The sequence below is a fragment of the Haliotis rufescens genome, unplaced genomic scaffold (genome assembly GCF_023055435.1).
Source record: "Haliotis rufescens isolate VD_foot unplaced genomic scaffold, xgHalRufe1.0.p SCAF_3, whole genome shotgun sequence".
Lineage (NCBI taxonomy): Eukaryota > Metazoa > Mollusca > Gastropoda > Lepetellida > Haliotidae > Haliotis > Haliotis rufescens.
This window is the reverse complement of record NW_025964001.1, coordinates 10483421-10604998: the sequence shown is the minus strand read 5'-3', so window position 1 is coordinate 10604998 and position 121578 is coordinate 10483421. Positions and strand designations below refer to the sequence as shown.

Sequence of the window (121578 nt, the reverse complement as noted above, 5' to 3'; positions counted from 1 at the left end):
GGACTATGCTTGCCGTGACTTGGTTGATGCATGTCATCGTATACCAATTGCGTGGATCGATGCTCATGATATCAATCACTGGATTGTCTGGTCTAGACTTGATTATTTACAGACTGCCGTCATAAAGCTTGAGCATTTAATCACTGGTTTGTCTGGTCCAGACTGCATTATTTAGGGACTGATGTTTGTTGTTTAACGAGGCTATCAGCTATATGACGGCGGTCTAGCTAACGGGACACGATTTCACACCCAAATCACCAAGAATGGGCACCCAATCCTTTTTATTTGGGTCTTCCGACAAGCATGGGGTAAGGGGCATCTATTGTTCTACGGAATCGGCATGGGAATATTCTTTATGACGTCATTTTTGCGCAATGATTTCAGAGCAGCTGGTGCTAATCCTTTTCGCAAACACCTGGTGTCATCACTGATTTTCAATAATTATTATTCCTATAATTTTTATCACTCTCTTACCTTTTACACCCAATAGAATCTATATGGGTGAATGATCGATTATCCCCATGTACACTTTTTTCCCATTAACGACTCATTGTTACGACTTAATTTCTTTTAAATTTGGACGTTTCTTGCAACTGAACTTTATGTATAATCTATAGAACAATACTTATTTCTCGACGACCCATCTAAAATGCGTAACTGACGACAATAAGCCTTTATATCTCGTATGTGTCAACAGATGGTTTTCTACAGGGCATTCCGTCATCTTCACGTTTTTTTCTTGAGTCAGAAACGTTACCAACTCAAAACAGCTTCAACACATTATTACCGACCCAGTGCATTGATGAAAGTGACTGAGTTGGTTTTACGCAACCTTGAACAGTGTAACATTAATGCCCCTACCTTCATGTTAGAATTAGCTTATTTTTGACATCGAAAGCCCAAAGTGAAACCCAAGATCATATAGTGGAGAGAAATCATGGTCATAATTATAGCGAATGTGTGATTCGAACCCACGCCCAACTGATCCATCAACGGCTAAGGGGTAAAGATGATGGTCTGCATCAATATTTCCATTAAAAGTTCCAATATGAGTCAGTCGCTCAAACACTCTTTAAATAGCGTAAAAGATTATACTGCAGCAAATAACACCTTGTCGATGTTTCTCGTTACGTTTTTTCCCTTTGAAGATATCACTCGAGTAGCCCAGACATGTTATAAGGCTTATTAAGGCCATCTTTGATTAAGCTTTTTTTGATCAGATCGAATTAATAAATAATATCGATTTACCAAAATATTAACCCGGCATCAAACTTTAGTTGCTTGTTTACAAGAATTCGTGACGTATGTAATGACGTATTTACCACTGACGCCTGAGCTTCATGGCGTATTTGCAACGTTTGTAAACGTCGTCATCTTCCTGTGATCAGTGCGCAAATACACTTTGATATCGCGTCATCGGAAATCTTCTAGTGAATTAAACCGTCGAACTAATGCTGTGTGAAAAATATGGTCTTGATATTATTTTCAAATGTCATCCCTCAAAGCTTCCGACGTAGTTCACACTCAACTGCTAATAGCGTTCTTGTGGAAAGGTCACTAGGTGCACGTCGGTAGGATCCACACCTCGTATGTCGATCAAACAACTGACAGTAATCGATCGCCAAAGTGCATCTTCAATTCGTGCCACGAGCTATCTCGATTTGGGCTCTATATCTTTATAGCAGGGCCCGACAGAGGATATATTTAACCTAATTGGGTTGGGCTGTAGTGGATCTTACCACTACCCCCGCAAATAATGTCACCTCATTGACTCATAACAGAATGCGAAACAAGTTGACATTTTCGAGGTAGCGTTGGTAGTTATACATGGTCATTGAATGGATGTTCCTGGTTGCCTTCTTGCTGAACACGCTACGATTATATATGTGACAACGCTAATGGTTGGAAAAAAGAAGCCTTGTTGATGTGGGCGTGTTGTACTTAAGTGCTTGTGAATGAATCTCGACATTTCATTCATTAGACCAGGGGCAACGTTAATGTCACAGACGTGACTTGCGTCTGTAATACTGAGATGAATGAGACAGCCTTGTACGACGGATGTCATAAGACGTGCTCCAATCACAGCGTGTCTTACGATTCACTTCCGGGTTCAAGCACATGATCTCGCTAGCCTCAATGAGATTGAAGGTCATGGCCGTGGCGTGGGACGAAGAAATCGGTTGTCCTTTAAACGGTTTCTTGGTCTTTAATGCGCACCACTGTGATCATTCCACACGCAGGGACCTCGCGAAAAGAGCCAAGTCTCAGATTTGTTCCTTGAAGACTGTAGAAGAGGAAATAGTCTTGCTTTACAAAGGGTTGATAAGGGGTGACACAAACAACATCTACCTTTTGACATCAGTTTAATATATTATGAAATATCATGAAGATCCGGGTAGAGAATAGATCCTCAGCAACCCATGCTTTCCGTAAGAGGCGACTAACGGGATCGGGTGGACAGGCTCGCTGACTTGGTTCATGCATGTCATCGCATCCCAATTGCCTAGATCGATGCTCATGATGTCAATCACTGGATTGTCTGGTCCAGACTCGATTATTTACAGACCGCCGTCTTATAGCTGGAATATTGCTTAGTGTGGCGTAAATAAAAAAACAGACAAACAAACCAAAACCAAAACATTTAATGTTTCATCTACGGATGTAAGATTTTACACGTACGATACATAGGCAAACACGTAGGAAGAAATATCGCTTAACGTTGCTAGTCATAACCAAGTCAAATGGTAACAAATGAAGATTAATGTAGTGGCAAAAGAAAGTAATAAATATATATTCTAATTTATTTTTTGGGCATTTCAATTCTCCCATCGACACATGCCTGCACACAAAGCGCAAAACTCTCCCTCGTGAAACCATCAGTACTAACCGTCACTGGAGGCTGTTACGTTCCGCCAAAGAGGTCTGTCGTTTCGGGCTAGGATTAGAGCTTAAGCCAAGGATGGTATCATGATCGTGGCTCGGTAATGAATTAAGGATTCCGGATGTATTTCAATCGGTGAAATTACAGAATCCGACCATGACGTCACGAAATCGCGGAGAGAACTTCACCAATTGTTAATTCATTCGATTATAGTCACTCAGCCTGTGACTTTTAATATCACGGCGTTGGATTTAGGAATCTAGGGGACTTCGTTTCTTCTCTAGAGAGGAGATTTTTGCCAATCTCTTTTCCTGTGGCAGATTATTTAGACGGATTCAATAGACGCCATCTTTGCTAGTCCCTGTGAAGTATCTGCGTCAATCATACGGACATTCACCAGGTTCTTCTGTCAGTTTACAAGTGTGTTTATCGTAATATTCATACGTTGGTCTTTAATTGATTGCATGTCTCCTTTACATGATTTTATTTTGTAAAATAATTTCAGTGAATTTGTCACAGAATTATGATTGAGAGTTAGGATTTCCGTTTGTAAGACGCATTACTCTGGTGAAAAGATAGCGTATGAAAGTCTCAGTCAGTGTCAGGTTTTGTATAGAAGCTAATGCAATTTTGACGAAATTACATTCTGGTAGGTTAAAAGATGAAATTGATAAATTGTTGAGAAGGTTATTGTTGATTAAACAAGTATTAATCAAATGATTTTTACAGTCTATTGAAAGATTAGATGAGACCCACGTCAAACCGTTGGACCACAGTTTCGGTGACACCATTAAGGAAAGATCAATAGACATGATCAGATCGGATTCAAACATGTCATGGCCATTGGAATTGTTAGTTGATATCTCAGCCTCAGGGGGACACATTCCAGTATCCCTTCTGGGCAACCCCCCCCCCCCCCCCCCCCCCCCCTTGCTCTGCAACATCCCCCTGCATTGCACCACACCCTCCTCCCAAAAACATAGCTGACACGTCATGAATTTAAATATAAATGAGCTTTTTCTTCAAAGCGGCATCAAACCCAGTTCACTCATTCACTCATTCCACTAGACTGACATCTTGTCTCTGAAATTAAAATATCTTACAGAAGAAACAGTTGTTAAATTGTCCTTATAAAATTATAAGAAAAAGAAGCCCAGAGACTCTCTTCATTTTCTGCAGTAATCTAGACTTGCCAAACATTCTGGACTTGCATGGGCTGTATTGGCCTATCATTCCACATGGCGGTGTTTCTGCCTACTGTAGTTGTAAAATTAATATCGCTGCAAAGTACAGGACCCGGAATATATAACAGAAAATCAAATTTCCAAGTTTATCATAAATCTATACTATTAGCAGAGTAAATTGTCAGATTCCGACTTTTTCATGAACATTTGTTTACGAATCACTATCAAATAGTGATGGTCAGGAATGGAAGGGGGACGGATGGTAAGGAACGGAAGGGAGACGGGAACAGAAGGGAGACGGATGGTCAGGAACGGAAGGGGGACGGATGGTAAGGAACGGAAGGGAGACGGATGGTCAGGAACGGAAGGGAGACGGATGGTCAGGAACGGAAGGGAGACGGATGGTCAGGAACGGAAGGGAGACGGATGGTCAGGAACAGAAGGGAGACGGATGGTAAGGAACGGAAGGGAGACGGATGGTCAGGAACGGAAGGGAGACGGATGGTCAGGAACGGAAGGGGGACGGATGGTCAGGAACGGAAGGGAGACGGATGGTCAGGAACGGAAGGGAGACGGATGGTCAGGAACGGAAGGGAGACGGATGGTCAGGAACGGAAGGGAGACGGATGGTAAGGAACGGAAGGGAGACGGATGGTCAGGAACGGAAGGGAGACGGATGGTCAGGAATGGAAGGGAGACGGATGGTCAGGAACGGAAGGGAGACGGATGGTCAGGAACGGAAGGGAGACGGATGGTCAGGAACGGAAGGGAGACGGATGGTCAGGAATGGAAGGGAGACGGATGGTCAGGAACGGAAGGGGGACGGATGGTCAGGAATCTTAGATCATACAGCTTACTTTGAATGCTCCTGCTCATCTTCCCGAGTCAAGGGAGTTAACTGACTTTAAAGAGTCCAGTTTCCACCCTTGCCGACCTAGGATGGAATATCTAGGCTCGATCGTAGCGCCACTAGTGGCTATTACGAGTTATGTCCCTTCTGTGACCCTCCTATTGACCAACCAGATTCCACCTCTCATATCGCTTGCATTTGCTTCAAACAAAATGGCGGCGCCCAGTCAAGACGATCTGATTGATAATCAAATTCTATATTGTAATAAGACGGGTCTTACTTTGCAAAGTGCATCAAATCAAGTGAGCACCTTGATTTAAAACATGAAATGATTAGGAAAATATCTGTTGTTGCTATGTTGGCAGTACACATGCTTTGCAAATCCTGCAATCAACCGAAATCTGCACAGCAGTTTACGAACCGGATGTCGGTTTCGTTACGCGATTTTGATTGGACTATGCATAGATTCGTTAGTCCACAATTCCAGCCTAGTTCGGCAAGGGTGGAAACTGTACTTTTATAGTCAGTTAACTCCCTTGCCTCGGGAAGATGGCTCCTGCTGAGCAATGGCGCCTTTGAGTTGTTATAATGATTGCATAGATGGATTTCATCTGTCGGCTTCTGGTCGTGCCCTGTCGTTCAACATGAGTCCGCTTACCACATGCAACAATAAAAGTAATGTCCTTGTTGGAAAAATGTTCTGGTACAAAAATTAGAACGTTAATTTTTCAAAGAGGCCTTTCTTATTTTGCATCTCAAAACTTATCGTGCGTCGAGAACAGTTTTAATAGTAGCATTGCTCGAGTCGTTTCATGTTTCACATGCATTGTGCATTTAGTATCCATTCAACGGATCTATCCGCACAGAACCAGCATAGCAACAACTGCATACTATCTCATCAACTCTGGCCAGCCAGCCAGACAGACAGACAGACAGACAGCAATGTTCAGCGATCATCAAATGAGGTTGAATTGGGCAACTTTTGCAATTTGACCTTGTAAAGGAAACGTACAAGAAGGCTGTGCACACGAACTAATGAAATTAGTGTTGTTTGGCTGCAATTGACAAGATCAATCACATGTCGATACACTGAAGACTGCAGTGCCAGATGCACCACAGTCTGCACAGCTGGCCAGGACGGCAATTTGCAGTTGTAAACATGGCCTGTCTAATGAGGTCGGGATGTCACTGAGGACGCCCCAACAGTGAGCAGCACCGGACATGACTGGCCACTGTGTGCAGGAAATGGCCAGCATTCTTCGCCATAAATGTTAGTATAGTGGGGCCGAGAAGGTTAATGGGGGGACGTTAAGGGTGATGTGGACAAGGTGAAATATGCATTATTCATAGCGATGTCAGAATTAATGGACCCGTGAGATGTTGTAAGTAAAACTGATGATGCCTTTTCATGTTAATACAGACGGAGGGGCGAAGGTGATCTATCTGTAACTATTATCGGCGTTATAGATGACATACACGGGACATATGATCACACTTGTGGCAAGCTCAGTGTGTATCGCACTATGGAACACGTTGTACACTTGCGTCCCTTTGTGACCAACGATCGTGGGTTCGAGTCGCTGATTCTGTCCTTTTCTCATCATTGGTTTGTCAACACCATGCCTAGCCTTGCTCCGAGACTGTAGTGAATGAACCATGGTGTATAGTGGTTCTATCCTTACATTAGGCAAGTCTAGATACGCGGATAGTACAGGACGTCAAAACAGGTTACACACAACCAAATGTTTTCCCATAGACTTCTATAGTAACGTTATATTTTTTTTAATAATAACTAAACATTCAACAGCTATTACCTGTACGTGTGTGCACAGTTTCGCCTTAGAGCAGCAATAAAAAAATGACTAGCTTAGCCAGCTCCTTTTCCGAGTACAGGGAGCTAAACACACCACCCCCAGTTTCGCACCAAATGTCACCTACTTGAAAATAGCTGTGGTCACATTCAGCATAAGTCATCATGTTGAAAAAGACAGTACTAAATATAGAAAAACATGGTCAGTTTTAATAACTGGATGGATGTACATTTGAAAGACATAAAAATCTTACAGAATATCCTCCAATCAAAGCCTGCAGATATCTCTCGATCTGCACTGAAGGCTCCCTGTCCAAACTGATTCTTACGAAAACCGCACTGTCCAAACTGGTTCGGATTTGGTGTAGTAGAACCTGTAGGGACAACTTGTTCTTATCATTTATCTAATCTAGAAATTGTGATTCAAACTAATAATTATTGCCTTAGGGACTTGCGCAAGTCTACACCATGCCATGCTCGGAGGTTTCACCGAAATGGTGGTGTGTGTTTAAGACCGACTGTACCACTTGTTCAGAGCGCCATAAAACCCAGCTGATGTCGATACCCAAACAACTGGTTCATTTACACGATTTACACAATTATATGATTAAGGCATTGTGTGGTGTCTAAATACTTGAATGTAAATGCAATATTCACGAGATGGGGAAATGTTTTTCGATTATGAATGACATCGTCCTCAAACGTTTGGATTTTAATGCATAGACACCATTTCGGACAACTATTTGATTATGAATGATGTGGCACAAACCCATTAGGAATTGGTAACATGATAAGGCGGTGCCAAAACATTTGGTTGGTATGGGGTTAGGGACAATTGCCTAACGGCTTCCTTACATATACACGTTTGTGAATGACATGGCGACTAACAATCTGAACGTCCTTGCATATACATAATTGTGATTGACATGTGAACAATCTAGACGTCCTTTGAATATACATAATTAGGAATGACATGGTGCCTAACGATCTAGACGTCCTTGCATATACATGATTTATGAATGATATGGTGAACAATCTGGACGTCCTTGCATATACATGGTTTATGAATGATATGGTGAACAATCTGATGGTCCTTGCATATACATGATTTATGAATGATATGGTGAACAATCTGGACGTCCTTGCATATACATGAATTATGAATGATATGGTGAACAATCTAGACGTACTTGCATATACATGAATTATGAATGATATGGTAAACAATCTGGACGTCCTTGCATATACATGATTTATGAATGATATGGTGAACAATCTGATGGTCCTTGCATATACATGAATTATGAATGATATGGTGAACAATCTGATGGTCCTTGCATATACATGAATTATGAATGATATGGTGAACAATCTGATGGTCCTTGCATATACATGAATTATGAATGATATGGTGAACAATCTGATGGTCCTTGCATATACATGAATTATGAATGATATGGTGAACAATCTGGACGTCCTTGCATAAACATGAGTTATGAATGATATGGTGAACAATCTGATGGTCCTTGCATATACATGAATTATGAATGATATGGTGAACAATCTGGACGTACTTGCATATACATGAATTATGAATGATATGGTGAACAATCTGGACGTACTTGCATATACATGAATTAAGAATGATATGGTGAACAATCTGATGGTCCTTGCATATACATGATTTATGAAAGATATGGTGAACAATCTGGACGTACTTGCATATACATGAATTATGAATGATATGGTGAACAATCTGGACGTCCTTGCATATACATGGATTATGGACGATATGGTAAACAATCTGATGGTCCTTGCATATACATGAATTATGAATGATATGGTGAACAATCTGGACGTCCTTGCATATACATGAATTATGAATGATATGGTGAACTTTCTGATGGTCCTTGCATATACATGAATTATGAATGATATGGTGAACAATCTGATGGTCCTTGCATATACATGAATTATGAATGATATGGTGAACATCCTGGACGTACTTGCATATACATGAATTATGAATGATATGGTGAACAATCTGGACGTACTTGCATATACATGAATTATGAATGATATGGTGAACAATTTGATGGTCCTTGCATATACATGAATTATGAATGATATGGTGAACAATCTGGACGTACTTGCATATACATGAATTATGAATGATATGGTGAACAATTTGATGGTCCTTGCATATACATGAATTATGAATGATATGGTGAACAATCTGGACGTACTTGCATATACATGAATTATGAATGATATGGTGAACAATCTGGACGTACTTGCATATACATGAATTATGAATGATATGGTGAACAATTTGATGGTCCTTGCATATACATGAATTATGAATGATATGGTGAACAATCTGGACGTACTTGCATATACATGAATTATGAATGATATGGTGAACAATTTGATGGTCCTTGCATATACATGAATTATGAATGATATGGTGAACAATCTGGACGTACTTGCATATACATGACCTATGAATGATATGGTAAACAATCTGATGGTCCTTGCATATACATGATTTATGAATGATATGGTGAACAATCTGGACGTCCTTGCATATACATGATTTATGAATGATATGGTGAACAATCTGGACGTACTTGCATATACATGAATTATGAATGATATGGTGAACAATCTGATGGTCCTTGCATATACATGATTTATGAATGATATGGTGAACAATCTGGACGTCCTTGCATATACATGAATTATGAATGATATGGTGAACAATCTGGACGTACTTTAATACATGAATTATGAATGATATGGTGAACAATCTAGACGTTCTTGCATATACATGAATTATGAATGATATGGTGAACAATCTGGACGTTCTTGCATATACATGAATTATGAATGATATGGTGACCAATCTGATGGTCCTTGCATATACATGATTAGGCATGACATCGTGAACGATTTGGACGTCCTTGTTTATACATGATTATACACGACATGGTGCCTGATACCCTGGTTGGCAGCATGAACTGCACATTGCAATCCTTATGTTAGTCTGCTCTAACGACAAGCAAGGGATACTACAAGAGTCTACCCCGAGATGGGGACGTAATAGGATAATCGTTCACAGTGATATTCACACCACAGTTGGCCGTAAGGCGTGGCCTGACTCATCCCATAGCTGGATCATCTGGCCGTTCTAACTCGAGTTAGGGTACGAACAGAATGATGTAAAAAAACAACTTTACCAGTGCCACCGGTGCAAGTACAAAACAAACAACAGCGGAATTTACATAAACAACCAAAACGTTGTTACAGGATAATAAAGTCACGACCGAATCTGCAATCAAAGATGACCCCCAGGCCAATAAACAACTCATTGAGAGAACATTGCACAAACTCTGAGGTAGAGACTTGTCTTCAATGTCGTGTGTGACCTCTCGGTATCTGTAAACACGTCAATACATTGTGTGGCAGTGTGTTCGGCAATCTTCTGATTACGTCATGCGGGGTGTATCGCCGCTCCCTCATCAACGTCCTTATCATATGATGAGTGGAAGGTGTGGTGTGCTTCGAATTGTCAATTGAGATAACCCCAAACGTGCATAATCGGCGAGAGTGCTGGCCAAGGTAACATGAGATGTTTTTTCTGAAACATTCGCGCCGTGTTGGGTGTGTCGTTGTCATGCTAGAAAATCTGTAGTTGTTGTTGATAGGGGAACATATAGCAGAACACCATCTACGTATTACTGAGCTGTTACCATCGATGTATCATTGTGCCGATAGGCTGCCATCGATATATCATTAAGACATTAGGTTACCATCTACCTACTATCATGTATCATTGAGTCAATAGGTTGCCATCGATATATCATGGAGTCAATAGGCTGCCATCGATATATCATTAAGACATTAGGTTACCATCTACCTACTATCATGTATCATTGAGTCAATAGGCTGCCATCGATGTATCATTGTGCCGATAGGCTGCCATCGATATATCATAAAGACATTAGGTTACCATCTACCTACTATCATGTATCATTGAGTCAATAGGTTGCCATCGATATATCATGGAGTCAATAGGCTGCCATCGATATATCATTAAGACATTAGGTTACCATCTACCTACTATCATGTATCATTGAGTCAATAGGCTGCCATCGATGTATCATTGTGCCGATAGGCTGCCATCGATATATCATTAAGACATTAGGTTACCATCTACCTACTATCATGTATCATTGAGTCAATAGGCTGCCATCGATGTATCATTGTGCCGATAGGCTGCCATCGATATATCATTAAGACATTAGGTTACCATCTACCTACTATCATGTATCATTGAGTCAATAGGTTGTCATCGATATATCATTGAGTCAATAGGTTGCCATCGATATATCATTGAGTCATAAGGTTACCGTCGATTTATCTTTGTGCCGGTAGTTTACCATCAATGTGTCGAGTCATTTGGATGCCGTCGATGTATCATTGATTCAATAGGTTGCCATCGATGTATCATTGAGTCAATAGGTTGCCATCGATGTATAAGCGGTTCATTCGGTTGGTTTCGTTATATCATTGAGCAGTTAGGTTGCCATCGATATATCATTGAGTCCTGAGGTAACCATCGGTGTATCTGTGTGCCGGTAGGTTGCTATCGATGTATCAATGAGCCGGAAGGTTGCAATCGATGTATCATTGAGCCGTCAGATTGCAAGCGATGTCACACTGTATCAATGAGCCTTTAGATTGCTATCGATAAAACATTGTATCGTTGAGCCTTTAGATGTCTATCGATGTAAAATTGTATCGTTGAGCCTTTAGGTTGCTATCGATGAAACATTGTATCGTTGAGCCTTTAGATTACTATCGATGTAACATTGTATCGTTGAGCCTTTAGGTTGCTATCGATGTAACATTGTATCGTTGAGCCTTTAGGTTGCCATCGATGTAACATTGAGCCGGTAGACTGGTAGCTTGTCATCGATGTAGTCGATGTATCGTTCAGACGTTAGGTTGTTGTCGATGAAGACAACTCGTGTGGTTTGTCAGGTGCCCGCCCTTTCGAGACAGAATCTTCGTTTATCAGAAAACAGGACCCTTTGCCAGCAATCACATCTGCAGTTGCCATCGGTTCAGATTCGCTGTGACACTGTCAAGGTCGATCCCAGGTATGACCTGTAGGCAAGGATACCAACTGCACGCGGTCATCTTGACACGACCAACCTGTTGCTAATATCGTCACAGTTACGAAGCGAACCGTTAGTGGTAGACTAACATTGTAGTCTATGAAATGTTTTAACACATTTATGTTTTTTTTTAATGCTGACAGGAATACAACTATAATCTAAATTGGGCTTTGTCGCTTGTATTTGATCATATTAAATACAGATATTTCCATTCGTTGTTCAGGACTACGTTCATGGGTATCGGGTGTCCTGTGGCATCGTTACCTGCGGCCTTACCACGTGTGTATGGCGAGCTCCCATCTGGATTACATGTATATTTATTCATCGACCCCTTGGTCGAGGGGATAGATCGTCTGCCCGGAGAGCGGAAGGTCGATGCTCCGATGCCCGCCGTGTCATACCAAAAGACGTAAAAAAGATGGTACTTGTTGTTACTCAGCCTGGCGTGGCGTCTTGGAGTCTGAATAGCGTATCCAGTTTAACTGCGGCATATCTCAGGGGTATTCGTGAACGCGAAGGTTAGACCCCAATGGTCCTCTGTTAGTCGCGATTAACACTATTCTGGTCGAAGGCTTGTCCACAGTTTCATCCTTGTCCGTCAGCACCATATTAGTCCTTGCGACTTTCAAAAAAAAGATATTTTAAGCTTTCTGCTTCGCCCTTACTTTTTAAGTAAGTATTGTCCTAAGCGCTAAACGCACTCACTCTACACTCGCGATATTTCTTCGTAATCCTTGCAGGATATTTCTAATACATTTTCCGTACCACTTTAAAAAGTATGAACATATATTAATTAGTTCAATGAGATATAAGTATGAGCATCGATCTCCTTTGAAAAGCTGTTGATCCAAAACATAAAACACGAAGCTGGTCAAAGACGTTTATTTGTCATCGTTCATTTAGACGTACAGTGAGTGAGCATGGTTTAACGCCGCTTTTAGCAATATTCCAGCAATATCACGGCGGGGGATACCAGAAATGGGCTTCACACATTGTACCCATGTTGGGAATCGAACCCGGGTCTTCGGCGTGACGTGCGAACGCTTTAACCACTAGGCTGCCCGACCGCCCCCTTCAGACGTATAGGAAATGTACTATAAATATTCACAACTACAAAATACTGCAGGATTGCCTTTGAAAAGGTATATAGATAACATCAAGTTTCCATCACGTGCCCTTGCATCGGAGGATTTGATTAGCCAACTACATTCAGAAAATATACTATTCGAGACAAATGTGTTGCCATAACATCTTGTGAGATCATTTTCCGCACCAAGGGTGTATAAATCAACCGCACCCGGCATTAAAGGCCGTTTTATAGACATTTTCAGTGACCCTCATTAACCATCCTCACCATCTTATATCTGTTGTATGGATCATACTATTAACTCCCGAACGTTCCTTTCTGAAGGTCAAACTACAAATTGTATCAATTCTACGTCACTATATCTAAGATTGTCCTCCTCTGGGGGAACATTCCCATATTTCATGTTATATCGGGGGTTAGTTTTCACGTCGCAAAAAGGTCACGAAAGTAACTGTCTGCTCTTGACATTTGAAACCTTCTCTCTTGAACCATGCCGCCTTGATTTCGCCCCCGCTCAATTTATCGTAATAAAACGACCGCCTGATCCTGTGATAGTATGGGAAAGAGTGAACCCTAGAAAGTAGATAGAGCCTTAACGCTGAGTATATTGCCAAGAAGTGTTCGATAACACACTAGAAAACATAAACATTAATCACAACCTTTCCGTCCCCAGATAATTTATAGATCGATACAACTCAACCTCCCCTAAACGTCACCTTCACGTACAATTGTGTATTTTGCAGTTTTACTAGGAAAGAGTATGTATTGGTAAAGTTGAGTCAATTGCAGTTTGACATGTGCCACTGTTCCACGTGCAGATTTGCGTCCCTTGTCTGTCAGGATTCGCTTATCGTGGGTTAGAATTCTCAACTCGCCCTAATTAGTCATCGTTGGTGTGTAATTACTACGCCCACGGTTACGATTCAACGGACTTAGACGTCCACGAAGTCACTCACTCACTTTCAGGAGCCAGCCCTTCAATGTCTCTTTACGTACGTACCTGACATACGGATTTCAGGAGCCATCCCTTCACATGTCTCTTTACGTACGTAACGCACACACGGATTTAAGGAGCCATCCCTTCAATGTCTCTTTACGTACGTAACGCATACACGGATTTAAGGAGCCATCCCTTCAATGTCTCTTTACGTACGTAACGCATACACGGATTTCAGGAGCCAGCCCTTCAATGTCTCTTTACGTACGTAACGCATACACGGATTTAAGGAGCCATCCCTTCAATGTCTCTTTACGTACGTAACGCATACACGGATTTAAGGAGCCATCCCTTCAATGTCTCTTTACGTACGTAACGCATACACGGATTTCAGGAGCCATCCCTTCAATGTCTCTTTACGTACGTAACGCACACACGGATTTAAGGAGCCATCCCTTCAATGTCTCTTTACGTACGTAACGCACACACGGATTTAAGGAGCCAGCCCTTCAATGTCTCTTTACGTACGTAACGCATACACGGATTTCAGGAGCCATCCCTTCAATGTCTCTTTACGTACGTAACGCACACACGGATTTAAGGAGCCAGCCCTTCAATGTCTCTTTACGTACGTAACGCACACACGGATTTCTGGAACCAGCCTTTCAATGTCTCTTTACGTACGTACATTACAAAAGCATTTCAGGAGCCAGTCCTTCACATGTCTCTTTCCGTACGTAACGCACACAAGGATTTCAAGAGCCAGCCCTTCACATGTCTCTTTACGTACGTAACGCACACAAGGATTTCTGGAGCCAGCCCTTCACATGTCTCTTTACGTATGTAACGCACACACGGATTTAAGGAGCCATCCCTTCAATGTCTCTTTACGTACGTAACGCATACACGGATTTCAGGAGCCATCCCTTCAATGTCTCTTTACGTACGTAACGCACACACGGATTTAAGAAGCCATCCCTTCAATGTCTCTTTACGTACGTAACGCATACACGGATTTAAGGAGCCATCCCTTCAATGTCTCTTTACGTACGTAACGCACACACGGATTTAAGGAGCCAGCCCTTCAATGTCTCTTTACGTACGTAACGCATACACGGATTTAAGGAGCCATCCCTTCAATGTCTCTTTACGTACGTAACGCATACACGGATTTAAGGAGCCATCCCTTCCATGTCTCTTTACGTACGTAACGCACACACGGATTTAAGGAGCCAGCCCTTCACATGTCTCTTTCCGTACGTAACGCATACACGGATTTCAGGAGCCAACCCTTCAATGTCTCTTTACGTACGTAACGCACACACGGATTTCAGGAGCCAGCCCTTCAATGTCTCTTTACGTACGTAACGCACACACGGATTTAAGGAGCCATCCCTTCAATGTCTCTTTACGTACGTAACGCACACACGGATTTAAGGAGCCAGCCCTTCAATGTCTCTTTACGTACGTAACGCATACACGGATTTAAGGAGCCAGCCCTTCAATGTCTCTTTACGTACGTAACGCATACACGGATTTAAGGAGCCATCCCTTCCATGTCTCTTTACGTACGTAACGCACACACGGATTTAAGGAGCCAGCCCTTCACATGTCTCTTTCCGTACGTAACGCATACACGGATTTCAGGAGCCAACCCTTCAATGTCTCTTTACGTACGTAACGCACACACGGATTTCAGGAGCCAGCCCTTCAATGTCTCTTTACGTACGTAACGCACACACGGATTTAAGGAGCCATCCCTTCAATGTCTCTTTACGTACGTACATTACACAAGCATTTCAGGAGCCAGTCCTTCACATGTCTCTTTCCGTACGTAACGCACACAAGGATTACTGGAGCCAGCCCTTCACATGTCTCTTTACGTACGTAACGCACACAAGCATTTCAGGAGCCATCCCTTCAATGTCTCTTTACGTACGTACATTACACAAGCATTTCAGGAGCCAGCCCTTCACATGACTCATCGCGTACGTACCTCACACAAGCATTTTAGGAGCCAGCCCTTCACATGACTCTTTCCGTACGTACCTCACACAAGCATTTCAGGAGCCAGCCCTTCACATGACTCATCACGTACGTAAATTACACAAGCATTTCAGGAGCCAGCCCTTCACATGACTCATCGCGTACGTACCTCACACAAGCATTTCAGGAGCCAGCCCTTCACATGACTCATCGCGTACGTACCTCACACAAGCATTTTAGGAGCCAGCCCTTCACATGACTCATCACGTACGTACATGACACAAGCATTTCAGGAGCCAGCCCTTCACATGACTCATCGCGTACGTACCTCACACAAGCATTTTAGGAGCCAGCCCTTCACATGGCTCTTCGCGTACGTACATTACAAAAGCAGTACGAGCACGCTCCCTTCAGTCCGGTAATGCGGGAGTTATTATAATGGGTAGTGATATTTTTATACATGAATTGTGTATCCCTAGTGAATAAATGTATGTCTCACACCCCGGGATTTAACATCCTACAGATAACCTTCATTCTCGTACCTCGTCAGTTGTTCTCTGATAACTGCGCTCATGTTTCTCGCCATAGTACGGCGTACAGTAATTGATTGACAACGCGTTCCCCAAAGAGCGCTCGGATTCCCCTTTCTGAATTGACGTTGATGTCTATGAGGCGCCGTAATACTTATTTTGAGATATCTTGAGTTATCAATTATTCACATAATAAAATATTGATATCATAAATCGATTTCTAGATATCCATGAAATCAATATCGCATCCCATAAAACAGATTAGCAAATAAATCGAAATGTTGACATCTAAAAATCATTTCAGTTTATCATCTTTTAAACGAAGTAACATTATCGCAAATTAAACTTTCGAAACAAAACCATGGTAAATTTTAGATATCAATACATCGAAATATTGATATCACAAATTCCTCATTGTCAGGTATTGAAATTAATAACTTAATTTTAAGTCCAACTTCTTTCAATAAATGAAACGTCTATTTAATAGAATACATATAAAAATGCTGATACGGTAAACTACTGTTGTAATGAACAGGCTTATAACGAACTGACCGATATAACGAAATTATATTTTAGTCCCGGCCATTTGTTGTACATATGCCGTACATATGTTTATAACGAACTACGGTTATAACGAACTAAAATTAGTGGTCCCTTTTAGTTCGTTATAACCGGAGTTTACTGTACTGGGTCATATTCATCCACTACACTGCCAATCTGACCACCACCTTATAACTACAAACCAAGCGTGAGGAAGCAGTTCAAGTTTCCCTTCTGTCTATTGTCCACGTCTCAACCACTGACCACCACAAGTCTCCAATTTCATGTCAGCAAGTTAAAGCGTGATGTAGCTGTCCTCCCTAATGGCTGATGAACGACGGACCTTCCCCATCCATATGTCCTGACCTTTGCCGGTACACCGGCCGATTAGTATGCAAATGAGGTGGTCATCAACGCGAGGGATCCAGACAGTACACGCTGGCATCACACAACATGGTGGCCATGGTGCTGGAGTCTCGAAAGAAATGCGTGTAATTTGTTTAGCATTGTAAACTGGAGAGCAAAAGAAGCTATACCTCTCAGTTGATTTAACACATGTTTGATTTTCAATTGAAAATATCTTAAGTTAGGGACACAATTTAAAAAAATGAACTGTACTGTTGCTTAGTCAGCACTCAAAGAATACGCCTACCTGTTTATGTCTTTAAATATATATATAGATTTAAAACTTAGAACGTCTTCCATATATGACAAGGAAGAATTAAGCGTGAACATATTACCCGGTAACCATATGATGCACTTTGTTTGTTGTTTATCGCCGCACTCAGCAATAATCCAGCTATATGACGGCGGTCTGTAAATAATCGAGTCTGGACCAGATAAGCCAGTGATTGACATCATGAGCATCTATCCACGCAATTGGGTTACGATGACATGCATCAATCAAGTCAGCCAGCCTGATCACCCGATCCTCTCACTACATGCACAGTCGCCTTTAACGGCAAGCATGGGTTGCTGAAGACCTATTCTACTCCGGACCTTCACGAGTGCATATGATTTACTGAACTTTATGTCATGTCCTCGATATAGGACAAGGAAGAAACTGGGACAGACTGCCGAATTTGCACAACACTGCATGTAATGGGTTTTACGTTAATACTTCCGTAACGCTAACTATTATTGAAGTCAGTTGTTGTAAATGAGACATCATTCACGTCACCGGCTGCGTATTTAGTCCTTGACATAAAAAACAACAACAGCGATGCGAAAACAGTGTAATCGATGAGCACACATATGCACCACAAGCCCCACCCATTTTTTATTAGCCAATCAGGAAACGCTACTCCGTTTGTGGGCGTGTCCTGGTTATGGTTAGGTTTATGGAACCATACAAAGAAAACAAATAAGTGCTTGGTTTTTGAATCAATACCGGAAACTCTGGCAATGTGTTTATATATAACTGTCTGTAATCAGGAACAATATCCAAATTACGTTCCTGTTTCGAGACAACAGAGCGCTGATGTTACTGTAATTTGTCATTACTTTTTGAGGACGTCATTATATTGTACGACTGTCAATCTTCCGGTGTTTGATCATAAACTATAAGATAGCTACGCGATAAATCGCAAAGAACAATGAAGAACGAAGCGTGGTTTATTTCAGGATAAAACATTATTCTATCATGATTCTGGACATTCGAACATGCTCCAGCAACTGGATGACGTTCATTGTTTGACGACGTTATTTTTTAGAGGGGTGTGTCTAGTGAGTTGTTCCCCACAGATGTAGCTGGGCAACGAACATAAACGCGATCGCCTAACTATCGCATCCAAAACCGGGAGAGATCTGACAATCAGTATTGGGAGAAAAGGTACAGATAATCGACGCGAGGATTGTGAGAATATGAGGGAAATACCCACATGTAAATAAAATGCACTTGTTCGACGTTGCCGAGGTCGGATTCTATTCAGGGAGTCATCATTATTTAAACAGGGGTTGATATTTTAAAAGCTTGTACATTTTATCAACATCCTTGAGGCTGTACATAATGTTGATGTCTCATTTAAGTAATAAACGACGAGTGGTCGTTTTTTATCGTACAACAAAACACTGCGCCCCTCATGGTTTATTCTCCCTGAGTTTTATTGTACGATAAACAATTCCCACTCATCATTTATTTCTTGATCAAAAGTGACTTGTAATGAATCAAGTTTACTGTTGTGTTCACTGCCAGATAGATAGACTCAAGAGTTACCAGACGCGCCAGGATGTTCCCGGTGCGAAAAAGAACCACGATTAAAGATCCAGAAAACGGCATCCCTAAACCAACGAGGGGCGACAGACCAAAGGCGGAAGCCACGGGTACTGTATGTGCCCAACCCAAGGATCATAATCGGGACCAATTTGGGCCAGCGGATCCTGGTACACAATATAATACAACACAAGTAAGGCATTGTGGACAAAACACAAGTGAAGATGAGATGATTTATTATGAACACTTGAGTTGAAAATATAAAATGATGAAAACAACATGTTGAAAGTATCAAATCTTAGAAACGACACGATAGTCATTATCCGTCAAGTACAATGTCGGGGCTGAGCATCTGTGAATGCGACTTTCTTTCCTTCATCCTCGAAACTTGCTGCTGCGAAAGTGATTCGTGAGAAACACTCATCACCCGAAAGAAAATAAACCTCATGCATTATGTACGATGAAACCCTGTTAATCCGGCTGTAACATTTTCAGTGTCCGGATTAACGAGTCATCGGTACGTAGAACCATTTCTTTGTTATATGTAGACGTTTCCCCCCAAAACACTGTCCAGATTGTAGGGTTTCTGGACTATCGGGATTTCACATTTTAACAGTGGAACAGTCCGTTACTAGGCCATAACTAGGTTATCGTATAAGAAACATGAGGCAATTTGTGGTAAGGCAGCTTCTAAGTAAGGAACTTACGATTGCCACGTATAGCTCTATGATCGCATTGCAGCACGGGACCCAAGTATTCCTAAGAAATTAACTTCAACAATTACGGAAATATAACTTAACACCAAACCATAATCACCAAAAACATACTCAAGTATTGTACTAGTGCTTCATTCATTATATATTCAGAACAATTTCGACGGAGTCGTTGGGTTTATTGAAATAAAGCCTGTCAAACTGTTTTATATTAGAGGATTGGTGGCCACTTCTACAACACATGGTTTTTTATAACAGTTGTCACTCTGAGACAACGATGTGTTTTGATTACAAAACATATACAACAGGTATCATAAAAAAAGTAAACTAAACAAATCTAATCCTAATAAAACAGGGGGAAAAGGCTTTAACGGTACAATAAAACACCATACAATAAATTAAGAAAATGCGACAGAATTATATAGGCCATAACAGAACATGTGTCTACATTAAAGATTAAGTAACAAAAAACGAGTTAAAATACAAACATGAACATCTGCACTGAGATGAAGATACACGCACTTGAACATGGAATACATCAGGTTGTAACACATGTCGCTAATCAATGCGTCTTCAATAATCGATTTAGCTAATAAAATAAATAAATAAATAATGAAACTAAATACTGACCGTACACACATGGAGAGAGGAAAAAACAGCAGAAAACCAAAGGTTTATACAATTTAAAGCGAAATAAGAACAAACAAGTCCATTAAGCTTAAAAAAACGAAATTCAACCTTATGTTTTCATTTGAAAGCCCACGGGCTAATACTGACAAATTAAGCATATCGTAAGTAGTGGTAACACGACACTGATGCTGTTTGCTTCTTGATATAACATTATTTGGTAAAATTTATATCCCGAATCCAATCCCCAATATATTTTCGAAGAAGTCATGGCTTGTCACTGCAGTATCTTATTATTCCTCAGGAGCACTTTAAAACTTTTCCAATAGAAATCATATATAAAATACAACAAATAGATGTATTGATGGCCGGAATGAAAATATATCCTAATAAACATCATAATCACTTGTCTGTTGTGGTGTATTGTACATCTCTGTTGTGGTGTATTGTACATCTCTGTTCTGGTGTATTGTACATCTCTGTTGTGGTGTATTGTACTTGTCTGTTGTGGTGTATTGTACTTGTCTGTTGTGGTATATTGTACTTGTCTGTTGTGGTGTATTGTACATCTCTGTTGTGGTGTATTGTACATCTCTGTTGTGGTGTATTGTACATCTCTGTTGTGGTGTATTGTACTTGTCTGTTGTGGTGTATTGTACTTGTCTGTTGTGGTATATTGTACTTGTCTGTTGTGGTATATTGTACTTGTCTGTTGTGGTGTATTGTACTTGTCTGTTGTGGTGTATTGTACATCTCTGTTGTGGTGTATTGTACATCTCTGTTCTGGTGTATTGTACATCTCTGTTGTGGTGTATTGTACATCTCTGTTGTGGTGTATTGTACATCTCTGTTGTGGTGTATTGTACTTGTCTGTTGTGGTATATTGTACTTGTCTGTTGTGGTATATTGTACTTGTCTGTTGTGGTATATTGTACTTGTCTGTTGTGGTGTATTGTACATCTCTGTTGTGGTGTATTGTACATCTCTGTTGTGGTGTATTGTACTTGTCTGTTGTGGTGTATTGTACATCTCTGTTGTGGTGTATTGTACATCTCTGTTGTGGTGTATTGTACATCTCTGTTGTGGTGTATTGTACATCTCTGTTGTGGTGTATTGTACATCTCTGTTGTGGTGTATTGTACATCTCTGTTGTGGTGTATTGTACATCTCTGTTGTGGTGTATTGTACTTGTCTGTTGTGGTGTATTGTACATCTCTGTTGTGGTGTATTGTACATCTCTGTTGTGGTGTATTGTACATCTCTGTTGTGGTATATTGTACTTGTCTGTTGTGGTGTATTGTACTTGTCTGTTGTGGTATATTGTACTTGTCTGTTGTGGTATATTGTACTTGTCTGTTGTGGTATATTGTACTTGTCTGTTGTGGTGTATTGTACATCTCTGTTGTGGTGTATTGTACATCTCTGTTGTGGTGTATTGTACATCTCTGTTGTGGTGTATTGTACATCTCTGTTGTGGTGTATTGTACATCTCTGTTGTGGTGTATTGTACATCTCTGTTGTGGTGTATTGTACATCTCTGTTGTGGTGTATTGTACATCTCTGTTGTGGTGTATTGTACATCTCTGTTGTGGTGAATTGTATGTATGTAATATATATTATTGGTACGTTGAATCACCGAGCCTTTATTTCACGCTGAAGCGGAATTCCTGACCCCTTCAAGCAGCTTCTTCATCTGGCTGCTAGGAGCTTCTGACCTATTGACAGAAAACAAATACAGTTTATAACGAACAGGACCCGTGAAGATTCGGGGTAGATTAGTTCTTCAGCAACCCATGCTTGCCGTAAAAGGCGACTATGCTTGTCATAAGAGGCGACTAATGGGACCGGGTGGTCAGGGTCGCTGACATGGTTGATGCATGTCATTGTATCCCAATTGCGTGGATCGATGTTCATGATGTCAATCACTGGATTGTCTGGTCCATACTCGCTTATTTACAGACCGCCGTCATATAGCTGGAATATTGCTGAGTGCGGCGTTAAATAAACAAACAAACAAACAAAATGAAACGTTTGTTGTGGCGTTTTTTTTCCAGAAAAGACTAACTAGCTGAGGCACTTATTAGCATATATGGTTTGTAGTAATCATGATTTAAAGTCCACTTTCCATGCTGTTGATACGATTTCTTAAATTCCGAAAAAACAGCACCGGAAATCCCCAATAATCCTAACAACAAGAGCATAACCAGTTCCTTCAATGCCGTAACGCAGACGTAGTCGGGGTTTTGGGTGGCTTTGTATGGTGTAACGCCCTTATAATGGAACATGGATTCTAAATACAGCTTTATGCTGAAAACACTGAATGTTTAAATTCACACGTAGATATTAAAGCAGCTTTTGACAACACAGTCGTTAGACACTCCAAGAAGAGTTACTTCACTTGGATTGGGTTCAGTGTTTGGGTGAATATTTTACGGGCGAGTGTACCAATACAAGCCCCACGTCAAATGTCTTTCTCGCTATGGGTCTCGTGTACAGTATCAAGCTGTACAATACAATACACTGTCCATTAGCGTCAATGCAGGGTCGCAGCTAGGCTAATTTTATATGTAAGCAAAACCAATTTTACGAGGGTCCGCTCGTGGGGTTTGGAGGCATGCTAACAGTTTAGAAATTAGATGCTCTTAAACGCTGTTTCCTGCATTTTGGGACCGTGTATGTTAGATTTTATCACAAACCATCTACCACTAAAATCCTGAAGTGCGTAGTTAATATTCCGATTTTCAAGTGAGACAATAAATATCACGTTCGACTTTGTAGAGTTTAAACTAATAATTTTCTGCATAGATGGTAAATTGAGTTTTACTTATAAAAGAAATTGTGCTTTTTTGGTGTAAAAAATGTGCTTTTTTAGGTGTAAGCATTGCCTTACTGCTTGACTGGTAGTTTAGCCCCTGACCTACCTGTCATGACTTCCGGCTTGATGAAATCATTTATTGTTGTTGATAGGTAGTTGTTTCCTGCAAAAGAAGGCCACAGCAATGTAACTGAATGTGAGCTGAGATCCATGCAATTGAAACAGGTCATTGACATTAAAGCTTGTACATTCGGCTCGTATACATTCTAGGTTATCTCGGTTAGCATTTGGAGGACTCCATATTCGAACTAGTCCCGTGCACGAGACACAACGCGTGTTGGTGCCTGTCACCAACCTTTAAACAAATTTCAAAGTAATTTTTTTGGAAAATATCCTATTTCTGTTCGGCACTCAATGATATATTTTAAATGAGGACCGTTGTGTTATACGAACTGTGAAGAAGAACTTGAAATCATACGCGCATTCTGATTGCTTTGTCGTATTTTCGCACATATCATTCATCGATAGGGCGACGAGTCTTCTTGCAGGTTATGGAAAGGGGCGAGTGGTGACGAATGTACTGCCCCGAGGCATTATACGGGTAGCAGAATGCGCCGAGTTAATCCGAGTGATTATTCGTAGCAATAACATATGAATCATGAAACACTCACTCCCTGTGTTGTCCGTATGAAAGAAGTGCGAGTCCTCGATCGTCTTCCTCGACAGCGTGTCGTATTTGTCCAACATCCGGTGCTGATGCGCGTTCATCCTGGAAATATATTGTAACAATTTAATGCTGCCACAAGCACAACATGTTCTTTTTACGAGAATGTAATGAAGATTTAGTTTAACATTCTGCCGGGGAAAAAGAAAGTATAAACCCATATTTGATGGTGGCTAAAAATGAAACAAACAAGAAATGGTTATTCGATGGTGGTGTATTTAATCCGGATAGCATAGTTATGTTTTGGACCTTATGTTTTCAGTGTTTTGTTTAGATAACGGTCAAATGAAATTTTCATGTTTATACTTTCTTTTGCCCAGCGGGGCGGTCGGGTAGCCTAGTGGTTAAAGCGTTCGCTCGTCAGGCCGAAGACCCGGGTTCGATTCCCGACATGGGTACAATGTGTGAAGCCCATTTCTGGTGTCCCCCGCCGTGATATTGCTGGAATATTGCTAACAGCGGCGTAAAACCATACTCACTCACTCACATTTGCCCAGCAGTACATGTGGAAACTGTAATCGCCTTGTTTCAGTCATATAATCTACATTGCAATGATTCAGTGATTTCAAAGTAATTTCCTTAATATGAAAATGCATTAAACACATTCAGCGATAGCTGATGCTGAATGAAGTTCGAGACAAGCTAACTATTCGAGAGAACCGACTAGAGTTCACCTTCTTCTTCCAAGCGGAGTATAATCACTCTTCATCACAGAGGTATTAAAAGCAGCTTCCGTTTTGGCCGGCTCAAACAGGTTCCGGATGGTCAAAGCCTCTTTGCTGGAGGACACGTACGGGTCAGCAGCCTTCATGTCCTGGGTGTTCTCACTGGCGTTCAAGTGTCCGAACTTCGTGTCCGGAATAAACTCGGTCTTTCCGGCAGGGTGTTTCTCTTGGTCTGTCTGAGGGCGGCCATCAAACTGGTTGTTTGTCTCTGTGATGAAGTCAGGACCGGAATATCCCAGTGTGAAGTGGGTTTCCTTGCGCATCTGATTTCGATCTCGACAATGTTCCTCTTTCTGTCTTCTACGGTCCATGGCATGGATGCCGCCCATGAAGGTACCGGCAAAAGTATTCTGAAGTAGAATGATAAATACTGTTGTTTGTCTACCAACGCCAAGGTCATTTTAAATTATTTAAAGCCTTTAGGGACAGGGTAACTTTACTTTTAATAGTTCGCTCGCCGAATACCCGTGTGCGCCAACTACATGCGTTAAATGTGCGATGCCCAATTAGAATATTACGGCACACAACCATACTCACTCACTCACTCACTCAAGGTCGGCTTTGATAAACTAAATAAATACCCTGCTATGACGTTCCAAAGTGCAAGTCAAGTGCACAAATAATACCGGTAAAGACTAAGAAAAATTGTGGGGGTCGAAGATTGTTGGGTCGTGTACAAAATTCATCCAGACGAAAGTCCTTAAATTTCAAGCTCTCTAACCGCGTTTAGAGGATTTAGTGTCAAGAGAAAAACATCGACGACCTGCCCCACTTTAGGCCCAGATGTAACTGAGTTAATGTTTAAAGCGGAGAAAACCCCATGTAACCCACTCACTCACAAACTGCATTCTTGTTGTAGAAGGAAAGTATCGAATCCGAAACCGAATAGTCATAATAGAACCAGGGCGGTATTCGCACACATTCTTACAGTGCTAAAAGAGGTCTTACGTCTGAGAAAATTCTAAGAAATACCAAAAGTTACTCTTAAATCTGAATTGCGGCGTAACTTGCCCTTGATAATTTTCTTCCACTCATTGACAAGTTGGACCCATTCGGTTTGCGTTTCATGGTGACGCTTTGTGAAAATCCACCCCGCAAAGCTATCAGATGCACGTCAACTTGACATCACGTGACAATCACGTGATACAAAATCATGCCCCTAAACCCGAAGAGTGCTCGGAATTCTAAATATAGAACAGGTGTCCCTGGTTACGACCAACGTCCAAACTAAGAGTTACTCTCCAAATTTAACTTTACTCTTAGCTTAAAGTTACTCTTAGAGTCATTATGATTACATTCCTGAGTGTAACTCTTAGCGAAGAATTTTCTTAGCGAGTTAAGAGAATTCTTAAGAAAATTCTGTACATACTGTATATCATATATACATTGTGTAGCAGAGCGACTGTAGACAGCACATTCCTGAGTGTAACTCTTAGCCAAGAATTTTCTTAGCGAGTTAAGAGAATTCTTAAGAAAATTCTGTACATACTGTATATCATATATACATTGTGTAGCAGAGCGACTGTAGACAGCACAGCATTCGTCTCGATACTCACCTTTGCCTCGCTGAGATTGGGCAAGCCCTCATAAGGTAGCGCGTCGTTAGTCCTCAAGTAGTCGAACTCTACAGTAGGTGCTTTCACAGGCTGCATTGGGGTGTACGCACTTGGGGGATTAAGGTAGTCTCCGTGGGACACTACAGACGTTTGAAGGAATTGTAAGGCGTTTCATATTTTACGACAAAGAAAACATATGTGGGAATATATTAACATTTTATAGAAACTAAATCCTGATACACAAATCAGTGTTATTAATTCCTTCTTTGAGAGGCATTTAGAAGTTGGAGTACTAAGTAAGATACGTATATGGATGAACAACTTCTTTATTTCAATTAGGAGCGACGCTCGGTGTAGGTTCTAACACCGTTATCACCGTTATGCTTGATAACGGTGTTAGAACCTACACCGAAACGTCACTCCTAATTGTAATAAAGAAGTTGTTCATCCATATATCTTCTCCTTACTTAATAATTCCTACCTTGGCTAGCTTGTTCATAGTGAATATTAAATTGCGTTGATATTTGAAACATTTGTAAATTACCAATATAATTTGGTACACTATTCCATCCTCTGATTCTTAAAAGCGTATAAATTTCTGCATTCTAGATTAACTAGCGTATTATATATCCTTTCTATAATAAACAACATATAAATGTATTGTATCTCGTTTCTAATGTTACAGATAATAGAATAGTGATATATTACACTGGATAATATTTCTACAAGATAATTTATTGGATTTTTCATATCACATTGTTCATGGTAGGTCGCAAATACAATAGAACGATAACAGAAAGATTATGTTCGGTAACTTACGTGATTTCTGTCTGTCGTCAGCGTGACGTGAAGGGTCATATGACAGAATGACGTTATTACCATGACGACGGTCAATATTTCCCTCCATGATGGTCCTGCCATCCGCGCCCTTAAACAGCAACACTTAGTCAATACTAAGTAAATTTTGAAAAGCTTTCCCGACATATATAGACTATCACAACAATGAAAGTTAGGAAAACGATCATAATCATCTCAAACGGCCTACACGATCACTGGTTTATTCCCAGGAACTTGTTGGACACCAATAGTTGGTGGGGGACCGGTGCCACTTCCCGGCGGATACCCGTCATGATCCGGGGTCAAGGTCAGCATGCATTGTTTCCCGGCCCGTGAAGATCCGGGGTAGAATAGGTCTTCAGCAACCCATGCTTGTCGTAAGAGGCGACTATGCTTGTCGTAAGAGGCGACTAACGGGATCGGGTGGTCAGGCTCGCTGACTTGGTTGATGCATGTCATGATATCCCAATTGCGTGGAACGATGCTCATATCAGTCACTTGATTGTCTGGTCCAGATTCGATTATTTACAGACCGCCGTCATGTAGCTGGAATATTGCTGAGTGCGGCGTTAAACAACAAACGAAACGAAAAATATTAGCTCACGGGAAAGTCCTTGGCACTGTTAGAATCACTGGCTTGTCCCCCATGAGATTAAGTGAACGTCGCGTTCGAGATTATTGCACTTATATAGCGACGTGTATGTGCTTACTATTCAGAACTAATGACGGTATTATAGTGCTTGCCCACTGAGATACCATGCCACAGTTTAACATGAATACCCCACTCAGACACATTTTACCGACTCCCAGCCGACCAGTCCTTTTTTATGTTATTATGTCGCGCTATATATTAACGTCCCAGGCGGGGATCGATCCACCGATCATCTTTTTTAAGGGCAGAGGCTCAATCCACTACACCACGGAGGCATCTCTCGCCCTTCAGGACTGTGGGCAAACTAGGCGTAGAATACCTGCTCACTCACCTTAGCCATCGGCATGGTTGAGAAAGTGAAGTCCGTCTGGTTGCTGGTTGTGCCAAACTTGGAAAAATCAGGATCATTCTGCAGCAGCTGGAGAAGATACATGAGAGACATGAGTGAGTGAGTTGGGTTTAACGCCGCTTTTAACATTATTCCAGTTATATCACGGCGTGTCAGCTTAATGTGGGAGGAAAGGCGTTTACCACTTCGGTGAAACCCACGAGCACGGGTATGGTGCTGACAAACCTAGAAACATAATCGGGGCGAACCGGGATTCGAACCCACAATCATAGGTTTCTGGCGTGCCCAAGGGACGCAACTCTGCACAGCGAATCGCGGCGCCTTAGACGACTAGGACACCAGTGTCCCCAGAAAAGACATGAATTACAAGAACTGTATACAACATAACAAGGAGAAACACGGTAATATGTGTCAAAATGTGCTGTTCATCCCCCATGCAGAAGCGAATTCGATAGCATATCGTTAATTTTGCACGAACGTTTCTCAAGTTAGATTTCGCGGATATTTCTTTTAACTAACTTGAATGTGGTTTAGACTCAATTGCAAAGTATCAATTACTGTGTACTACAATAACATGAGATATGTATCTAATTACATGTACACTAATCTAATGTAAACAAAGGGGGTCACATGTGGCGCGAGACTTGCGTCCCTTACTCGCGCCAGGATCCGCTGATCGTGGGTGCGAAAACCCAGATTCCTCCTGATCATAATCATTGGAGACCTTTTACATCGGCCGTGGCATCGCAATTCTTTGTGCCACGTTGCGTACCTTGGCAGTATCAGAACAGGGCTGCTTGTGAGTCCCGAGTCAGCATAAAGCTTGTGGGTTTCACCACAGCGGAAACTTCTACCGTCTAACCGGCGTCACCTTCGTCTTTCCTTCCACTTCAAACTGACGCATCGTGATTTAAAATACTGTTCTTAACGGCGTAAAACTCACGGACTTGTAAGTTGTAAGATTAAGGAGACACTTACATTGCCAGCCGATGGCGGTTCATAGAACTTTGGCTTGCTCCAAGTCACCATCCCACCCGGAGCGAAGTCCTTGCCGTAGATGGAGGCGACTGTGTTGGCGTCAGAGCCGAGCTGTAGACAAATGCTTTGTTATTTACTTGTACACAAACAAACATGTAACAAGAGTTTGCCACTAACGTGGCTATATCCCCCGCCCCTGTTGCAGAATTTATGAAATAATTAAATCTAAACAAACCCTAACCTTTTTTAACCGAGGTGGAACTTGTCATGGAAATTGTAAAAAAAAGAAGAGTTTGGAACCTAAGTCCATCTTGTTGCCATGGAAACGTAACAAAATAAAAAAATAAAAAAATTCTAAATAGCAAAAGGCACCAGTTCAGCATGTACCTGACAGACCTGCAAAGTTTGATGAAAAAATATTGAACGGTTTATGAGTTATGCTCCGGAAACGAACCCTACCCTCACAGAACCTAAGTCCATCTTGTTGCCATGGAAACGTAAAAAATAAAGATTTCTAAAATTTCTAAATAGCAAAAGGCACCAGTTCAGCATGTACCTGACAGACCTGCAAAGTTTGATGAAAAAATACTGAACGGTGTATGAGTTATGCTCCGGAAACGAAAAGTGACGGACGGACGGACGGACGGAGCCCGTTTCTATATTCCCCGCCAACTTTGTTGGGCGGGGGATAATGAATGAATACCAATACAGGGCAAGCCTAAGCAAGATGCAAGTTGGTTCCTAGTTTGCGATATATGTCCTGTCCTCACACTTGCAAACTGACACATGACACATGGTTTGGAATTACCTTGGGAGCAAAGAGAAATCAAGGTCATACAGAGGAATTAACTTTACTGTGAACCTTAAAGAACAGTTGGCTGGGAAACAATGTTTGTTTGTTTGTTTGTTGTTTAACGCCGCACTCAGCAATATCCCAGCTATATGACGGCGGTCTGTAAATAATCGAGTCTGGACCAGACAATTCAGTGATTGACAACATGAGCATCGATCCACGCAATTGGGATCGATGACATGCATCTTCCAAGTCAGCAAGCCTGACCACCCGATACCGTTAGTCGCCTCTTACGAAAAGCATAATCGCCTTTTACGGCAAGCATAGGTTGCTGAAGACCTATCCTACCCCGGATCTTCACGGGCCGGGAAACAATGCATGCTGACCTTGAAATGAGCCGCTCTTTGATAATCCCTCCCATCCAGTGCATCTGAAACAAGAGGAAATCAGCTGATGACAACAATTCGAAATTGATCCCCATGACGCCACGAAAGGTTGACCAATTGTGTATCATCATTGTGCCAGTCATCTTCAATAATTTCGGTTTTGAGCGGTAAGTAATTATTTTTACTTAATAGTATTTGATGAGAATTTAGTTTTTATACCCTTCTGTTTCGAAAACTTTTATTAGAAACATTGCAAGGCCTAAATGATCTCGAAGCGTCCTTATCCACACCGTCGGGGTCCGATGACACGCAAGAGGACAGGTCACACATTATGGCCGCCCGATCCGTATTTTTACGACAGACACTGAAGTTTGGCGGGGACTTTAGCTGCAAGGAGCCCAGAGTACAAATATTCTGAGGGATGGGTTAAGCTAGTCTCCTACGTGGATCCATCTTCCCGGGGCAAGAGAGTTAACTGACTTTAAAAGTCCAGTTTCCACCCTTGCCGAACTAGGCTGGTATTATGGAGTTACACTTTTGGCTGGACTATCTGCAGGACCGAAATCTGAACGACAGTTAACAAACCGGATTTCGATTTCGGTGTGCGATTTTGATTGGACTATGCATAGACTCGTTAGTCCAGCCAAAATGTAACTCCATAATACCAGCCTAGTTCGGCAAGGGTGGAAACTGGACTTTTAAAGTCAGTTAACTCTCTTGCCTCGGAAAGATGACGTGGGTCCTACCTTTGAACACTGCCGGAACAGTGTGCTGTCTCGCATACGTGGTCAGTTCGTTCGGGACGTTCTCAGACGCTCTTCCATCCCGCCTGCAACATTCATGTAGATGTTCATTTTCTTCGTAACAGATGGAGGATAACATTAATACTTGTGACAGGGGTTAGTCGTATTTTGCTTCCAGAGCAGTGAAGTGACGTGACGTGACAGGTGACTCGTTGACAAAAGTTTGAAAGATTTAAATAATATATAATATTTATATCAAATACACTCGAGTGAGATTCTCTATTTAATACCCCTATGTTATCATGTTTGTTTGTTTTTTAACACCGCACTCAAACAATATTCCAAATATATGACGGCGGTCTGTAAATAATCTGGTCTGGACCAGACAATCCAGTGATTGATCATCATTAGCATCGAAATACGCTATTGGGATACGATGACATTCATCAACTAAGTCTGCCAGCCTGACCATCCGTTCCCGTTAGTCGCCTGTTACGACAAGCATTGGTTTCTGAGGATCAATTCTAACCCGGATCTTCAAGGGTCCATTATGGGTATTATCCGAAATGACACGTGAGGAACAGTTTCTGTTTGATAAGGTATTAATAAGGTTTGAACTTCTCTGTTCTGTTGAACATTCACGGCGTCTTCGCACGGTTTACTTACGGCTTGTCCTGGTTGAACTGGAGTGCAATGATCTCTGCTGGGGGTCTTGTTCGGGGACCATAGTCACCAAAGGTGGTTGTCTCGTAGTTGTGAGCAGCTGCAACATCATCATCAGCATCATCATCATCATCATCATTGTCATCGTCATCATCGTCATCGGTATCATCATTACAATGATAATACGAGCAGCAAAATACATTAAAGCAGTACGTTGAAACAACAGGAGCGTACGTGTAGAAAGACATTGTGTAGCATCGTAGCATTCAACTGGAATGAGCTTGATTTGAAACCCAGAAGTGGGTAAGTGGGGTTACAAGGCGTTGCAAAGCGATTTGTGGCACCTTAGCTGACAGAGCCTTACGTGCCCACCAAAACGAGTGTCGGGGTCGTATATGCTGACCTTTCCAACCTAGAAAAACAAGTATCCCCTGGAAACATCCATTGAATCAAAAACCGTTCTCGTCACCTCCAAGAGACACCCGACAACTCACCTACGCTGTTGTAGACGCTGCCCAGACCAACCCGTCAACTCAGCTACGCCGTGGAAATCGCCGTCTAGACAAACCCGACAACTCAGCTACGCCGTTGAAATCGCCGTCTAGACAAATCCGACAACTCAGCTACGCCGTTGAAGTCGCCGTCTAGACAAACCCGTCAACTCATCTACGCCGTTGAAGTCGCCGTCTAGACAAACCCGTCAACTCATCTACGCCGTTGTAGACGCTGCCTAGACCAACCCGTCAACTCATCTACGCCGTTGAAGTCGCCGTCTAGACAAAGCCGTCAACTCACCTACGCCGTTGAAGTCGCCGTCTAGACAAACCCGTCAACTCACCTACGCCGTTGTAAACGCTGCCAAGACAAGGTCGTCAACCCAGCTACGCTGTTGTAGACGCTGCCCAGACCAACCCGTCAACTCACCTACGCCTTTGAAATTGCCGTCTAGACAAACCCGTCAACTCACCTACGCTGTTGTAGACGCTGCCCAGACCAACCCGTCAACCCAGCTACGCCGTTGAAGTCGCCGTCTAGACAAAGCCGTCAACTCATCTACGCCGTTGAAGTCGCCGTCTAGACAAACCCGTCAACTCATCTACGCCGTTGAAGTCGCCGCCTAGACAAACCCGTCAACTCACCTACGCCGTTGTAGACGCTGCCCAGACCAACCCGTCAACCCAGCTACGCCGTTGAAGTCGCCGTCTAGACAAAGCCGTCAACCCAGCTACGCCGTTGAAGTCGCCGTCTAGACAAACCCGTCAACTCACCTACGCCGTTGAAGTCGCCGTCTAGACAAAGCCGTCAACTCATCTACGCCGTTGTAGATGCTGCCTAGACCAACCCCTCAACTCAGCTACGCCGAAGAAGTCGTCGTCTAGACAAACCCGTCAATTCACCTACGCCGTTGAAGTCGCCGTCTAGACAAACCCGACAACTCACCTACGCCGTTGTAGACGCCGTCAAGACAAACCCGACAACTCACCTACGCCGTTGTAGTCGCCGCCTCGGAAGACGTTGGAGGTCAGCTCCATTTCCTTCATGTGACGTTTGATCTTCAGGGCGTCCCCCGTACTGGCCAGCTTGCTCGACAGGTCATCCTGCCTTGACCGCCCGTATGTCCGCATATGCTCGCTCACGCCGCTGCAATGACAATTACTTTTACAGGTATGTTTAAGTACCTCGGACATTCTCTTACTTTTTTAAAGTGGACAACACAGATGTGATACTTTTGTTCAGGATGGATGTAAAACAACTGACCTGGACTCGTCGTGGCCGAAATCGAAGTGACTGTCCCTCTGCAGGTGGAACTTGGCAGGGTCCAGTGGGAGTTTCATCTTGCAGGTGTTCACTTTGGGGAAGACTGGGGCAGTGGCCGCTCGGCCCTAGAAATTTCAGTGAGTGAGTTAAACGGGCAACGCCGAACTACTGGTTAAGTCAAAGGTTTCGCAAGTCGTAGAAAAAAAATGATAGTTTGATTAGGGTTTACGAATGTGCAAAAGGCTTTAGAGTGATGTAAAACCTTTGGCGCTTGAAATTCCTATTGTATTTTATAGAATCAACCCACCGAGACGACGCAACTTACCGCCAACATAAAGGTGTTTTTGTACTCGGACTGGCCGATGGCGCGGTGTGGGGCGTATCGGGGAGCCATGTCCTGCAGATGGAATCAGTCGGTTGTAGTCATAACGTCAAGCATATTGACTATCTATACAGTTAACGGTTAACATGCGTACCGTCACGCTTATGCAAATGAAGGAATATGTCAACCATTTAAGAACCGGATGTTTCCTTTTAGCCTCGATTACGATAATTAATTATCCTTATTCAGGTACTAGGTTAGCTCTGCGTTAAACTAGTATATACTTACGGGCCAGTTGATGGTCCGATCCGCCGCAAGAACCGCCGGCTGAGGACAGACGAGGATTAAACATTTAGATACCAAACAATAACCTCTGCGCATCCACCCAACATCTAACAACGGGCGTTTCCTAAGGCGTAGTCACGCATATGGCGTGTGCGTTAAGCGCCATACTCGCCCTAGGTTCTAAGGCGTATTTGTTATGCGCTATACTCGCCACACACCTTATGCGTATGTGTTATACGCTATACTTGCCACACACCTAATGCGTGTGTGTTATGCGCTAAACTTGCCACACACACCTTATGCGTATGTGTAAGCGCCATACTCGCCTTAGGTTCTAAGGCGTATTTGTAATGCGCCATACTCGCCACACACCTTATGCGTATGTGTTATCCGCTTTACTTGCCACACACCTAGTATGCGTTTGTGTAAACGCCATACTCGCCTTAGGTTCTAAGGCGTATTTGCCATACGCTTTACTTGCCACACACCTAAGGCGTATGTGTGTTAAACGCCAAACTCGCCCCACACCTTAGGCCTATATATTGTGCGCAATACTCGCCACACACATTATGCGTACGTGTTTTGCTAAACGCACTTCATGAATGAGCCCAGTCCTGCGCATCGCGCATCAGATGTAACGCCAGACGTATACAAGTGTGTGTACTGGGCATCTCACTTCACACCCAAACTACGAGACTTGTATTCTGCGCGTACCTAAACCCAGGCGTACTCATGTTTGAGTGCCTCATGCATCATATCACCGCGAACACACACACGCCTGGGACTCGAGACTTATAACCACACAAAGGGCCCTGCAAGCATCGACATTCGAACATTGATATAACATGCTATTCCGTGTTTCATAACACCCTTTCTCTTCGTAATAGCATTTATAGTCGAGGATAACATGCTCATCGTTCACTGTAATAGTTTAAATTATTACTATACCTTCGAGAACGACTTGGTGTCGAAGTCGTCTTTGGTGGTGCTGCCTTGGTAGGTTTTTGTCGGGAGGTTCGATCCCGAGTCATTGCCAAGGTGGAAGTGATGATCGAGCTGCAACAGCATCACAATTTTGTCTCTCAAGTTTATACAACACTTGATGAAACGAAGACATTTGTACATAAGTTTATGTTTTTAAATTTAAAGAAAATAAAATTTAAAAAAAAAATAAATCTTTTAGGATGTTTATTAAATCATGATTCGACGTTTTCGTAACCCTGTACAATACCACATGGACAGACGTACAAGGAGAACAGTTTTGATCCAGTGGATGAATGTAAGAAAAACGTACAACTTTATGGATAACAACTTCTGGTTTATTGCATATAGTGACGCTTCATGTAGATTCTTACACCGTTATCAAGCAGGAGTGAATGTAGCAGTAATAGTATTAGTGAGTGAGTATGTACGGTAAGACGCCGCTTTCAGTAATATTGCAGCAATATCACGGGGGACATCAGAAGTGGGCTTTCCACACTGTACCCATTTGGGGAATCGAACCCAGGTCTTCGGCGTGAAGAGCGAACACTTTAACCTCTAGGGTACTCAACAGCCCCTAAAATAATTAATATAATAGTAATAATAGCAGCAGTTTGGATTAGAGGCGAAACATGGACACGGGTAGACCTGTATCCGCTGCAGAAACGATAAGGGTTACTTCCCTTAGATGTCAGGATCCGTTGATCCTATATGTTCGAATCTGAATATCGCACCGTTTATTTTCATTAATCTGTCATGACCGTACCGTTGTCATTGTAAAAGTCTATGACATTCGTTTCTGGCTTTTCTCCATTAATGAGCTGACTCGTGGCATGACTGAAACAGTATTCAGAGTGACGTTTGGCTCAACTCTATCACTCCATACACTGTATAGAGACTATTAAACGTGCATGTGTGTCTTGATTTTTTTACGAAACGAGAGTCAGAATTCTTGTATTTCCCAAGTGGGAGCGATGGTAATACGTGAATTCTTACACGAGTTTCGTAAAATCAGTATGACACACAGTCTAGCGTGACGTCATTCCGACCTTACGTCACAATGAGATTCGAATGACGTCAACAATGCCTTTCGGATGACTAAACAATACACTGGTGCGTCAGAAGTGATGTTTGCACTAGTGCACATACGATTTTTATGAACTCGGTTATTTCTAACTCTATTGACATTTTTTTACACTTCTCTACTTCCGGTTTGCAAGCGAGACTTGGAGAGCAGAAGGTGAAGGCTGGATAGCACATGAAACACATGGAGATGTCAACAAGGCACGCAATCGGGACAAACTGTGACAATTTAACCATCCCGGTACATTTATCATAAGTATTGAACATTATTCTTATTGACAAACTATTCTACTGTTATCTGGTCTCCTTACCGATATAAATTTGAGTCTGGCCGTTCTGTTGTGATTTCAATTTAAAATATCCATGACCACCTGGTAACTCCCAGTGCAGTTTATGGTAGCTGAAAAGACTTAATACAAATGCTACTGAAATCTTGTAAAGAATAATTCATTGTTTACACACCATTCAGCCAAACTATTTATTGTGAGTTTAAATAACCTTGCGGGTTGTATTTGAAGTCGAAATATTGACCTTTTGACCATATCTAGATATGTTAATGTAATGTTACACACTGTGATTAATTTTCCTTAAACTTCTCTATTTCAGAAGAATGTTGTTTTCTAAATAAGCAATATTTTGAGAGAAGGTGAATATGCATTGTTTATAAAAAATATTATTGAAGTAGGTATATTATTACAATATTACTGAATAATTCATTTCAGGCCAGCGAGTCAACACAATGAAGTACTAGTATCCGGGTGACGGATGTCTGGAGGAGCTTTCTGCTGACAGTAGCACAATGGTTACAATGTGCGTCCTGTCAAAGGACGAGGAAGTAGAAAGCCATATTCAGTCAATCAACAAATGTGCTTCCTGTCACATTTGACTTAAATAGGACGAGGAAGTGAAAAACCTTATTCACTCACAAATCAACATGGCCAATATTTATCAGACACTGAAAAAGCACATTGTACCATTTGTTTACAAGCAAGAAAATTATTTTCTCCTGGAACTTGATTAGGTGCTTTTGACTGACAAAGACACCCAGTCCATGTTAAGTTTTGAAAACTTATATTGTGAGAAATAAAGATATAAAAATTTTGGTTTGTTTTTCTTTGTTAAATATGAGAAATCCAGATTGTTCCATCAACATAATTTGTACAGAAACATATATTTTATCTTGGCTTGATTACCAATTGAAGTTGATTCCTTTTTATCTTTTGTTATTTTATCTGTACTCATATCTGATCAAGACATTTTCAAACTATTCAGGATAAATGTATTAGTAGCTTCCTTTTGATATACAATTACCTATCATCATACAAGATTGAGGGTGTTCAAGAAGTTGGTAGTTGTATCAATTCTTATACTAGTATTTCTTCAATTTCATGCATTATTTATATTTATAAATTTTTAGTTTCCTTTTAACTTATTTTAAACAGTTCACATGATTACTTTTGTCGTGCACGGTGCAATCACAATCTGCAATAATCAGTTAAGTAAGTTTTGTTTGAAGAACAAGTAAAGTATCATCTGTCATTGTACACACTGAATAGAGTTATCGCCCCTTCTGAATATTTATTTTGACACACGAATTATTTTCATAATTAACATTGTAATATGTTAAAATGAAAATCATAGCAGAAAAAGTGTCATTTGTCAACTGGACTCGTGGCAAAACGATAGTGCGTTGTGCAGCAAACACCACTATGAAACGTGAAATAAACATTATCTCAATCTTGATCTAGAGTTCGCCAAGCCATGCATTGACTGAGCAGTTTTGCAAAAGTACACTGACGTGTTTCATGTTATGCGGTTTATTTACGATACAAAACTTCTGTCATTGAATGAACTGTCAAATTGTACCTATATGCCGACGAGGTTATGATAAAACAATCTATTTCTGAAATACGTATCTCGAAATGCACCTTTCGATTAACTTCCGGGATCCTGACAGCAAAATGCAAATTCCAGTGTATTACAGGCATATTTTAGTTGGGCCTCATGATTTAATGTGAAATATATTTTGTATTAGATACAGAGGATACCAGTTTTGGTTTGTTTGAAATGTCCATCAGTGAAATGCACAACATGCTATCTGTTCACTATGAGCTGATGCGACTCTCACTGTCTCACTGTCACTGTCACTGTCTCACTCTCACATGGAGCTATGCTCTCCAAGCCTCGTTTTCGATCCAAGATGGCGAAAGTGTGAAAAAGGTCAATAGGTAATAAATAGAGAACACTTCACTCATTCTCGTTAGATACCATTTTTACAAAACGAGTGGACTTTCTTATAAATGGTATCTAACGAATATGAGTGTGGTATTTTATTTATTACCCACGTTAAATATATATTGACAGACCAAACTGAAACCGGTTGCAAAATCTGGTTGCGTATGAATATTGATAAATGCCCAAATATGGGCATTGTTGACATTTCTATGCATACGCAGTTGTGTTTGCAAAGAAAACAGCACCGATGCTCAAGATCCTTTTGGAAGAAATTCTTCAACTTATGGTAATTCAAGCGCCATGTTATTAGTGCGTAGGACACCTATAAGAAATTTGAAAAGTCACATAAGCGCCGCGCTTTGAATATCGGACCAACAGTCGGTCACTCGCACTCCCAATGTCCCGTCTGTGCAATCAAAATGGTTCGGTTTCCTTGATCTATCAGCTAAATTTATATCATGTTCGTACCATTTTGGAAGAGGGAAATCAGAGTGTTCGCCAAAGACATTCATGTTAACTGTACCACCCTATACTGAAGACGTGAAAATCAACAAACTTAAGTCTGCTTGCATGTCAGTGACAGCTTCGAGCAATCGAAGGGCAAGGTCACCATCGGAATAAGAAAAGACAACCGTGGTCTACTCACAGCTTTTTACGCTAGAGATAGGGAGTGTTATTGTTCACATTTGGGATGTTTGGGGCCACAAAATCAGAAGTCAGGCACACTTCCACGGATTTTTCGAAAGATTTGTATCTGGTCGTGCAGTCGTGTACGTTCATTCATGAACAACACCTCCCGAAACAGCGCCACAAAATACGCTTCGAAGGGGACACTGATGGCACAACCGGATCATCCCAAGTAAGTCTAGATATCTCTCCGGATAGTTAAACAGACTTCATTTCACCAGGCTTATCCTTTTACGTTAAATCAAATTGAAAGTTGCGAAAGTTGTCGGGTGCGTCACGCTCATGGGGGACCCTCGCTCTATTGATCGATTATATAATGTCTGTGGAAGCTCAATGCATAACTTATATAGGATGCAAACAGAATTTGATGCGTGTGACTATTTTGTTTGGTTTAATAAAGTGTTTGTAAATATCTCTCGTTCTCATTATTAATTTCTTCAGTTCTGCCTTGTAGTTGCAAAATGAATGACGTCTCGCGATTTTTTTATGAATGAAAAAAGTAGTCCCGGTGTGACAGAGGTCACGGTTATCCAATCAAAACGAAAGTGACGTACGGATTTAGTATCTTACCACCTGTATCTTCACCACGTGGGTAATAAAGTGATATCTTACCTGGCCAACCCCGGCGGCAACATGATCGCGGTCTAGCTCAGTGCCCTGTAAAAACAAGAAGTATATAATTATAACCAGGGCCGACTAACGGTCTTGTTTGATGCATGTCATCGTATCCCAATTGCGTTGATCGATGCTCATGATATCAATCGATTATTTACAAACTGCCGTCATATAGCTGGAATAAATATGGCTGAGTGCGGCGTTAAACAACAAATAAACAAATATAAAAAACAAACGTGCAACCATGCGATAGCACAATCAATATTGGCGTAAGGCTGTGGGCAATAGGAGAATACGTTACGTGTAAAACAGTCGAAACTCCCGAGTCATATCGAGCAATTTGACGTCACTTCCAGCTGATATCGAGTGCACGTTTGGGACGCCGTGTCTTGAATTGGGAAAAGTCATGTAGTCCTGAGGTTACTGACGTCCTTTCGTTAAAGCAGGTACGTAATCTAACTCTCCGCCGACACTCAAACACAGCATGTATTTCACCGCTGTCTGAGTATGGCATGTACGTCCCTGTGCGACAGCTGGGAATATGTTGCCATAGCTGTAAGCTGCGTGACAAGTGTTACCATATCGATTGACGTTTGTTGGAATGTTAAAGTTGAATGTTTAGTAGCTCATTTTTTTCCAAAATGAAAATAGTTGATCAATTGTTACTTTTGGTAAATAATAAGATATAACAAGCTGTCTTCTTTTGACAATTTTAATATAATCTGCAAAGATGTATATTTTCCTACAAAGCGAGGCATATGAAATTTGAGCAGATCGTTTTAACTGGGCGCCGCCATTTTGTTGGAAGCAAATGCAAATTATATGAAAAGTGGAATCTGATTGTTCAATAGGAGGGACGTAGAAGGGACATTACTCTTAGTAGCCACTGGTGGCACTAGCTACGACCGAGTCAAGAAATGCCAATGTCACGGGAAGATGCCGTGGACGATAAGCGGTGTCTATCTCAGTCGGGGTGTGATGACATCAGCCAAGTCAGAGAGCCTGGGATGCCATGACATGCATCAACAAAGTTCGCGAGCCTGACCACCCGATCCCCATAGTCGCCTCTTGAGACATGCATGCGTTGCTGAATATCAATTATAAATAACCCTGAATCTTGACGGGACTAAGATCTTGGGGACCTAGTCTGATCAGGAATCCACACTGGATTTGTACTAAAAAATAGTGGTGATACGCATCCACCTTGAACAATCTAACGCGGCCCATATCGTGACATAATGCGCATAATGTGACGTATTGCCGACGTGACTATAATTTTACACACTTACTGAAATGAAAATATGTGCTAAATATGCGTCCAGCAAACAAAATATTAGCATCTGGTTAAAATTTCATTTAGATCACAGATGAGGCAGACGTCTAGACAAAGCAATAACCAGAATACCGTATTTATAAAGGAAATACGGTATTCACACACCAATCAACCCGTGAACGCGTCTACTTTTACGATCTTGTTCAATCTAGAACTAACTGGTTACCCTGATTGTATATGGACACAGGAGTTTGTTATCAGGTTGATAATAGGTATCCACAGAGATTACAAAGAGGTGTCCCCTTGTTGTGACACGTGAAAGGTAAGGTATATTGATCTTGATACAAAGACCACGTTAATCTCGATTTCTATAACACCGTGATAAAACTTGATTACAGCGATGTACAACCAACTCACTCACTCACTCACTAGTTGTGCCAGTTGGATCGCCTTCGCGGCCTAGTGGATAGAGCGTCTGCCTGGGGACCACACGGTCGGTGTTTCGCGTCATACCAAAAGGGGTTAGAATGTAGTACTTGTTGTTACCCTGCCTGGAACTCGGCATTAAGGGGCTAAAACAAGGACTTCTCGGCTCGGAATCAGTATACTGTGTCTGAGTGGGGTATTCAGGTTATAACTGAGAGATTGTATCTCAGTGGGCTAGCACTGTAACATTATTCCGAATAAGTACAAACGCACGCACGCGCACACCTCGTAATTCGAAGTCGTAAAGATCATCAATAACTATTCCTGTTCATATCACGACGGCATGTAAATAATAGTGTCTGGACCAGACAATCCAGTGATTGATATTATGAGCAACGATCCACGCCGACTGGGTACTAGGGCACCTATCAACCAAGACAGTGAAGTCGCGATTAAGATCAGCACAGAAAGTCGCAGGGGACAAATTCTGGCCTTGAATGACAATGAGTATATGAGTATGGTTTTACGCCGCTTTCAGCATTATTATGCCTCAAAGTGAGATTGACCAATCATCGCGCAGAACTACTAACCCCATATGAGCCCGGATACCGTCAGTAAAAATCCAAGATTTTTGTTACTGACCTATTATAGCTAAAATGGATAATTATCATTAAACCACCCGCATGGTATCATAAATGAGCGGGCCACTGTAACTTGATGCCCTCATTTTGCTTGACACGGGCCATTATCACGCCCGTTGTTAGGTGACGTCATAGGATAGGGATAGGTGACGTCACGTTCAATAGTGACGTCATCTGGTTTGTTCTATGACGTTTTCATATTTGTAAAAGGGGGTCAGTGACATTCGTATTGATTGCAGTAAATGTTTCAAAACCGATATTGTTGTTTCTTTTTATTTGATAACAAATTCCATCCATTTTAGCTAGAATAACGGTAACGCTATTTTTCAGGGCATTATCATTTGCAGAAGCCTTCGGTCTTTTCAATTGCCCTCCTTCGTCGGGCAGTGAATGGAAGTCCTCGGGCTTCTGCAAATGATAATGCCCTGAAAAATAGCTTTACCCTTATATTATAGCTAAAATGGATAGAATTATCATTAAACCGCCCGCACGTTATCAGAAATGAGCGGGCCACTGTAACTTGATAATGCCCTCATATTACTTGACGACGGGCCATTATCACGCCCGTTGTTAGGTGACGTCATAGGGTAGAGAAAATGACGTCACGCATTATAGTGACGTCATCTGGTTTGTTCTATGACGTTTCCATATTTGTAAAATGTGGTCAGTGACATTCGTGTTGATTGCAGTAAATGTTTCAAAACCGATATTGTTGTTTCTTATTATTTGATAACAAATTCCATCCATTTTAGCTATAATAACGGTAACTAAAATGGATAGAATTATCATAAAAAACGCCCGTATGTTATCAGAAATGAGCGGGCCACTGTAACTTGATAATGCCCTCATATTACTTGACGACGGGCCATTATCACGCCCGTTGTTAGGTGACGTCATAGGATAGGGATAGGTGACGTAACGTTCAATAGTGACGTCATCTGGTTTGTTCTATGACGTTTCCATATTTGTAAAAGTGGGTCAGTGACATTCGTGTTGATTGCAGTAAATATTTTCCTGCTAACCTAATATGACACCGTATACGGCAACTACAGACACCATAACTAACAATATTCAGCAATATCACGGCGGGAGACACCGGAAAATGGGCTTCACACATTGTACCCATGTGGGGAATCGAACCCGGGCCTTCGGCGTGACGAGCCAACGCTTCAACCACTAGGCTACCCCAGTGCCCCTCGGAATCCCAGTGAGGAGCATATATTTATTAACAACACATGTAAATTACGGTGAGTGAGTGTATTGTTATTATTGTTATATTTAATGATCTACACTATACAATAAAAAATATAAAGTGGAAGATTTATAACAAGCCGAAACTATATTAAAATATTCCAAAAAATGGGTATGTGTCCCTGTATCAAAGAAATTAAAAAATGGTTTCTTTTTCATTTGATAACTTATTTGTTTAACGACATGGACCAAAAGGTGTTAGGGATTTTTAAAATCCTCTTCCCGTTATTATATCAAAACCGAATGGTAGTAAACAAGGGCGGGGACCGGCATGTCTCTCCACAACATAAATAAAAATAACCGAAAAATATTATAAACTAAAGAACGATTTGTCAGTTCTCACCGGAAAATCTCGTTTAGCGCTTGTTTGCCAGATCCCGTCCTTCAGTGTTTCGTTCGTGTAGTTATATTCTCCGTCTTGAAGAACGTGACTTTTAGTGAGTGTTTGCACTATGTCTTGTCTAGCCAAGGAACGATCCAGTCCGTAGAGTCGCCTTCTTCGGTCAGCCAGAGCTTCCATCTTAACGTTCTACCCGTCCCGGCTACCTCCCCTAGCATGAAACCCTGGGAAAATCTCCGCTACGTTACATTTTGCCATTGAATACAAACACGCGTGAAGTAATCAAACTCGAAGAGCTTAGCGACCCAACTAGAGCTAATCCGCCATCTTTCTATTGTTCCTATTGTGACGTCACTTCGCAACCTCACGCTAATCCGCTCGCGAGATTATCCGCAGGCCGATCGTTTAAGATTCTCGTAATCTTGTACATTATTATTATTATTATTATTATTATTATTATTATTATTATTACAACATAAAAATAACCAAACAACTTTCAGTGTACCATCTTATTGTATATACATGATACACGCAATTAGACTGTTTCTATTGCGCAAATTAATAATCTCAATATTGTATTACATGAAACAAGGGATAAAAATAATAATGAATAAGATATTAATTAGGTTTATCTTGTGTAAACTGCTTTAACTGTTGACACGTTAATAAAGTACATGTAATGTATAAACGTTTTCGGGGGGTCAAATGATCACTTGATTGAAGAGCATCGTGCCATTGTTATCATGATTTTTTCATGAAGGTACATGGCATGGAGAAAGGTCGTTTACAAACATGTATATTTATTTTACCGATTTAAATAATAGATAACACATGTAATTCTGTTTCAACAGACACTCACTTTTCCCTTTAATGAAAATTAACAATAAAGAAAAATGAAAAACAAGTATTAGGAATTATAATATTGAGATGAAATGTACTACACAGTGTTTTGAAATAACCACCATTGAAAAAACCATTCGTTTGCAATAAGCACTACTGAAAGAAATCTGCATTGAAATAACAATCCTATATCCAGTTCAATTTGAACGCGTACAGGGCTTACAATCAGAACGATCTTATCGCAAGTATTATCTATGACCGTTCCCGGGTCTAGTCGCCGGGTTAGAGGTATATCATTACCTACATGGCTACAAGATAGTTAACATGTAACAACTACCAAGTACATAAGCCAGGTTAATCAGCTGTACAATGAACGTACTAAATCACCCATTAAAGACCCTGTGTTGCCACACGGCACGCAGACATTTGCTGTGTATCGAGTGGTGGGTGCGTACAGCCACCACCTGACTACTAGTTACTGGGATAGTCTGGCAGGTGCTCAGGTGTTAGCAAGGTACATGCACAGGATACATTACTGTGTTGTATATAGACAGTTATGACAAGTTTCCTACGTGGCAATATTTCTCGAATAGCTAAGGGATGAATGATTATGCGCTATATCATATATACAGCCAATGAGACACACGCTGCATATGGGTACAGAATAGGTCCCCAAAACTCGATCCCTGTGGAGAGCCGGTGCAGAATAGGTCCCCAGCACTCGCTCCCTGTGGAGACCCGGTACAGAATAGGTCCCCAGCACTCACTTCCTGTGTCCGCAACACTCGCTCCCTGTGGAGAGCCGGTACAGAATAGGTCCCCAACACTCACTTCCTGTGTCCGCAACACTCGCTCCCTGTTGAGAGCCGGTACAGAATAGGTCCGCAACACCCACTTCCTGTGGAGAGCCGGTACAGAATAGGTCCGCAACACTCGCTCCCTGTGAAGAGCCGGTACAGAATAGGTCCCCAGCACTCACTTCCTGTGTCCGCAACACTCGCTCCCTGTGGAGAACCGGTACAGAATAGGTCCCCAACATTCACTTCCTGTGGAGAGCCGGTACAGAATAGGTCCCCAACATTCACTTCCTGTGGAGAGCCGGTACAGAATAGGTCCCCAACACTCACTTCCTGTGGAGTGCCGGTACAGAATAGGTCCCCAACACTCCTTGTGGAGAGCCGGTACAGAATAGGTCCCCAACACCCACTTCCTGTGTCCGCAACACTCGCTCCCTGTGGAGAGCCGGTACAGAATAGGTCCCCAACATTCACTTCCTGTGGAGAGCCGGTACAGAATAGGTCCCAATCACTCACTTCCTGTGTCCGCAACACTCGCTCCCTGTTGAGAGCCGGTACAGAATAGGTCCCCAGCACTCACTTCCTGTGTCCGCAACACTCGCTCCCTGTGGAGAACCGGTACAGAATAGGTCCCCAACATTCACTTCCTGTGGAGAGCCGGTACAGAATAGGTCCCCAACACTCACCTTCTGTGGAGAGCCGGTACAGAATAGGTCCCCAACACCCACTTCCTGTGTCCGCAACACTCGCTCCCTGTGGAGAGCCGGTACAGAATAGGTCCCCAACATTCACTTCCTGTGGAGAGCCGGTACAGAATAGGTCCCCAACACTCACTTCCTGTGGAGTGCCGGTACAGAATAGGTCCCCAACACTCCTTGTGGAGAGCCGGTACAGAATAGGTCCCCAACACCCACTTCCTGTGTCCGCAACACTCGCTCCCTGTGGAGAGCCGGTACAGAATAGGTCCCCAACATTCACTTCCTGTGGAGAGCCGGTACAGAATAGGTCCCCAACACTCACTTCCTGTGTCCGCAACACTCGCTCCCTATTGAGAGCCGGTACAGAATAGGTCCGCAACACCCACTTCCTGTGGAGAGCCGGTACAGAATAGGTCCGCAACACTCGCTCCCTGTGAAGAGCCGGTACAGAATAGGTCCCCAGCACTCACTTCCTGTGTCCGCAACACTCGCTCCCTGTGGAGAGCCGGTACAGAATAGGTCCCCAACACTCTCTTCCTGTGGAGTGCCGGTACAGAATAGGTTCGTAACACTCACTTCTAGTGGAGACACATCTTCCCGAGGCATGGGGGCTAACTGACCATAAAAGTCCAGTTTCCACCCTTGCCGAATCAAATCAAAATCGCGTAACGCAAGCGACATCCGTTTCTTAATACAGATTTCGGTCGATTGCAGGATTTGCAAAGCACGTTCACCGTCAACTTGACGTGGACAGATATTTCCAAATCTTTAATCTTTAATCAAGGTGCTCAAGTAATTTGATGCACTTCGCGAGGTCCTTTTATTACAAGATAGACCTTGAAAAATGATCAAATCGTTTTGACTGGGCGCCGCCATTTTGTTTGAGGCAAATGCAAGTTATATGAAAAGTGGAATCTGGAGGAAGAACACAGAAGGGACATAACTCGAAATAGCTACTGGTGGCACTGCAATCGATTCCAATTCCAACGTCTGAGACCTGCATCACTTCGGGCTTTCCTCCCACATTAAGCTGACACGCCGCGATATAACTGGAATACTGTTAAAAGCGACGTTAAACCCAAATAACTCACACCAAAGGAACATGCGCGTCCGTGAATGCGAGATGTTTGGAAGAAATGGAGGAATAATTGCGGTTGACATTGCAACCGTTGATACTGTGAGATAAACTGAGGGTGAGGTTAAAGGTTGAAATAGTACGTTGTCTGACTAATGCAGGGTGATCCCGAGTTATAATCTATGGGCACTCAATTAGTTATAATCTGAGAAGATAGCGGGAAGTGCTTATTTGGGTAAGCCGAGAGCTTCACCGTTTTTCAGTGGCAGATAGAGACAGTTTGAAACTTATTTACATATAAAACAATAGAGGAGAGTTCAGGTAACGTCAGATTTCCGCTCCCTTGCTCAACGTACAGTCCAAGCAAGTTTAATTCACGTTCTTCAAAACACACTCTGTTCCTTTTGCAAACTGTATTCAGAAGCTGTCAACAGGGAGCGTAGAATGACCAAGAAACGAGATTTGATTAAAGTTAGTAAAACTTACTACAAGCAATGTTAATATACCATTGCAGTTAGTAAATTACGAGAAGAAGATAAGTAAATCTCGCTTATTAAATTAGTATAATTCACTCCTCTTTGAAAGATGTATAGTAATCTCTACTAACTGATTATTACATTCCACTAATCTACGATAGGCCACCAACTAGTCTAACAAATATTTCCTAACTAATAAGTAAAGTCTACTAACATGTTAGTGTGTGGGTGGAGTGTGAAATTCACTAAGTTGGTAAACTTACTATTTCTGTCACCCACCCCACCAACACAACAACCAAATGATGGATAGGGCTATCTGGTAATGATTACTCATAATAACAATCGTGAATTGTTTACTTTCATCTGTCACTTGCAGGGTTCGATTTAGCTATATAAAGCATGCGCCAGTGCAACCTATTATTGAAAAGTGCAACTTAACACTTAAGTCTACATGCACCAAGTGCATGTAAAAAACTCATTCTTTTGTCTAAATCTTACTTATCCTCGCAACATCGGTCTTTGATCCATGAACACACTCAATACCTCTCAGCTTTATTTACCATACTACATCACTAATCCCTGTCTTATGTGTAATCCATGACACATGGCAGTCATCAGAAGTCTGAGATTTTACTTATTTAGACTAGTTATGCTTCTGTTTCAACTTCGATAAATTTATGGGACCAGGGTGCAACCTGGTTTTGTCTGGTCCAAGTAGTTTTTCAAAGTGCTCCTGGTGCAAATTAAATCAAGTTCCTTAAATTGAACCCTGGAGTATTAAGTTCCGTGGACATTTTTGTTTGTCATAATTAAACATTCCTGTTTAAAATGAAAACAGAAATCATTTTCAAACAGCGATTATTTTATTGGCGTATGAATACATAAACAGTTAGTACTGTGACCACGTCGAACGATCAGCTTAGCGCTCTCCAGGCTTACAAAATCCGCCAAATTTGATCAAATTTTCTCACAGATAAGTATGAAAGTTGAAATAAACACATTTATAGAACCCCGAACATTTTAACTGAAACATTGTTGCTTGCTGTCATGAATTAAATTAGGAAAGTTCAATTCTCGGAAAATTCAAGCGGGCGCTTCTCGCCTCGGCGGTAGGTCTCGCTGTCGCCAGTTGTGCCTAATGTCTGGCGAAGCATGTCCGGCAAGAGTGATATTAACATTGCCATAGATGTTATTTCCAGACATCAGACTCGTCAAAAAATTCCAAGTAGTTCCGGCACCTTGTTTGTATCAGTCACTCGTGACTGATATAACTTTTTTTTATATCAGTCACTAGTGACTGATAACTTGATCTATCGTCACTGATAAATAGAGGATATTTAATGTGTTTTCTCAAATACCACTTTTATCTCATCGAGTGAAGTGGGGAGATTCTAATATTTTTACGAGCGAAGCATGTCCAGCGCAAGAGTGATATTAACATTGCCATAGATGTTATTTCCAGACATCTGACTCGTCAAAAAGTTCCTGTGGTCAGTTGAAGAGAAGTTAGGCACCTGCGGTTGAGACTTAGTACAGTCGGCATCTGACGTAACCAAAGGGGGATAACTCTTTAATGTTTTGACTCAGGGGAAAGTAGTCCGGCACCTTGTTTATATCAGTCACTAGTGACTGATAACTTGATCTATCGTCACTAATAAATTCCAGTATTTTATGCATATGTATATAATAAACCATTTTATGTTGTATTAGAGAGTATGTATTGCAAGTGGGAGACAGACTATATATATATATATATATATATATATATATATATATATATCCAGTTTTGGCCAGTAACCATTATATATATATATATCTCTCACCCAAAACTGGCTCCCACAGGTTTAGATCAAGCGATATCTACACTGTAGATATCGCTGCAATGAAATTACAGCACAATGCTTTGCAGACCATTGTGACATCACTGGTTACCATGACGTCACAATAAAATGACATCACTGATGGCTCTTCTACTGATGCTGTTAGCAGTACTTTTACACTGAAGACACTGCTAATTACTGTCTACAAATTGAAAAAGTTGGAAGAATGATGTTGGACGATAAATAAAATCTCCCCCACGTGTCTTTTGATATGAAATATAGCAACACTCGTTCATAAAAGTGGCAAAAATCCTCGGCAAGCCTCGGAATTTTTCCACTTTTATCAACTCGTGTTAATATATTTGATATCAAAAGACACTCGGGTGAGATTCTCTCTCTCACTCTATATATATAATATATATATTATGTTTATTTTATTTCTTTTCCAGCTGCTTTTCAGTAGGGGCGACGGGCCCGTGAAACGAAAAAATAAATGTGTGTCTCTGTGAAGCAAGGGGCGGTGGAGTAGCCTTGTGGTTAAAGCGTTGGCTCGTCACGGCGAACTGTAAAGAATGGTGCATGAAAGGTTATTGAGTTGTGTTGTTTCTCAGTATTGTTTATTGATTTTAGGGATGTTCCAGTCCGACATCGACGGGGGCTGGGCGTGGGTGATCCTTGGCGTCTCCTTCTGCGGGATGCTTCTAACAGGCTTCCATGTGTATTCACTGGGAATAATAATGGCCGCCCTACTGGACGAGATTGAAAGTGATCTCACGAGAGTCTCGTGGGTCGGCTCCATTTACACAGCAGCGTTGACTCTTTCTGGTTCGTTTATTGAGACTAAATACATATGATTCGTGAATACATCCACCACTATTCGTGATATTGGGCGAATTTGCACGATGTTTGAGGCATATTAGCTCCAGTTTGCTCTGATGAACCCATTCATGTCTCTTTCCCCAAAAAATTATAAACAAATACATTGTTTATCCGCAATTTGGGCGGCCATCTTGGATTCCAATATGAACACCAATTTCTGTTGATTTTACTATTGCGCGTACATTTAGAATAGAAATTTCTTTCAAAAGTTTCATATTTAACGTAGGTGGGGTTTGGCTTCCACTTTGATTAATAAATTAATCTGAATGATTAAAAGATGGGTAGATCTTGTGGGTAGGGTCCCTTCACGTACCAGTCTTAACGCCATTGTATGGGTTTACTGATCATCTTTCACACATAAATCTGTGGTAATTATATCCTCTGCCAAGCAGAGTTGCGTCCCTTCGTCGTGCTAGGTTCTGCTGGTCGTCGATCCTATTCTGAGATTTGCTCCGATTTTGATTCCTTGTTACATGTTTACATTTTGTCTTTCCACCAAAATAAAGCCAACACGCCATGCTATAAATGAAACCCAAGCGGCGTTGAACCCAACTCAGTATCTCATTATATTTTGTAAGGACAAAAATGAACGTCGGGCACAATTTACACCAGAGTCTCCTGTCATATCATTCTTGCTAATATGTCATCATATGTAAAGCCCTTACATCCTATAGATATATTACTTTATTTGGCAGCAGAACAATATATGCAAAGGTAAACTGTCGTAGTTACACGAGATGTACATTGTAGTAACAGGTTTCAAGAGAAATTATTTCTCTAAAATCTATTCTTCTCTTCTCAGGTCCATTGATTGGGTGGGTCATAAACAGATATGGCTGCCGAGTCGCAGCTTTCTGTGGTGGAATGTGTCATCTGTCTGGCATGATTTGTGCTTTTTTTGCAACAAATATATCTATCCTCATAGTAACATTTTCCTTTCTCGGAGGTAAGATTTCGCCTGTGTAGAATACATTGTCAGTAATTGAGTCATTATCCTACTTTTAAGGGCTGATAAAAAAATAATCATCCACCCTTACTCCTTCAACCCTTACCAGTACATAGGTAGATGCACGTTCAATCCACGTAAACGCGCCTCTCAAGTTCAGTCAGCGAAAGCCTGCACATATGGTGTAATCCTTCATTGGGGAAAAGGAGAGCGGGAGGTCAGGGGTTCGATACCAAAAGACGTTAAAAGATGGTACTTGTTGTTACCCTGTCTGGCGCTCGGCATTAAGGGGCTAAACCAAGGACTGGTCGGCTCAGAGTCAGTATACTGTGTCTGAGTGGGGTATTCATGTTAAACATGCGGCATGGTATCTCAGTGGGCTGGCACTATAAATCGGCATCAGTCCGGACAAGTACAAGCAGAATCACAAACACACACGTACATGCACGTCGCTATATAAGTGCAATAATCTTGGACGCGACGTTAAACCCAATTTCACCTCACCTCACCTCATTTGGGAAAAACACATAGCATCGTAACATTTATATGCCATTGTTTCACGACCTGTTTTATAAAATCATATTAAATAATAAAAAAAATGGCGCTTGTCTTGAGTTATGGTGAAACCTCGTAAATACGGTACTTAATCCTGACCATCCGAATACCTTTATCCGGGTATATGAAGATCCCGGTTAGAAGAGGCGACTAACGGGATCGGGTAGTCTGTCTCACTGTCCCTGAACCATATTATTTTCCCATCCGCCTAGCCCTCTCTGCAATGAAAAAGCCTTAAATGAAATAAGTCTAGATTTTCATCAGGTTCTGAATCTCCCATCCCATTTGCACTCCTTTTCAATCTATCAAAATTATATATTTTCAGATATTAAGCGTTAGTCTAGGGATCGGGTGGTCAGGCTCACTGACTAGGTTGATGCACGTCATCGTATCCCAATCGCGTAGATCGATGCTGATATCAATCACTGGATTGTCCGGTCCAACTCGATTATTAACATACCGCCGTCATAAAGCTGAAATATTGCTGAGTTCGGCGTTAAGCAACACATAAACCTATTATTTCCTGCATGAACAACAACAAGAAACTTACAACGTACAAATAATTCCTTAATCCGGATGTTTGTTAATCCTTTTTGTTTTGTTTCACTGGGTACGGTACCGCCCGGATCTACGATGTATCACTGTATATTAGAATTCATCGGATCCATGTTGTCGCAAAACGTCTGTAAATACATGTTTTGAAAGACAGTGTCTCTATTGGTATCCTGACCCGTGAAGATCCGGGGTAGGATAGGTCTTCAGCAACCCATTCTTGCCGTAAAAGGCGACTATGCTTGTCGTAGGAGGCAACTAACGGGATCGGGTGGTCAGGCTCGCTGACTTGGTTGATGCATGTCATCGATCCCAATTGGGTGGATCGATGCTCATGATGTCAATCACTGAATTGTCTGGTCCAGACTCGATTATTTACAGACCGCCGTCATATAGCTGGAATATTGCTGAGTGCGGCGTTTAACAACCAACCAACCAACTATTGGTATCCTCTGTGTTTTCAGGAATCGGAATGGGATTTTGCTTGACTTCCTCTCTCGTCGTCAGTGGCTACTATTTCAAGAAGTACCGCCCCATGGCGTCGGGAATAACTGTATCTGGTGCAGCCTTTGGGATGTTCGTAGGTCCTCCGGTCATTCGACTCTTAATTGATAACTACATGTTGAGAGGGACGTTTCTGGTATTGGGAGCTTTGGGGGCTAACATGTTCGTCCTTGGGATGTTGATGAGGCCCTCGCCAACTGAAAAGGACAACTTCAGAAAGGATGCCGGGAAAGGTAACTCTGCAAGACAATCCTCTAGCCAAGTCAGAAACCAATTATTAAGGATTACGTCTGCGTTCAAAGACGTCGTGGGCATTGTTAAAAACGGGCCATTTTTGTGTTATCTTTTTAGTACTTTTGCTTTCTCTTGTGGCGAGACCGCAGCCATATACCATTTACCAAATTACTCCCAAGAGCAAGGAACATCCAAGATGGCGTCTGCAACACTGATGACAGCAATGGGCGTCACGAGTCTCTGTTCAAGACTCCTTACAGGGTTTGCAGCGTCGGATCCCAATATAGGCCCGGAGCTGCTCCTCACAGGGATGATGGGAATGATAGGGATACTCACCATTACGTTTCCCTTGTACTCTGCAACTTTCGGGTCCCAGGTGCTGTATGCAGCAGGGTATGGGCTGTACAGCGGAGGGATCAATGCAGTGATGACACCACTGACGGCGGAACTGATTAGTCTGGAGAAACTGGCGATAGGCTTTGGGTTACTGTGCTTCACGTCAGGGATTGGTTGTCTTATTGGGGCGCCCATCGCAGGTAAAACATTACTTCAGTGTCCAGCGATCTATTCAAATCATTTTCATCACTCTTTTGCCTTTTATGCCCAATAGAACATGTTTCGTCGGATAATCAAGACTGGTTATTCTTTGGCGTTGACATTCTCTCTCTCTCTGAATGAATCTTTTTAAAACATTCTTAGATCCCATATCTCTAAAATTCTTTCATAGGTCGATCTTTAAAGTTGATGTAATCATTCTGGGTCCCAAGGGATTCAATGATTTGAGTGAGTATGGTTTTACGCCGCTTTTAGCAATATTCAAGCAATATGGGGGCGGGGGACACCAGAAATTGGCTTCACACATTGTACCCATGTCGGGAATCGAACCCGGGTCTTCGGCGTGACGAGCGAACGCTTTAACCACTAGGCTACCCTGCCGCCCTCTTCAATGATTTGAACTTAATGTAACTCTTACGTGAGTATAACTAATAACTGTATAATAGAATTAACATTCCCTGGGTCGAGATCTCGGCTGTAGCTCTGGATCACGATTCGAAAGTGGGAACGGGGGCCTGGTCATCTCATATGCCTCAATTCGCTGTGCAGAGTTACGTCCCTTAGGCAGTTAAGCAACCTAATAGTATGATCGTTGGTTCGCTCTGGGTATGTTAACAGGTATAAACTTTCCTCCACCTAGAGCTGACATCCCGTTTTACAAGTGAAATATTGTTAAACTCGGTTCTCGATTGTATTTAAAAACATTTTTTATGTAATGTTTTTTTGTTTTGTTTTTATGCAGGTGTAATTGTTGACAGTGGTGGAACCTACACCCACAGTTATATATATGCAGGTATGTTCTAAACAAATGTATTTATTGATTACAATGTTATCTTATTATACTTACCAGTTCAGATGAAGATGAAAACGCCTGATGCTGATAGTAAGTGATGTAACCCTTGAGTGAGTGAGTGAGTATGGTTTTACGCCGCTTTTAGCAATATTACAGCAATATAACGGCGTGGGACACCAGAAATGGGCTTCACACATTGTACCCATGTCGGGAATCGAACCCGGGTCTTCGGCGTGACGAGCGAACGCTTTAACCACTAGGCTACCCGACCGCCCCTGTAACCCTTGAAGATCCGGGGTAGAATAGGTCTTCAGCATCTCATGCTTGCCGTAAAAGGCGACTATGCTTGTTGTAAAAGGCGACTAACGGGATCGGGTGATCAGACTCGCTGACTTGGTTGATGCATGTCATCGTATCCCAATTGCGTGGATCGATGCTCATGATATCAATCACTTGATTGTCTGGTCCAGACTCGATTATTTACAGACCGCGTCATATAGCTGGAATATCGCTGAGTGCGGCGTTAAACAACCAACCAAACCAACCAACCAAGTAAGTGATGTTCTATGGCATCGCTTTTAGGAACATTCCAGGAATGGTCTTCATTTTTTGTACCCATTTTGGAATTGAACCCGAGCCTCTTATTTAACAAATAGGATAAGATGACGAAAGAGCGAAAGGGCCACATCACCCACGCCCAATGACAGTCCTGGCAAGTTTAAGTACACCTCCCGAGGCAGGAGCATCCACCAGCCTTTTTATCAAAGTCCTGTTTTCACCCTTGCCACATCAAGCACTTTCCTGTGCTAAATATGATTGGACTATCGCACATATCGAGAGTCCAATCAGAGAACGTTTCACAAAATCAACATTCACAACTGGTACACCTATGCATGAAAGTGATTTACCGCTGCCTGTTCTTGTTGACACGAACATGTCTTTTTTTATCTTTTAAACCCCCCAACGATTGCCTATGTTTTCGTTATCTGATCTACTAGATCGTCGCCTTTGGTAGTCGCCGCCTTTGTGATAAGAACAACGATCTGATTGGATATCGCGTTTTCATTATATTACAAGGGGCACAACTCGTAATCTACGCGAAGTGGCGCCAGGGTGGAGCAAAGAAAAGTGGCTTTGATGTGGTAAGGGTAGAAAATAGGCTTTGATATAGGCTAGTGGACACGCTTGCCTCGGGAAGATGGTTTAAGTCATGTCCTTATAACATATTTGTTAGTTTGCTAATTTAAAACTACTGGCGATCAATGAACTCGCTGCTAAAAGCCCTCTTCTCCTGACACCCCTCAGTTAACATATACATCCTGCGCCAGGTACAGCGCTTCTTCTGGGTAGTGCCGTGTCGGTGCCGATCTCCCTCAGGGACAGAGACTCGGTAACATGGAAAGCCGTGGAAAGGATGGACGCTACCATCGACGTTGTCGCCGAGACGGAACAGCTGAAGACGCACGACATCACCATGGACGACGATGGGATACCAGTGTGACGCTACACTGGATAAAAGCATGCCACTTGTGACATAAACAGGTTATCGGTCAATGAAAGATGTCAACGGTCACAGAGAGAGACGAGGCGTGAAGTGTTTAGATGTATCAGCTTTGTTTCTTTGGTTTACACTATTTAAAAAAAATCAATCGCAATCGAGCTTTGTACGGAAGCCTTTTAGGGCCATTTTCTTCGATACTATCTTGAAATTTCAAGATACTTAGTTGAAATTTCAAGAAACTAAGTTGAAATTTCAAGATACAGAAGTTGATACTATCTTGAAATTTCAACTTAGTATCTTGAAATTTCAACTTAATATCTTGAAATTTCAACCTCTGTATCTTGAAATTTCAAGATAGTATCGAAAAAATATAAAAAAAACAAATGGCCCTAAAAGGCTTCCGTAGGCTTTGTCATACAATGTGAGATTATTCATGTTCTGAAATTAATAAAATAAAAATATAACATAACTTTTCTTCAGGATTAATAGCAAGACAAATCTGAGGTAGACAGTCTGTTGCAATTATCCGACAACGAATGGCACCTCTGCTTTGCACTTTTCAAGTTGATCTGTTTTATGGCAACTATATTCAAACAATGGCGTTGAAAGTCATCGCAATTCGGCTTGTCTGGGAATGACACAAGTGGTCACGAATGATCGACAGTGTGATCAGTTTCTTGTTCAAATGTTTATCCCACGGAAGCGAGAGACAGACGATACTTTTGACGGAATCTGTCGTACGGGCCGTAACTGTCGTTCGGAATGGCCCGTGTTACCGTTTTTGAGGTTTCGTGATTAAAGAAAACACATTCCATCTGTCACTTTCATTATCTGGTAAGCGACGCTTTGATTGGTCGGATGAAAGGTCGTTCTGGCGTGACCCGTAATGGGATCATCTTCCCGAGGCAAGAGAGTTAACTGACTTTAAAAGTCCAGTTTCCACCCTTGCCGAACTTGGCTGGAATTCCTGGGCTCGATCGTAGCGCCACCAGTGGTTATTACGAGTTATGTCCCTTCATAGCCTCTCCTATGGACCAATCAGATTCGATCACTTGCATTTGTTTCAAACAAAACGGTGGCGCCCAGTCTAGACGATCTGATCGATAATCAAGATCTATGTTGTGATAAAACGGGTCTTGCATCGAGAAGAGCATGAAATCACGCGGGCTCCTTTATAAAAAACATGAAAAGGTTTGGAAAATATCTGTTGACAATGAGTTGGCGGTGCACATTCTTTGCAAATACTGCAATCGTCCGAAATCTGCGCGACAGTTTACGAACCGGATTTTGATTTAGTTGCGCGATTTTGATTGGACTATGCGTAGACTGGTTAGTCCAGTCAAAATGTAACTCATACCAGCCTAGTTCGGCAAGTGTGGAAACTGGACTTTTATAGTCAGTTAACTTTCTTGTCTCGGGAAGATGTAATGAGATGTCATCAGATCTTTGTTTAGCAACAGCGAGAACTAAGATCTGATTTTTTAATGAGATTGGTTTCTTGTGTGATATCGGTTTGGTAGAAACAAGTAAAACATAACAAACGTCATCTGTAACCGAATATCTTTGAACAAGACTGACCCCCTTCGATGATGGGGGAACAATATATATATATATTTGTAATATTAATTACATGCTGGAAAGATGAGCCCGTTTTGTTACAATGTATGTCCCCGCAGGTGTGTTCGATCCTGTCATGGCGAAGCGTTGCTTATTGTTTAAGCTTGTTTTCCTGAACCAGATCTCGACTCGTTTATCTACTTGCAGCTTGTGAAACGCTGAATGGCGTCACTCAACACTCAGTCACTCATGTAACAATCTAACTACAGGTGATAATAAATGTATTTATTAACTAGTTTTATGCGGTATCATTTACAGCACTGTCAGTTGGGATACTAACAGACATGATGACATGCTTGACATTTGCTGGGAATGTACAAGGCAGTCAAGTTACTCTTAAGCCACTTAAGCCCACATCTTGTGCCTCATCTTGCCCAGTAAGGTATTGTGCACATTCCCCCCACACCTGTTCCCAAAAGCCAGCCGCATATCATTCAGCGACACCTCGTGAATCAGGACTATCGAATTGTGTCGCAGATGACATAAATGGCCAGGCGGCTTGAATGACATAAATCCGTGAATAGTTTGTATTCGTTGCTTTAGTTTCTGAATACACATCCCAATGTACACATCCTCAAGGTGAAAATAGGGAACATTTTTAGAAACTTCTAAAATATTTGCTGCGGTCTTAGGCGACAGCACATACCCCGGTCCTGCACAAAATGGCGGATAGTGATCTTCCGGGTAACTCCGGAACGACGCATACCATTTAGAATCTGGACTCCTTGCGGGTGCTGAGTTGTATGTACATTTGCCACCAAGAGCGAAAGGAATACGTTTATAGTGAAGTAGTCCCAGTAATGTTGGTATATTTAACCAAACATCGTCATCTACTTTAATGATTAATTTTACCTCTTTGCAGTAATGGACTGCCCATGTCATTCCCATCAGGGTTTTGTATGTAAGGTTGTGATAATCTTCCAAGAAGTCACCTTGGAGTATATCCCCATGTACTGTGTTTTCTTGCTGAATCAGAGCATCAGATGCCATGTATTCACTCAAACCTAAAAGAAATAAATATCGCACATTGCTGGTGTTGTTTTGATATGGAGACAACCAGGTCTCGCGCACAGCGTTTCTTCTGTCGATGTTTCCTGGAGCAGAGGTTATTAGAACTAAAACATCTATGTGTTTACTTGCCCATGACAGTAAACATGACTTTCCCTGTATCACGGTCTTCACATTGTACTTAAAACAGTTGTCACATGACTGCGGTCTGGTTTCATCTCCCAAATAAGATTCAACTGGCATCAAGTCTTTCTCAACCGCTGAAAGTTCTTTAATATTTCCATTGCCGTTTGGAAATCCAAACCCTTGTCGATTTTGGCCTATGTTATAAAGTACAGAGTTGTCTCCCCATTGGTTGGCAAGCTTGTTCGTGTTTCGTTGCCTTCGCAGAAAATCTTTTTGATATGCCTTTCGAGAGATCTGAATGGCGTTGACGTGTTGTGTTGCGGAAGTGATGAAATACACATAAAATGTAACAGCCAGTGCAGCAATAACGATGTAGGCTAAAAGCAAATCCGTTAGAGCCGCTCTCCTCGTTCTGGTTGGAGGGGATTTACCAGACATTTTAGACCTCTTCATTGCTTGTAAGGTGCATCTAATAACGATCCCAAATATTCGGGAAACTGAAAAAATGTAAAACAAACATTACATATATTCATACTTCACAAGTACATGGGAGTAGGATAGTTTCCTTGCCAAAATATTACTTTCAACAAACAAAATCTTACTTTCAAGAAACAAAATCTAAAAGATACGATTTTATGAGTATACCACAAGTTGTTATCATGACCTTGTTCGTGACCGTGTTAAGTAGACTGTACATTTATACGATAACATACATTAACGTATCGCCCATGTGTAGGTTCCCTGCTTCAGAGAATCGCATTTGAACACTGATCAGAATTAACAGAAAGTCTTTCAGTAGAACAATAACTGATTCCTGAACGGGACAATACACGGCTGAGATTTCAAATATTTTAAAACGCCGTTGCAGGGATGAAACTTTCACAACCCTATAAGTCCTGAGTTGGTTTAGTGAATTAGGTGATTTTACTGCCGCTTTCAACAGTATCGTTGATATGTCAGCTTCGTTGTCAGGGGAAAGAATCGTTGAACCAGTTTATGGACGTTTACCACATCAGTAAAACGTATGCATGAACACGGGTGTTTCGTTGACAAAAAGGTACCCCAGCGGTTCTCAGTGAAGCAACTCTTTCGAACCCAGGACTTGTTCTTAGGACACAATTTGATTTTTCATTACTTGCTTGACGAATTGTTTACAGGAAAATACCTGTCGGTAGGTGAGGAAAAAAACGATTAAATTTCTTTTTAATTTTTTCCTCCATTACAGGTCGGCTAGCTAGTATATTTTTAAAAAAATCAATGAATGTGGGAGCAGAGCCTACAACACAGCTGTAATGCAAGCCTGGCGAATCAGGCGGGATTACAGTTGTGCATCTATGCATCTTATCAATTCCAGGAACAACAAAGCTTTAGTTTGACTTCCGCGTTTAATGTGTCAACTTCAGTAGTCCTTTTTTAGAAAATATTGATTTGGTGCAGTATGCTATCAGCTTATCGGCTGGATAAAAAAGAACAATTTCTGTTATATATTTTTCATTTTAACAAAATTTACAGACGGCGGTTCTGTAAAGCGAGTAAACAAATATGCTGCACAGCGAATTGCGTTGCCTTAATCACTGCGCATCTTGGTGGTATATCACACACACACACACACACACACACACACACACACACACACTATGGTGATTGGTGTTGCTGAATCTGCAGCGGCGAATTGAAATAAAAACTCGTGCTCTGACGCTGAATATATTTTGAATAGAAATTTCCAGACTTAATAAATCAAGTTCGAATTCTTACCCTTCATAGCAAATCCCCGGTTAATTGACTGTAGCCGCCATTATTTACCTTCAGGTGGCCACAGCATGGCCGTCAGGCTCAAAGTCAGCAGTAAACTGTTACCGGTGGGTAGAGTATATTGATAACACATGTTATCTGATAGGACGCTACTGATATCGATGTCACCTAGACGGGTCACAAGAGGCACGTTAATAGTATTAGTGAGTGAGTTCGGTTTATTGCCGCCTGATCCCCGGTCGCGTCATATCAAAAACAGTTTAAAAGATGGTACTTGTTGTTACCCTGCCTGCCATTAAGGGTCTAACACAAGGACTGGTCGCCCCGGAGTCAGTATACTGTGTCCCAGTGGGGTATTCGTGTTAAACGGCGACGTGGCATCTCAGTGTGCTGGCACTATAAATCGGCATCAGTCCGGACTAGTACAAGCAGCCACACACATGTGCATGCACGTCACTATATAAGTACAATAGTCTTGGACGCGACGTTAACCTCACTTCACCTCACCTGAACGATCAGAGTAGCGGAGGTCGTATTCGAATGCGTTTGCTGCTTTGGTGAAACCCACGAGCGCGGACATGGCGCAATCAATGGGTGGACCAGCGGACCGATCCTGACACGTACAAATCTCTTTGGCGGCTTGCAGGGTCCCTGTTACCGACAGTTTGAGCTGGAATATGCTGAAACGCAGTATATGATCATAATACGTATAACTATCTAATTTTTAAACTGCTATAATAGGTGTTATTGTAAAATAAAATATATTTTAATTAAGCTTCAACTTTCTGATGCCTTTGATACATTTTCACAAATTAAGTCATGGCGTGTTTTAAATTTTCATTTTTTTCTACTAAAACAAGTTCAAGAATTGGAATATATGCAAACCAAGTTTCATCTTCATGGATCCTGCGACTTTATAGGGCCAGACGTATGACTATATTAGATATTTACAATTCCTGAAACACAAAACAAGTAATTCAAGGTAGACACAATTTTATGGATAACAACTTCTTCAATACTGTAAAAAGCGACGTTTCGGTACAGTGTCAGTCTTGCTTGACAAGATATAAGGATCTATACCGAAACGTCGCTTTTTACAGTATTAAAGAAGTTGCTGTCCATAAAATTGTGTCTACTTTGTCATCCGTCAACTTCTAAGTAATGCCTATAAAACAATTTAAAACAAGTAATTCGCTTGTGTTCAATCGACCCGCAAAGTGCATTGTAAATGGGGATCTTTCCAGAGTGTTTCTGTGGGACAGATAACCAAACGTGCAGGGATTAACAGGTTACCTCCCCTGTTGCGAGCTAGTTGTTTACAAGATGGCGACCTCGTTGAATATGGCTAGCGAGAGTTTTGATGGTTTACATGAAACATCATATGTCCTAGTGCGAGTGCTAGGTAGAGGTGCTTTTGGCGAAGCAGTTCTATACAGAAAGACAGAGGTGACATTGTCATGAATCAGTTCAAAGTGTATTTGGAAATTAGCTGTATTTGCGCTTTGACTAATAGTACCTCCGTTTTCGCGCACCCCAACCGCGACCCCAACCCACACACCCAACAAAATTTAATTCCTGTGTAAATTACTAAATGTGATTAGTACGTATGACATTACATGAAATTCAGAATCAGTGGTACATTTACCTTAATATGTAACTTTGTCAGTTACAATGTGACTGTAGGTGGGGTAAATATCTGTAATAATTGCCAGTCGCCAAATTAGCATAGAATATGAAATAATGAGAAAACAGTATCAAAACATTTTGCCTTTTACCTTCATATATTTTACCCATCATGTACAACCCATTTCTCCAGTTATACTACATGGGCAGCAGTATTGAACATGTCACGTTTCACCATTACCTATGACATTTCATGCGCAGCAAATGGGCAAAATGGTATAAATTAATAATTGTTACCTAACATCAGCCATGGTGTCTCATATATTAGCCCTCTAACACATATTTATTATTCCATACACATTCAGGTGAACTACAAAACTTGACAGTGCTATTTTTATTGTTCTATTAATAGTATTATCACTTTAACATCCATGTTGGTTGTTGGTTAAATTTTTCTGAACATGCTAAATGGTTTCAGACGGCTACATTATGGAATCAACATCTCCTAGTATTGATTAATGTCACATATAATTAAAGTATGCATAGTGACTATTTGAAAAGATGTCTTACCACAGTCATAGCTTGAAGTAGTTACTGTGCATCATTTTCCAAGACTTTCATTTTTGCTGTGTGAGCATTCATCACGTTAATGGATTGAAAATGATATGTAGAATGCTTTGTTGTTTCAGGACAACAGTCTAGTAGTTTGGAAGGAAATCAACTTGGCAAAGCTGAATGAACGGGAGAAGAAAGACTCATATACAGAAATCGAGATTCTGTCACTTCTGAATCATTCCAACATTGTATCTTACTACAATCATTTTGTGGATGAAGATACGCTCTTCATAGAGATGGAATATGCCAATGGTAATTACACAAACACAGAATCTTGAAATTCCTGTGTCAATGTTTCTGTCACTGCTGCCATTGGTTGGCCATGGACCCTTTAAAAGATACCAGGCCAACAGTTTTCTAAAAGTAATGGGTTGGTCTCTTGCCCAAATCTGTAAATCTGAAAAGTTTGTGCCATGAAATTACTGCGAGTGGCTAACAACAGCCTTAACTGCACCTGGAAAGTTTTGTGACACCCTGTTGAGATTGCAAAAGATCAAAGCTTATGCTGGTGTTATATTTGATCGTTGGAAGTATGATGAAATGGTAACTCAGTGTCAGTCAGTGATTTTAAACTATAGATGCTTGTGTTGTTGTAGTTGACAAAGGAGGTTGGCGTAGCGTGTTTATCTAACAGAATAGACTGGCTGGCGTATTTCTGGATTACTCAGTGTTAGGGTACTGGCTGGTTTGACAAAGTGTGGAAGTGAATTGAAGAAATATTCCTCCTTATATCTTTTCTTTGTGGGTGGTTAACAAATGAGTGTGAGTGAGTTTGATTTAACACCGCTTTTAGCAAAATTCCAGCAATATCACGGCGGGGGACACCAGAAGTGGTTAACAAAAATAACTGCGTCATGAAACTATTGTGAGCATGTGTCGCTCCCAGTTTTTACAGTACTTTCCTGCTCACAAAACTTACAGTTTTTGAACTGAAGCTCAGAGACTTCGGCTAGAGATTATTTAACGCTTTTTTTCCACACTAGATAACGTCTTGTTGTTTATTAAGCCTTGGTGAAAAGTTCCCATTTAAGATTGAGTGTAAAATATACTACTCAAAGTTTGCTATTAAAGGATCAAGTTTTGATGATATCAAAACTCATCCAACAAATAAAGATTAAAATATCCCAGTACACAATAATTGTGTATGCCTCATAGGACTTCATATTCATGATGAATGGATAGAGGCATGCAGTCATGGGCACAATGTGTACGAGATGCATGAAAACCTGTGTTTTGATGTAGCGTTACAGAATCACTGCACATCATTATCAGAGAGCAAAACAACATTTGCTACAGAGATTTGCAACAGCTGAATGCACTTATGCACCCAACGACATGCAGGTGGTGGACAGTGTTCCACCACACACAGGGAAGATAGGTTTCTTTTGGTTGCAGCAAGATGTCAATTCTTTATGACTGCCACCACACTCAGAAATGACCTGCGGACTCCATGGGCAATCAGTTTCTACTCAGACAGTGCGTAACTGTCTCCACGAGGCTGGTCCCCTGCCACGGAGGGCATGCATCCGCATCCCACTGACCCGACATCACAGGCTGGTATGTTTGGATTGACCTGAAGATTGCTTCAATTGGACAGACCAGGACTGGGCTCCAGCACTTTTCACTGATGAACCGAGATACTGTCTAGACTTCACAGATTGTTGTGCTTTAGTGTGGTGTAGACAAGGAGAAAGATTTCAGGATTCCAACATAGCCATCTGCGATGGATTGGGTGGGATCAGTAGAGCTGGAAGAACCGATTTCAATGTCCTACCGCGGGGCATGATAACAGGTGTGCACTACAGGGATGACTTTCTCGATGTGTATGTGTATGAGACCATATGCTGGTGCAATAGGACCGGACTTGTTCTCATCGGCGATAAGGTACAATCTCATCGTGCCAGGGTCAATGATTCCTACTTAGAGGAGGAGATCATTGTCCGCATGGACTGGCCAGCCCAATCACCCTATCGAACACATGTGGATCAAGCTGCAGATCACAATGTCCTGCACTTCCAGCAACTCTACAGGAACTCGGCAATGCTCTTCCTGAAGAGTGGCACAGTCTTCCCTTGGCATCCATCCAGACACTTATTGGGAGCATGAGACGACCGTGCCATGCTGTGATCGCATCACATGGATCACATACGCACAACTTAGACTTGTGTTTTTTTGGACAAAGAACTTGGTTTTATGATTATTTGATGTTTCAGTTTTGGTTGGTGATCAGACTGATTATTGGTCACATGTCACATTGGCACAAGACAACAGACTTCTGTTCAGTAAACATGTCTTCCCTCAATATTGTCTTTGGCTTTTTCAACAGATGCACACAATTTGACGTATTACCTTTTAGGGTGGTGATCCCTAGCGAACTTGAGTAGTATAGATTATTTGCCAATTGATTGTTTTGGACTTGATTTTAATGCATGAACATTCAACCATGAAAATAATCAGAATAGAACCTGAAGGTATGTTTTGGAATATGTGTTAGATTATGTAGTCATGTAGAAAATCATACAAGTATGTAGCAGTATGTAGTATGTATGTAGCAGACTTGACCACTCTAAATCCTTCCACAATCTAATACTCTTTCTTTTTTTGTTCTGAAAACATAATATATCTAGCTGACAACGTATTGTACATGTTGTATGGAATAGATAACACTGACATTTTGACAACGCTTGTTCTCTCACTCATGACAGCAAAGCCTTCAGTTAAAATGAAAGGGAAGCAACCCTAGAAGAAGAAGGCAATAATAAACAAATAAACAATACAGAATTTTTTACTAGTGATCTCTTTTATTTTAAATATTTTTTTACTTTTCTTCTTTTCTTCTACTGCCTTCAGATATGTTTTGATATGTAAGACAAGTACTTTCTTAGTTGAAAGCTGTGAGAGTTCAAAGACATTTTTTTACTTTGGCCTCCGTTTCACATCAAATAAAATGTTTCAATATGATTTAAATACTTGTTTGTAAGCAGGATTCTGTAGATTATGGTTTAAATACAATGTCTTACATTCACACCTTCATGCTGCAGGTGGGAGTCTGTTTGACAAAATATCACATCAAACGCATCTCTTTCCCGAGGAGGTAGGTAATATTCAGAATATAATGTTTTGATTCAATAGTTAAACCAAACGATCCTCTCTCAGTCAATTTAATTGCAGCATTAGAAATCGGCACTAGTCCTATAGTCCTTGCCAAACTGCCCAATAAGGTAGGTTAAGGTATCATAAGGACTGGTAGAAATTTGCCTTTTTTAAAGCGTTTGCTATAATGACCAGTGGACTAAAACTGTTAGTTTCTACCACTGTATTGCCTACAACATACTACATTAGTTTTTCAAAAGTGGGGTGGGGGATCCAGACCCCTCTGGATCCGCCTATGACACAGCAGAATACTTGTTGGCACTGTGGTGTAATATTGGTTCTCCGCTTGTCTGGAACCAAAGACCAAACATGTGCAAGGTGGTGCTAAAATGCTCACAACTTAAGAATTTAAAAAAATATTTTTTAAAAGTTCAATTAAGAATTTTAATTAACTTATATGTTTCACTTCATCGTGCACTTTAAATTAATTGAGCAGTCTAAGAGTTCACATGGTTTGACTGTTCCCTATGAGATGAAGTAATTCCTGTGTTTGTTCCTGTGCAGGTTGTCAGATGGTACCTCTTCCAGCTCACCTCAGCTCTGGCCTATGTTCATGAGTTTGGTATCATCCACAGGTATGCAGAAACAAACATCTCCGGTTTTCCTAAACATCAATTGTTGCTGTTCTAAAGTTTCCTTTTAGGAAAAAAATGACCCTCAAGTGATGATAGTAAAATTCTGAGTTTTAAAACGTTTTACCAGTGATTTTATGTTTATGTGTTTGTGCAGAAACTCTTATTTTTCATGGAATTGGAACAGCTATGTTTTGATTTAGAGGATCGGTACTAGTCTGCTAGTTACCGGTACCTCCAGGCTTAATTAAAGCCATTTCTTATTATGTTTCGGTATCATGGTTTATTTTGTGCAGATAAGTTTGTCAGTTGCTAACTTTGTAATATCTGTGGCTTATATTACAGGATGATGCATAATTAAGATATTATCTCTAGTTTTGAACCCCACTGAAGGGCTGATATAGGTCCCGGCATCCCTTGCTGGTAGCATGAGGCAACTGCATAAAATGATGACATGGCTAAATGTGTCATCGCACCCTGATCTTGTGGAGATGTGCTCATGTTATCAATCACTGGTTTGCCTGGCACCGACGGAGTTTTTACATGTTGATACAGTGATACAGCTGAAGTAATGCTGGCATCGTATACTCACTTCCTTTGAACTATAATTCTAAATTAGGAACTGGCTTAGATGTTTATCTGGTTCAAGTAGTAAACAAAAGAAAACAGGAAGTTTTATATATAGATGTGTTTTGTTTTCGATGCATTGATTGGTTGTTTTTTTAAAATAATAATTTGCTATTTCCTTGACTTCATTTGTGTATTTACATGATTTTTGCGACACTTTTGATTTTTTGGTTTATGGATTCAACAAACCAGAGGCATAAGCCACATTCAGAAAAAACCAACCAACCAACCCAAACAACTTAAGACTTAATAAATTTAAAATATTCAACTTTACAATTATGTTATTCTTTACCTACCTGAGCTAATTGTTGAACTCTTTTAATTTAAAAGAAAAAAGAAAAAAAGTGTTGCCTTAAATGCTGACATATACTTCATGTCTGTAGAGATATCAAGACTATGAATATCTTTCTGACGAGGACGGATCTGGTGAAACTTGGAGACTTTGGAATATCTAAAGCTTTGGAGTCCAAGGGTGGAATGGCTGAGACTGTAAGTGTATTTCTGTCAGACCTGATTGCAGGACTCAAATATAGTGTGTGCCAAACACAAACACTGAGAATACTCTCGATATTGTATGTGGTGCGGGGTCCTATAGGTGGTGGAGAGTAGGTGGATGGGTGATCCCATTGGCAAGCTTGACTCCTGAGATGTTCCAAGGGCTTCACTCCTGCCCCACTATAAATCACAGGCTATACGCATCTTTTAATGTCTTTTAGCATGACACGTCAGGGGATCAAACCCCCGACCTTCCACTCTCCGGGCGGATGCTCTACCAGTAGTCCTCGAAGGCGGTTGAATTTCACCCAGCAACAAATGGGTACCCCTTAGGAAGAGATGGAAATGTGAATGCAGAGCCTTGAAGCAGGCAGCTTGGGTTGTATACTCCCCAGGGAGCTGAGATTGCAATTTGAATGCACAGTGATCAGTTGATTGTGGTAATAATATCATGTGCTTATGTGTAGTGGGAGTGCTACTTGTTGAAAGTTGCTGTTTGTGATTATTCCACTTGTTGCCTTGGCTTTCACATCCAGTGTTCATTTCCATCTTTCTCTTCAGCTTGTTGGAACACCGTACTACATGTCTCCAGAACTCATGAAGGGAGAAAAGTAAGATATTTACAAAACATAGAATTAAGTTCAAATGAAAACAAAATAACAGAAAGTAGTGTTCCTATATCAAAATTGAAAAACAGGAAATGTTTTTTGAGAAGCTTGAATAGTTAAAGCCTTTTACAAGTCTAAACCCCTAATGATAACACACATTCACATAAACGTGACAAGAGTATATAAAAAGTTTCAACAGTCAGATGAGCTTAACATTGAATTAAATTTAAATGAATTGTCACTTTATCAATAACATCATATCTTGCAACCATGGAATTTTGAGTCATGTCATCAAAGATATGATGTTTTTGATAAAGTGACAATTCATTTAAATTTAATTCAATGTTAAGCTCATCTGACTCTTGAAACTTTTTATATACTCTTGTCACGTTTATGTGAATGTGTGTTATATAGGGGTTTAGACTCATAAAATTCTTTAACGGTGAAAAGTTGTCGAGAATGAGAGTAAAGAGTTGGCAAAACTAAGGTCTGCAACAACAAAAATCAAGAAAGGTGTTTTGAATGAGTAATGTGTGGGATTACCATTTATCTCCTTTTAAACTGCTCAGTCTTCTTCAGACCACAATTCAGTGTGCAGAGTTGCTTCACTTTTCAACTCTCTGTTTTCAGGTACAACACCATGACCGACATCTGGGCCATGGGCTGCGTCCTGTACGAACTGCTGACACTCACCAGGACATTCCAGGCCACAGTAAGTAGGCCACAGTCAGTAGGCCACAGTAAGTAGGCCACTGTCAGTAGGCCACAAGTGGCAGTCCATATCAGTAGGCCATCGTCTGCAGGCCACATGTGACAGTCCACAGTCAGCAGGCCACAGGTGGCAGTCCATATCAGTAGGCCACTGTCTGAAGGCCACTGTCAGTGGTCCTCAGTCAGTAGGCCAGAGGTGGTAGTCCAAAGTCAGAAGCCCACTGTCAAAAGTCAGGAGGCCACAGTCAGAAGCCCACTGTCAGTAGGCCACGGTCAGTAGGCCCCAGGTGGCAGTCCATATCAGTAGGTCACTGTCTGCAGGCCACATGTGACAGTCCACAGTCAGTAGGCCACAGTCAGAAGCCCACTGTCAGCGGTCCATAGTCAGTAGACCAGAGGTGGTAGTCCAAAGTTAGAAACCCACTGTCAAAAGTCAACAGTCAGTAGGCCACAGTCAGAAGCCCACTGTCAGTAGGCCACAGGCAATCCACAGTCAGTAGACCAGTGCAAAGTCAGGCTGGAGTATACATGTAACATTTGTATTCATACATCAGACATCACTGGTATTGCACAGTAGAGTGATGCACAATGAGGTAACCATGGTAACAGACCTGCCTTGTCTCCAGAACCCCCTGAAACTGGCGTACGATATAGTCCTGACTGAGCATGGTGGGATCGACTCCTCATACTCCCAAGACATGGACGACCTCGTCAACAGTATGCTGCAGAAGGTACATCCTCTTCTTTTATCATAATAATTAAGGATTAAACAACGAGTGGGAGTTGGTTATTGTACAATAAAACACTGCAGGGAGAATAAACCATGAGGAAGCAGCCTCAAGTGATTTATTCTTCCTGCAGTGTTTTATTGTATGATAAACAATGATAAGCAGTCGTTTATTTCTTATGTGAGATATCAACATTATGAACAGCCTCTTTATGAATGTTGAAAATTAACATGTTGTCATCAGATCTGAAGTTAGATTCCTCATCTGGGCCCACTTGCACGAAGCGATCTTAGCGCTAAGACTATTGTAAGCCTATGTTAAAGTATGGGAGTTACAATCATCTTAGCACTAAGATCGCTTTGTGCAAGTGAGCCCTGGTATGTTGTTGTAGTCGGCATGTATTCCCACGCCTGAGTGAGTGAGTGAGTGAGTGAGTATGGTTTTACGCCGCTTTTAGCAACATTCCAGCAATATCATGGCGGGGGACACCAGAAAGTGGGCTTCACACATTGTACCCATGTCGGGAATCGAACCCGGGTCTTCGGCGTGACGAGCGAACGCTTTAACCACTAGGCTACCCCACCCCTCCCACGCCTGAAGGTAATAGTGTATGCCGATAATTATTTCTTCCAATGGCTGTGAAGGAACTGCTTCTGGTTTTTTTCAAGTATTTGCAAACACTTTGCTTGTTTGTTAAGGGATATGACCAATGAAGTATGAAATTATCTTTGAAAATATTTTTTTTTGTTAATGAAATGGACAATGTTCATTGTGTCCTCGTTTCAGAATCCTTCCAAGAGACCAACAGCATCAGTGATACTCACAAACAAGCTGTTTTCCAATGCAAAGTGAGTTCATTTCCACTTTTTCTAAAAAAAACAGCATAAAGGGCTTAAAGGGCTAAATCATTTGTTATAAAAATATTAAGCCCTCAGCAGGATATGTCTGTGAAACCTGATAAATTCAAAATTGTGCCATGAATATCTCAAGGGTATCGTGGCACATATGGTAGGAACTCTTCCAGGAGGGCTGAATCTATAGCATCCAACTCAAATACTGTGCCAATCTACCAATATCTGTCATGTATAACCATGCTTGGCACTGTTTCAGAGATCTTGAGCAGAGAGTTTGGGAGTTGAACTCTTCATCTAGGAGGGCTCGGTCCATGGCATCCACCTCAACTGCTGTGCCAGTCATCAAGGCCAAGATGTGTGAGGTGAGTGAGTGAGTGAGTGAGTGAGTGAGTATGGTTTTACACCGCTTTTAGCAATATTCCAGCAATATCATGGCGGCAGATGCCAGAAATGGGCTTCACACATTGTACCCATGTCGGGAATCGAACACGGGTCTTCAGCGTGACGAGCGAATACTTTAACCACTAGGCTACCTAGCCGCCCAGTGTGTGAGGTGGGGAGTCCATAAAGCCACTTTTGGTTTAGGTTGGACGTTATGCTTCGAGGCACCACAGTACAAACATGTGAAATTGTTTTATGTTAATAATTATTGACCATGATAAGTATTGTTCATGTTATGTAAAAAAAGAAAAGACAAGAAGATTTTGTATTAATTTCCAACAATATTGCTAATTTTTGCACAGAAGTTTAGGACCACTCGAATCTTCATATGACTACTGTAAATTTTGAAATTAACCCAAGCGTAAATTAAATGGGAAAAGGGTGAGTGATCTTTGCTCGCATTAATGAAAACTTCGCATTTATTTCTCCAAAATGACTGTCAAAATCAGTTGTTGCATTAAGTTGGAGATGCATTAATTTCAAGATTTGCAGTATCAGGTGGTCCTTAACTTCTTTTGAGTAGTATATATAACAACACGGGCACAAAGTCTCCAAGGTACTACCTACCTATTTCACTTTGTTTTAACAAGGTTTAGCTTCTGAGTACTTCCTTAATATAGAAAAATTAAAATAACAGACTGAAAAACTCTGTATTATTTCTCAATAAGGGACATTTTAAGTTTGTTTTTAAATTGTTTGACACTAATTAAGTTAATAAGTTATACAACGAATGTTTGTGTAACACCAGGATTGTTTTCCAGGTGTATCAGTGGGGAGGAGGGAAGCGGACCCCACAGAAACTGGACCTGTTCAGTAGAGAGAAGAGCCCAGTTCAAGTAAGAAAGGGCTGATTGTTTGTCATGGTACCTTGATGGAATGTCTGGTTGTTACTGCAATCCCTCGGTGGCGACTCCGGGTTAGGATAGGTCCCCAGCATCCTGTGCTCGATGTATGAGGTCACTTAATAAATAGGGTGGTCAGACTCGATGACTTGTTTCATCGTATCATTCCCCCGATGGCGTGGATTGTTGTGGTTATAGCAGTCACAGGTTGATGATTATTTACAGGCTGCCTTCATGATTGAACATTATTGATTGTTGCATAACACACCATTCACTCGACCTGTAAAGATCCGGATTAGAATAGGTCTTCGGCAACCCATGCTTGCCGTAAAAGGCAACTATACTCTAAGAGGTGACTAACGGGATCGAGTGGTCAGACTCGCTGAAATGGTTGATGCATGTCATCGTAACCGTGGATCGATGCTCATGATGTCAGTCTCTGGATTGTTTGGTCCAGAATCGATTATTTACAGACCGCTGTCATATAGCTGGAATATTGCTGAGTACGGTGCTGAACAACAAACAAACAAAACATTCGCTCACTCACACACTGTTAGGCCATTTTCTGAAAGGCATTGTCTGTTCAAAACATCGGAGTGTATGCACAGAGCCTTGACAATGACAATCTTGTCTTGGTCTCTGTTTGCTGACCCAAGATCGTATTTATAGAAGTGAATATTACATGATGGTCTAGCCATATATTCACTTGTCATGCTCGATGTCCCCCACCACGTTATTGCTGCAGTACTGTGAAACATTTCAGTGTTTGAAGGTAAGCATCAAAGTCCAGGTGTCCTTATCAAGACTCAAATGTTGAACATGTTGTAAGTTAAAGATAGGGCCACTAGAGTACAATACTACAGCTAACCTCTAGGCACCCAGGACCATCCTCCATGTTGGAAACACTTGTATTTGTGTATGGTGTTTGCAGGTTTCCGCTGGCCACTCCCACCTGGCCACCCTGACCGTGGAGAAGGAGCTGTACACATGGGCGGTGAGTCCACTGGCAGCTGGGGGTTGCTGACCTTATACATCATTCCTGACCTGTGAAGATGCGGGGTAGAATAGGTCTTCAGCCACACATTCTTGCTGTAAAATGTGACTATGCTTGTCATAAAAGGCGACAAACAGGATCAGGTGGTCAGACTTGCTGACTTGGTTGATGCATGTCATTGTATTTCAGTTGTGTGGATCGATGCTCATGATGTCAATCACTGGATTGTCTGGTCCAGACTCGATTATTTACAGACCGCCATCATATAGCTGGAATATTCTGAGTGTGGCATTATTAAAACAACAAAGAAACAAACAACCAAAGAAACATCATTGCTAAATAATACAAATCAGACCAGCTGACACTGTTTGTTTCTGTATGTTGTTTGAGATGTGTTTTTGAAATTATTCAGTCACAGAATCCTATTTTATTTTAATATGTTGATATATTATTAATGCTAGTGACCATTTTGTAAAGGGAGGTAATTACCACATTCTGGCTGCAATCAAACCGTTTAATCTACAGTGGTCCAATAGACAGTGATCGCAAGATAACAGTGATATCTTTAACCACTGATTGACAAACAGACAACCTGCGTCTGCTGAGTTGATAATTTCATGGCTGAGGGTGGATCATCTATGTAATGGTTGGATAATTGTTTGCCTCAGAATTCTCCATTGGGCTAAACATTTCTCATTGTTATCTCAAATTGACACTCAGGTGTACACAAACACCCATGGATAGACTTCACTATAACTTTGTATGTGTATTTGTTTGTTTACACTGCAGTCAGAAAACCTTCACTAAAGTTATTTTTTCCCGCAATTTACTAACTATGATCATGGACTAGGATGCAATGCATGTGAATGTTTCTGTCAATATTTATAATACTTCAAAAATACCTTGTGTTTTATATTCTGCAATAGAAAATCCAAAGATGTGAACCCAAAATTCAAGACTAATTGAACATGTTTAATCATGATGTAAAACCAGTCAAAAGTCCCACTTTTCATGTAAAACTTGAGAGTACAGTAAACAACGGTTATAACTAACTCAAAATGACCACCAATTTTAGTTTGTAATACCCATAGTATATATACAGCATTTTTCAACAAATGCCCGGGACTAAAACATAGGTTTGTTTTATCGGTCAGTTCGTTAAAAGCGTTTTCCTTATGAACTTGGGGCGGTCGGGTAGCCTAGTGGTTAAAGTGTTTGCTCGTCACGCCGAAGACCCGGGTTCGATTCCCGACATGGGTACAATGAGTGAAGCCCATTTCTGGTGTCCCCCGCCGTGATATTGCTGGAATATTGCTAAAAGCGGCGTAAAACCACACTCACTCACTCACTTATAAACGTAGTTTACTGTAATTGTTTCTGCATAGTATAGGAAGTTATGGGGTAAGAAGTTCATTCTTCTTGTAGAACCTTCAAGGTGACACGACCATAGTGGGTCAGCTGGGTCACGGGGACGTCGCAGCGTACAAGGCCCCCAAGAGAGTGGACGCCCTTATTGGCATCCCCATCAAGCAGGTGGACTGTGGGGAGGACTTCACCTTCTGTGTCACAGGTAAGAACCACTGCAGGAGCTCAGTCATCACCTGTGGTTTGAATAAGATGGATGGGCTTTACAGTTGGGTAGACCTAAAAATGATAGCTTACACTTACGATTCAAATAATGATTCTTGGCATACAGATGTTCCAGTTTCCACCCTTGCCGAAGCAGTTGGAATTTCTGGGCTCAATCGTGGCGCCACCAGTGGCTGTTACGAGTTATGTCCAATCTATGTCCCTCGTATTGACCAATCAGAATCCACCTCTCATATCACTTGCATTTGCTTCAAATATAATTGTGTCGCCCAGTGAAGACGATCTGATCGATAATCAATATCTATTTTGTAATAAAACAAGTCTTACTTCCCGAAATGCATGAAATCACGTGAGCACCTGGATTAAATCCATGAAAAGATTTGGAAAATATCTGTAAACGCTAAGTTGATGGTACACATACGTTGCAAATCCTGCTGTCGACTTAAATCTGCATGGCAGTTTATGAACCGGATGTCGACGTCCTGATGTGATTTTGATTGGACTAGGCATACACTCATTAGTCCAGGCAAAATATAACTCCAAAATTCCAGCCTAGTTCGGCAAGGCTGGAAACTGGACTTCTATGGTCAGTTAACTCCCTTGCCTCGGGAAGATGATGGATGTTTAAGTTCTGAAAACTATAATTAAGGCTATAATCATCCCTTTTGGGGGTGCGAAGTTGTACGTTTTCTTGACATATTTATCCTGCTAGAGAGTTTACCCAAGTGGACTCATGTCTAAATATATGTTCATGAAAAGATGGGACACAACCAGTTCATGTGAACTTATTATTCCTTAGATGAAGGAAAGGTGTACTCCTTTGGTTCCGACTACTTTGGCTGCCTTGGAACTGACAGTGGAGATGATGTACTAGATCCAATACCAGTGGACTACTTTAGTCAGATACCAGTGGAGCAAGTGTCATGCGGAGAGTCTCACTGTGTTGCCCTCAGTAAAGATGGGGATGTTTACACATGGGGCTGTGGCGAGTTTGGTGAGTGGATTATTTTAAGTGTTTCTTAGTAGGAGCATATTCCAGTAATAGAGTGTGCTGAAGTCTTAATAAACTTAAACCTTGGTTTGTCCATCGTGTATCATAAACATCTTCTTCTCAGAAACCGCTTGACCAAAGGAGGTGAAACATCACATGCTTGTTCCCACCAATTATGATTACCCGATTTGTTCAAGAGGTATGAAAGTGATTTTCAATATGGCCACTATGACATCCATGTTGAAAAACTGTCTATATTCATTACTCAATTCTTGTTTGAGACGCAGATAGTGAGGAATTCTTGTCTGACACGCAGAAAGTTAGGAATTCTTGTTTGAGGCACAGATAGTGAGGAATTCTTGTTTGAGTGAGTGAGTGATTGAGGAATTCTTGTTTGAGGCACAGATAGTGAGGAATTCTTGTTTGAGGCACAGATATAGTGAGGAATTCTTGTTTGAGGCACAGATAGTTCGGAATTCTTGTTTGAGGCACAGATAGTGAGGAATTCTTGTTTGAGGCACAGATAGTAATGAATTCTTGTTTGAGGCACAGACAGTGAGGAATTCTTGTTTGAGGCACAAATAGTAATGAATTTTTGTTTGAGGCACAGATAGTGAGGAATTCTTGTTTGAGGCGCAGATAGTGAGGAATTCTTGTTTGAGGCACAGATAGTGAGGACTTCTTGTTTGAGGCGCAGATAGTGAGGAATTCTTGTTTGAGGCGCAGAAAGTGAGGAATTCTTGTTTGAGGCACAGACTGAGGAATTCTTGTTTGAGGCACAGATAGTGAGGAATTCTTGTTTGAGGCACAGATAGTAATGAATTCTTGTTTGAGGCACAGATAGTGAGGAATTCTTGTTTGAGGCACAGATAGTAATGAATTCTTGTTTGAGGCACAGATAGTGAGGACTTCTTGTTTGAGGCACAGATAGTGAGGAATTCTTGTTTGAGGCACAGATAGTGAGGAATTCTTGTTTGAGGCGCAGATAGTGAGGACTTCTTGTTTGAGGCACAAATAGTGAGGAAATCTTGTTTGAGGCACAGATAGTGAGGACTTCTTGTTTGAGGCGCAGAAAGTGAGGAAATTTTGTTTGAGGCACAGATATAGTGAGGAATTCTTCTTTGAGGCACAGATAGTGAGGAATTCTTCTTTGATGCACAGATATAGTGAGGACTTCTCGTTTGAGGCACAAATAGTGAGGAAATCTTGTTTGAGACGCAGATAGTGGGGAATGAACATTCTTGTTTCAGTTATAATTGGTTTGAGAGGTGTGGGTTTTTTTAAAAGCCAAAACATTGACACTATGCTTGGTTTATGGCATATGTAAACGAAGTGTGTGATATTTCAGGCCGTCTTGGACTTGGCTCAGAAGACGATTGCAGTCTACCACAGAAGGTAAGTATGAGTGCAGAGGACAGTAAGAAGTACACAACAAAAGTTTTGGTCTTGCAGTATTCAATGAGAATCTTGTCTTTGTTTTAAGTATATCACAAGTAGCAAACCCCTGACATTTTATGATTCAGTTTTTTAGTTCAGATGAAGCTTGTGCTACCTTACCATTTTATATACATATATGACATCTTTATAAAATCACTACCTTTTTATTGCATTTAGTCCTTAAGTAAAAAAATATTGTTTCTCCAGTACAAAATGTTGTTCTTGAGAAATAGCCAGAAACTTATGACCATGGGTTCGAATCCCAGTTCACCTCAATTATGTTCTAGGTTTGTCAGCAACATACTCGTGCTCGTGGGTTTCACAAAGTTGTAAACATCTAAGACCTGCATCACTTTGGGCTTTCCTCCCACATCAAACTGACACACCGTGAATTAACGGGAAAACTGTTCAAAGCAGTGTTAGATCAAACTCACTCACACACTCTTAAGAAATGGCATTGAAGTTATGTAATGTAAATGTCAAAGGTTGAATTTGAACCGATTGCAAATTCTTGATTTTTCATGTGGAATAACCTTATATATCAGTAGTTTCAGTGTGTAACTCTTAGACAGTAAAAGCTCCTCCTGAGTTCTACAGTACGCTGGTTCTGCAGGTGTCCACTCCGGGCAAGCACCTTATCAAGTCGGTGTGTGCGGGATCGGACGGAACGTTCCTCATCACCACCAATGGCCGCCTCCTGGCCTGTGGCAGCAACGAGTTCAACAAACTAGGTTTCAATTCCGAAACATCAGGTCTGAGAAAACGAAAAGCAAAGGTTTGTATAGATCATTCTTGGGCCTGTACTGTTTACAGTGGTGGAGAGCTGCGGGGTAGGTAGCCTCATGGCTAAAGCATTGGCTTATCATGCTGAAGACCTGGACCCACTTGCACAAAGCGATCTTAGCGCTAAGATGATTTTTACTCCCATACTTTAACATAGGCTTACAATAGTCTTAGCTCTAAGATCGCTTTGTGCAAGTGGGTCCTGGCTTCCATTCTCGACATGGGTACATTATGTCAAGTCAATTTCTGGTGCCCCCCCGTTATTTAGCTGGAATATTGCTAGAAGCAGTGTAAAACCCAACACACCCACTCCCTGTGTATGTCTGCTCATGCTGGGCTTGACCTAGCTTGTGGAAATGGGTCATCAAGACTGGTCATCATGAGTACTGAGCAAAGTATATAAATTTCGAGGCTCAGGCACCTGTTAATTGATTGATAACAACAAATAACATGATAATTCTGTTGATTGAAACATATTATAATGACAAGTCAACAATTTATCTTTTGTAGGAGTGTTCTGGCTTTGGTTACTGGTGGTATATAGCTCGTATTTTAATAGAATGAAATGTAATGTTGATGTATATATATTGGTTAGAAGTTTTAGTGTTTAGGTTTCCATCTGTGATATCATGCTAATGTCCGTCGTGACAGGTATTTATCTTTCAATTTGTTCTCGTGATATATGGCTGAGATACTGCCGATGTGACGTTAAATATTAACTCACTCACTCACTCTTTTGTTAAAACAAGTAAAGACTGATAAATATATGTTGCAGTAAACATGACTTGTCACAAACGTGATTACAGGGATTTGGGATGTAAATCGCATCCTATCCACTGATGTCCTGTGTCATGGGAAACATTGATCATTCAGAATCAACCAGTTTGCATTGCCCAGACTTGATTATTTATGGACTGTGGCTGTGGTTAAGCTAGACTATTGATTACTTTGGTTAAAACAACATTCACTCAGTCTCTCCCCACTGTCACAGTCTGGGCCAAAACCTGAGTCTATTCAGCCAAACATGTTGGCTCAAAGCATCATTAATAGTAGAGTATAGTGTTATCATATGTGCTATTATTAGCTAAGCTTACAAGACCGAACAGAATTTTAATAGACTCGGGCTCCAGACTAGTGGCTAGTGACTTGCAAACTACTGTGTACTTATCATGAGATGCTGAATCGAGACACAGTGAAACTCCTGTAGTCCAGACATTTCGCGTTCCAGGCGATTACTGTTGGAGACCTCTATGTGTGATTTATGTGACAATATTATGTTCCAACAACTGTGAAGCTGTGAGTCTGGAAGATTTCACTTAAGTTAAGTGAGTATGGCTTACTCCACTTTTAGCAATATTCCAGCAATATCACAGCGGGGGACACCAGAAATGGGCTTCACACATTGTACCCATGTCGGGAATCGAACAAGGGTCTTCGGCGTGACAAGCGAACACTTTAACCACTAGGCTACCCAACCATCCTGATTTCACTGAGAATGATAACATCATGATTAACACTATTTCACTGTACTGATTTTAAAATGGTGCAGAATTATCAGTTTGTGTATCATGTCTGTTTTCAGGTGTACGACATCCCCTGTAAATACACATTTACGACTGTGAAGCCTCTCAGCCGCTACAACATCGTCAGTGTGGCCACTGGCAAGACACACTCCGCAGTCATAGACTGTAAGTGGCGCAGGATCCGTATCATCTTACGATGCCTGGAATGTTGTCTAAGTTTAGTTTGGGAGATTACATGGAATTTTCACACATGGTTTGTCTGTACCAGACCTGATGTGATCAATGGGAATGAAACTTGTCATCCGCTTAGTGGCATCAAGATGTCTTCCTTTGATCCTTGGTTGAATTTCTGTGGATAGACTGAATATAAGTTACCATGGTTACAGTAAATTTGTATATCTCATATCTCTGTAGCAGTGTAAGTTAGGTAAGTTCACATATCATTTTAACAGAGTGAGGTATGATAATCCTGTAGGCAACTTGGAAGTGACTCATTTTGTTTTTGGAAGACTTTAAATAATGTTATGAAAGTTATTGGACATGTTTTTCTTTTTATTGCCTGTTTGTACTGATGACATGGCCAAGTACAGCAGTATGCCTTAAATGAAAGAAAGAATTTCTTCAGAAAATTAAACCGTGATCTTGACCTAAGTAAATAGTTGTAATGCCTTTATATCTGAACCTCCTGAGAAAATCATCCTATTTGAAGGTTTTGGTCAGGATCAGTGTTTTCGAATGTTACTGAAACTCTAAAATCCGCCCTTATTGACACATTTATTCCCATGTTTTAGACATGCCTCTGCACATGGTGTTCTTAGTAAAAGTCCAGAACATTCAAATGTTGAAAGTTAATGCTAGCTCTCATTCATATGAGCAGTTTGATAACTTTCATGAGGACTTCAAAAGCTTTCGAGTATCCTTAAACTTCGCAGCTGTAGGAGACCGAAGATGGCCACAAATACACCTCATCCTTTGGGAGACACAGCTGACTTGTACACTAAGTGGATCAGTGCTTGTGTGCCTTGATGGCTTTCCCTGATGTCTTCTTGCGTCTTCCTACAGTGTATGGCTACCTGTTTACATTCAGTGATTGCTTCCCCTGATGTCTTCTTGTATCTTTCTACAGTGTATGGCTACCTGTTTACATTCCGTGATTGCTTCCTCTGATGTCTTCTTGTGTCTTCCTACAGTGTATGGCTACCTGTTTACATTCAGTGATTGCTTCCCCTGATGTCTTCTTGCATCTTCCTACAGTGTATGGCTACCTGTTTACATTCGGTGATTGCTTCCTCTGATGTCTTCTTGTGTCTTCCTACAGTGTATGGCTACCTGTTTACATTCAGTGATTGCTTCCTCTGATGTCTTCTTGCATCTTCCTACAGTGTATGGCTACCTGTTTACATTCAGTGATTGCTTCCTCTGATGTCTTCTTGCATCTTCCTACAGTGTATGGCCACCTGTTTACATTCAGTGATTGCTTCCCCTGATGTCTTCTTGTATCTTCCTACAGTGTATAGCTACCTGTTTACATTCCGTGATTGCTTCCCTTGATGTCTTCTTGCATCTTTTTACAGTGTATGGCTACCTGTTTACATTCAGTGATTGCTTCCCCTGATGTCTTCTTGTGTCTTCCTACAGTGTATGGCTACCTGTTTGAATTCAGTGATTGCTTCCTCTGATGTCTTCTTGTGTCTTCCTACAGTGTATGGCTACCTGTTTACACTCAGTGATTGCTTCCTCTGATGTCTTCTTGTGTCTTCCTACAGTGTATGGCTACCTGTTTACATTCAGTGATTGCTTCCTCTGAAGTCTTCTTGTGTCTTCCTACAGTGTATGGCTACCTGTTTACATTCAGTGATTGCTTCCCCTGATGTCTTCTTGTGTCTTTCTACAGTGTATGGCTACCTGTTTACATTCAGTGATTGCTTCCCCTGATGTCTTCTTGTGTCTTTCTACAGTGTATGGCTACCTGTTTACATTCAGTGATTGCTTCCCCTGATGTCTTCTTGTGTCTTCCTACAGTGTATGGCTACCTGTTTACATTCGGTGATTGCTTCCCCTGATGTCTTCTTGTGTCTTCCTACAGTGTATGGCTACCTGTTTACATTCAGTGATTGCTTCCCCTGATGTCTTCTTGCATCTTTCTACAGTGTATGGCTACCTGTTAACATTCCGTGATTGCTTCCTCTGATGTCTTCTTGCATCTTCTTACAGTGTAAGGCTACCTGTTTACATTTAGTGATTGCTTCCCCTGATGTCTTCTTGCATCTTCTTACAGTGTAAGGCTACCTGTTTACATTCCGTGATTGCTTCCTCTGATGTCTTCTTGTGTCTTCCTACAGTGTATGGCTACCTGTTTACATTCAGTGATTGCTTCCCCTGATGTCTTCTTGTGTCTTCCTACAGTGTATGGCTACCTGTTTACATTCAGTGATTGCTTCCCCTGATGTCTTCTTGTGTCTTCCTACAGTGTATGGCTACCTGTTTACATTCAGTGATTGCTTCCCCTGATGTCTTCTTGCATCTTTCTACAGTGTATGGCTACCTGTTTACATTTAGTGATTGCTTCCCCCTGATGTCTTCTTGCATCTTTCTACAGTGTATGGCTACCTGTTTACATTCCGTGATTGCTTCCCCTGATGTCTTCTTGCATCTTTCTACAGTGTATGGCTACCTGTTTACATTTAGTGATTGCTTCCCCTGATGTCTTCTTGTGTCTTCCTACAGTGTATGGCTACCTGTTTACATTCTGTGATTGCTTCCCCTGATGTCTTCTTGCATCTTTCTACAGTGTATGGCTACCTGTTTACATTCCGTGATTGCTTCCCCTGATGTCTTCTTGCATCTTTCTACAGTGTATGGCTACCTGTTTACATTTAGTGATTGCTTCCCCTGATGTCTTCTTGCATCTTTCTACAGTGTATGGCTACCTGTTTACATTCAGTGATTGCTTCCCCTGATGTCTTCTTGCATCTTCCTACAGTGTATGGCTACCTGTTTACATTCCGTGATTGCTTTCCCTGATGTCTTCTTGTGTCTTCCTACAGTGTATGGCTACCTGTTTACATTCCGTGATTGCTTCCTCTGATGTCTTCTTGTGTCTTCCTACAGTGTATGGCTACCTGTTTACATTTAGTGATTGCTTCCTCTGATGTCTTCTTGCATCTTCTTACAGTGTATGGCTACCTGTTTACATTCAGTGATTGCTTCCCCTGATGTCTTCTTGTGTCTTCCTACAGTGTATGGCTACCTGTTTACATTCAGTGATTGCTTCCCCTGATGTCTTCTTGTGTCTTCCTACAGTGTATGGCTACCTGTTTACATTCAGTGATTGCTTCCCCTGATGTCTTCTTGTATCTTCCTACAGTGTATGGCTACCTGTTTACATTCGGCTCCAACAAGTATGGGCAGCTTGGTCTGGGAGACTTCAAGAAGCGGGAGTGTGTATGTCGTGTCGGCGGCATGCTGGCGGGGCAGAGAGTGGAGAGGGTTTCGTGTGGCGTCGGGTTCACAGTCATCTCTACTAATGGTAGGATCACATTGTCATTTTTGTTAATATATGTGTCAGTACTTAGTTTGTGTAACCTTGTCAAAAAATCTTTTAATTACAAGCCAAACACTACGGCTTGGACAGGTAACTCAGGTAATTGCATCAGGTGGGTCCTGAGTAGGACCTGGGTACCCACAGTACTACTCGGACCTGTGGTTAGTCATGTGATATATTGTTTAATGGCAAAACTCACTATAGCTCAGTGGTTACACTACAAGTCGCTAATGTTCACATTTCTTTCTGACGATGCATCCTTTTGACTTGTATATGTTTGAGCAAAGATAAAGTTCAGTCAACTTCAGTGTACTTATGATCTGAATGTTTGATACATATGTATCTAAATAGTTTTTGCCAGGGCTACAGTAAAACAATTCCCAATCAGACATTTTGTTCCTAACTCTTGAGACTTACAGTGGGTACCCGGGTAGGGTTGGGTAACAGGGCCCTGGGATTCCCCGGTTAGTAAATGTTGACTCGTCCAAGCCCTACCAAACACTGCTTACTCACATTGTGAAATTTGGAGTGAGTGAGTGAGTATGGTTTTACGCCGCTTTTAGCAATATTCCAGCCATTACACGGCCGGGGACACCAGAAATGGGCTTCACACATTGTACCCATGTCAGGAATCGAACCCGGGTCTTCGGCGTGACGAGCGAACGCTTTAGCCAATAGGCTACCCAACCGCCCCTGGAAATGTCCAGTACAGTAACTGTAGTTGTGGATAGAAAACACTGTGTTTTTATATCCAAAGGATTGTGCTGACTCGTGTAGCAACGTGAACCTGCACAGTCGTGTTGGTAACCCAACCCAACCTAAGAAATGAATATGCCTTATTTGGGATTTCCTGCCATTGATTTCTTGGCAGTTAGGTCACAAATCAAAAGGGAGATGTTAATTTTGAAAAGAAAGCGAACATTATTCAATCAAACTGCTATCACCCCATACTATATAATGTTATTCTACATGATTAGTTTTTGAAGTTGAAAGGTAAGGCTACACCAATTAATTTCATGACACATTTTATGCTTGGAGGAAGTATATAATGTAACCCCTTTAATCCCCTGGTACAATTTCCAGTGAAGTCACGGCAGATTACAAACATTTCCAGCTGAATGAGTCATGGGTGTGGGTTAACGTTTGTATACATGTAGTCTTCATCCTGAGGTTTCTTGACAAGGACCCTGGACAAACATGTTTTCACTGTTGCCATGACTACCTATGTTTATGTTCATGTGTTTATTGTCTCCAGAGAACCAGATCTACTCATGGGGTAACGGGGAGAGCGGTCGTCTAGGTGCCATCATCAGTGACCAGGGGAAAGGGCCCAACAGCCAGTGTACGTCCCTGCCTCGGCCCATGTTCGGGTGCCTGCACATCGTGGCCGACATCTCCTCCAGTCACTGGAACACACTTCTTATTGCAGGTAGCTTACATTGATTCTCATGTGACGAGGGTAGAGACAGCTGTGCAGAGTTGCCTCCCTTAGCCATGCCAGGATGTGCTGGTTATAAGATTCAAGTTACATATGTGCCCTGATGATGAACCTTGGTTTTTCAGCACCATACCAATGTTGGTGTGTGTTGCCGAAGTGGTACATGTCAGTTTGCAATTCCTCCAACATTAAGCTGTGAAATGAAATATGAGTATATGAGAAGGAGTATTCTCATAGATAAGCACTTCTTTATTATACATACACATAGTCATGATTATATCCCACTTCTAAATCCCTGTTAAGACTCTCAGAAATGAAATAATGTTAAAACATTGCTATGACACACTGTGATTATTTGTTGGTGGTAAGATGTACTTCTTTACAGTCTAGGAGTTTGTTTGTTTGTTGTTTAATGCCACATTCTGCAGTGTTCCAGCTATATGATGGTGGCTGTAAATTATTCAGTAAGACCAATTCTAAGCCCGCTCCTCATGGGGTCAGTCTATAAGTATTGGTAAAATATTACAGTGGGAGAAATCATTGTCCTCACATATTGTCCAAACAATCTAACTGAATCTAGGGTTTGACAAGCAAACTAGAATCCAATGGGCATTCCTGGTTAGAAATGGTCCCCAGCAACCTATCCCCGGTACTTGTTGAAAGAGTGATGACAGTGGATCAGATGGCCACGCTTTGTGACTTGCTTGATCACGTGTCATTATCCCCTGAGGGGCACGGGTGGCCCAGTCTTCTAAAGCGCCGCAATTCGCTGTGCAGAGTTGCGCCCCTTGGACACGCCAGAAACCTTTGATTGTTGGTTCGAATCCCGGTTCGCCCCAATTATGTTTCTAGGTTTGTCAGCACCATACCCGTGCTCGTGGGTTTCACCGAAGTGGTAAATGTCTGAGATCTGCATCACTTCGGGCTTTCCTCCCACATTAAGCTGACACGCCGTGATATAACTGGAATAATGTTAAAAGCGGTGTTAAACCCAACTCACTCACTCACTCACTCACATTATACCCTGACGGTGTAGATCATTACGCATAATATCAATCACTTTATTGTCTGGTCCTATTGACTATTTACAGTCATACAGCAGAAGGATTGCTGGGTGTAATGTTAAACAACAAGGCACCAAAGCCTTTACTACCAACTTCTTATTTATTGCATGCTTGTTGTAAAAGGTGACTTTGCTTGTTGTAACAGGCAACTAACAGGATTGGATGGTCAGGCTTGCTGACTTATTTGATGCATGTCATCGTATCCCAATTGTGTGGATCGATGCTCATGATGTCAAACACTGGATTGTCTGGTCCAGACTCGATTATTTACAGACCGCCGTCTTCTAGCTGGAATATAGCTGAGTGCGGCTTTAAATAACAAACAAACAAACAAAATTTTATTTACTGATTTGTTTTTTTATATTATTGCTGTTTTCTTTTTCAGAGAAAGTCCTCAACCAGAAAACACTCAAGTCAAGAGTATCCTCACCAAAATGTATGTGATGTTCACTGTCAGTATATGCCATTTAGTAGCTTCTACTTTGTTTTGTCTATGCAGTAGTGGTCACCTGTCTCTTCTCAGTTCTACTCTAGCTCCTCCACATCTGTAGGAAATACACAGGGCTGTACATCAGTGTGGCTCCTATACTGATCACACTCCATCTCCTCCAAATCTGTAGGAAATACACAGGGCTGTACATCAGTGTGGCTCGTGTACTGATCTCACTCCAGCTCCTCCCCATCTGTAGGAAATACACAGGGCTGTACATCAGTGTGGCTCGTGTACTGATCTCCCTCTAGCTCCTCCACATCTGTAGGAAATACACAGGGCTGTACATCAGTGTGGCTCGTGTACTGATCTCACTCTAGCTCCTCCACATCTGTAGGAAATACACAGGGCTGTACATCAGTGTGGCTCATGTACTGATCTCACTCTAGCTCCTCCACATCTGTAGGAAATACACAGGGCTGTACATCAGTGTGGCTCGTGTACTGGTCCACTCTAGCTCCTCCACATCTGTAGGAAATACACAGGGCTGTACATCAGTGTGGCTCGTGTACTGATCTCACTCTAGCTCCTCCACATCAGTAGGAAATACACAGGGCTGTACATCAGTGTGCCTCGTGTACTGATCTCACTCCAGCTCCTCCACATCTGTAGGAAATACACAGGGCTGTACATCAGTGTGGCTCATGTACTGATCACACTCCAGCTCCTCCACATCTGTAGGAAATACACAGGGCTGTACATCAGTGTGCCTCGTGTACTGATCTCACTCTAGCTCCTCCACATCTGTAGGAAATACACAGGGCTGTACATCAGTGTGGCTCGTGTACTGATATCACTCTAGCTCCTCCACATCTGTAGGAAATACACAGGGCTGTACATCAGTGTGGCTTGTGTACTGATCACACTCTAGCTCCTCCACATCTGTAGGAAATACACAGGGCTGTGCATCAGTGTGGCTCGTGTACTGATCACCCTCTAGCTCCTCCACATCTGTAGGAAATACACAGGGCTGTACATCAGTGTGGCTCGTGTACTGATCTCACTCTAGCTCCTCCACATCTGTAGGAAATACACAGGGCTGTACATCAGTGTGGCTCCTGTACTGGTGACACTCTAGCTCCTCCACATCTGTAGGAAATACACAGGGCTGTACATCAGTGTGGTTCTATACTGATCACACTCCAGCTCCTCCACATCTGTAGGAAATACACAGGGCTGTACATCAGTGTGGCTCATGTACTGATCTCACTCTAGCTCCTCCACATCTGTAGGAAATACACAGGGCTGTACATCAGTGTGGCTGGTGTACTGATCACACTCTAGCTCCTCCACATCAGTAGGAAATACACAGGGCTGTACATCAGTGTGGCTCGTGTACTGATCTCACTCTAGCTCCTCCACATCTGTAGGAAATACACAGGGCTGTACATCAGTGTGGCTCGTGTACTGATCACCCTCTAGCTCCTCCACATCTGTAGGAAATACACAGGGCTGTACATCAGTGTGGCTCGTGTACTGATCTCACTCTAGCTCCTCCACATCTGTAGGAAATACACAGGGCTGTACATCAGTGTGGCTGGTGTACTGGTCACATTTTGGCTCCTCCACATCTGTAGGAAATACACAGGGCTGTACATCAGTGTGGCTCATGTACTGATCTCACTCTAGCTCCTCCACATCTGTAGGAAATACACAGGGCTGTACATCAGTGTGGCTCATGTACTGATCACACTCTAGCTCCTGCACATCTTTAGGAAATACACAGGGCTGTACATCAGTGTGGCTCATGTACTGATCACACTCTAGCTCCTCCACATCTGTAGGAAACACACAGGGCTGTACATCAGTGTGGCTCCTGTACTGGTCACACTCTAGCTCCTCCACATCAGTAGGAAATACACAGGGCTGTACATCAGTGTGGCTCGTGTACTGGTCACACTCTAGCTCCTCCACATCTGTAGGAAATACACAGGGCTGTACATCAGTGTGGCTCGTGTACTGGTCACACTCTAGCTCCTCCACATCTGTAGGAAATACACAGGGCTGTACATCAGTGTGCCTCGTGTACTGATCTCACTCTAGCTCCTCCACATCTGTAGGAAATACACAGGGCTGTACATCAGTGTGGCTCGTGTACTGATCACACTCTAGCTCCTCCACATCTGTAGGAAATACACAGGGCTGTACATCAGTGTGGCTCGTGTACTGATCACACTCTAGCTCCTCCACATCTGTAGGAAATACACAGGGCTGTACATCAGTGTGGCTCATGTACTGATCACACTCCAGCTCCTCCACATCTGTAGGAAATACACAGGGCTGTACATCAGTGTGGCTCATGTACTGATCACACTCTAGCTCCTGCACATCTTTAGGAAATACACAGGGCTGTACATCAGTGTGGCTCATGTACTGATCACACTCTAGCTCCTCCACATCTGTAGGAAACACACAGGGCTGTACATCAGTGTGGCTCATGTACTGGTCACACTCTAGCTCCTCCACATCAGTAGGAAATACACAGGGCTGTACATCAGTGTGGCTCGTGTACTGGTCACACTCTAGCTCCTCCACATCTGTAGGAAATACACAGGGCTGTACATCAGTGTGGCTCGTGTACTGGTCACACTCTAGCTCCTCCACATCTGTAGGAAATACACAGGGCTGTACATCAGTGTGGCTCGTGTACTGATCACACTCTAGCTCCTCCACATCTGTAGGAAATACACAGGGCTGTACATCAGTGTGGCTCGTGTACTGGTCACGCTCTAGCTCCTCCACATCTGTAGGAAATACACAGGGCTGTACATCAGTGTGGCTCGTGTACTGATCTCACTCTAGCTCCTCCACATCTGTAGGAAATACACAGGGCTGTACATCAGTGTGGCTCGTGTGCTGATCACACTCTAGCTCCTCCACATCTGTAGGAAATACACAGGGCTGTACATCAGTGTGGCTCGTGTACTAATTGCACTCTAGCTCCTCCACATCTGTAGGAAATACACAGGGCTGTACATCAGTGTGGCTCGTGTACTGATCACACTCTAGCTCCTCCACATCTGTAGGAAATACACAGGGCTGTACATCAGTGTGGCTCATGTACTGATCTCACTCTAGCTCCTCCACATCTGTAGGAAATACACAGGGCTGTACATCAGTGTGGCTCGTGTACTGATCACACTCTAGCTCCTCCACATCAGTAGGAAATACACAGGGCTGTACATCAGTGTGGCTTGTGTACTGATCACACTCTAGCTCCTCCACATCTGTAGGAAATACACAGGGCTGTACATCAGTGTGGCTCGTGTACTGATCTCACTCTAGCTCCTCCACATCTGTAGGAAATACACAGGGCTGTACATCAGTGTGGCTCGTGTACTGATCTCACTCTAGCTCCTCCACATCTGTAGGAAATACACAGGGCTGTACATCAGTGTGGCTCGTGTACTGATCACCCTCTAGCTCCTCCACATCTGTAGGAAATACACAGGGCTGTACATCAGTGTGGCTCGTGTACTGGTCACACTCCAGCTCCTCCACATCTGTAGGAAATACACAGGGCTGTACATCAGTGTGGCTCGTGTACTGATCACACTCTAGCTCCTCCACATCTGTAGGAAATACACAGGGCTGTACATCAGTGTGGCTCGTGTACTGATCACACTCTAGCTCCTCCACATCTGTAGGAAATACACAGGGCTGTACATCAGTGTGGCTCGTGTACTGATCACACTCTAGCTCCTCCACATCTGTAGGAAATACACAGGGCTGTACATCAGTGTGGCTCGTGTGCTGATCACACTCTAGCTCCTCCACATCTGTAGGAAATACACAGGGCTGTACATCAGTGTGGCTCGTGTACTGATCACACTCTAGCTCCTCCACATCTGTAGGAAATACACAGGGCTGTACATCAGTGTGGCTCGTGTACTGATCTCACTCTAGCTCCTCCACATCTGTAGGAAATACACAGGGCTGTACATCAGTGTGGCTCGTGTACTGATCACACTCTAGCTCCTCCACATCTGTAGGAAATACACAGGGCTGTACATCAGTGTGGCTCCTGTACTGATCACACTCTAGCTCCTCCACATCTGTAGGAAATACACAGGGCTGTACATCAGTGTGGCTCGTGTACTGATCTCACTCTAGCTCCTCCACATCTGTAGGAAATACACAGGGCTGTACATCAGTGTGGCTTGTGTACTGATCACACTCTAGCTCCTCCACATCTGTAGGAAATACACAGGGCTGTGCATCAGTGTGGCTCGTGTACTGATCACCCTCTAGCTCCTCCACATCTGTAGGAAATACACAGGGCTGTACATCAGTGTGGCTCGTGTACTGATCTCACTCTAGCTCCTCCACATCTGTAGGAAATACACAGGGCTGAACATCAGTGTGGCTCCTGTACTGGTGACACTCTAGCTCCTCCACATCTGTAGGAAATACACAGGGCTGTACATCAGTGTGGTTCTATACTGATCACACTCCAGCTCCTCCACATCTGTAGGAAATACACAGGGCTGTACATCAGTGTGGCTCATGTACTGATCTCACTCTAGCTCCTCCACATCTGTAGGAAATACACAGGGCTGTACATCAGTGTGGCTGGTGTACTGATCACACTCTAGCTCCTCCACATCAGTAGGAAATACACAGGGCTGTACATCAGTGTGGCTCGTGTACTGATCTCACTCTAGCTCCTCCACATCTGTAGGAAATACACAGGGCTGTACATCAGTGTGGCTCGTGTACTGATCACCCTCTAGCTCCTCCACATCTGTAGGAAATACACAGGGCTGTACATCAGTGTGGCTCGTGTACTGATCTCACTCTAGCTCCTCCACATCTGTAGGAAATACACAGGGCTGTACATCAGTGTGGCTGGTGTACTGATCACACTCTAGCTCCTCCACATCAGTAGGAAATACACAGGGCTGTACATCAGTGTGGCTCGTGTACTGATCTCACTCTAGCTCCTCCACATCTGTAGGAAATACACAGGGCTGTACATCAGTGTGGCTCGTGTACTGATCACCCTCTAGCTCCTCCACATCAGTAGGAAATACACAGGGCTGTACATCAGTGTGGCTCGTGTACTGATCTCACTCTAGCTCCTCCACATCTGTAGGAAATACACAGGGCTGAACATCAGTGTGGCTCCTGTACTGGTGACACTCTAGCTCCTCCACATCTGTAGGAAATACACAGGGCTGTACATCAGTGTGGTTCTATACTGATCACACTCCAGCTCCTCCACATCTGTAGGAAATACACAGGGCTGTACATCAGTGTGGCTCGTGTACTGTTCTCACTCTAGCTCCTCCACATCTGTAGGAAATACACAGGGCTGTACATCAGTGTGGCTCATGTACTGATCACACTCCATCTCCTCCACATCTGTAGGAAATACACAGGGCTGTACATCAGTGTGGCTCGTGTACTGATCTCACTCTAGCTCCTCCACATCTGTAGGAAATACACAGGGCTGTACATCAGTGTGGCTCGTGTACTGATCACCCTCTAGCTCCTCCACATCAGTAGGAAATACACAGGGTTGTACATCAGTGTGGCTCGTGTACCGATCTCACTCTAGCTCCTCCACATCTGTAGGAAATACACAGGGCTGTACATCAGTGTGGCTGGTGTACTGATCACACTCTAGCTCCTCCACATCAGTAGGAAATACACAGGGCTGTACATCAGTGTGGCTCGTGTACTGATCTCACTCTAGCTCCTCCACATCTGTAGGAAATACACAGGGCTGTACATCAGTGTGGCTGGTGTACTGGTCACATTTTGGCTCCTCCACATCTGTAGGAAATACACAGGGCTGTACATCAGTGTGGCTCGTGTACTGATCTCACTCTAGCTCCTCCACATCAGTAGGAAATACACAGGGCTGTACATCAGTGTGGCTCGTGTACTGATCTCACTCTAGCTCCTCCACATCTGTAGGAAATACACAGGGCTGAACATCAGTGTGGCTCCTGTACTGGTGACACTCTAGCTCCTCCACATCTGTAGGAAATACACAGGGCTGTACATCAGTGTGGTTCTATACTGATCACACTCCAGCTCCTCCACATCTGTAGGAAATACACAGGGCTGTACATCAGTGTGGCTCATGTACTGATCTCACTCTAGCTCCTCCACATCTGTAGGAAATACACAGGGCTGTACATCAGTGTGGCTCATGTACTGATCACACTCCATCTCCTCCAAATCTGTAGGAAATACACAGGGCTGTACATCAGTGTGGCTGGTGTACTGATCACACTCTAGCTCCTCCACATCAGTAGGAAATACACAGGGATTTACATCAGTGTGGCTCGTGTACTGATCACCCTCTAGCTCCTCCACATCTGTAGGAAATACACAGGGCTGTACATCAGTGTGGCTGGTGTACTGGTCACATTTTGGCTCCTCCACATCTGTAGGAAATACACAGGGCTGTACATCAGTGTGGCTCGTGTACTGATCACACTCTAGCTCCTCCACATCAGTAGGAAATACACAGGGCTGTACATCAGTGTGGCTCCTGTACTGGTGACACTCTAGCTCCTCCACATCTGTAGGAAATACACAGGGCTGTACATCAGTGTGGTTCTATACTGATCACACTCCAGCTCCTCCACATCTGTAGGAAATACACAGGGCTGTACATCAGTGTGGCTCATGTACTGATCTCACTCTAGCTCCTCCACATCTGTAGGAAATACACAGGGCTGTACATCAGTGTGGCTCGTGTACTGGTCCACTCCAGCTCCTCCAAATCTGTAGGAAATACACAGGGCTGTACATCAGTGTGGCTGGTGTACTGATCACACAAAATGGGTGCCAGTAGTCTTTGGTATATGTTTGTATACTACTATATCATGACTGATTAACTAAAGTAATATCAAAGAATCAGGTGGTCCTTAACTGTTGTTTGAGTAATATATTTTGAATTCTGATTCATTAAAATCTGTTACACATAGAGAAGTGTAATTATCTCTTGATCATGCATACTCAGTGGAATTGAAGTGAGTGAGTGAGTTTATGCTTTACGTCACATCGGCAATATTTCAGCCATATCATGACAGTGGAATTGAAAACATGTCATTTACAAATAAACAATCCAAAGAATACAGTGTCAACATGATGCCAACAGTGACTGGCTGTGACACTGTACATGAGTGAGGAGTGGAACTGTGTGAAGATCTCCTGGGACACTTGGTAGAGTAGGTCCCCAGCATCACATTGTGGGTCGTGAGAAACGACTTAGGTTGATGGGGAGAGTAGGCTCTATGACTTAGCTGGTTGCGTGTCATTGTGGCCTGATGGCATGGGTCGCTGCTTATGCTTTCAATCACTGGTCGCTGCTCATGCTTTCAATCACTGGTTTGCCTTTGTCAGATGAGTATTTACAGGCACCATGATAGTGGGAATATTGACACTGGAGATCACACTGAAAATAAAAACTATCAAATAGAAAATATTGAAGTAAAAACATTTTCAAGCTTCCAAATGAAATTTGAACTAGTCATTTGAAATTTTTAAAAACAAATCTACTAATCATTTAGTAGTTGAAATGACTGGAATGGACAATATTCATATACATATTTATATATTGATTTTCATCATCAACAATTGATACCAATTTTGTGTGTGAATTCCTGTCAGTCTAAAAGTGTAATTTTGAAGGCAAATCTATGTAGATTTTACAAGATATTTTTGCAGTACCATGTTTGATGTATTAGTGCCAAGGGTTTCTGATGCTTATTAAACTTCCTGTTTGGCATTATTTTCACTAGGTTGTATTAAATACAAATACAATATCAAATAGTGAAATTGAAAGTCCCTGGGGTTGATTATTGAAGGGGAGCACTTAATCATTGAATGCAGTATTTCATCAATCTCATTAAAATCAGATCTTAGTTCTCGCTACAGCTAAACAAAGATCTGAGGACATCCCATTACGGGTCACGTCAGACCGACCTTGCGCCAACTTTGACCGACCAATGGAAAGACCAATCAGAAGGCAGCTTTCTCTCGTGCTTTACGGCACTAATTTCAAATGGGCGACTACGCTTCGAAACATATTTTGACAAATTCTCAATTACAAATTTGAAATCTGAACAAAAGAACATTCTGGAATGGCTAATAGATGGTCTAGATTGTATGGATACAGTCGTTAAACCCGTAACTATCGTGATTGGTCGGGTGAAAGGTCATTCTGACATGACCCCTAATGGGATGTCCTCAGATCTTTGTTTAGAGGTAGCGAGAACTGAGGTCTGATTTAAATGAGATTGAGTATTTCATTGATATAAAATGTATGATCTGCCTATGATTTGCTTTAGACAAGGCCCCAGAATCAGGTAAGACATACTACCATCGCTCTGTGCATGCCTTCAGAAGTGTGTGTTAATGGTGAGTTTAGGACTGCAAGCATTTGAAGTGAAAAATGTTCTGTTATCTTAACGATGTTAATTCTATGTCGAAATTTACAGGTTCAATTTATGAACGACTTGTCTTCATCTCATTAAAAAAATATTAATTGTCATCTGTAATATAAAAAATAAGCATAAAGTTTGTATCCTTTTAGATGTTTTAGATGTATTGAGAAATGTGTATTCTGTGTGTGCTTGCAAGGTGACAATGCATGGTTTTAATGGGTGATTGGAGTTGTTTGCATGGCGTTATCCCTCACTGCCATGTCTGACTCAAACATCTAACATGTCCCTTCCCCACTGGAGTAACAAACAGCCCCTCCATGACAACAATCTCTACATATTAAGTTAATATTGTTTCATATACAAACAAATAATTCACTACAATTTCTCGTCTCCTGTTCCTCTTCAGAGCTTTTCTCTTCCCTGCTTTGAGTTGATGAGGTCACACCAAAATAAATGTTTGTTCTTCAGATTTTGTTCAAGATGTTGTGAACAATTTATGTTTTTGAAATTTTCAATAAAAGTTTCAAATATTTAAATATTTGAATATCATGTCACCTTGGTCAGAAGTTACTTAACACCTTATCACCTGACTGAATATCACTGTTTAGATATTATATATCTATTCAATGTTTTCTTTTTCAAAGAGTGTTCTTTTGTACCTACATGTTTGTAGACAAGGTTGATATAAAGCATATATTTCTGATTAGAAAATGACTACCCCTGAAATAGTATATAGATGTTTTGAAAGTTTTTCTGACGAACATATTAATTTGTTGTAGTTTTACAATACAGTTGTCAAAATAATTCTTGCCAGCTTTTAAAGTTGACATGTGGTGATATGTATTTTTTTCAGCAGTATTCTACATTGACAAAATGATTCAGGAAACTTGTTATTTATGTTTTCAAGGTTTGAATATAGTAACGTTATTGTAAATGATTGGAATATTTGCAAGATATGCTGATGTCAGCATGTACACAGTCCCCCTGCATGCTAGTCATATCTACAAAGGTAGCTCTGACTTAGTTATGTTGTACAGGTAGCACTCAGATCATGTCTGGAATAATACAATCTCATTAAAATCAGACCTCAGTTCTCGCTGCCACTAAACAAAGATCTGAGGACATCCCATTATGGGTCATGTCAGAACGACCTTTCATCCGACAAATCAGAGCATCGCTTACCAGATTATGAAAGTGACAGTCGGAATGTGATTTCTGATCATGCAGCCTCGAAAACTTTAACTCCGAACGATAGTTATGGGTTTAATGACTATATCCATTCAATCTAGACCATCTATTAGCCATTCCAGAATGTTCTTTTGTTCAGATTTCAAATTTGTAATCGCGAATTTGTCAAAATATGTTTCAAAGCGTAGTCGCCAATTTGAAATTAATGCCGTAAAGCACGAGAAAGCTGCCTTCTGATTGGTCATTCCATTGGTCGGTCAAAGTTCGAGCAAGGTCGGTCTGAAGTGACCCGTAATGGGATGTCCTCAGATCTTTGTTTAGCGGTAGCGAGAACTAAGATCTGATCTTAATGAGATTGGGAATAATATTACAAGTTGTAGAAGGATCACTCGGGGTACACGGGGTTTTATGCATCCCCATCAAGCTCGTGGTATAAAACTTAACGTGGGACGCATAATACCCCATGTACCCGGCGTGATCTTGCTACAAGAATATTATTTTACTGACATGTTTTAATATGACTTAATTCAAACATATTCAAAATTGATAGAAAACAGCTGTTCGATTGAGCTGAGGTTAAATTGCGCTATGTCACATGACTTCCATTGACTCGGAAAAATGTGTGCGTCTTTTTGCTTTGAAGCGGGGTATAAGGGATTTATTCTGTCTCTCAGAAGTTCATGTTCATCATTATTTGCTCATGGTGGGATATAAGAGATTTATTCCCAGGCTGAGAAATGAATTCCTCTCCAAGACGGGGTACACAGTATTTTATCAAGATCACAAGGACCAATCAGATCTCATTATTCTGACATGGTGGTATGATAAAGCCCCATGTATGAATATTGCTGAGCTGTTCAAATCTGAGGGGCGGTTGGGTAGCCTAGTGGTTAAAGCGGGCGCTCGTCACGCCAAAGACCTGAGTTCAATTCCCGACATAGGTACAATGTCTGAAGCCCATTTCTGGTGTTCCCGGCCATGATATTGCTGGAATAATGCCAAAATCTGTGTTAATCCAAACTCACTCAATCACTAACTGTTCAGATTTGATATTAACAAATTCTTCAATCATACCAATGGGAAGTTTTCAACAGAGCTGAAACTGAATACTCTGTATGTATGTTTCATTATGCGAAAGGTATAGATACAGCTTGTTAGGATTCAAAGCATTTTCATGTGATTTTAATATGTTTGGTGGATAGTTTGTATATTGTGATGTGACACAAATTGTAGAAATCTCATCTTATGAGGCCTAGTGGCTACACAAAGCAGTTCCCTATACAGAGTTGTGGCCCAGAGCCGTGCCATGATCCACTGTTGAAAACACAGAATCTGGGAGTCGAATCCATGATCACTGAATCCTGACATTCCTATGGGACATAACTCCACACAGCAAATTGCAGCCTTTAAATGACTGTGTCACCAGAGCCCAACTCTCTCATAACTGCAATACTTTTCAAGGTTGTTATAAACAAGGTAATCCACAATATCTCTCTCAAAATATAGTGTCAGGAGCACCAGTTAACTCTTTGACATCGAAAGTAACACAATGCTGCCGTCGTTATTTTTTCAAAACTGTTTGCCAAGGAACAATTCTGTTTTCAATTTCAGCGTAATCTAACTATCACCTTCCTTATTGTACGTTGGTACACTGTGACCTAGGTAATGCCGCTTCTGAACACTGTGTCAGGAATATTAAACATCCAACATGGCCCAAGTTAGCATGATAGGAATTCAAGTTTGGCCTTTGGCATCGGATATAAATAACCACATTGAGAGTGTTGTGTATTCAATATGTCTAGTAGCGTCATGTCAAGTGTGAATAGGTTACTGACAGTCCTCATGTAGTGTCTCCAGTATTTCCATAGTCTAATTGTACTGAGAGAATTCCAGGGTTCAATACTATTGAGCAAACCCTGTTAACCTGGGAACTGTGTTTCACAGTAATTTGGCTCAGATTGCTAAATCAAGGGTACATGGCAATGTTCCTGTAGTTACGTATTGATGGTCCCAACAACAATCAACTGGTAGGCAGGCTTCCCGACGAGGGTGGGTCCAAAACTATGGGGTTTAACTATGAAAATGTTGGTGTCAAACACAAGGAGTCATAGTTATTCATATGTACATGTATGATTAATACATACATATATGCTTGGTTGAGAAACACATATGTATCATTGAGAAACATATGTATCATTGAGAAACATGTGTATCATTGTGAAACATGTGTATCATTGAGAAACATGTATCATTGAGAAACACATATATCATTGAGAAACACATATGTATCATTGAGAAACGTGTATCATTGAGAAACATATATGTATCATTGAGAAACACATGTATCATTGAGAAACATGTATCATTGAGAAACATGTGTATCATTGAGAAACATATATGTATCATTGAGAAACACATGTATCATTGAGAAACACATATGTATCATTGAGAAACATGTGTATGGTTGAGAAACATGTGTGTGGTTGAAAAACATGTGTGTGGTTGAAAAACTTGTATGATTGAGAAAGATATGCATGGTTGAGAAACATGTATTGTTGAGAGATGTGTGTTTGGTTGAGAAACATGTATATAGTTGAGAAACATGTGTATGGTTGAGAAACACATATGTATGTTTGAGAAACATGTGTTTGATTGAGAAACACATGTGTTTGGTAGAGAAACATGTACATGATTGAGAAACATATGTATGGTTGAGAAACGTGTGGTTGAGAAACACATGTATGGTTGAAAAAACTGTGTTTGGTTGAGAAACATGTGTTTAGTTGAGAAACACATATATATGGTTCAGAAACGTGTATGTTGAGAAACACGTGTGTTTGATTCAGAAACACACATGCATGGTAAAGAAACACATATGTACACAATTGTATGGTTAACAAAGATACATATGTACACAATTGTATGGTTAACAAAGATATGCAGGGTTGAGAAACAATTGTATGGTTAACAAAGATATGTGGGGTTGAGAAAGATATGCATGGTTGAGAAACATGTATTGTTGAGAGATGTGTGTTTGGTTGAGAAACATGTATATAGTTGAGAAACATGTGTATGGTTGAGAAACACATATGTATGTTTGAGAAACATGTGTTTGATTGAGAAACACATGTGTTTGGTAGAGAAACATGTACATGATTGAGAAACACATATGTATGGTAAAGAAACACATATGTACACAATTGTATGGTTAACAAAGATACATATGTACACAATTGTATGGTTAACAAAGATACATATGTACACAATTGTATGGTTAACAAAGATATGCAGGATTGAGAAATAATTGTATGGTTAACAAAGATATGTAGGGTTGAGAAACAAATAATGCAAATATTCTCATTTCAGAGCCCATGTTATGTTTGTATTGCTATGATTTAAAAAATTGATGCTTAATATTTTGGTGAGACTTGAACATTTGTATTTTGTGTTCATGATATTTCCCACTTAGTAATTGAAGTGTTTGAATCACTTATAATATTTCATATTCATAAATGTTCCCCCTGATCATATCCCCCTGCTGTTTGTCCTCAGTTGAATGTATCCATGGGGAGACTGTCCCGGAGGACAGTGCCTTTGTGGATGATGACATTGCCAGTCCCGCGGTGATCCCCAGCAGCCCCCATGTCCCTGCACTGTGTCTCGACTCGGGGAAACCCAGCACTCCCCCCGAGTCGGCTCAGCACACAGCGGCACTGACCAACAGCTCCGTCCCTCCCTGGCTGGAAGCGGTGAGGGGATGTCATGTAGCCTTCCTTTAAGTGTTCACTTCTGTAATAAATAATGGCCGCTCATCTTTATTCAATTACAAATGTATTCAATGTTTTCTAAGATTGAGTAATTCTTATAGATTATTGAAATGTCTAACTTTCCAAATGAAAAAAAGAACGGTGTTAGTTTGGCTTCTATGGTGCATTACTATCATTATATACAGCGCCAAGTTCACACTTCACTATAGAGGCATATGGGGAAGACACTTACCGTGTGACCTGAGAAGATCCAGAGTAGAATAGGTCTTCAGCAACCCATGCTTGCCATAAAAGGCAACTTTGCTTGTCGTAAGAGGCAACTAACGGGATCGGGTGGTCAGGCTCGCTGACTTGGTTGATGCATGTCATCATATCCCAATTGCGTTGATCGATGCTCATGATGTCAATCACTGGATTGTCTGGTCCAGACTCGATTATTTACAGACCGCAGTCATATAGCTGGAATATTGCTGAGTGCGGCGTTAAACAACAAACAAGCAAACAAACACTTACCATGTTAACAATTTAATTAAAATTTAATAAATAGCATTTAACTTTTAAGAATACTTAATACACTGTGACATTTACACATTTGTGTCACATTGAGAGAGTGCATGTGTCACAGTTATACTCAAAACGTTCAAGTAGAAAATATTATAGAATATATACAGTACCCCCTTGCAAGGCGCTCAGCACCTCACCTCACCTCACCTCACCTCACCTCACCTCACCTCACCTCACCTCACCTCACCTCGTCTGTTCTACAGGAGTTGAATGATGCTGAAGTGATACCTATACCATCCTGCACCCCAAGTCCAGACATCGGAGGCTCCGGCCAGCTAGCCAGTGGATCAAGTGGTCATCCGTCTCTCCGACTACAGATGCCAGATGTACACCTGGTTTCACAGCAGATATCAGACACAGCAGCTCAGACAAGTGTGAGTATCCACAATATTTCTAGTTTGAACAGTATTTCAGTTCTGTCACTGAATGTCAGCCCTTTGTGGGTGGAAAACTCAAAGTGTTTCTGTTCATAAACATTTACTACTTTCATGAGACCTGAGAGAATTGGGCTGACAACTCATGAGGTGAGGTGAAATGGGGTTTAACGTAGCGTCCAAGATTATTGCACTTATATAGCGACGTGCATGCACGTGTGTGTGTTTGTGTGGCTGCTTACACTAGTCCGGACTGATGCCGATATATAGTGCTAGCACACTGAGATACCATGCCGCAGTTTAACAAGAATACCCCACTCAGACATAGTATACTGAGTCAGAGCCGACCAGTCCTTGTTTTAGCCCCTTAATGCCAAGCGCCAGACAGGGTAACAGCAAGTACCATCTTTTAGCGTCTTTTGGTATGACGTGGCCAGGGATCGAACCCGGACCTTCCGCTCTACCACTAGACCACAAAGGCGGTCTGACAACTCATGAATCCTAACCAGGGCAAATCCGGTTAAATCTTCAAACCCACAGTTATCAGATTCTTGCATGACTTATGGCAAACAGTGCACAGCCAAGTGTGACTGGGACTCGAAGACAGTGCTTGTCGTAAGAGGCGACAATGGATCGGGTGATCAGACTCGATGACTTAGTTGATTGCATATCATTGTACCATTACAATGTGGATTGTCTCTCACAATATCAATCACTGGATTATTGTCTCTCATGTACTGTGATTATTTATCTTCCAGGAACATGAAACTAGTAGTCAGGATGTAGGTCATCTACAAGCAAGAATACAACATCTTGAAGCTGAAAATAAGAAGGTATGATATTATTTAACAAACATGCTATTCATGGTCATTTGTCACAGACATTTTAATTTTACTTGGGCGCCCAATCTCCTCACTTTGATACAGCATCCCTTGATCTCTCTATACTATCACAAACACAAGTCACATTTCCGGTGGGCACTGTGACTTCTGGACCTATGTATGGATCACTTTGATCACATTTTAGCTGACCTTGACATTGTCGGAGTGACCTAAGGTCATGAACTGTCCATCTGTCCCATTATCACTGAAGTAAGATACTTTTCATCTTCAAGTCTACTGTACATATCAAGAATATATATTACAACATAGTATTCTTTTCATTTTCAAAAATTCAAAATGTCCATGGTCACTGCACATAACAGTGAAGAATATAGATTTCATGCTAGCCACTTCTCCTGTAGACCTATTGGACATGTTGCTTTCAGACCTTTGGAGGATGGTCATTGCATTTACACTCTGAAATATGGTTTTAATTTTGAAAAAATCAAAATGGCTGCAATGGCATGTGTCTGAAAAGGAGGCTTTGTTGCATGTGATAGGATGGCTTTGAAGGTCAAGTTCACTGAAATAATCATACAAACAGCTTATGGCCCCACTAAATAACTTGAGATTGTTTTAGAGGATGGTCATTAATCTAGGCATTCATGGCATTTTAGTCAAGGTCTCAAATTGTATGGAATTTGGTTGACGCCTTTGTAAAGGTCAAGGTTGCAAGAATGCTAAAGTGAAATTATCAGGGATAAGTTTTGGAAAGCTTTTGTACTAAATTATAAAAGAAATATGTGTGTATTCATCATTTATGGGAACATGAACATGCAGAAACTTAATATCACTTTATGTCAGTTAGTAAAGGTGAGCTTCTGTACCTTTGGTTTATTTAATGTCTTTACTGACAAGTCGGGCAAGTCAAGTATAGCAGGAAATAGGAATAGTCTGACCTGATATATCCACTGCATTCCATAATGAACTAACTATAGTGTGGTGTCTGACATCTTCAATTGTTTTTTATTTCAGTTGTGGAGACTAGTGAGCGATCAGCAACAGCAGATAAAGACACTGATGCTGGACCCGGAGAAACCCAGAACATCCTGATAGCTGTATCCAGCCGTAGAATGTCATTGTGCAGCATGGTGTTCCTACATGTCATTGTGCAGCATGGTGTTCCTACATGTCATTGTGCAGCATGGTGTTCCTACATGTCATTGTTCAGCATGGTGTTCCTACATGCCATTGTGCAGCATGGTGTTCCTACATGTCATTGTGCAGCATGGTGTTCCTACATGTCACTGTGCAGCATGGTGTTTCTACATGTCATTGTGCAGCATGGTGTTCCTACATGTCATTGTGTAGCATGGTGTTCCTACATACCATTGTGCAGCATGGTGTTCCTACATGTCATTGTGCAGCATGGTGTTCCCACATGTCATTGTGCAGCATGGTGTTCCTACATGCCATTGTGCAGCATGGTGTTCCTACATGCCATTGTGCAGCATGGTGTTCCCACATGTCATTGTGCAGCATGGTGTTCCTACATGTCATTGTGCAGCATGGTGCTCCTACATGCCATTGTGCAGCATGGTGTTCCTACTTGCCATCTTGTAGCATGGTGTTCCTGTATGTCATTGTGTAGCATGGTGTTCTTACATGCCATTGTGTAGCATGTTGTTCCTACTAGCCATCTTGTAGCATGGAGTCCCTACATGCTATAATGTAGCATGGTGTGCCAACATGCTATTGTGTAGCATGGTGATCCTGTATTGCCCAGATTGGGGTACTCAGGAGGCCCGTGGTAGCTTGTATGTAGCTGTGGACTGCCCTCTGGTAGCATGGTGTTCCTGTATTTCACCCTGTGGAGAACCCATATACAAATAAGATATGTCTTGAGTGCAGCACTATCTGTAGCTTTATACCTTAGATGATAGTAACCAGAGGTGATTTTCATTTCAATAGCATGTAAATCCACCATGCTACACAACAGCCTTGCATTATTGGACATGCAATGGAGGTTTGATGACAAAGCCTAACACGTCCTAGTCCTAGTTTATGCAGATTACTTGATGTGTTGGTGGGACGTTAAGGGAGGAACTTTTATTGTCAGCATAGTTTTGAAAAGGAGGTAATTCTCTCTCCTTAACTCCTTTATTTAAACAGAATGTTAGACTCTAAGGCAGGTTTAACAATGAAACACAGCAAAATATTCATTTAACCTTTTGAAGGAAACAAATATAGGTTTTTGAAATAAGTCCATAAATAAAGTCTGGCCTTAAATGTCTGTATGTGTTTCATATGAATAGTATTTATTTACATGTGCATGTGTGATGTGCATATACCAAACAATGATGAAAATACTTGAACTTTCATACTGTCTTTTAGAGGTATTTATTCCTGTATAGGAGTTTGAGATGGCAAATCATGATGTATAGGTAATTGTGTGACTTGAAGGTTGTGTGATATCTGTGATATGACATATGTGATAATGTGTGATTTTGTATTGTAATGCTTATTATGACCTAAAATGGCATCATTTGATAACTTAGAAAGTCTGTGATAGAGCATGTATCCTGCATACTTAGGACCATGGGGAATCTGCTCGCAGGTGTTACAGATGTTGTGTATATGTTCTACTGACATGTCTATACACTGTGTATATGTTCTACAGCCATGTATATACACTGTGTATATGTTCTACAGCCATGTATATACACTGTGTATATGTTCTACAGCCATGTATATACACTGTGTATATGTTCTACAGCCATGTATGTACACTGTGTATATGTTCTACTACCATGTATATACACTGTGTATATGTTCTACAGCCATGTATATACACTGTGTATATGTACTACAGCCATGTATATACACTGTGTATATGTTCTACTACCATGTATATACACTGTGTATATGTTCTACTACCATGTATATACACTGTGTATATGTTCTACTACCATGTATATACACTGTGTATATGTTCTACAGCCATGTATATACACTGTGTTCATGTTCTACAGCCATGTATATACACTGTGTATATGTTCTACAGCCATGTATATACACTGTGTATATGTTCTACTGCCATGTATATACACTGTGTATATGTTCTGCAGCCATGTATATACACTGTGTATACATTCTACAGTCCTGTATATACTCTTTGTATACATTCTAAAGCCATGTATATACACTGTGTATACATTCTACAGACATGTATATACACTGTGTATATGTTCTACAGCCATGTATATACACTGTGTATATGTTCTGCAGCCATGTATATACACTGTGTATATGTTCTACTGACATGTATATACACTGTGTATATGTTCTGCAGCCATGTATATACACTGTTTATATGTTCTACAGCCATGTATATACACTGTGTATATGTTCTACAGCCATGTATATACACTGTGTATATGTTCTACAGCCATGTATATACACTGTGTATATGTTCTACAGGCATGTATATACACTGTGTATATGTTCTACAATCCTATATATACACTGTGTATATGTTCTACAGACATGTATATACACTGTGTATATGTTCTACAGACATGTATATACACTGTGTATATGTTCTACAGGCATGTATATACAATGTGTATACATTCTACAGTCCTATATATACACTGTGTATATGTTCTACAGCCATGTATATACACTGTGTATATGTTCTACTACCATGTATATACACTGTGTATATGTTCTACAGACATGTATATACACTGTGTATATGTTCTACAGCCATGTATATACACTGTGTATATGTTCTACAGGCATGTATATATACTCTACTTGTATCTTACAAACTGATCTTTTTATTCACTAGAGTATGATGGCTTTGATATGTAATATATTGTATTTCCTGTACATAGGTTTATATTCATTCATTGTATATTAGAACATCATGGCCTTAATTCTGTAGGTGTAACCGCCTCCGTGGTCTAGTGGTAAAGCGTCTGCCGGAGAGCGGAAGGTCCGGGGTTCAATCCCCGGCCGTGTCATACCAAAAGACGTTAAAAGATGGTACTTGTTGTTACCCTGTCTGGCGCTCTGCATTAAGGGGCTGAAACAAGGACAGGTCGGCTCGGAGTCAGTATACTGTGTCTGTGTGGGGTATTCATGTTAAACTGCGGCATTGTATCTCAGTGAGCTAGCACTATAAATCGGCATCAGTCCGGACTAGTACAAGCAGCCACACACACACACACACGTGTATGCACGTCACTATATAAGTGCAATAATCTTGGACGCTACGTTAAACCCTATTTCACCTCACCTCACCTGTAGGTTTAAGGAAGGTATTTACAGGACTGTAACCCTGTATCCTATATGCATAAACATAGGAAACAAATGCAATAACATAGTGCATCCACTGGAATGCAGAAAATGTTCAGGAATGAATGCTGCTGTTTCATAATTTGGTTCCACTTAAAACTGATCATTTAAAAAAATACCATACACACTTCACGAACTTATAGCTCTGACACTTTTAGATTTATTTGAGTTGGGAAACTCACTATCTGAGTATGCATGACCGTTCATCACAGTAGTAGAGTACTGTATTCAATATTTGTCTTTTCTCTGTGACTCCCATTTTTATACCTTGCTATTAAAGGCTTTCAGTCTCATATACCCCATAAAATAACCCTTGTAAATCCCAAGTGAAGGAATATTCATGTTTAAATTTGTGACAATAGTTAAAACATTTGTTGTAGTGGAAGCTTCTGTATAGATAGTTGCTATGCTGTACAGACAGAGAGTAAATCAGGATGTCAAATTACATCATATCTATCATTCCTTATTTAATTCAGATTCAATAAAATATTTTTGTATGTAATTTTATTCTTATTAATTGATTATGTATAAATATGTATTGGGATTTTATTGGCAGTGTATGAGGCGACCCTTGTGAATCCTACTTGCACTGTCACCCGAATGGATTTACCTGCTGTTTAATGTAATTTTATAAACTCATTTTGTGTATACAGACCTCAGTGTTAACTGTATTCAAGGCAGGTGAGCTACTGAGCTGTTAAGAATATTAATGCCGTCCATACTGATGTTTATGTTTCATCATTATTTTTGAAAATATTCACTGAAGGCAACAAAGAGCTTTCCATAATCAACTCCCTGCATTGCTGCTATTGCACTGTTCATGTTAAAAGTATCACTGAGATCGTGGTGCGCTTGTCAAATTTGTATCTCTTTTGATATTTTAAAAACAACCTGTTGGAAAACCATATTTATTTTATTTCTTCACAAATGCCCCATTTCCAAATGTTTTGAAAAACATTTTCTACTATTTTTATGTCTTAAATTATCCTACATTTGAACTATGGTATTCAGAATAGGTTTGGATATCTCTGACATACCAATCCCTCGCAGGAACTTGCCAGGAGGTACAGACTATTAACTTTGAATATTCTAGGTGATTACAGTTGGTCATCTGCTACTGTGTTTTGTCACTGTACCTAGACAGCACAAAGTCCTGTTCAAACTGTAACAAATGGTTTGCCTTGTCCAGATTAATTCTTCACAGAATATAGCCAGAATGTTACGGACTGCAACCTGATCACTCACTTGTCCGTTACTCATGGCTAGTATTAATATACAGAGTGAAGAAGACACCTGTCCACTTTGATGAGAACTACACTTGCATTAAACCCCCTCCCTAAACATGCACCCATTTGGAAACCCTTTTGCATGAGAACCGTGTTAAATTTGTTGTTATCCTAGAAAAAGACAATTTTACTTTTTGTGCACTATTTGTACATATTTATTATTATGATTATTGATTATGGTTGATTATTGGAATTCCTATGTGTTGCATTGCCTTGATGAAAAAATGATCCTCCACTTTGGATAATGAGTGAGTGAGTGAGTATGGTTTTACGCCGCTTTTAGCAATATTCAAGCAATATCACGGCGGACACCAGAAATGGGCTTCACACATTGTACCCATGTCAGGAATCGAACCCTGGTCTTCGGCGTGTCAAGTGAACGCTTTAACCACTGGGCTACCAGACCGCCCCCTTTGTATAATGAACAATGCTGAAGTCACAATAGTTGTTTTGTAGCTTCTGTTTACACTTCAAATTTCATCGCCATGCATTTAGTTAAATAATGTAAATGATCTCATTTTGTTGATGCTTGTGACAATCCACTGCTTGCTTATATATTGTTTTCTGTTTCTGTGATTTGTTTACAGGACAGTATTAGGTGTGTCTTTGCACTGGACCCGAGTTTATTTGACACTTGAAGTATTTGTTTAGAGAGGATACTTTAAGCATTGACTGTGATGTTGCACAGATACTGAACTAGCAATAACATATTACTTGTAATATTTACAAACTTCTCAATGAGACAATTTTGTTAATAAAGTGTATTCTTAACTTGGCATTGTCAGTTATTTTCTCTTGATGCATGACACTTGTATTGTGTATTGTTGAACTACCTCAATATGGCTGAATCACTACTGATGGCTGAGTCATTGTATGTCATTGTTTAGATCGATGCTCACCATGTCGATCACTGGGTTGTCTGGTCCAGACGTGTTTATTTGCAAACTGATGTCCTACAGCAGGACTATTGCTAAATAATATGTGGTCACTATTGTGGAGCATATCGTCTTTACCTATGGACATTGGAAAGTGGACAAAGTTGAGGCATGTGCAGTGATCAAGTACTTGCAGAAGAAAAGGCTTAACACCAAAAGCCACCCGTGAAGATCCAGGGTAGAATAGGTCTTCAGCAACCCATAAAAGGCGATTAACGGGATCGGGTGGTCAGGCTCGCTGGTTTGTGCATGTCATTGCTCATGATGCTTATGACGTCAATCACTGGATTGTCTGGCCGAGACTTGATTATTAGCTGGAATATTGCTGAGTGCAGCGTTAAACAATGAACAAACAAACTAGATCGATGCTTGTCATATCAATCACTGGGTTGTCTGGTCCAGACGCGATTATTTACAAGCTGCTGTTAAACAGCTGGAATATTGCGAAACAATAGGTGGTCACTATTGTGGAGCATATGGTCTTCACATTGGAAAGTGGACAAAGTTGAGGCATGTGCAGTGATCAAGTACTTGCAGAAAGTACTTGCAGAAAGCTTAACACCAAAAGCCACCCGTGAAGATATGGGCACAACACAAGGGAAAGACGACCCTTCCTCGAAGTGTGTCCGCTCTTACAACAAGCACGTGAGAGGCGACTAACGGGATCGGGTGGTCAGGCGCGTTGACTTGGTTGATGCATGTCATCGTATCCCAATTACGTGGATCAATGCTCATGGTGTCAATCTTTGATTGTCTGGTCGAGACTCGATTTTTTACAGACCGCCGTCATATAGCTGCAATATTATTGAGTGTGGCGTTCAACAATCAAGTAAGTAAGTAACAAGCAAGAAAGTGATCCTGATAAACCTTTGAGCAAGAGAAGTATGGTGGTCTTTGAAATCTTGGTAGAAAGAGCATGCTCTAATGTGCCGCAAAAGTTGTGAAACGCAGACACCAAAGGCAGATACCCGTGAAGATCCGGGGTAGAATAGGTCTTCAGCAACCCATGCTTGCCGTAAAAGGCGACTATGCCTGGCGTAAAAGGCGACTAACGGGATCGGGTGGTCAGGCTCGCTGACTTGGTTGATGTATGTCATCGATCCCAACTGTGTGGATCGATGTTCATGATGTAAATCACTGGATTGTCTGGTCCAGACTCAATTATTTACAGACCGCCGTCATATAGCTGGAATATTGCTGAGTGCGGCGTAAAACAACAAACCAAAACCAAAGGCAGAAGCTGCTGGAATATTACTCGACAGTGTTTTGTGGAGAGTGTTTTGTCACCCTGAATCTTAATGCGTGGATGTAAATATGATACAGATGAGGCGATTTCACTTGTCTCTTTATGTCAAGTCCAGGAGGGTTAATGAGTGGAGACCCGTGAAGATCCGGGGTACAATAGGTCTTCAGCAACCCATGCTTGCCGTAAAAGGCGACTAACGGGATCGGGTGGTCAGACTCGCTGACTTGGTTGATGCGTCATCGATCCCAATTGCGTGGATCGGTGCTCGTGATATCAATCACTGTATTGTCTGGTCCAGACTCGATTATTTACAGACCGTCGTCACATAGCTGGAATATTGCTGAGTGCGGCGTAAAACAACAAACCAACCAACTAATGAGTGGAAGGGACCGTGCTACCGTACAAGCAAACCAATGTTACGGAATAATCAGCCGGTGCTCCTCAATTGGAATTATGTCTCTATTTGCTCGTTGCCAACAATGTCAACCAAAAAGAGAAGTCATTGAAACCATGCACAATCGTTTATTTGCTTATCATCAACACAGGAAATAAACAAGCCCCGGATTAATTCTCTGAAACCAAGCATGTAGTTCACATATGGCCACATTCCTTCACATGTCGACCAGAGAAGGAAGTTTCATATTGCTACAACAGCTGATTCTATTTATTTGTGATCTTTTTTCTTAATTCAGGAATATTTTTAAAATTGAGACATTTTACACAGAACACAATAAGTCAAATGCGTTTTATTCGTAGCTGTAAGGTTCTTCTGTTAAGTACAACTATGCATAAAATGCATTTAGAATTAACTTGTGTGTAAGCGCTGATGTCTCCCTCAGGTATAGGTGATTGTGGGGTGTCTCTTCTCCACGGGTAGTTAGATATGACCTATGTATGACATTACTACTAAAACAAGCAAAAAATCTGAACATCGAAGTACGAGTTTGTATATAACTGTATCAGTGTGCTCAACGGTGTATGTCATGTATTGCTTTAATTCTGTATTGTCTGTTTTATGACGTAAAACTGTTTTTGCAACCATCAAGGTGGGTACGATTTCGAGGCGAAGCTGATAATTCAAAATATATTTCTTCGATTGATAAAAACATTAAAATATGCTACAAAAATCTAACGAAAGTAATTTACTTTTGGAAATTACTGTAAAGCCCATGCTAAGAGTACAAAGCCTTCTCTGACAGAAAAAATAGATAAAAATATGTACGTTACTGTAAAAATAGCAAACAACCCGCACTTGAAACAAGACAGGAAGTTTTTATTACTACACCTACCAACCCAAACAACCTTGTAAGAAATAATATAGACGGATAGTGAACTGAGTAAAGATATTTTAGTTTTTATTTGGATTTTAAAAGAGTGCTCTAAGTACGCTAAACCGAACATGTATCACTTCGATTTGTAATCGTTAACTGAAACAATTTAGTCATTCGCATATCAATCATTCTCATACTCACAATCACACTCTTCATACATCAGTCGCAACATACATATGATGCCATCGGCCGTGTTTGATTAACTGAGTGTATATAGAACATGTATTGATATAATATTGGGAACTAATATAAACATAAGAAATATATATGAGTGTTTAAAATAGATGGAAATTCAGTTGTCACTATATAAAAGTTTTGATTATTTAACCAAAATGATCTTTCGTAATAAAGGACAATACTCAAGTATTCACGTAGTGATTTCAAGTTTAAGAGGACTATTCACAATGTTAGTCTTGCCGACACATTAAGTATCTTACGACTAATCGTCTCTGTGTAAGCTGTGAAACAATTAACTGATTGATTGATCTCAATGGCATTGGAGTTAGAAGACAAACAAAGAAATGTTTAACGTTTTGATTCAAACTTGCTGGGGCTGCCAATTTGTCTTAGTATAGTACTCCTTTAAGACTTCATTGATTGCATACACAGAGGTAACCAGAGATGATTCTGTTGCACACGCTGATGATGCGAGGGCAGTCATCTCTGTCACACGACCAGCAGCAGAGTCCATAATTAAAGGTGAGTACAAAATATTAATATTCTTTCCAAAGACATGCTCAATGGGGGGTACACCTGTGTATCTAGTGACCTCCGCTATTGCAATACTCCAATACAAAATAAGTAGGATGCCAAAAGGTTTAATTCGTCCGAACCAAATTTGTAGTCTTTTTTCTTAATATATTATCAGTTGTGCCTGGATTCTTTAATTGACGTATCAATATGGCTACTACACGGTGATGGCTTCTGGCGATTCACGATATTTAAACGTAAATACCATAGCGTTGTTCATACCGTTAGTACGGGGGTAATGTCTTACGTTTGTTTTTCAATAAAGCATTGAGGATGGATGGAATTCTGCCCTCTGAAATTAGCGCTAATCATGTACGTAACGCAATAGAGTTACAAAAAAAACTATAAAATAAAAATAAAATTCGAATCTTTGGAAGAACAATGGGGACAAACGATTAATTCTTTTCTCAAACATGTCCATTTGAGTGGACAAGGTACGAAAGGCTCAGTCTTGATTAAAGTTAACAGTTCGTTTAGGCTAAGGTGGCGAATAGTTATGGATCGGAGGAAGTAGACTCTAACGGTGTTTGGCGTATTGGAGTATTGCCTACTTTTAATTTTCATTTTATATGACCATTTAAAATATTGAGGTTTTACTTCATCAGTACATCAGATGTATTATAGTTTACTATCAGGTTTAGAATAGATGACCTCAATAATGCATAGTTCATCTTCAGTAAAATTCGTACAACGGCTACCTCGAAATAGTTTCGATGGTCAACATGACTTCGAGTTATCGAGGTTTCGAATATACCTAGGGATTCCATTGTTAGAAGTGGAGATCCCAGTTTAGGTTCTCGGTACAGATCAGGAACCCAAAATAATGTCGAATTACTCCATGACTTGAATTGTATACAGTGGAACCCCGCTAAACCGGACGTAACCGTTTCTAAAACATGTATGTTACAAACAGTTTCCGGATTAATAGGGTTCTGACTACAGGGCTCCACTGTTCTGTCAGGCTTGCTACTTCATTAACACGACAAAACCATCTTGAAATATCTATGCCGTTGTACGATTCGACTATATCATAAGTATGTATTTATGAATCACAATCAATTTGTGAAAATAACAGGTGTTAGCGACAACGTACGCCCCACCGATGGCACCCGACCATATACAAAGGCATTAGACAACATTTTAGTCACTGATGCATCACATTTGGAAATGGCCTCCTCTAATACGACCGACAAGCGCCAAAATGTCACGCAAACTCACACACAACTTCCTGACAAATTCTTTCATAAAAAGGTACATGTAATGTTTTTCCTAGCGAGAGTTACTTTTCTTATATAATTATATCACTCAACATTTAGTGGGGACAAACTGATAAGATAAAATCCCATACCTCAATATCCCTAGCCAATGTTTAGTAGTATACATGTATATGATGCTGTGTAGAGATGCGCGTTAGATGTTCTTTCCTCGTTATTTGAAGAACCGTTCTATACTATTTTGAATAGAATGGAAACATAAATAATATAACGTTAGAATTCAGTGTCATGGTGAAGTTAACTAACGCAAGATTCATCAACCCCCAAGGCAGTTATGAAAAGAAATTGATATAGCAAAATACACCTGTGTGTGCTCGTATTTCAAGAAAGCAGTAATAAAACTTTGAAATGCTAAACGATCAGTTCAATGACGTATGATAACGGAATAAGATAAGAAGGTTCAGAAAGGCAGAATATAGAGATTAACTGGTGGGTTGGGGCTGTTTCTTGTCTGTGTGCTGCTCTTGTATCAAACTCTTGAATAATAATTTTAAGTTACAATGTTGCTTTCAGTGCAGGTGCCATGAGCTAAAATACAGATACCGATTCAATGTGGCACAGGTTAACTCGGGTGTAACGCCGCTTTGAACAGTATTTCAGTCTTACCACGGCATGCCTGTTTGATGTGGGAGAAAAGCTCCAAGTGGCGCAGATCGTAGATCTTCGTCTCTAACCTTGCACCGAGCCTCAGAAATGTGTTTGACGCATTCTGTTCTTAATAAGTGAGTGAGTGAGTTGGGTTTAACGCCGCTTTTAACAGTATTCCAGTTATATCACGGCGTGTCAGCTTAATGTGGGAGGAAAGCCCGTAGTGACGCAGGTATCAGACGTTTACCACTTCGATGAAACCCACGATCACGGGTATAGTGCTGACAAACCTAGAAACATAATCGGGGCGAACCGGGATTCGAACCCACGATCATAGATTTCTGGCGTGTCAAAGGGACGCAACTCTGCACAGCGAATCGCGGCGCTTAAGACGACTGTGCCAACCGTGGCCCCCTGTTCTGAATAAGAGCCACAGTGGAAACTAATGTTGTCCCAATGCACACACGCGAATACATTAACTTTTTTCTCAGATTGTACAAAATACGCGAAGTGTAACTTCTTAGCATACCACAACAATCAGTGCATGCGCACCAAGGAAGATAATAATAATAATAATAATAATAATAATAATAATAATAATAAACCCCACCCCCACCGCACCTCATACCTTAACATTTGATAAATAAGAGTAAGACAGTGGGCACAGACATAGTTTGTGTGGTTTGTTCTGATATTAAGGCTGCTGTTTAATGCTTTATTCTACAGCGTCATCGTCATGCTTCCAGTCTCTGTCCACGGAGACGCTGAAGAGGATGCCGGACACGAGGTAGAGTCCCCCAGCCGCCAAAGTCAGCCAGAAGGCGAACAGGAAATTGATCGAGGCGTCCAGGATCTTAGCTTGAACTCCGTATAGTGTTAACCCTGCGATCAACAGAATAGCTGCAAAAATAAAGTGTAGGACTTTAGGTGTTGATATCATGACCAATCTTCGTTTAATCCACACAACAATCTGAAACATTGAAATGATAAAAGCAATCGATGACGTACCCTTAGAAGCATTACAATCTTTGATATGCACACTAGTTTGTATGGGAGGTGAGCTACTTTAGTTTGCTAAGAACAGCCGGCGTACATGGCTACTCACTCACTAAAATGTTTGTGAATAGGAAGTTAGGATATATACAGTTAATAATTTCTGTACCGCGTAGGAGGACACTATTCATCGCGTAATTGAACACCTGTCCTACCAGAGGAGCGTGATTTGTGAGGATTAAAACCCTTCCAGACAAGAAGTCGCGCATTGTGAAGATAAAAACCCTTCCAGACCAGAAGACGCGCATTGTGAGGATTAAAACCCTTCCAGACCAATAGACGCGCATTGTGAAGATAAAAACCCTTCCAGGCCAGAAGACGCGCATTGTGAGGATTTCAACCCTTCCAGACCAATAGACGCGCATCGTGAAGATTAAAACCCTTCCAGGCTAGAAGACGCGCATTGTGAGGATTAAAACCCTTCCAGACCAATAGACGCGCATCGTGAAGATTAAAACCCTTCCAGGCTAGAAGACGCGCATTGTGAGGATTAAAACCCTTCCAGGCCAGAAGACGCGCATTGTGAGGATTTAAACCCTTCCAGACCAGAAGACGCGCAATGTGAAGATTAAAACCCTTCCAGGCCAGAAGACGCGCATTATGAGGATTTAAACCCTTCCAGACCAGAAGACGCGCATTGTGAAGATTAAAACCCTTCCAGGCCAGAAGACGCGCATTGTGAGGATTTAAACCCTTCCAGACCAGAAGACGCGCAATGTGAAGATTAAAACCCTTCCAGGCCAGAAGACGCGCATTATGAGGATTTAAACCCTTCCAGACCAGAAGACGCGCATTGTGAGGATTTAACCGCTTACATAACAGAAGACGCGCATTGTGAAGATTTAACCCCTTACATACACGAAGACGCACATTATGAGGATTAAAACCCTTACATACCAGAAGACGCGCAGTATGAAGATTTAACCCCTTACATACCAGAAGGATGTGCAGTGCGAGGATTTAAACCCTTTCCGAGCAGGAGGACGTACATATTGAGGATTGAACACATCAGCAGCCAGACGGGTCTGCATTGTGAGGATTTAACCCCTTTTCGCTAAGGATGACGTATATAGTGAGGATTGAACACCTTAGCAGCAAGAAGGACGTATATAGTGAGGGTTGAACACCTTAGCAGCCAGCAGGACGTATATAGTGAGAGTTGAACACCTTAGCAGCCAGCAGGACGTATATAGTGAGGGTTGAACACCTTAGCAGCCAGCAGGACGTATATAGTGAGAGTTGAACACCTTAGCAGCCAGCAGGACGTATATAGTGAGGGTTGAACACCTTAGCAGCCAGCAGGACGTATATAGTGAGGGTTGAACACCTTAGCTGCAAGAAGGACGTATATAGTGAGGGTTGAACACCTTAGCAGCCAGCAGGACGTATATAGTGAGGGTTGAACACCTTAGCAGCCAGCAGGACGTATATAGTGAGGGTTGAACACCTTAGCAGCCAGCAGGACGTATATAGTGAGGGTTGAACACCTTAGCAGCCAGCAGGACGTATATAGTGAGGGTTGAACACCTTAGCAGCCAGCAGGACGTATATAGTGAGGGTTGAACACCTTAGCAGCCAGCAGGACGTATATAGTGAGGGTTGAACACCTTAGCTGCAAGAAGGACGTATATAGTGAGGATTGAACACCTTAGCAGCAAGAAGGACGTATATAGTGAGGGTTGAACACCTTAGCAGCCAGCAGGACGTATATAGTGAAGATTGAACACCTTAGCAGCCAGCAGGACGTATATAGTGAGGGTTGAACACCTTAGCAGCCAGCAGGACGTATATAGTGAGAGTTGAACACCTTAGCAGCCAGCAGGACGTATATAGTGAGAGTTGAACACCTTAGCAGCCAGCAGGACGTATATAGTGAGGGTTGAACACCTTAGCAGCCAGCAGGACGTATATAGTGAGGGTTGAACACCTTAGCAGCCAGCAGGACGTATATAGTGAGGGTTGAACACCTTAGCAGCCAGCAGGACGTATATAGTGAGGGTTGAACACCTTAGCAGCCAGCAGGACGTATATAGTGAGGGTTGAACACCTTAGCAGCCAGCAGGACGTATAAAGTGAGGGTTGAACACCTTAGCAGCCAGCAGGACGTATATAGTGAGGGTTGAACACCTTAGCTGCAAGAAGGACGTATATAGTGAGGGTTGAACACCTTAGCAGCCAGCAGGACGTATATAGTGAGGGTTGAACACCTTAGCAGCCAGCAGGACGTATATAGTGAGGGTTGAACACCTTAGCTGCAAGAAGGACGTATATAGTGAGGGTTGAACACCTTAGCAGCCAGCAGGACGTATATAGTGAGGGTTGAACACCTTAGCAGCCAGCAGGACGTATATAGTGAGGGTTGAACACCTTAGCAGCCAGCAGGACGTATATAGTGAGGGTTGAACACCTTAGCTGCAAGAAGGACGTATATAGTGAGGGTTGAACACCTTAGCAGCCAGCAGGACGTATATAGTGAGGGTTGAACACCTTAGCAGCCAGCAGGACGTATATAGTGAGGGTTGAACACCTTAGCTGCAAGAAGGACGTATATAGTGAGGGTTGAACACCTTAGCAGCCAGCAGGACGTATATAGTGAGGGTTGAACACCTTAGCAGCCAGCAGGACGTATATAGTGAGGGTTGAACACCTTAGCAGCCAGCAGGACGTATATAGTGAGGGTTGAACACCTTAGCAGCCAGCAGGACGTATATAGTGAGGGTTGAACACCTTAGCAGCCAGCAGGACGTATATAGTGAGGGTTGAACACCTTAGCAGCCAGCAGGACGTATATAGTGAGGGTTGAACACCTTAGCAGCCAGCAGGACGTATATAGTGAGGGTTGAACACCTTAGCAGCCAGCAGGACGTATATAGTGAGGGTTGAACACCTCAGCAGCCAGCAGGACGTATATAGTGAGGGTTGAACACCTTAGCAGCCAGCAGGACGTATATAGTGAGGGTTGAACACCTTAGCTGCAAGAAGGACGTATATAGTGAGAGTTGAACACCTTAGCAGCCAGCATGCCCAGTTAGAATGACTGCATTCCTTACCTGCCAGGAGGGCATGTATAGTGAGAAGGATCCCGCAGGTGTTGAAGCAGTTGAACAGACAGGCAGAGCACATTATAGACAGTGCGATGATAACGCCGATGAAGGCCAAACCAAGACCGACTGTCTGCAGCACTTGGTTAGCAACGAACCAATCAGAACCTGTGAACAGCACATGGGAAAAAGAAATTTCAACTGTGTTCTGCATAAATCATTGTGCCTACATCTCTTATGTGAATGGATGCTAATACTATAATGCTATAATGTTTACCAAACTGTGATATTGGTAATCCTTAATCGACATAACTACCATATCAACCGACAAATATACGGATATATACATAATACTAAAGCACATCTTATTATATAAGAAACTACAAAGGTTGTCAGATATGAATAAATCATCACTTTCATACATGTATAGGACGTCACTTTCATACGTGTATAGGAACCTCACTTTCAGACATGTGTATAGGACGTCATTTTCAGACATGTGTATAAGAAAGTCACTTTCAGACGTGTATACGAACGTCACTTTCAGACGTGTATAGGAACCTCACTTTCAGACGTGTATAGGAACCTCACTTTCAGACATGTGTATAGGACGTCACTTTCAGACATATATAGGAACGTCATTTTCAGACATGTGTATAAGAACGTTTCTTTCAGACATAAGTATAGGAACGTCACTTTCATACATGTGTATAGGAACGTCACTTTCAGACATGTGTATAGGAACATCACTTTGAGACATGTATAGAAACGTCACTTTGAGACATGTGTATAGAAACGTCACTTTCAGACACGTGTATAGAAACGTCACTTTCAGACGTGTATAGGAACACCACTTTCAGACATGTATAGAAACGTCACTTACAGACATGTGTATAAGAACGCAACTTTCAGACATGTTTAGGAACGTCAATTTCAGAAATGTGTATAGGAACGTCACTTTTTCATACATATATAGGAACGTCACTTTCAGACATGTGTATAAGAACGTCACTTTCAGACATGTACTTGAACGTCACTTTGAGACATGTGTATAGGAACGCCACTTTGAGACATGTTTTGAAACGTCACTTTCATACATATATAGGAACGTCCCTATCAGACATGTGTATAGGAACGTCGCTTTTAGACATGTGTATAGGAACGTCGCTTTCAGACATGTGTATAGTGACGTCACTTTCAGAAATGTGTATAGGAACGTCACTTTCAGACTTGTGTATAGAAACGTCACTTTCAGACTTGTGTATAGGAACGTCACTTTCATACATGTGTATAGAAACGTCACTTTCAGACTTGTGTATAGGAACGTCACTTTCAGACATGTGTAAAGAAACGTTACTTTCAGAATGTGTATAGGAACGTCACTTTCATACATGTGTAGAGGAACGTCGCTTTCAGACATTTGTATAGGAACCTCACTTTCAGACATGTGTCTACGAACGTCACTTTCAGACATATATAGGAACGTCACTTTCAAACATATGTATAAGAACGTCACTTTCAGACATGTGTATAGGAATGTCACTTTCAGACATGTGTATAGGAACGTCACTTTCAGACATATGTAAAGGAACGTCACTTTCAGACATGTGTATAGGAACGTCACTTTCAGACATGTGAATTGGAACGTTGCTTTCAGACATGTGTATAGGAATGTCACTTTCAGACATGTGTAAAGGAACGTCACTTTCAGACATGTATAGGAACGTCACTTTCAGTCATGTGTATAGGAACATCACTTTCAGACTTGTGTATAGGAACGTCATTTTCAGACTAACGGGATCGGGTGGTCAGGCTCGCTACTTGGTTGATGCAAGTCATCGTATCCCAATGGCGTGGATCGTTGCTCATGATGTCAATGACTGGATCGTCTGGTCCAGACTTGATTATTTACAAACTGCGGTCATATAGCTAGAATATTGCAGAGTGCAACAAATAAACAAAACGAACATCCGTGAAATTCTGTCAAACGAGAACGTATCAACGTTATTGTCATATCTATACGTTACTGTTATGTATATATTACTGAACGTCTCCGCAACATGTAGATAGCTTCAACGGCACTGCCACAGACGTACACGTGTTTATCTGCACGTCACTACCATGCGTGTACGTCCTAACGTTAATGAAATGCGCGTATGTGTGCCGTGGTTGCAATACAAACAAATGTGCGCTGCCTATTCGCTAAACACGTGTATGTGTGGTGAAATTATGCGGTGACATGATGCTTATTTCAACGTGATTTCGTTCTTTGTTGTGAAACAGTAAGCAGACCCATATCCCACTGTGTGTACACATTTGCCGCATCTGTAAAGTACACTAATACTTTAGTGTTTTTTAAATCATCAGACAAGATACATGATGTTTATGACGACACGTGACTTGACTGCCACACATTTCTCGACGTGGCGGCCTCTGGCATTGTGTGGAGATACCATATCATTATTGTTGGCTTAAAATGTTTTATATTTAATTTACATTCCCTTCTTTGAGAGGCATTTAGAGGCGGCAGTACTAAGTAAGGATAAAATTTATGGATGAACAACTTCTTTATAACAATTAGGAGCGACGTTTCGGTGTAGGTTCTAACACCGTTATCAAGCAAATGATGTACATAGTATGGTACATAACTTTCTTGATAACGGTGTTAGAACCTACATCAAAACGACGCTCCTATTTGTAATAAAAAAGTTGTTCATTTATAAAGCTTGTCCTTACTTAATTTACATCGTTTGAGGATTATTATATTTGTTAACAATTTACGCTGAAAAGTCAATTCGTTTAAATTCATTTATTTTCAGTTATAATTGATGACCATGTGTATATAACATAAATTCATAACACGTCCAAATTAAAGTAACACAACTACAATGACATACAATGTTAGTTTGATTTAAATTGGACATGGTATATTCCAATGTAAGAAACATGTTATTTTTGTTTTTTGTTTAACGTCGTATTTAGCACGTGGCGGTGACGTTCAGTAATATATGCATAACAATAACGTATAGATATGACAATAACTTTGATACGTACTCGTTTGACAGAATTTCACTGATGTTTGTTTTGTTTATTTGTTGTTTAACGCCGCACTCAGTAATATTCTAGCTATATGACGGCGGTCTGTAAATAATCGAGTCTGGACCAGACAATCCAGTGACTGATATTATGGACAACGTCCCACGCCGTCGGGGTACGTTGACATGTCATCAACGGGGTCACCAATTAGTTGCCTTTAATTACCAGCATTACCAATGCTAACCCGATTCCCCACGGGGCGACACAGATCAGGACGTTTACCACCATGGTGTACCCAAGAACATGGGTCTTGTCCTGATAGCCCAAGACACATATTCGGAACCATTTTGAGATTCGAACCCACGGCCAGCTATAAAGGTACCTAAATGATACTTGCATGCCTCAATCGAGGTATAATCGAGATGAATGGGTCAATACAAGGTTCGTGTAGCCTAGCCTGTCTTCAATGTAAGTGTGACCTGGTGTCTTGGTTGTTACAATGCATCATGCAAAGGGAAGAGAATTTTATGGATGTCAACTTCTTTATTATGTTTGTTTGTTTGTTTGTTTGTTTGTTGTTTAACGCCGCACTCAGCAATATTACAGCTAAATGACGGCGGTCTGTAAATAATCGAGTCTGGACCAGACAATCCTGTGATTGACGTTATGAACATCGATCCACGCAATTGGGTCTTGGGTCTTGGGACCCGATGAAGGAGTAAGCATATACTCCGAAACGTTGTGTTTCCTCATAATAAAGAAGTTGATAGCCTTAAAATTCTCTTCCTTATGTCTATCACTACTAAATGCCATTCAAAGACTTGATATCAGGCAAAGGAACGTAAATCTGTGTAATTGTTTGCCGTGGCTTGTCCGAATTTTAATAATCTAACGGTTAATAATTTATGGGCGAATCTGCACTTACTTGATAAAGGATTAAACACGGTTCCTTCACAGACTCCATTGCCGCAGATCTGCCACAAGCCTTCGATGTCCGGCGATCTGTTTGACCAAAATGGCGAAGCAAATCCAATCGCATTGACGATGAGGCCAAGGAACAGTATGAGAGAAGCTACCTTGAACAGCCTCGAGCATCCCACCAAGCATCCCATCTTTGCTGAACGTTCTGATAATTTCTGGCTTCTAAAAGTATGATTTATGACTACTCTCTCATTACTAGAACTGGCGTGATGTGCTTGAAAGGTTGAGGTGTGGGTTAGTTTGCCCCAAAGGATAACTGTTGATTATTTATTAGGAATTGGACAACTTGCAGATCACATGACATGTACATTCGTTTTCATTGGTCCAATAAATGTCGTCTGTTTTTCCAAATACATGACTGTACTATCAAATAATTTGAACAGGCGTGGTATGAATAAACGACAGTTGCGAATATGATTTATTCTTAACAGGTTGCTTCCAAACAGACCCGCCCAGCTTAAGCCCACTTTTATTGGTATCTGTATCGAGGCTGGTCTATTAGGGAGATGGTTGTCATCCATATATATAGGCCAAAATGTAATGAAAATCGTATGAATATTTTACCCCAGTTTCTATCACTCTTGGCAGAACCCCACTCCTGAATTAACCTCTCACTAGAAACGCTTTGAAAATGTGGCCATACTCCTAATGCCTGGACTTAACCGTAGTATCTGTCCTGAGGACGCCAAATTATGTCCTTGACCATCACTCAGGCAGTATCCTGCAGGTAGACATCCCAATCCCTGCCAACAAACCTAGAAACATAATCGGGGCGAACCGGGATTCGAACCCACAGTCATAGGTTTCTGGCGTGTCCAAGGGACGCAACTCTGCACAGCGAATCGCGGCGCCTTAGACGACTGGGCCACCCGTGCCCCCGGGTCCACTTGTCCAAAGCGATCTATCTTAGCACTACGACGATCGTAACTGAGATACTACAACATTACTTAATATTGGGCCTATTATCAGCAAACGTAAATTCTGGTCATTAAACGAGTACTTTATTACTATCGATTACTGTTTTCTTTCATAAAAAAATAAACTAAACTATGAGTATTGATTTAAGT

General features: G+C 41.4%; 5 protein-coding genes across 9 annotated transcripts; 2 read left to right on the top strand and 3 right to left on the bottom strand.

Moving 5' to 3' along the window:
- Positions 1-19419: 19419 nt before the first annotated feature.
- LOC124146663 lies at positions 19420-44019 on the bottom strand. 2 transcript variants are annotated; one of them, XM_048403721.1, is made up of 19 exons: positions 43662-44019; positions 39725-39769; positions 35075-35182; positions 34130-34168; positions 33845-33916; positions 33520-33644; positions 33245-33402; positions 31765-31861; positions 31102-31184; positions 30356-30399; positions 29177-29287; positions 28181-28267; positions 27180-27288; positions 26361-26500; positions 24754-25154; positions 24027-24124; positions 23462-23518; positions 22151-22255; positions 19420-20945 (listed from the first exon to the last, which is right to left on the bottom strand). In XM_048403721.1, exons 1-18 carry the CDS (start codon positions 43836-43838, stop codon positions 22230-22232), a joined length of 1977 nt encoding a protein of 658 aa, XP_048259678.1. In that variant the 5' UTR covers positions 43839-44019; the 3' UTR covers positions 19420-20945; positions 22151-22229. The 2 variants fall into 2 exon arrangements, with proteins under 2 accessions (XP_048259678.1, XP_048259679.1); XM_048403722.1 differs by lacking the exon at positions 43662-44019 and adding an exon at positions 40029-40165.
- LOC124146664 (monocarboxylate transporter 13-like) lies at positions 40063-56071 on the top strand. Of its 3 annotated transcripts, none has more exons than XM_046517070.1 (6): positions 40063-40173; positions 49995-50189; positions 51046-51189; positions 52761-53570; positions 54332-54382; positions 55711-56071. In XM_046517070.1, exons 2-6 carry the CDS (start codon positions 49997-49999, stop codon positions 55881-55883), a joined length of 1371 nt encoding a protein of 456 aa, XP_046373026.1. In that variant the 5' UTR covers positions 40063-40173; positions 49995-49996; the 3' UTR covers positions 55884-56071. The 3 variants fall into 3 exon arrangements, with proteins under 3 accessions (XP_046373026.1, XP_046373028.1, XP_046373027.1); XM_046517071.1 differs by lacking the exon at positions 40063-40173 and adding an exon at positions 41283-41322; XM_046517072.1 differs by lacking the exon at positions 51046-51189.
- A 1667-nt stretch (positions 56072-57738) lies between these two features.
- LOC124146666 (beta-1,3-galactosyltransferase 5-like) lies at positions 57739-60474 on the bottom strand. Its single transcript, XM_046517073.2, has 2 exons — positions 60390-60474; positions 57739-59131 (listed from the first exon to the last, which is right to left on the bottom strand). Exons 1-2 carry the CDS (start codon positions 60394-60396, stop codon positions 57846-57848), a joined length of 1293 nt encoding a protein of 430 aa, XP_046373029.1. The 5' UTR covers positions 60397-60474; the 3' UTR covers positions 57739-57845.
- A 1229-nt stretch (positions 60475-61703) lies between these two features.
- On the top strand, positions 61704-103563 carry LOC124146667 (serine/threonine-protein kinase Nek9-like). Of its 2 annotated transcripts, XM_048403720.1 has the most exons (25): positions 61704-61832; positions 62699-62876; positions 65666-65718; positions 66282-66352; positions 67360-67465; positions 68033-68082; positions 68710-68791; positions 69417-69521; positions 70305-70366; positions 70629-70734; positions 71575-71649; positions 72587-72649; positions 74075-74219; positions 75039-75233; positions 76579-76625; positions 77281-77442; positions 79033-79138; positions 82341-82502; positions 83773-83946; positions 85405-85455; positions 93819-93836; positions 98655-98851; positions 99637-99807; positions 100566-100640; positions 101664-103563. In XM_048403720.1, exons 1-25 carry the CDS (start codon positions 61710-61712, stop codon positions 101739-101741), a joined length of 2655 nt encoding a protein of 884 aa, XP_048259677.1. In that variant the 5' UTR covers positions 61704-61709; the 3' UTR covers positions 101742-103563. The 2 variants fall into 2 exon arrangements, with proteins under 2 accessions (XP_048259677.1, XP_046373031.2); XM_046517075.2 differs by lacking the exon at positions 93819-93836.
- Positions 103564-113005: 9442 nt separating this feature from the next.
- Positions 113006-120751, bottom strand: LOC124146674. The gene is made up of 3 exons (XM_046517084.2): positions 120456-120751; positions 116504-116662; positions 113006-113300 (listed from the first exon to the last, which is right to left on the bottom strand). Exons 1-3 carry the CDS (start codon positions 120640-120642, stop codon positions 113116-113118), a joined length of 531 nt encoding a protein of 176 aa, XP_046373040.1. The 5' UTR covers positions 120643-120751; the 3' UTR covers positions 113006-113115.
- Between the last annotated feature and the right edge of the window lie 827 nt (positions 120752-121578).

What these genes read in the sequence shown, in the direction of transcription:
- LOC124146663 (XM_048403721.1), bottom strand. Translation starts at nt 43,838, where the DNA reads ATGGAAGCTCTGGCTGACCGAAGAAGGCGACTCTACGGACTGGATCGT. An exon ending in AAAACACCTTTATGTTGGCG is followed by an intron (nt 33,645 to 33,844) that starts GTAAGTTGCGTC and finishes TGAAATTTCTAG; the next exon opens with GGCCGAGCGGCCACTGCCCC. An exon ending in TTCGGCCACGACGAGTCCAG is followed by an intron (nt 33,403 to 33,519) that starts GTCAGTTGTTTT and finishes TTGTCATTGCAG; the next exon opens with CGGCGTGAGCGAGCATATGC.
- LOC124146664 (XM_046517070.1), top strand. Translation starts at nt 49,997, where the DNA reads ATGTTCCAGTCCGACATCGACGGGGGCTGGGCGTGGGTGATCCTTGGC. An exon ending in AGCAGCGTTGACTCTTTCTG is followed by an intron (nt 50,190 to 51,045) that starts GTTCGTTTATTG and finishes TTCTCTTCTCAG; the next exon opens with GTCCATTGATTGGGTGGGTC. An exon ending in TATTGGGGCGCCCATCGCAG is followed by an intron (nt 53,571 to 54,331) that starts GTAAAACATTAC and finishes GTTTTTATGCAG; the next exon opens with GTGTAATTGTTGACAGTGGT.
- LOC124146667 (XM_048403720.1), top strand. Translation starts at nt 61,710, where the DNA reads ATGGCGACCTCGTTGAATATGGCTAGCGAGAGTTTTGATGGTTTACAT. An exon ending in GAGAGAAGAGCCCAGTTCAA is followed by an intron (nt 71,650 to 72,586) that starts GTAAGAAAGGGC and finishes TGGTGTTTGCAG; the next exon opens with GTTTCCGCTGGCCACTCCCA. An exon ending in TGAGAAAACGAAAAGCAAAG is followed by an intron (nt 77,443 to 79,032) that starts GTTTGTATAGAT and finishes GTCTGTTTTCAG; the next exon opens with GTGTACGACATCCCCTGTAA.
- LOC124146674 (XM_046517084.2), bottom strand. Translation starts at nt 120,642, where the DNA reads ATGGGATGCTTGGTGGGATGCTCGAGGCTGTTCAAGGTAGCTTCTCTC. An exon ending in CGTGTTTAATCCTTTATCAA is followed by an intron (nt 116,663 to 120,455) that starts GTAAGTGCAGAT and finishes TGCTGTTCACAG; the next exon opens with GTTCTGATTGGTTCGTTGCT. An exon ending in TATACATGCCCTCCTGGCAG is followed by an intron (nt 113,301 to 116,503) that starts GTAAGGAATGCA and finishes TTATTTTTGCAG; the next exon opens with CTATTCTGTTGATCGCAGGG.